Source organism: Panthera tigris, chromosome D2 (assembly GCF_018350195.1).
Source record: "Panthera tigris isolate Pti1 chromosome D2, P.tigris_Pti1_mat1.1, whole genome shotgun sequence".
Classification (NCBI taxonomy): domain Eukaryota; kingdom Metazoa; phylum Chordata; class Mammalia; order Carnivora; family Felidae; genus Panthera; species Panthera tigris.
This window is the reverse complement of record NC_056670.1, coordinates 46,547,066-46,683,692: the sequence shown is the minus strand read 5'-3', so window position 1 is coordinate 46,683,692 and position 136,627 is coordinate 46,547,066. Positions and strand designations below refer to the sequence as shown.

General features: G+C 41.3%; 1 protein-coding gene across 2 annotated transcripts; it reads left to right on the top strand.

The window, feature by feature from the left end:
- Positions 1-34,284: 34,284 nt before the first annotated feature.
- On the top strand, positions 34,285-112,086 carry ERCC6 (ERCC excision repair 6, chromatin remodeling factor). Of its 2 annotated transcripts, XM_007080027.3 has the most exons (21): positions 34,285-34,363; positions 39,145-39,580; positions 41,422-41,542; positions 44,120-44,231; positions 48,266-48,983; positions 66,600-66,725; positions 72,655-72,813; positions 79,460-79,595; positions 88,692-88,862; positions 89,311-89,487; positions 94,108-94,224; positions 97,737-97,832; positions 100,280-100,495; positions 101,194-101,304; positions 101,711-101,830; positions 102,258-102,352; positions 104,021-104,166; positions 104,252-104,959; positions 106,695-106,899; positions 107,486-107,564; positions 108,929-112,086. In XM_007080027.3, exons 2-21 carry the CDS (start codon positions 39,159-39,161, stop codon positions 109,346-109,348), a joined length of 4,455 nt encoding a protein of 1,484 aa, XP_007080089.2. In that variant the 5' UTR covers positions 34,285-34,363; positions 39,145-39,158; the 3' UTR covers positions 109,349-112,086. The 2 variants fall into 2 exon arrangements, with proteins under 2 accessions (XP_007080089.2, XP_042816036.1); XM_042960102.1 differs by lacking the exon at positions 108,929-112,086 and having other exon boundaries at positions 107,226-107,564.
- The last annotated feature ends 24,541 nt before the right edge of the window (positions 112,087-136,627 follow it).

Sequence of the window (136,627 nt, the reverse complement as noted above, 5' to 3'; positions counted from 1 at the left end):
CAGGAATTTTATTCCACACAGTGCTGGACCTATTCCCTCTACCCTCTGCCAGCCTGAGAGCTTCTTGAAGGCATTATCTACCGAGTGTGTCTAAAAACAAGATTTGCTTGTCATGTATTCTGCAGAGTATCAGCCACAGCACTTTGCACAGAAGTGGATATGTCAGTGGTTTTTAAATCTATCTCTATGTTTATTAAAATGAAAATTAACCATGTAAGTATACGTGAATAGAAATTGCTCATAGAGATACTCATAGAAATTAGAACATTGTGAATATTTGTTTGTGGCCCCCAATCCTGGTCCTCTCTGCCCCCCTCTCAGAAGCTACTACCATTAACTGTTTTTATGTGTATTTTCCAAGATCTTTCTAAACCCTTTTCCAGACTTATCTATGAACACCTATAAAATGCAACATAAGCAACCTTTATGTTTAAATATGTATATTTTGACATAAAGGTTGTTATAAATGTGTCATTCTGCAGTTCTCTCCTTTTCCACTCAAGAATATTTGTCCATAAAATTTAGTCCATAAAAACTAACTCAATTTTCTTAGCTGCTGCAGAGTATTTTTTGTTATGAACATACCCCAGTGTTTACAGCTATTTCCCTATGATAGACATTTCAGTTATTTCTTTTTTTTTTTAAGTTTATTTACTTTGTGATAGAGAGAGAGGAAGGGGCAGAGAGAGAGAGAGAGAGAGAATCCCAAGCAGGCTCCACACTGTCAGCGCAGAGCCCAACATGGGCCTCGAACTCACAAACCATGAGATCATGACCTGAGCAGAAATCAAGAGCCAGACGCTTAACCAACTGAGCCACCCAGGCACCCCCATTTAGGTTATTTCTAATGTTTAGGCATGATGATGTTGCAATGGATTTCCTTGTGTTTGGGTAGAGGTGCTTCCGCAAGAGATACACAAACACTTTGGTCGATCCCAGAAGTCTATGCACATTCTAAATTTTGAAAGAAATTTCCAAATTGCCCTCCAAAGCATCTGCAAAAATGTATCCCCCACAAGTAGTACAGAAGAGTTCACAATTCCCAACACCCTAGCACATTTGTTCTTTTTTGTCTTTTTCCCTTTTGTCAATCTAATGGGAGAAAAATGGTGTTCAATATTGTTTTAGTTAGAGGATTATTTTAACTGGCTGAGTACCTTTTCTTATGTTTATTGGCCATTTGTGTTTCCTTTTTCGTAAATCACCTCTTACTTTCCCCATTTTTCTATTAGGTTGTTTGTTCTTTTCTTCCTGAGTTATAGGAATGTTTGTTGTGTAGAATATCATTATTAAATAGAATAACTTGATTAAATAAAATATATTTCCCTTGGGCATGTCTATTGTGGCTGAAAACTTTTGTTACTTCTTCCCTACTGGAATTGATGGTTGATACTTATTGGGAAGGATAGTTTGGGGTGGATATGAAGTTGCAACATCAGTTAAAACCATTCACAGCCTCCTCCTCATCAGTGGGAGAGAGTCCAAATTTTTTAGCTAGACCTAACAGAGCCCATGTAATCCATCTACTTCCACGGTCACCATACAATACCCAGATCTGATTCCTGATTCCATCACTTTCCACCCATCTAACTTGGAGCTCATTTACTTAAATGCTCTGGATTTAGGTTCTGTCATTTAAAAAAGCATACAATTGTCCCTTCTTTGCAAGTTTCTAACTCTCTGACCTTGTGCAAGTTACTTAACCTCCCAAACCTTACTAATGCATCTATAAAATGGGTGCATGGACAAGGCAGCACAGGGTTTAGAATGAGGTTCCTTGTGAAGTAAGGTGATGCTGCTGTGAGTTATTCCTCCTCCTATTTGTCTGGATGCCTCTTACATATCCGTTGTGATCAAATCAAGCCTCTTTGTCCTACTTCCCAAATAAAACAGTTTCCTCTCTCCTTTGTGCCAAGACCATGTGTCTATCACTATATTTGTCACACTGTATTATGAGGGTGTGTTCACGTGTCTGTTTCCTCTACCAGAGGATAGGGTCTGAGGTGGGTGGGTTGCACTCGGCGCCTGGGATACAACACCCCATAGATGACTGTGCAATGGAAGAATTAGCCTGTGTGCCACTTTTGGAAAAAAAAATAGGGCTTCCTCATTTTGCCAAAATTTTGTTGAGCTTGGAATGGACAGAGGCACACTTAGGGGAAAGCTAAAGTGTACCTGAAAAATGCCCTAGATGTACCCTGGGAGAGCCAGGAAATAGATTTGCCTTAAGGCACACTGACACTGCAGCCTAGCCTGAAAAGCTCCCCTGATTGACTAGTTGGGTAGGCAGAAAGATATTTAAGGGAAACTACATTTTACAGTCAGGGTTGGCATGACTGGGAAAATCAGGAAGAGAGATGAAGGCTGCCAGAGATCCCTTTTGGTTTTTAGAGGCTTGTCGTGATCAGAAAAGCAAGCACTGATCAGTCAGAGTCGCTCCGATTTTTAGACTTGAAAAGTGTAAGGTTGGGGCAGGGAAATCTCAGAGCCCTGAACAGAAGGCAGGCAGACGACTACTCCAGAAGGATGTCCCTTGTGAACGCGGGCTGTGTCAGTATATCCCCATCACCCAGCGCATTGTCTGCATTTAGAAAGGTTCAGTGAGAATGCAAGGGGGATACTTGTTTGGGAGTGAATTGTTCTGAATGGGTATGTAGCGACCGCCTACACTGAGAACTGTGGAAACGTTCTGTGCTTGTGTAGTGTGGCCACAGGTTCAAGATCATTCATCTTGAAGCCTCTGAAGACAGAGTCCTTTTCCGAGGGCACCCAGGTGCAGACAGCGGAGATGCACAGAGGAGGCCCATTATGGTAAGACCGCTGGCCCTTCAGGGCCTGCCTACCGCTTGCCAGCCTGAGTCTCCACGTCATTGCAGATGGATGGGTCTGAGTTTCAGACATGGGCCTGGAAGGGGCAGGGACACTACAAAGTCAGCCCAGTCTCTCTGACTTGTGTCTGAGTGGCCAGAAGTTTGTTCTTTCCCAGGCTGCTTGCCAGGGCCTTTTCTAGGCGTGTCTGTGACGTAAGAGAGAGGTCAGCAAACAGCCCCAGTGCGAGCCCTGGCCTTGTACCAGACACTGCAAAAGGCTTTTACCATTATTAGCTTTCAATATCATAAAACTCCTATGAGCTAAGTCCTCTTCTGGGCCCCATTTTATAAGTTGGCAGTGTAGGGAGTTGACTAATGTGCCAAGGTCATCCGGCCGTCTGGTTCATGTCCATGGGTTTATCCATTTGGCTATGTGGCTTCCATTCTCTGGAGACCTGTGGAATTTCTCTGTGGTCTTCAAAGCACTGCTCTCCCACAAATCCTGTGTGCAGGGTCATGACTACTATCCTCCTCTGGGTATTGGGGACCATCTAGCTCCAGGCACAGAGGCTATATCTGTTTCCTCCTTCCTGAGACATTCTTACCTCTGTCCTTATTATTTCTTGCTAGGACTATTGCAGTAGGCTCTTGGTAGATTCTCCCTGCCTCTGGTGTTACTTCAAGCTCCTGACCCCCTTAACTGCTCTCACAGTCAAGTTTTTAAAACATAAATCTTCCCCACAGTAGGCACTTAATAGATATTTGTTAAACTGGCCATCCTCTTGCTTTAAATTCCCATTGCCTATGGCCAAGTTCACAAGCTAACCATGGCTTTCAGGGCCCTAAGTGTATGTCCCCAGCTCCTCCTCACGCTGCTTCTACTAGCACTCCCTGCCACATGCACATGGTGGCCTGCCCAGGACACCTGCATCTTGCCATGCCCAGTCCCACTGTTGTCCATGTTCACTTTCCCAGCAGAATGGGTTACTAACCGTGGGGGACATCCTGGCCCATGTACACATACCTTTACCCTTGCATTGGCAAGAGGGATTGTAGGGCTTGATTGCATGTCTTCTCCCCACCTTGGCCTATATTCAATCCATCTAACATCTCCCAAGTCCACCATGGGGCCTCACAGGAAGAAAAGCATCTGGGAATAGTTTCTGCCACACACACATATAGATGTGTATACTGACCTACTACCCAAAGTGAGGCATACTCTTGTTTCTACTATAGTTATGTTAAGTGCTGGTCACAACCCACTAACTTGGTTTTATAACCAGCAAATGGTTGGTGACTCGTGGCTTGGAAAGCTTACGCTGGCTCACTTATTCCTCACGACAACCTTATCGTGCTGGTACTATTATTTTCTTCCATTTCATATTTGATGGAAGAGAGACACCTCACACAGCTAGGAAGCAAGAGCCAGGCTTAGAACCCAGGCAGGCGGCCCTAAGAGCCCATGCTCTCAACTTGCACGAATGTAGCTTTGCTGATGGATCAGGGCTCCAGGGGCTGGGCAAACGTGGTGGATAGGAAGCCACGCAGAGCCCACTGCAGGAGTGAGTTCCAGCTCCCTACACACCCTTGGAAAGTGACCAACAGGAACGTAAGAGCTAGAGCATCACCTCCCCTCTAGGGTTGAGCTATAGCTCCGGGGTGACTCTGTCCAGAACATTGGTCCTGCACTTCCAGGAGTGAGAGGGAAGTTAGCTTGTGCCCGAGTGAGGGGCATCAGGATTCTCTCCTCCTCTGTGGTCCATGCTCCGGGAGTGAGCCTAGGGATCAGGTAGAGAGCACGGATGCCAGGGAGGGTTGATGATGGCTAATGCTTCATATACATGAGCATTAATAACCCCCTCAGGTCTGCCACCACCGTGTCCCCAGCAGCGGGCACCATGTCTGCACACGTGGAACAAATGAATAAAAAGTGACTCTTTCTGGAGGTGTTCACAGGGAGGAGAGTGACCAGAGTTCTGACCCCTTCTTGTTGAGGGACAAAGATGTTAAAACACATCTGAAGAGCCTCCGAGGCCTGCTCTGTGGCCCAGTGCCAAGATGAGGCCCCAGAAGGAGGTCTCTGTGAGAGAGCAAGTCTGGGCTGGGAAGTTGGGAATCCCATCCCTCAAACTCCCGGTGATGTCGTGGCAGGTTCTGGAGCTAAAAAAAAAAAAAAAAAAACTATATTGCAATGGAAAGAACTGGCCCCATGAGGTGTGGGCAGGTGGCAAGGGACACCTCTGATTGACCCTAACTCTAACCATACTGGCCACATGAGTCCAATTCCATAGTGAGGTCTGACTCAGGGTTGTGTGAGAGGGAGAGGGGATCCCCTGACTAGTACTGGAGCTCCAGGTGGTGACGTGGGCAGGGACACAGGGACTTTGTAGGTGCAGATGTGGTCTCCTTCTCTCCACAGGTGTGTGGGGACTAGGCAGCCAGGAGTGGCAGCTGTGGGGAGGACAGCGAGGCACTCAGATTCAGTTGAAAACATGATCAACTCTGAGTGTAAGGAAGACAAACCAGAGCATTGTTTTCTTAGGCAGTAAGATGCTAGTTTCTTAATTTAATTTTTAGTTAAAGGAATTTTTTAAATTGTATTTTATTTTTGAAACAGACAGAGAATGAATGGGGGAGGGGCAGAGAGAGAAGGAGACACGGAATGTGAAGCAGGCTCCAGGCTCTGAATTGTTAGCACAGAGCCCCATCCGGGACTCGAACCCGCGAACCTTGAGATTAAACCTGAGCCAAAGTCGGATGCCCAACTGATCCAGCCACCCAGGCGCCCCTCAAACTAATTCTTGATGAGAAATGCACACATCCCTTATAAGGACTATGCCCGTGTCTTGTGTCCTGTGAGGCCTGAGCAGTGTTTGGTCATCAGCAGGCTGCATGCTAACAAAGAGCGGGCAGTCTGTGGGTTTGTAAATGGACAAGAGACAGGAGGACAGGTACCATTTCCTCACTTGAACTTCTCCAATGCCATCTGATAGCAGATTGAATGAATGTACCTCTTGTCTGACCCCAGGTATTGAGCAAACTCCAGCCTCCTTTGTGAGTTAGTCTGCAGGGTTGCTGGGCTCAGGAAGCCTCTGTTCTTCCTCTAGTGGCCAGAAAGAGAATAGCAGGCCCAGGCGTTTCTGTGAATAGCCCTTCTCAGCCATCCCTAGTGAGCCCTGGGACTCAATGAGCACTCCCAAGGGGCTCAGGAAGGGTCCAGGCTATACCCCACACAGGAGATCCCTAGATAAGATCCTCTATTTGTGGTGAGAGTGAGAGATGCCCAAGTTGTCCCCTCTGCCCCTGTCCAACAGGCCCAACTTCAGACCCTTGCAGGAGGGATGGAGCGATGCATCTGTTACAAGATCAGTTCCGGGCATTTTGGAAAGAGAGAGGAAGAGAACTCATTCCTGAGCGGGGGTGGAGCATGAGTGGGCTGTCCAAGGCCAGAGGTCAGGGGATAGAGGCACACCCTGAGCAGTGCTGTCCAGGTAGAAGATGGAGACCACATCTGGAGGAAGGTGCCTCAGGTGGGAGGTCATGTGTGGGAATGGGGAGGGGATGAGATGTTGGCGTGCAAAGCCCTGGGACTAGAGGGGCTGTGTGCCAAACCTCTGGGAGCCCACTAGCTTTCTGTGGCGAGTTGAAAGGAACAATATAAGAATCCCTATACAGTATTTGTTGTTTTTTTTAAGGGTACAGTCCCAGATATGAAATGACTCTTCCAATCAGTAGGGCATTTTTACATCTCATAGCACATAAAGCCAGATGGCTTTCTACAAGTATGATGTCACATTCCGTTCCCATTAACCATGAGGTGACTCTTTTCCCCCCAACTGCACCCAGAGTTATTACCTTAAAAAACCAACAATCTGGGGCACCTAGATGGCTCAGTCAGTTGAGCGTCCAACTCTTGATTTCGGCTCAGGGCAAGATCTCACAGTTGTGGGATCAAGCCCTGCATTGGGCTCCGGGCTGAGTGTGGAGCCTGCTTGAGAGTCTCTTCCTCCCTCTCTCTGCTCCTCTCCCCTGCTTCCTTTCAATCGTTCTTTCTCTGTCAAAAATAAAAATAAATAAAATTAAAAAGAAACCCTAACACTCTAATAGGGGAATGATGTCATCTGTTTAATTATTGCCCTCTGATGATTAGACATCAGGACCATGTCCTTCCAGTGGCCTCCAGGCCCTATGGTCTAGATCCCAGCCTTACCTCTGCAGGTCCTCTGCATGGCTGCTCCACCCACCTTGGGTCCTTTTCATGTGCTCACCCCTCTGCTTGGCAAGTAATCCATCTGCACATTTCATTTCCTCACCTTGTGATCTGCATTTGTTAACAAAGCCTTCCCAGACCACCTTGCTTAAAATTGCACCCAGCACTTATTATCCCCCTTGGTTGCTTTTATTCTCTTCCAGTGTGAATCCTCATATGCATAGTTTACAGATTTTGTCTACTATCTGTCTCCCCTCCCTGGAATAGATGCCCCCGGAGGACACATGAAAAGGGGGAAAACTGACTCGTGTTTGGTTGCAGTTTCCTGAGTGGGCATCAGAGTTACCAGGAGGGCTTGTTAGAATGCAGAATACTAGGCCCCACCAGTTTCTGAGTGGGTTTGGGAATCTGTATTTTTAACAAATTCCCAGCTTTGTTTGCCCTTGCCTGAAATTATCTTAGACCGTTCCTGAACAGGCTGCTGGTTCTGAGACCGTACTTTGATTCCATTACTGGTCTTTGCTGCCACCGCCTGGTGACTCTTGAGAATGGCACACTCTTTCTCCCATGTGCCAACTATGCATCCATTCACTAGCTCTTGGTTTTAATGTTTATTTCATTGAAAGTATCTTCACTGGGATGAATTATTTTCTTGAAAATTCCTTGGTGATTTTATTTATTTTTTACAAAAATTTTTAAATGTTTTTATTTATTTTTGAGAGAGAGAGAGAGAGAGAGAGCGCAAGCAGGGGAGGGGCAGAGAGAAAGGGAGACAGAAACCGAAGCAGGTCCAGGCTCCAAGCTGTCATCAGAGAGCCTGTCATGGGGCTCGAACCCATGAACCGTGAGATCATGACCTGAGCTGAATTTAGATGCTTAACTGACTGAGACACCCAGGTGCCCCAAGATTTTATTTACCCACTGGGCTTTAATAATCCGTATCAAATTTCACCAGTATGACTTCTACCTCTGTGAATTTTCTTTAGGGGAGGATTAATCAATTCTTTAATCAATTAAAATTTTTATCTATGTTGTTTTACCAATTGTATTTTGTGTTGACTATTTTTCACAGATTTATCCCTCCCCCCCACCCCCGCCAGAAATTTGGTCAAAATGTGGCTGAAGTTAGGGGCACTTGGGTGGCTCAGGCGGTTAATTCAGTGTCTGGATTCAGCTCAGGTTATGATCTCACAGTTTGTGAGTTTGAGCCCCACGTCAGGCTCTGTGCTGACAGCTTGGAGCCTGGAGCCTGCTTCGGATTCTATGTCTCTCTCTCTCTCTCTCTCTCTCTCTCCCTCTCCCACTTGTGCACGCTCTCTCTCTGTCTCAAAAATAAATAGCTTAAAAAAATGTGGCAAAAATTAAATGGGCAGGGTCAAAATGTTCTGCTTTGTCTGGGTAATTTCAGAATTATAAAATGACCTCTTTCTGAGATGACTCAGGAAATCTGAAATCATCACAGTTGGAAGACCTAGTTTTGAATTTAGGATCTGCTGTTTGCTGGTGTGATTTTGGGTGACTTATTGATATTCCATTTCCTGAGGATTTAGTAAGATGAGGTCTGTCAAGCCCTTGGCACATTGTAGGTGTTTTAGGATCTGCAAAAGCCTGGGCTGTGTCTGTCCCTGCCTGGGCTGGGCTATGTTCTGATGCTTTGTTCTCCCAGAAATGGAAACAGCGTATCACCTGGAGACCAAGTGTAGTCTGAAGTTGTCACTCTTGCATGCCCAGACATACATAGTACCATGTAACATCCAGGCATTATCTCCAGGGACAGCTCAGATTCAGAGACAATCCACACACGTGGCTCTGGTCTGCAGAACTGGTCGGGGGGTTGCTTGGCAATGGGCTGGGGTGGAGGGACTCATTGGGTTTTCCTGTAGCCCTAGTCAAGCCCCTCTAAGCAGCTGTTTCAGCAAAAAGTGGGGATTGTTCTGACCAACATCACCTTCTCTGGGGCAGAATTGTAGGTCCACAGAGACAGCTATGAGACATCTCCTTAGTTCTATTAGGACCATAAAGAAACAAGTTCTTTCCCTAATTTATTTAAGACATATATCAAAAGAGTAAACAAGCATGTTTTTAAAAATGGATTATGTATGTCTTTATTATATGTAACACATTCAAACTGGTCTTTAAGCAAAACAAGCAGGGTTTTTAAAGAAAGGAGCTTTCAAACATCTACCTGAAACAGAAGATAGGTGTCCTCCTCCCTCAGACCAGATTCATAGACCATTTTTCTTTCAGAAATCACAGAGGTCTTGGTAGGTGTGCTTTGATGAAGGACAAAGGACACTCTACTGTCCATCTATCCCCATGAGCGGGAGGATCACTTCCCAGCTGTGCTCAGCCCCAACCAAGGCATTTTCCCAGGCCTCTCAGAGCAAGGACCATATTATTTTATTTAGGCTTGGGGAAATGCTGACACTAAATGCCCAACTATTTCGTGATTGAAATTTGACTTTTGCTTGCCTAATTTCTAATTCCCTAAGTTCTTCAACTTCTGTCAGTGGGTGCATCATTTTATGAAGATATTTCAGATTGAGAATGAGGAACAGGGTCCTGTGCTACATTAAACAACTTTAAACTTGGATTTGGAAGCCTTACTCTTATTGTTGTGATGTATTTTACTGCAGAACTTCTTGGAAACCTTAATGAACTAATCTACTGTCTTCTTTTTTTTTGAGAGAGAGAGACAGAGAGAGACAGAGAGAGAGCGAGTGCACCAGTGGGGGAGAAAGTCAGAGGGAGAGAGAGAGAGAGAGAGAGAGAGAGAGAGAGAGAGAGAGAGAGAATCTCAAGCAGACTCCACGCTTGACACAGAGTCTGCCATGGGGCTCGATCCCACAACCCTGGGATCATGACCTGAGCCAAAATCAAGAGTTGGATGCTCAACCAACTAAGCCATCCGAGTGCCCCTAATCTAGTGTTTTCTAAACTTATTTGATCGCTAAGCCTTTCTACTTTTCTTGAGGATCATTTTAAGGGATTAAATGTTGGATAAGTGTTGGTATGTTAAAAAAAAAATGACTTGGGGATTGTTGCTCTGGGACCCTTCTGTGTTCTGAGGTTTCCAGTTTGATCCATGACCATTCATAGATCATCTCCAGCTCACACCATGGGGCTCTAGGGAGGATGTCACACTATGGGAGAAGGTCAGAGGTTGGGCTTCAAAGGACAGATGTGTTTGATGGTCCATGAGGAATGAGTCTTCCCAAATAAGGAAGCAGGACTTTATTTGTCTTTGTCTGAAAGTATCTTTTACTTTCATAAACACACCATGAGCAGAGCACTGAGTTAGGTGCTGGGGGCGAGGTTGAAGGTCAATAAAAGTGTGTGATGTGTATATCTCTTCACACAGTCCCACCATTTAGTGGGGTTGGTAAGGCTAGTTCTTTGTTGAATTCTGTGTTTCATGGCACTATTTATGATCTGTCTTCCCCCATCCATTCTTGTCATGGCTTGCTGGTAGACTGTATTTCTCTGCCCACCCTGAGGTGAGGTTTGGCTGATGGAACTGTGATCAGAGGCTTTCATGTGCTTGCATGATGTAGTTGAGAATCTTGTGCTTCTGTCTTCTTCCTTGAGAAAATTGTGCCCCAGTGACATTTGTCCTAGTCTGGAGCCAACCCTACCCAATCCCAGATAAGTCACAGATGCCCACCACCTGGAGGGAGAAATAAATGCTTTATGCTGTAAGCTGCTGAGCTGGGCTGTTGGTAAGCAGAATGGCTGTGGTGGAAGGTGCTAACCCCTCCTCTCCATGGGTCCTTGGAAGTGCGACGGGAAGCACTGTTACTTATGAACCGAGAGCCCTTGGTCTCACTTTGAATCGACTGTGGTCCAGATCCTGGCCATGCCACTCAGAAGCTGTGGCATAGGTGCTCAGATGCGGAGAGAGCAAGTTGTTCTTTGAGTACCACAGAAGGGGCAGCTACTGCGGTGTGAGAGAATCATGGATGGTTTCCATGAGTTGAGACTTGGTCTGCACTCTTAAGTTTCTAGTTCTGTCTGTTATGCACTCCAAAATTTATTTTCTAACAAATTCTCCGGTGATGCAGAAGCTGCTGGTCTGGGGCCACTTTGAGAATGAATGCCCTAGTTTCATAATTGAAGCTGGGTCCCTGTCCCATCTGGGTTACAGTCTGTGGGAAGGTAGAAGAGCGATGCTTCCTCTGATTCCAAGGCCCCAGTCTCTCTCTCTCTCTCTCTCTCTCTCTCTCTCTCTCTCTCTCTCTCTCTTTTTTTTTTTTTTTTTGCCATTATTCTCCACGCCCCTGTTGGGCTCTTAAGAGGATGGTTCTTCCCAAAAGGGGACTGCCCATGAACCTACACAATCCTCCAATGAGAGAACACATTGGCAATTACACATCTAGTATATTCAGGGGTCACTTTTACTAGATGACCAGGCATTTTGTACCTTCTGTTAATTATCTCTCCTTTTTGGTTCAACATAGTCCAGCCATTGGTGGTAGTGGGTGCAAAACTATGAAATATTGAAGATGATTACGTTCTTCTGTATGTGAACCTCATCTTCCAGGCTTCCTTTAAGTTCTTAGTCTGGGACAGGTAGGGCCTAAAGTAGAAGGTAGTTTTAAATTGGATGACTTCAGAGGCGCCTGGGTGGCTCAGTCAGTTAAGAGTCTGCCTTTGGTTCATGTCATGATCTCATGGTTTGTGGGTTTGAGCCCCACATCGGGCTCTCTGCTGTCAGCACAGAGCCCACTTCAGATCCTCTGTCTCCGTTTCTGTCTGCCTCTCTCTCCCCCTCTCTCGAAAATAGATAAATAAACTTAAAAAATAAATTAGATATCTTCAGAAATATGATTGTTGCACTGTAATGAAATGGACTACTGGGACTTATTTTATAGCCCAGAATGTTTTGGCAAATAGTTCCATGAGCACTTGAGAAGAATGAATACTTTGCTATGGAGCATTCTATACATGTCAACTAGGCCAAGTTGGTTGAAAATGTTCAAGTTTACTGTATCTTTGCTCATTTTCTGTCTGCTCTGTTTATCAATTATTGAAGGAGGAGTGTTGAAATTACTGAGTAGAATGTGGATTTATCTATTTCTCAATAAGGTTCTATTGGTTTTACTCCACATATTTTGAAGCTCTCTTATTAGGATCATGAATGTTTATGATTGTTTTGGTCTCTTGGTAAATTGACTTCTTTATATTTATGAAATGACCTTCTCCACCCCTGACATTATTTGCTCTGAAGTCTTCTTTGTTTGATATCGATATAGCCAACTGAAGCTCTCTTTCATCTAGTGTTATCTTGGCATATGTTTTTTCTCACCTTGATCTTTAATCTATTTCTGTCTTTATATTTAAAATGCATTTCTCTTAGCATGTAGTTTTGGTATTGCTTTTTACCCAGTCTGACAATTTCTGTCTTCTAATTGGAAGTGTAAGCCATGTACATTTCATGTGATTTTTTTTATGTGGTTAAGTTCAAGTGTATCATCTTATGATTTGTTTTCTAAGTATTCTTTGTTCCATTTTAACTCTTTTCATGTTTTCTTTGGATTGAATGTTTTCTAACATTCAATTTTATCTTCTCTGTTGGCCTATTAGTTCTTTGTTTTGTGACATTAGTAGTTGCTCTAGGATTTGTAATATACATTTTTAAATCATCAGTACCTTCAAGCGATACTAAACTATTTCACATAGAGCGGTGGTTTTGAATGAGAGGCCATTTTGTGCTCCAGAGAACAGTTGGCAATGTCTAGAAGGTAGAAGACAGGATGCTAAAAATCCTTCAATGCACAGGAAAGTACCTCACAATGAAAAATTCCCTGGTCCAAAATGTCAATATTGGTATGATTGAGAAACTCTGACAGATAGCATAAAGAACCTCATAACAGTGTATTTACTGTCTTCCCTAGTCTTTGTGCTATTGTCATATACTTTACATACGTTATGATTATTATAATACATTATCATCATTTTTGTTTAAACTATGTTATCTTTTAAATCAACTTAAATAATAGAAAAAAAAGCATTACACACATAGCCATATAGTTACCTTTTATGACATTATTTGTTTCTCTGTATAGATCCAGATTTCTATCTGGTATTATTTTACTTCTGTTTGAAGGATTCCCTTTAACATTTCCTATATTGCAGGTCTACTCATGATACATTCTTTAAGCCTTCCTATGTCAGAAAAAGGCTTTATTTCACTTTGGTTTTTGAAGGATTCTTGTGTTGGGTATAAAAATCTAGATTGATGTTTTTTTCTATCAGTACTGTAAAGATGTTCTCCACCATGCTCCTGTTTGCATCGTTTCCAAAGGTAAATCTTCGGTTACCTTTATTGTTGTGTCTCTGTACATAACATGTTTTTGTTTTCCTCTGACTGCATTTGAGATTCTCTCTCTCTCTTTTTTTTTTTTTTTTTTACTTTTTTGAACAATTTGATTATAATATGTCTTGGTGTAGTTTTCTTCATATTTCTTGTGCTTGGGTTTGTCAGGCTTCATGGATCTGTGGGTTCATTGTTTTCATAAAGTTTGGAAACTTATCAGCCATTATTTTTCAAATTTTTCTGCTCCCCCACTCTTTCAGTGACTCGAGTAACACACAGATTAGGTTGCTTAAAGTTGTCCAATAACTCAGGGCACCTGGGTAGCTCAGTCGGTTAAGCATCTAAGTTCAGTTCAGGTCATGATCTTGCAGTTCCTAAGTTTGAGTCCCACGCTGGGCTCTGTGTTGACAGTGCAGAGCCTGGACATTTCTTCTCATTCTGTGTCTCCCTCTCTTTCTGCCCCTCCCCTGCTTGTACTCTGTCTCTCTCTCTCTCAAAAATAAATAAACATTAAAAAAATTTTTTTTAAATTTTCCTGTAAGTCAATGATGCTCTTTTCATTTTTAAAGTTCATTTTTCCCTGTTTTATTTTGGGTAGCTTTTATTGTTTACAAGTTCACTAATCTCTTTTCTTTATAATTTATATTCTTCCATTAATCCTACCCATTGTATTTTTCATTTTACACATTGCAGTTTTCCTCTCAGAAATTTAACTTGGGTCTCTTTATAACTTCCTTATCCTCATTACGGATCATGTTTTCCTGCTTCTTTGAATGTCTGGTAATCTTTGAATGTCAGACATTATGAGTTTGCCTCCTTGGGTGCTGAATGTGTTTTATTATTATAAATCTTCCTGAGCTTTGTCCTGGGATGCAATATGATTTACTTGGAGACAGTTTGATACTTTAAGTTTTGATTTATGATTTGTTTGGTGGATCTGGAGTAGTACCCAGTCTCAGATTAACTATTTGGCATTATGAGACAAGACTATTCTCAGTACTTCTATCGTGAATTATGAGGTTTTCCAGTCTGCCTGGTAGGAACAGGCGCTATTCCAGCCACTGTATAAGCATAGGCATTATTTCCTCCAATCTTTTTGGATGGCTTTTTCCTCAGACCTGGGTAATTTACTTACACAAACATGCTGGTCAACACTCTGCTAAATACTCAAAGGAGACTGTAAGTCTGTAAGTCTCTGTAGTTCTCATCCTTTTCTGGTACTCTGCCCTCTAAATTTTAGCTGCTGTTGTTGTCCCAGATTCTCAGCTCCCTGTTGTCAAATCAGAGAGTCTTCTGGTTCTGTTTGGGCCCCTCCTCTTTGTATTACAGGCTGGAAATGCCCTCAAGGTGGAAAGCTGAGGCAAGTTTAGGGCTCATCTTGATTGTTTGCCACTTCTTAAGAATTTCTATATTTCATTGCCTGGTGTCCAACGTATTAAAATTCATTGTTTCTTGTTATTTTGACTGGAGTTTTGGCTGTTCCATTTGAGAGGGTGAATATGGTCCTTATTACTCCCTCTCAAAATCTAGTTTTGTTATATTCTGATTTTCTCATTATTTCTGACTTCTTAGCGTCAAGTATAGGATCTGGAACTGAGAAAGTGATCAATAAATGCTCACTGGATGGACAGGTGGGTGGATGGATGTTGTGTTGTGTATAGGTTAGTGAATAATTGGTTGGCTAAAAGCAGAACATGGTCCAATTGAGCTGCCAGGACCAGCACAGGGTGACAAAGCTGAGAACCAAAGACTGGGAAGAGGCTAGAGACCACTGGACAGTCAATAGAGTCCAGTGTAATGTCAGAGAAAAAGCCCACTCAGACCCAGTCAAAGAGCTGGCATAGACATGAAAACTAGCCAGGTAGCTCTGTGGTATTTAACAAAGGAGCAAGGCAAAGGAGCAAGACCATGAGAGTGTAAAGTCTGTGTGAAGTTCTGATGTGATGGGACTGTTCCACAGGCACCTCTGTGCTCCCTCTCAAGGTGATAGTCAGTTTAGCATCAGCAAGAGGTATAAACCAGCTACTAATTCTCATCTTTGGCCATCGTTCTTTTATTTATTATATTTTATTTTTTAAGTTTTATTTATTTTTTTAGTAATCTCTACACCCAACATGGGGCTCGAACTTATGACCCTGAGATCAAGAGTCATAGGCTCTTCCAACTGAGCCAGCCAGGTGCCCATGGCCTTGGCTCTTTTAAACAGATCGTATACTGGGGCTAGCTTGGGGTCTATGAGAATGCAAAATAATCTGCATTATTTAAAAAAAAATAACGACTTAGGGGCACCTGGGTGGCTCAGTCGGTTAAGCATCTGACTCTTGACTTTGGCTCATGTCATGATCTCACCGTTCATGGGATCAAGCCCTGCATTGGGCTCTGCACTGACAGTGCTGAGCCTGCTTCAGATTCTCTCTCTCCTCTCTCTCTGCCCCTCCCTTGCTCTCACTCTCTCTCTCTCAAAATAAACACATAAACTTAAAAAAAATTGAATGAAAGGCTTTAAAAAATAGCAATTTATTTGTGTTTTCTTTTTTACTTAGCATAGGGAATATGATGTAGGACCTTGTTTAGCCAGAAGGAGTTGTATCTGTAATGTCAATTTTTAAAAGCCATTGTACTTTGAGAAGGAGAGAGAGAGGGAGAGAGGGGTAAAAGATTTAAGCAGAAACATCTTACACAGTATTTCACACAGAAATAGATTTTCAAAAGATTAATTTATCCCCCAACATGACTCTCTTTTGTGAATTTCCTCCCCTCTCCTGTACACACACACCCACACACCCACACACACCCACACACACCCACACACACACACAGAGACACTCACACCACACATGCGAGTCGAGTACTTAAAGCTCATGGGTGTTGTTGTGAACATGTGTTGTTAAAGCTCAAGTGTTCTTGTTTTCTTGTGGTTTGTTCAAGACATGGAGGAACAATAGAGATGTTTGGAAATGACTGGGCTATTTTACCTGTTGAAATAATGGTTTCAGATTGCATGCTTTTTTACAAAATGTCCAAAAGTTACTGACATCTCGGTCAACCCAACTACTTTATAGACAGCCTATTTTATCAATCAATGTGCAATCAGGACTAATGTTTAGTCTCAGTGTCCTTTTTTTTTTAATTTTTTTTTTAACTTTTATTTATTTTTGAGACAGAGAGAGACAGAGCATGAACTGGGGAGGAGCAGAGAGAGAGGGAGACACAGAATCCGAAATAGGCTCCAGGCTCCGAGCCGCCAGCACAGAGCCCGACACGGGGCTCGAACCCACGGACCATGAGATCATGACCTGAGCCGAAGTCGGACGCCCAACCGACCAAGCCACCCAGGCGCCCCGGTCTCAGTGTCTTAATGAGGCTTAGAATGATCCTTTACTCTTTCTTTGGCAAAATTTGTTTTCTGCATCCTTGGGGAAAATTCCGGTTCTCAGGCATGATCTTTGAATTTTTATGTATTTCTGTTTTTATTTTTTTATATTAAATATGATTTATTGTCAAACTGGTTTCCATACAACACCCAGTGCTCATCCCAACAGGCGCCCTCCTCAATGCCCTTCACCCACTTTCCCGTCTCCCCCACCCCCCATCAACCTTCAGTTTGTTCTCAGTATTTAAGGATCTCTTATGGTTTCAGGCATGATGTTTATAAATTCATTCCTCTTTCCATTCTCCTCTCTCATTTAAACCTTCTGGGTCATTCCACTGAAAGTTTCTTGTTATCCGATGATCACTACAATTTCTCATAGTCCTGAGGGATACAGTACTGTGATTGTCCTTCCTTGCATAAAATCACTGGCAATTTGGGACAGAGTGGCCCACAGGGACACAACAGGAACCTCATGAGAGGCAGACAACATAGGGCCTTTTAATAGTAAAAGGTGGACATTTGGGGCATGGCCCATAGGGGCTTTTGCAGACACCATTCAGTTCTTGAAGCAGTACTATGAAGTGGGTGCTATAAAAACAATGGACCAGTCCCTAATTCTTGAGATACTTTCTTTCCTGGCTTTTGTGACATTTTCTCCTTCCCATTTTTTCTCCTACCCCAGTTTCTCAGTCTCCTTCGCTCGTTTGTCATGCTTGACCTGTAAATGTTGGAGGCTCTAGAGCTTGAGCCATCTTTTTTTTTTCTTAAATTTTTTATGGTTTATTATTTTTGGGAGAGAGAGAGAGAGAGCACGAGTGAAAACAGGGGAGGGGCAGAGAGAGAGGAGACACAGAATCCGAAGTAGGCTCCAGGCTCTGAGCTGTCAACACAGAGCCTGATGCAGGTCTTGAACTCACGAGCCGTGAGATCGTGACCTGAGCTGAAGCTGGATGCTCAATGGATTGAGCCACCCAGGCAGGCACTCTGATCCATCTTTTCTATTTATATATTGCTTTAGCGCCCTCGTGTTGGATCTCATGGCTTCACTTTCCATCCACCACTTGAAGACTTCCAAATTTAAGTTTCTTTCTATTTCAGACCTCTTTTCTCACCTCCAGGGAAGCAGAGATTGTATCTTTGTTACTTGCTGCTGTCTCCTCAGCGCCTAGAACACAGCAGGTGCACAGTAGGCATGGTAAATAGTCATTGAATGAATAAAAGATGAGGAAATCAAGGTTCCAAGATATTAACTCTTTTCCCAGGGCACACATCAGTGACTGAGTCAGGACATCAGGCCAGTCGTGTTGTCATATGGCCTCAAAGTCTGTGCCTTTTTATATATCAATGACTGTCATGAGGAAGCGTCCCAGAAACCCCTCCACTAGTTGCATGAATGGACAGGGAGTGTGCACATGCCCAGGAAAGTGGACCAGATCTGATGTCCTTGCTAAGGATTCTGGGATCGGCCACTGGAGGTGGGGTGGTGGTGTGTGCCCAGAACGCTGTGTGCGGCAGCTGAGTCTTGCGGAATAAGCTAGGCATCTAGCCACACACAGCATGGCTGGCAGTGTGTGCAGAGGACTGGAGAGGTCAAGGTACCGGTTCAGATGCCAGCCCTGGAGTGACGTGGTGTGGTCCCTGCAGGGAGGACACTGTTCCCACAGAACCTAGCTGTGCATAGTAGAGGGGCCTGGCTGTTCTTTCAGGAGGCTTTAACCATGGAGGGACTTTCTAGGACTGATGGGAGTGTGCGGTCCACCATCAGCATGGAATCCGTCAACAGAGAAAAGGTGGATTTCAGCTTTTCAAACCGGGAAGTTTGGAAAGCAAAGAAGCTTTCCAAACCAGGAAGTACCTGGGGAGTGGATGGTCAAGAGGCCATGGTCTGGCTTGCCATGCAATCATGATTCCCTGAGGAGGAGGTTTGGTATCTTGATGGCTAAGGGTGGCAGGCGAACGATACCTGTGGCACAGACTACCTTCCAAAACAGCCTGCGATTTCCAGACAGCACATGGCCCTCAGCTTCTTCCTGATCGAGTCTGGGGATAATCAGACTGCAAAGGGAGAGATGTGAAGAGATTTTCGGGCTCAAGGGAAGCAAGGCTGTGTGTGAGCAGGTGTGGGTGCACAACAGAGAGGAAGGGCTAATTCTAGGTGGAGGCTGCCCACAGGATCTGATGACAAATGGGAGTGGAGAATCGGCAGCTCGGTTAGTTAGACACAAGGCTGTGACAAACCCTTTTCTCTGGGGGCTGGAAACTTCTGAAGGTCCTGCCTCATGGAGATCCTGTCCTGGCCACGCTCTGTGACCCTCCTCTCCCCAGGCTCCCAGCTGATGCTGCATCGCAGGAAATCCCGGGGGATGATGTGTTTGGATGGAAACACCGTCTCCCTGGGAGCTTCGTGTGAATAGAAGGAAAGGGATCCCTGAGGGTAAAAGGTGCATGAACCCCCACACCTTCGATTTTCTCCACCCCAGCACCCAACCCCAAGTCTCCATAGAAACAGACCTATGCAGCCCCAATGCAGCCCTTTTTCTATCTCTTCTGCTGTGCTAGGCCAAATATACCCAAGAGCTGCCCACCACCGTGCACTTGGGCAGCCCCCATTTTGCTTCTTCCGAGCATGCACAGATCTGACAAGCTACAACCTTGTATTTTTCAAGTTTTATGATGTCAAAGATGACTCATTAGGTCGATGCTAGCTTTACTGATTAATCTTACTTATGCACATGTCTTAGTTCTCCCTGAAGGTTTGCCGGGAGCATTTATTTCTGCTACACTAGGAACAAAATCACAGGCAGGTCTCTGGAGCATTGCATATTGCAGACTCCATCTCTTTGGCCCCCACATTAATTTCCTTCAAATGACACCAAGGGGCCAATATGTTGCACACACACCTTTGCTTTGACGAAATTTTTGCTTTCATTTCTAATCATTTGTGTTAAAAGCTCTGGTTTGGGTTTGTTTAGACCATTTGGGCAGGGAATTGATCTCCAAACCATTTCCAAATTGCTTCCATTTTGGAATCTTGCTGAGCCTGGCATTTTCTCCCCTGGACCAAAGGCCTCAATGCCTCTATCAGTCAGAAAAAAACAAAAAGAAAACAAAGAAACCCAATACGCATACCACTCTGGCTGTGATTCCCAACTCCCATCCCCAGTGAGGATTTAAAAATTATAAATTAAAGCTGTGATCCCAAGGCATTAATTGTTTGAGAGGGTTTTGCATTCTTTTCTTGAATGTTATTTTGTTAAATTTGGGATTTACCCTGGGACCTTTGCTAATTTCTGTACCTTTGTTCCCTGGATCCCTACCTGTATCAGTTCTGTACTGACTCAGGCGGGAACAGCCAGCTACAAATAAAACACCACATCTCTTGAGTGGGAAATGTGACACAGTGTAACTTTGTGAACCATATTACCACTGGACTTCACAATAGTTTGGTGTGATAGGAGGGAGATAACCCAGAGGTGGGGGAAAATGTGAGGAAAGAAAACAGCCGAACATGGGAAGGTCTCAGTGAGGATGAGAATGAAGGAGGAGAGGAATTTCCCTGAGGGTGGAGGGTTCAGAAATGGCTCCTCTGGTCTGGAGCTCTGGAAGCCACCACTCAGCACGTGCCAGGAGCCATAGGAGCCAAGGAGCTGGGAGACAAGCCTGTTCCCAGCCCACTCCTGGGGATTCCAGTTCCGGTGGCCTGAAGGGAGCCTGGGAATCGGCCTTTAACAACTACATCCACGGAGCCTGGGAATCGGCCTTTAACAACCACATCCACGATGCTGATGCAAGTGTGCCTCACGCTACATTTTGGGAACCACTCTTCCAAGCTAAAAGAGTGTGCTAGACTCAGGAGGTAGAAGGAAACCCTGGCAGACAGACCCCTTTGGGACCCCACATGCCAGCTTCACATCCATCCATCTCATGAACACTAAACAGAACCACATCTGAGGCATTATTAGGCAGGGAGGATGTGGAGGAACAATGGGTTCTTTTTGTCCCTGCCTTCAGGCTGAGTAAGAAAGGAACACATTTGCAGGCCTTATAACACTGTGTGATCCATGCCCACACTAATAAAGCCATCATGCTGTATTTTTAAAGTATTATTTATGGATCATGGAAACAACTATTAATCAAGAGAAAAAAAGAAGTGCCATGCTTATCTCCTCTGTTTCTTAAAATCCAGACTTCCAAATACTTGAAGTGTGAGTGGCAGATAGGGATATGGTTTGGAGCGTTTGGCAGGTCCCAATGGGTGAACTGAAATGCAAGCCCTTGGGATTTGGGGGAAAAGCCCTGCCATCCTCCACAGACAACTACTCTCTTCTTGAGAGAAAGCTCTTGGCCTGTTACTGGGTCTTAGCAGAGACTGAACACTTAACCATGGGCCACCAAGTTAGCATGTGATCTGAGCACCTAGTAAGAGCCAACCAATTTCCTTGTCTTTATGATCACTACTTCTTTTGAACTTCTCAGAATCCTGAGACATTGCACCTGTCATATCCTTTTCCCACTGTCCCATTCCAGTGCAGGACTGGTGAAATTTAAAAATTGCACTGAGTGAGCACGCTAGGGATTGTCTAATCCTCCTGACCCAGTTATGGGGTCCTCATTGTCCTAAGATCCCGTTTTCAAGTCTGCTTCCTTGAACAACTCCTGAACCTGACTGTTTTAGGTCATGATCCCTGGGAACCAGACTCTCAGGCAGAGGAAGTTTAGTGGAAAGTACTCTTGGTAACCCCGCAGTATGGAAGTGAGGGAAGCAGTCAGAGGGAGGCAGTTCAGCTGGATATGCATTTGCAAGAAAGGCAGCACTAATCCCTTCAGAGTTCTGGAGGTGGGCTGGCCCTTTGCAGATGTTTTGAACTGTGGCATAGAGGCTTTCTGTGCACCTGTATGAGTCAGTCATTAGACGTTGGACAAAGTAGCTCCTGTCAGCTAAGCGGACTATTTTTGTGGAAGGACTCACAGACCCACCTGGCGGTTATTCCCCTAATCCCCAAATGCATATCTGGGAAGCATATACTTGATGGTTGATGAAATTCCCACAGTGGTTCCTTGGCCTATCGAGTACTAAGAGCTCTTGCAAAAGGGAAGGCCAACTAGGGGTTTCTGGAACCGCTGCCCTCCCACCTCCAGGCAGGACAGTAAATCAAAAACAGTGTTGTCCCCTGAGGGAAGAGGCAAAAGGTAGCATCCCAGGGCTTCAATCTGGAGGGCTATGCCAACCCCAAAGCTCCATGTAGAATAAGCCAAGGCCCATGTTGACACTGCACTGTGGTCCAGTTTTTCCCTCTGCCCAGTCTGGTTTCCTTCATTCTCCGTAAGTCTCCAACGCACAATCTCTGCTTTAGCACCTATTTCCTGCGGGACCCAACTTAGGATACCGCCCATGACCTTTTACCGAGAAAAGCAGTTTGTATAATTGTACCCATTGTAAAATCCCGTTTATGCGAGGCAGTAGAGAGGTACCAGTTAAGACTCAGCTTCTGGAGTCCAACTGCCTGAGTTCCAATCCAGACTTGCAGCCGAGTGACCACGGGAAAATTATGCAGTTTCTCTGGGTCTCAGTGAATGTGCTGTAAAATGGGGATAAGAGTTATACTTCTCATCGGTACATATGAATACGTAAGTACTCCTAAGCGTGGTAAGGATTAAATGTTAACATGTGTAAAGCGTTTTGCATAGTACTGACCCATGGCAAGCCTACAACTAAAATTAATTGTAATTATTGTGTCAGATTGTTTACTTTCATATTGCATAGGTACCCGAAGGGTGTAAGCGAAAGTTGACAATGGTTGTCTGTCAGGGTTGGGATTTCTGGGTTTTTCTTACTACTTTTTGGTGGTGACTTTTCCATAATAAAGGAAACATTTTATTTTATTTTATTAAGTTCATTTATTTTGAGAGACAGAGAAAGTAGGGGAGGGGCAGAGAGAGAGGGAGGAAGAGAGCATTCCAAGCAGGCTCCACATTATCAGCATGGAGCCCAACTTGGGCTGGATCTTACAAACCTTGTGATCATGACCTGAGCAGTAACCAAGAGTCAAGCGCTCAATGCACTGAGCCACCCAGGCGTCCCTAAAAGGAAACACTTGCAAGAGAACTGACCCCTGCTTGTACCCTGTCAGTGTGGTATACATTGGCTGGTTCCCCCCCACCTCCACCACAACTTGGACCTTCCATCTTCCTGGCCTCTGGTTTCTGCCTCCGCCAGGTGCTGACTTGAACGCCTCACAGGCACTACTTTTCAAATCCTTCTTCAAATATCTTGCTCTGTTGTTGTCAGGAAAATAGTGCCTGTCTGCATTAATTTCCTATCGCTGCACAAAAAATTACTGGATTTCTAGCAGCTTAAACAGCATCAACTATCAGCCACTTCTGTAGGTCAGAAGTCTGGCACAGCACGACCAAGAGAGCATGACTGTGCAGAGCATCATGGGCTGAAAATCAAGGTGTCAGTGGGATGGAGTTCTTGTCTGGAGGTGCTGGGGCAAACATCCACTTCTATGAACATTCTTATTCTTGGCAGAATTCAGTTCCTTGTGGTTGTAGGACTACAGTCCCTGTTTCCATGCTGGAAGTCAGCTGGAGGTAGCTCCCAGTTCCTAAACACCACCTGCATTCCTCAACATGTGGACTCATCCACATGTTGGATACAGTAGTGGCAGGTTGGGAATCTCTGATTTCCCCTTCTGACACCAACCAAAGAAAACACTGCTTTTAAAGGGTTCAGGTGATTATATCAGGCCCATATAGAAAATCTATCATAATGTCAGCTGTGCTGTATAACATAACCTGCTCGCATGGGTAAAATCCAGTATACTCACAGCCCCGGGGACTATGCAGGGCATATCCAGCAGTGTGTTGGGGGAATCATGGGGGTCATCTTGGAATCCTATCCTGTCACATTGTCCTGGTGTCCAGGCTCAGTCTGGGACTCCTACCTCTATAACCCCAAACTTCTGGACATAATAATGAGTGGAAAAATAAGGAAAACCAAGTAAAGAACATTCTTGGGCTTCTTCAAGAGTCATGGGAGCTGGATTGGGTGTAGGGCATGTGGGGAGAGCGCTGGGGAAAGAACTGAGCGTGGCAGCCAGCTGGATAGAGGGTTTAGAGTTGGCACTACTTGCCAGGCTGACGAGCTGCTCCAGGGCCTTGGAAATGACTTCAGGAAGTGTCCTCAAACTTGAATCAGCTCTGATGAGGTGGTGGGGACAGGGAACAGAAGGAGCAGTGGGAGAGACACTCTCCAAAATTCTCTCAACCATCTTCACACTCACATGTTGGCAAGAGCACTGGTTCTCAAAATCTCAAACTCATCTGATCTGAAACACCCATTTCTTTTTTCTAATGTGTATTCATTTATTTTTGAGAGAGAGAGAGAGAGAGAGGAGAGAGAGAGAAAGAGAGAGAGAGACAGTGCTCGAGCAAGCATGAGTTGGGGAGGGGCAGAGACAGGAGGAGAGAAAGAATCCCAAGCAGGCTCTGCACGGTCAGCACAGAGCCAGACTTGGGGGTCCAACCTATGAACTGTGAGATCATGCCCCGAGCTGAAATGATGAGTCAGACGCTTAACCAACTGAGCCACCTAGGCACCCCCAATGCACCCATTTCTGTAACAAATATTTCTTCACACCCCCTACACACAGTGTTTAAAAAATTGGTATAATGCCCGAGCTGGGTAAAATACAAGGGAAGTAATTCATAATAAGTTAATATTCATTTCAACATGGAAATACCCCGGCAGGCCTACACCTGGACACAAACGAATAGTAACATGCTTATACCTGTGTGTGGAATTGCCTTAAAAGTGACAGGCTACAGGAGAACTCATGTAGGTGTTATACTTGAAATATAGAAATTAAGAGGGCTGTTGCCACTGGGGATGTGACTTTTAAAATGCTGCCAAGCAAAGTCCTAGCTTACCTCACTTACATGGTGGTAGCATGTCCTCAGTAAAATTGTGCAAAAAAGGACTTTATGTTTACATGGAGCTCAGGTAGAAGCCCAGATAATTATAAATAGCTTTTTTTTTAACCTACACAAATCTTTGGGAGTGTATTCGAAAGTCAAGTGGGATGGGGCGCCTGCGTGGCTCAGTCAGTTAAGCATCTGGCTTCAGCTCAGGTCATGATCTCACTATTTGTGAGTTCGAGCCCCATGTCACACTCTGTGCTGACAGCTCAGAGCCTATAGCCTGCTTTGGATTGTGTGTATGTGTGTGTGTGTGTGTGTGTGTGTGTGTGTCTGCCCTCCCCCCACTCACACTCTGTCCTCTCTGTCTCTGAAAAATAAAGGTGAGAAAAAATTAAAAAAAAAGAAACTCAAGTGGGATGTAGGACAATTCTCCCTTTTATGTCCCACATGCTGAGAATGTCAGAATTCCAGATCCCTGCCCCTGAAATGCCTGTCGTGCCCCCTGCTCCCCTCCACAAGGACCAGGACATTAAGGAGTGCCCTGTGAAAGCACGTGCCAAGGACACACAGAGAATGCACATCCTGTGTGTTACTCTGTTCTTTCTTTCTTTCTTTCTTTCTTTTTTTGAAAGGCCAGAAAACTGGAGCAGTTTCTGCAGAATTAATTAATAAGACACACTAAAATGGGGTTTCCACAAACTTGCAAATTGCACCTTGGGTGGAGGAGCTCTCTGTGGCCTCGTTTCTGCTGGCCCTACACTTCTGCTAAAACATCTCACTCGCTGTGTGACACTTTCATTATTTACTGCTCCGAGGCTCAGAGAGCAACGCGGCCAGGCTGGTCTCCGCTCACTCATTCATTAGTTTTAATTAAACCCTCTAATTTTATTTATGCTGCCACAAACTGATTAACAATTTGCCAGCCAAGAGCAGGAAGTCTTAAAAAGCATCTTGAGGAATCTGTGGGTCTCTAAACACAGACCTCACAGAAATGAGATGGGTTGTGGGTAGGGGCTCTGCCAGGCGGGAGGAAGCGTGTTTTTGAAGCTTCACCACTTCCGACCACCTGAGAACAGCTGTTGGCTCTGGGATCTGTGGTCCCCAAGGGGCTGCTGCATTGAGAGTCAGCGGCCATGTCTCTTTATCTGTAGCACCTGACGGTCCTTGTGGCTCAGAGAGAGAGGACAAAGCTGGGAGTGGCATCTGTGTCCCTGGAGGGAAAGGGTCAAAGTTGCAGGAGCAGCTGAGATGGAGATCTTGGGAAACGGATGGTGACCCAGCCAATTACAAAGCTATCTTGGGGGGGGGCGGGGGCGCAGGGCGGCGCTGTGCTGAAGTTGAGGACAAAGAACAAGGAGAATTTCCTGCAGATTGAAGTTGGGCATCAGGAGAGCTTTATGAAAGGGCTGAATTGAGCTAAATCATGGAGGACTCGTAGAATATCCATCACCACAGAGGAGAAGGACATGAGCAAAGACTCAGACATTTATTCCTCTGCTTTCCAAGGGCCAGGCACATGGCTAGCACCACATATTAGGGAGAGAAAAATGAGTGACAGAAGGTAATAGGCTGAATTGTGCAGTTTTAACTTAGCAAGGTACAAACGTGATTTTTGCTCCCCCTCTGGTCACCATTACTATCAACTTTGCATTTTCAGGTTCTTTTGCTGTTCCTGAAAGTGGAGAGAAAGAGAAGGTGGTCTCTTGCCAGACAGTATTACCCAGGTCACATCTGGCCCGTATTCTAATGTGGCGTTAAAACCGTTGCGTCCTTTCGGGTAAATATGCAGGTTATTTGGGTGTTAGGATTCTCTGCCCAGGTCTTCAGAAGCAGCGTGGTGCTGGCAGAGGAAAGCACGTGGCACCTCTCCCTCCCGGCCTCCCCTCCCGGCCCCAGGTGTCTGCGCCCACCAGGCACGGCACAGGCATATGCCTGTGCATGGAAGGGCCCCCCTTAAGGACCACCTGCTCTCAGTAGGGGAGGAGTGGTTCTCTTATTTTTTGCTCATGCCTGCATCCCCTTAGAATGTCAGCGATCTGTGCAGCCTTTGGAGTCCCTGTGGGTATGCTTGCTCTATAGGTAACAGTGCAGTGACCTGCGGGCTGCCTTTGCCTTTGTGTAAATGACAGGTCCTCTCTGCTATGGTGAGCCCTAAGAAGCACAAAATTGTGCAAACATTACCATTACCACTAATTTCAGAACATTTTCATCACCCCCAGAAGAAACCTGTACCCTAGCAATCACTCTCCACCTCCCCTTTCCCCCAGGCCTTGGCAACTACTAATTAAAATGGTTTTGGGGGCACCTCGGTGGCTCAGCTGGTTAAGCACCCGACTTTCGGTCACGATCCCATGATTCATGTGTTCGAGCCCCACATCAGGCTCTGCACTGTCAGCGTGGAGCCTACTTCAGATTCTCTCTCTCTCTCTCTCTCTCTCTCTCTCTCCCTCTGTCCCCTTTCCCCCATCTCAAAAATAAATAACCATGTAAAAAAAAATAGTGGTTTTGATTTGCCTTTCTGAAAGGACTAACGATGTTGGGCATCTTTTCATGTGCTTCTTGGCCATTTATACATACATTTTTTGAGAAATGTGGATTCAGATGCTTTGCCCGTTTTTAATTATTTTGTTGTTGTTGTGTTGGAAGAGTTCTTTATATATTCTGGATTCTAGTTCTTTATCAGATATGATGTGCACATATTTTCTCCTATTCTGTGGGTTGTCTTTTTATTTTCTAGACAGTGAGTGTTCTTTGATGCACACAAGTTTTAAATTTTGATGAAGAGCAATTGATCTAGTTTTTCTTTTGTCGCAGTGTTTTTGGTGTCATATCTAAGAATCCATTACCAAATCTAAGGTCTAAGCTTTCTTCTAAGAATTTATAATTTTAGCTCTTACCTTTAGGCCTTTACTCCATTTGAGTCAACTTCTGTACATGGGGTGAGGTAGATTCCAATGTCATTCTTTTGCATGTCAGTATTTAGTTTCTCAGAACCATTTGTTGAAGAGACTATTCTTCCCCTATTGAATGGTCTGGGCACATGTATTGAAAATCAATTGACAGCAGATATGTGGGTTTACTTCTGGATTCCTGATTCTATTCCATTAATCTATATGACTGTCCTTATGCCAAAATAATACTTTTAAAATGTAAGTTTATAATGTCACTTCTTTACTTAAAACCCTTCAGTGGATTTGATTTGAATAAAATCGAAATTCTACTCTTTAAATTTGCTAGGTTTGTGCCTGTCTTAGCCTCTTTGCACTAATGCTTCCTGTGAAGAATCCTCTTCTACCTAATACTCAGGTAGTGATGTTTGTTTTGTCATTCAGATTGCAGCCAAAATGTCTCCTATTCAGAAACTATAGGGGCGCCTGGGTGGCGCAGTCGGTTAAGCGTCCGACTTCAGCCAGGTCACGATCTCGCGGTCCGTGAGTTCGAGCCCCGCGTCAGGCTCCGGGCTGATGGCTCGGAGCCTGGAGCCTGTTTCCGATTCTGTGTCTCCCTCTCTCTCTGCCCCTCCCCCGTTCATGCTCTGTCTCTCTCTGTCCCAAAAATAAATAAGAAATGTTGAAAAAAAATTAAAAAAAAAAAAAAAGAAAGAAACTATACCCACTAAAGAGGTATTCCAGTCACTCTCTCACACATAATCCTATTTTATTTTCCTTAATAGCATTTACTACTTTGTATTCTTATCTGCTTAATAAATTTATTGTTTTTTTTCCCCTCTCTGGTAGAATGGAAGTCTCAGGAGAGCACGGCCCTTGTCTGCCTTGTTCACCTCTGTGTCCCCCACAATAACAGAACACCTGGCTCAGAGAAGCCGCTCGATAAGATGCATCTCTTAGAAATGACATTACTCTGACCCATTAGTTGGTGCTCTGCTTTCCCTAGTGGCCATTTGTTGAATAGCTCTCTCTGCGAGTTGGCTGCTCAAAGGGAGCTTCACACATAACGAATAAACAAGTGCACTGCCCCACAGTATTCAGCATACTAAGATCACGTGACTCTTCTTTCTTCCGACAGATTTTATCTGGAATTAGATATCCTGTAGACATGTCCACATCCTCAGGTTATTCTTACTATTGCCAAATTCTTTTTTGCGTTATACTCTCAATTAGTTTCCACTCTTAGGAAGACAAGGTCAGCAATAACTTTTATTCTCATGTGTTCAGAGTCGTCATGATTCCCGTCAGAATCTCCTTAACGTTCAACTGCAGACCTTAGTTACAATGCTGGTTACTGCTAATAAAAATTACACGGAGCTAGTGGAGTCCGCTAAAATCAGGGCACGCTGAAATTAACCTGTACCTTTTCCTAAAGTTTGAGCAGAGCGTTGTTCATACATATCTGTTCTTTTCTTCTTCTTTCCTATTTATTTTTCATTAATTTTATCATTTTGTTTTTAATATTTAATTGAAGCATTGTTGATATATTAGTTTCACGCATACCACATAGTGATTCGACAATTATATACATTATGAAATGCTCACTACTTTAAGTGTAATTACCATCTGTCACTATATAAAGTTATTACAACATTGTTGATTGCATTCTCTATATTGTACTTTGCATCTGTGTGACTTATTTTATTTTATTTTTTTAACTGTTTATTTATTTTTGAGAGAGAGCGAGCCAGCAGAGAGAGAGGGCCCAAACCCACAAACTGTGAAATCATGACCAGAGCTGAAGTTGGACACTTAACCAACTGAGCCACCCAGGTGCCCCCTGTGTGACTTATTTTTTAACTGGAAGTTTGTAGTTAAAAAATTTTTTTAAAAAATATTTATTTTGAGAGAGAGACAGAGCACAAGTGGGGAAAGAGCAGACAGAGGGGGAGACGCAGAATTTGAAGCAGGCTCCAGGCTCTGAGCTGTCAGCTCCCTCCCTTCTAGCAACCACCAGTTTGTTCTCTGTATTTATGAGTCTATTTCTGGTTTTTTACTTGTTTGTTTTGCTTGTCTTGTTTTTTAGGTTCCACATACAAGTGAAGTAATGTGGTACTTGCCTTTCTCTGTTTAACTTATTTCATTTAGCGTAACACCCTCCAGGCCATCCGTGTTGTTGCAAATGACAAGATTTCTTATTCTTTTCTTTTATAGATCAGCTCTGGAGAGTAAGGTGCTTGCTGAAGGCTACTGAAATGGCCCTAAAAGGTTAGGAAAAAAGCAGTGCCCAAAATTAATCAGGGAGGGATTTGAGGAAAAGTCAGGGCAAAGATGAAGTTGGACAGAACATATGGAACAGTGAGACTAAGAGAGATAATGACACAGAATGCCATGGTGGAGGTGTGACCAAAAAAGCAGGGAAACTGTTCCTCATCTCCACTCTGTACTCCCCCACCGTACATACACATGCATATAAACACACATATATACATATATATTTCAATGGAATCATAGAACCATTGTTCATTGTTATATATTATTCACCTTTAAAATTACTTGTTCATTTATTCAACATATATTTAACATTATTTTTTGTAGTGTTTGCTAACATAATTCTAAATAATATGCTTTTACTGCTATTTTTAGATTTATCAATTTTGCACAGTGTTCAATGCACTTCCAGTATATTTCTATTGTTGTTTTCATTAGTTTTTCCATGTTTATGGGGGATGGGGAACAAAATTGGGGCATTGACACTACCCTGAAGTTTTGAAAAATGGGAGTCAACTTAGTCCTTCTGCTTTGTAAGCATAGGGAGAGAGTTTCTTACACTGAACACTAGATAGAAAGTAAAGGCACAATCAAAATTCTGGTCATATTTAAATGAGTTAATATTTGTAAAGCATTCAGGACAATCTGGCCCATAGTCAGGGCTGTAAAAGTGCTTGTAACATAAAATGTGTTAAAATCCAAAGTATTAAGTGCTACAGTAGAAATATTGAAAATACCGGTTCAGGGTGCGGAGCTGCTACAAAGGCCTATTTCTGTTTAGAGGGTCAGGGAAAGCTTCAGAAAAAAGAAACTTTGGGCTGAGTTTGGAATGGGTGAGAGAATTCCAGGAAGAGAGACCCATGTGCAAAGTCACATCGACCTGAAAATAACAAGTTAGGGTAGGCTGGGAAAAAATAAACTGTCCTCCTCCTACCAAAGCCCCTGGTTCACAGATTTTGGCTATTTCTGTAGTGTAAATACTCCTACATGGCCAAGTTGGAGTTTCCAATGTAAGGCCACTGATTCACACGTTGAGGCCCTAACCCCTAATGCGACTGTATTTAGAAGATAGAGCCTTTAGAAGGTACTTAAGGTAAATAAAGTCTTAAGAGTGGGGTGGGTTCTAATCTGATGGAGCTGGTGCCCTTATAAGAAAAGGAAGAGACACCAGAACTCTGTCCACCATGTGGGGACAGTGAGAAGGTAGCTGTCTGCAAGCCCAGAAGAGAGTCCTCACCAGAACTGAATTGCACTTCCCAGCCTCTAGAATCGTGTGAAAACCAGTATCTGTTGTGTAAGCCCCCTGGTGCATGGTATTTTGTTATGGCAGCCTGAGCAGACTAAGACAGCTGGGAAGAGGTGCACACAAACGGCTGTCTAGCCAGTCCAGCCGACTGCAGCACATCACAATTAGAGTAGTAAATACTCCTTAAATCTTGAGCGTAGGCATCCAGAGAGAAAAGGACAGAAAAATTAGATTGGGCAGGATAATGAAACGGCTTGGACAGCATGTTAAACAGCTTGGGTTTTATCCCATGGGGGTGAATGTGAGGCAGAGGAGAGACGTGATCAGAAGTGTCTGAAATCCCTCTGGTATTGGCATGCAAGTGTATGGGTAGGGAACAAGACTGGAGGTAGGAAACCGGTAGCAGCAGTCAAGATTGAACAGAGGGGACGGAGAAGATGGTATAGGTGCCTAATCTAAGCGGGAGGCAAAAGCAATGGAACTTGGAGACCGAGTGGATATAGGGGGAGAGGAGAGAGGTTTTGGTTGACAAAACCATTCAAGCACCTAAGCTCATAAATGAGTATTATAAGTAAGTTACTAAAACCCTCACTTCTTGTATTCTTCTGCCTAGCCCATTCAAGCTGCTAACAAATTACCACAGAATGGGTGGCTTATAAACAACAGAAATTTATTTCTCACCGTTCTGGAGGCTGGGAAGTCTGAGATCAAGATGCTGACAGATTCAGCGTCTGGTGAGAGCTGACTTCCTGGTTCATGGACATTCTTTTTTTTTTTTTTTTTTTTTTGATGTGTCCTCGCATGGCAGAGGGGGTGAAGGATCTCTCTGGGGCCTCTTTTATAAGGGTGCTAAATTCCATTCATGAGGGCATGAGTGAAAAGAGCAATCCTGAGTATTCAGGTGGGCACAGGAGTCACCAAAATCTGAGTTGTTGCTGCTAATGTGACCTTATTACTACTCTCAAGCCACAGAGGTCAGGAGAAACTTGGCTTAGAGAAAGCGCATAGATCCTTTCATTAACTAAACATAAATTCATCTAAAAAGCTTTACTGAATTAATAGTAGCTCTGTTTCATTACACCTTCTCCAAATTAAAGGGATACTAAAGGGATAATTACAATTGTGTGGAGTATGACGCATATTTCAGTTTGATGCTCCAAACCTTCTCTCCGTCTCTCTCTCCCTGCCCTGGGCTCTAAGAAGCTGATCTATACAGAGTGGCATCAACAGACTCTGTTGCCTTCCGGCTTTGACCAATGGGAGGCAGCAGCAGATGAAATAATGGAAGAGTAGTGAGTTTCGCCTATTTATTTCCCTTGTTCCCCCCGCACCTAGTGACCACGGGTTGGTGCATTTCTCTCGTCAACTGGTTTTTCTCCATTCAACCATTCTCTTCTGAACCTATGTCTTCCCATTACGCTTTTCATGCCTAGGGATGATGTATTCACTTGTTAGTTCTGCCAAAAAATAGTACCACAGACTCGGGGACTTAAACAAGAGAAATTCATTTTCTCACAGTCTGGAGGCTGAAAGTCCGAGATCGAGGGTTGGCAGGGTTGGTCTCCTCTGAGGCCTTTCTTCTTGACTTGTAGATGGCTGTCATTTCCCTGTGTCTTCACATGGTCTTTCCTCTGTGCGTGTCCATGCCCCAATCTCCTCTTCTTATAAGGACACCAGTTACATTGGATTAGAGCCTACCCTAATAACCTCATTTTAGCTTAATAAAAGTTTTTTAGGGTTTTTAGAGAAACTTTCTCCAAATACAGTCACATTTGAGCTGCTGGGGTTAGGATTTCTGTGGAATTTGGATGGATGCAGTCCAGCTCATAACATATAGGAATAGCTCCTGAGGTCTTGCTGGCCCCAGGGTTTTGTGCAATCTTGAGTTGTTTTCCTAACCCTGTCCACACCTTTGTAAAAGTTATTAATTCTCAACTATCCAGTTTGAGTGTACCATCTGCTTCCTGTCCAAATTCTGATTGATAGGTATGGGCTCAGCAAAATAATGCCCATTGAAAAGAGGATCTCATTCTCAAAATGGTTGGGAACCACTATACATCTGGGAGAAACAACTTTCATACTCAAGCATTAAAACTAATATCTTACGAATGCCTTTCTATTCTCAATTATTGTATTCAGGAGATCACTAGAATTCTTTATTCCTTTTTTTTTTTTAAAAACAGGTACATTTTCATGTGGGACGACTTGAAGTATATGTAAATTAACCTTGCTAACGGGACAGATATGGGGGTATTACTGAGCATTACCAAGTAGCTTCCTAGCCCCCTTTTTCTATAGCCCGACTTCAGGCTTCAAAACGAAGAAGGCACTTCCCTACCCAGGAACCAAAGATCCTTCCCTAAAACAAAACAACAAAACAAAACACACACACACAAAAAAACCACACAAAGATTCTTACTCCCAGAGGACTTTCTGGCTTTGGTACCCTCTCCCAGCACTGGGATCCCTGGGCTGAGATGCTGCCTTGTTTGGTATCGTTACCACTGCGGCCGGGCTACATCCTGGGCTATTCCTTAGGTAAAGATCGGTTTCCTCCCTTCCTTCTGAACCTAGGTGTGGACATTTTGTTTCTTCAAACGCTCCAAACAAAACTTCTCATTTTGGCTCAAAATTCTTTTTACCGCTTTGATATCAGGACAGATTATTAAACGATTGACTCATTAATGCAATGAAGACATTCATGTAAGCCTACTGTACACCATCCCAACCCAAGTATGTGTGTGGGAGGTGGAGGGGCAACAGAGATATACAAGCCCTCTCCCTATTTTTGGCGTGCTAACAGCCGTGCCAGATGACTAACGGGGATCACAACGTCTACCGCGCGTGGCTATTGAAAAGTAACACTCAAGCCAGCTCCCTTCCCAAGCTTACTTTCTTTGGACTTCACGGTTAATTGCAAGCATTTACATTCTTGTGGCACACGTGCACCTTTCTCTTTCTCTCTATGGAAACATGTCTTGTATTTCTTATAATCGCCTTCCTAGAGCGGTATTTTTTTGACCACGAGTGAAGCCCGGGCCCAAACCACACAGCCGACTATTTGCCCAGACGACACTCAAGAACAACTCCAAGTAAAAAGTGAAGGCTACACCGCACCCTCAAATCACGTGACCTCGCCCGCTGCTCCAGGGAGCCTGGCGCATGCACAGTAGGCCCCACCCACGCACGCTCGTCGGGTCACGCTTGGGGGCGGTGCTTACGGCGGGCTGAAGACGCATGCGCCGCAGTTGGCCCCAGTCTAGTTTCCACGGCTGGTGGCGGTGGCGGCGTCTACGTTTCCGTACGGGTGGCCGCGCGGCCCTGGGGTGAGTGTTCGGATGGCCGGGCTAAATGTCGGGCAGGGGATGTTTGGGCCCCGCTCGGACTCCCAGGCACCCACGGCCTCGCCTCGGCCATCTGGCCGCCTTGAAGGATCCCATCCGCGGGGGCGGCCGGGAGCTGGCCCTCGGGCCTGACGCGCGCCTTCCGTGCCGGCGCACCTGCGGCCGGAACTGACGAAGTAGCGCGCGCCCACCTGGGGCGGCGGGAGGTAGCAACCTTGGGGCCGCAGGCTAGCCGGCCAGCCACAGAACATCACTTCTGAGCTTTGTGTGGGCTCCGGCGCGTAGGGTCAGCGCGGCCCTGTTTGGAGTTTGTTACTTGAAGGAGAGGATCGGGGTAAATTCAAGTCAGGCGCTTTGGGCATTGACATAGTCAAGTGGGAGTATGTGGAGGAGGATTGAGCCGTCCACATATAAATACTGTTACATTGGTTTCCCACGTAGCATCCATCGTCATAGCTGTCATCCTTTTCCAAGCTGCCGTCACTTTTCACCTGTGTGTCTCCCATCATCTCCTTGTACTGTTTGTTCTAATCCATTATCCATACAGTAGCCCAGGTGGTCTCTTACAAACGTGAAATAGGTCATAACCATCATCACCCTGTTTAAAACCCTTAAAAATCATTCCATTGCTCTTGGAATAAAATCCAAGTTAATGTTTTCCCAGGTCCTTTGTGACCCAGCCAACTCCTCCATCTTCGCTTATGCCCCACTTCATCCCCAGCTAGGCATGGTTACAATAAAATATGCATACCACAATTCAGCTCTTCCCACAGAAGCCCCAGTGCTCAAAGGGGAGGATAATGAAGATACCGTTATTCCAAGATGATTAAGGGTTGCAGAGTGTTAGAAGAAATTCTGTAAGATTTACACAATGAATGGAGTCCTTATCAGCAACTTTAACTCAGTTACTCATGTAGGATAAAGTAAAAAAGTTTCACTGTGTTCCACCTTTCTTTCATTTTCCCAAATGCCCCAGCTCATCAGCCTTAGAAATTACACATTTCTTTGCAAGATGTTCACTCCACTTTTGGCCTGATTAATCCTGTTCATCCTTCAGATACTGGCCCGAGTATCACTTTATCAGCCTCCCTTCTCACACCTACCTCTGCCCTGTCAGTTAGGTTCCTCTGTTATTTTGTCCTGAAAAATCCTGTTTGTTTATAACAGTTACTATAACTACATTTGTGTATATAATTTATATATGAGCATAGATTTTGTATGTGCAAATATGTATACGTGTGTATAATTCTTAAAATGTATGTTTTCCCCAAGAGACTCTAAAGTCTATGGGGACAGAAACTAGTTAACCTAGTATGTTGCCTGGCATAATTGAAATTGTTGAATGGATGATTTATTTCACTTCTGAAACCCTTTATCTTCTGATGAGAACCTCCTGGGTTCAGCTCTCATTCCCAGCTTGCCCTTTGGTCCACAGTCATTCTTCAAGTGGCTTCTTGATGTCTCCCTCTCTCCTTACCTGTCTTCCTATTCCAGTCCCTTCCGGCCTCCCCCCCCCCCCTCCAGCTTGGACCCCAAGTTCAGTTACTTGAATTAGTCTCCTCCTCAGCATCTGCATCCATGCCCTTTTGTCCTCTGCTACTTCTGCTCAGAAAACCCCCAACAGTGACATTTCCCCTGGGACTGTTACGTTAATTACTGAAGGAGCAAATTGTACAGCCTTGGGGATTGTTTTGGGGGGCCCTCCACACCCATCACCAGTGTTTGTTCCCCATCAGCTTTTCTCTTCTATAGGACATTTATTCCAGATTTTTATTCTTCTCCATCCTCCATCCCAACTTTGTCCTTTGGCTCAGGAGATGCCCAGACTTCCTGCCTTGCAGGATATTTTCTCTGTGGTCCACCTCAGCTTTCCTCTTCTGCACTTATGGATTTAGATACATTAAGATCATTCTTCTGCCAGAGTTGGAGAAAGATGTTTCTTCTGTTTACATCTATACTTGGTCTTTCCCTGCTACTGTCTCCTGTACAACCTTCTCTGTAGGTTATCTCCCTGTACAGCTCCTTGCCCCTATTGCATTCTATAGTTTTTCTTGACTTAATTTCCCTCCCCCAACCCATTATTACTTTGTCATTCCAGCTGTCTCCCTTCCACAGCCAGGTTCCTTAGGGGGGGTAGGTTACCCACTTGTGGCCTCCATTTCTTGATCTACTAGCCTAACTCACTGCAGTCTGGTTTTCGTCCCCATTGCTCCACTGAAACTTATTTTACTAAGATAATTAGTGACCTAATTTCCAAATCCCTTCTGGCTTCCTTACATGAACTTGCCATATCGTTTCCCATTTTTAACCATCCCTTCTTTTCTATTATTAGAAGTTTTTTCCAAACATCGTAATTTTAATTTTGTTTTTGTACTACAGTATTATTAAGATTTGTGATTGAATTAATGTCTTTTTTTTAAACTAAAAAAGGAATGTTTGTATATGTACAAATAAGAACAGTGACAACGGAATTATTAATTCCAGCCAGTATGAAGGCCCTGAGCCAGGATCCTGCCCTCTGTGTTGAAAATGCAGGCTAGCTAATGATAGAGCACCAAGTTGGTCCTTTCTTCTGAAAATAATCAGAAGGCATAAAAAAGGAAGAACTTTTTACTCTGCTGTTCACTTTTAACCTTTGCAGTGTTAGCGCCTTACCCTCTGAAAGGATTTCTGGTACCTGTCATAGTCTTAGGATTCTTTGGGCTGTTTGCTCCGCTGATACATCCACATCTCCTTCAGACCTTTCTCTTGAGCCAAGATTTGCATTTCTGACCGTGCTGGACATGTTACTTGTGGTTTATAAGCTCTCTACCAGCCCCTCCTCCTGCTTCTCATCTGCTTTCTTTCTGAGATTCTTATTTTTATGACTGAATTCACCAGTGACTCAGTTGTCACATTGGACCTGTTATTTTAGACTCTTCTCTGAACCTTACTTCCATTCAGCACATATGGAGTATGTTCTGTGTATCAAACTTTGGGCCAGGTGTTCAAATTTTAGCTTGTATATGTTTGGTTTTTTGTTTGTTTGTTTTTGTTTTTGTTTTTGTTTTTAGTTCCAGACCCAATGGATTGTCCCTTCCTCTGTATCCAGGTGGCCTCTTGTTGGTAGCTCTTCTGCAGACCTGCCCATGTTGTTGACATGTTTCTCCTCCCCTAGAAAGTGAGCTACTCTGGAGGGGATGGTGCTAAGTTCCTGGCATCTTTGTATCCTAGTGTTTGGCCACTGGAATGGTTTTATTTAATGAGAAATCAGTGGGGCTTACTGGGAGATCTGGTCATTTCATATGAATAAAGTTTCAGTGGTGAAAGATACCTTCCTTTATTCACAGTTAAAAGCAAGGCTGTTGGTTATTGGATTGGTTTTTGATGTAGTTATTAGATAGTTATGCAGTCAATATGGTGAATACATTTTCATTCAAGGAGTTCCTGAGTATGTGGAGTAAAATATAAAAGCTTCTTTTATTCCTCCCTATTCCTTCTGCTTCTCCTTCCCCAATAGTTTAATATGTATCTCCAGATCACTTTGGATGCATTCCATACACACACATACAGATATACATTTTTTTAACCAACATAAATGTGTTCGTACTAGGGGAATTTTTTTTCACTTTACAAGACTTTTATATCCTTGTCACTGAAAATACTTAATGCTTGTATTAAATTATTGACATGCTACAATACACATCCTTATATACATGTGAGTACTTCTCTGGAATAAATACCTGGTCATGTGCATTTTAAATCTTGATAGATACCATTAAATTGCTTTCCAGAAGAGCTTTAGTATATCCCTACCAGCATTGTGTGAGGGTGGATCTTCCTTGTCTGTACTGGATTATTATCAGGCCCAAACTGTTTTCGCCAGCCTGATTTGCAGCAAGTTGTATTGCACATTGAAATGGGGTTATTTTTGAGAGTATTTAATCTTTCTCAGATTCAGATTTGAGTGGTGCTCTTATGTCTTGTTTGTAGTTTGTGTTTATTAGAGTAAATGTTTAGCCTAAAAATTTCTAATGTCAGAGTCATAGAGAAGCTTGTTCCTTACTTCACTAAATTTGCATATCACAGTTAATCATGCCACTGTATTGGGAATCTTTTGTGCCATAATGCAGTGAAAATGCTAACTTGGAAAGCAGCAGTCAATGATTTCAGTTGATTTGGAGAAGACACTCAGGGCGTCAGTCAAGATTTTGGTTGCCAGCTTTATTGGCTGGTTCTCCAAATGTTTTTTGTTGCTGCTACTGCATTTTTTCCTACTGGTTTGTCGCCATTGTCGTCATTGTTGTCTTCTTCTTCTTCTTTTTTGGTTAATTTTTTCTTATTTATTATCAAATCTCAAGAATATGTATAGCTTGTACCCTTTTAAGAAAAGTAGTATTTGGAAGCTTGAATTTATCTAATTGGAGGATTATTATTTGCTCTTTTGAGAAATCAGGCTTCTTTAATTATAATTTTTTTTTTAAATTTTCCTTTTAAATGTTTATTTTTGAGAGAGAGACAGAGTGTGAGCAGGGGAGGGGCAGATAGAGGGAGACACAGAATCCGAAGCAGGCTTCAGGCTCTGAGCTGTTAGCACAGATCGCGACATGGGACTCGAACCCACAAACCGTGAGATCATGAGCTGAGCCAAAGTCGGACACTCAACCAACTGAGCCACCCAGGCGCCCCCTTTAATTATAAGATTTTTAAGAAACTATATAAATATCAACTCTTTATAACCAAAAAGCTTATTACATACCTTTTTTTTTTTTTTTTCCTTTTAGATAGTCTGTAGAGGATGCAAAATGCAAGAATCCCCCACTCAAGCCAAGCTCAGGAGCAAGACTGTTTACAAAGTCAGTGTGTCAGTGATAAACAAGAAATGACAATCAAACGAGAAAATGACGGCAATGCAGAGGTGGAGGAAAGCCTCCCCTCTTGTTCCTCTGCCAGCGGACCATCCACTTCTGCCGAGGGCTGTTCATCAGAAGTTCTGAGGAGAGGGCCAGCCCTGCTGCACATCGACAGACATCAGATACAGACGGTGGAGCTGAGTGCGCAGGCTCTTGAACTGCAGGGGTTGGGTGTGGATGTATATGACCAGGACGTGCTGGAACAGGGTGTGCTTCGGCAGGTGGACAGCGCCATTCATGAGGCCAGCCGTGTGGCCCAACTTGCTGATGCAGAGAAAGAGTATCGCTCAGTCCTGGATGACCTCACGTGAGTGTGGACCGTCTTCTCTGATTGCAGAATTTGTGTTTACATGTGACAGAGAAATTCAGATGATAGCTGTAGTATTCCAGAAATTTAGGAAATTGATAGAACCTCTAATTTGAAAGATGAGGTCAATTAGGGCAGTCTTTGGCCTTGTGTGTGAACCCTAGCCCTTTCCCTCAGGAGCAGCACTGAACATGGTAGTTAGGGTCCCAGTCCAGCCAACAATAGCCTGTGTATGCATAACGTCCTAGAGAGAAGTACTGTTCCGAGTGCCCCAAAACTCACAAGCATGTGCACAAAATGGTTCTCAGGAGAAGTGTACCTAAAGGTGTGATGTGTCCTACTCAAGATACCAGGAACACACCCACCTCCCCCTCGCATTTTTCTCTTGTCCTATAGTTTCTTTCCAGTTTCCTGTGTCTAAACCGAGTGACAGTCTTTTGGTAATTTTTCAGATTTGTATTTCTAGAAATAATGAGAAACAACTCCTTGTTTTTCCTTTCTTCTGTCCTACTTGTGACTCTGTAGGAAAGATGATGTCCTGTGGAGACTTCATTTGTGTTTTAGAGGAGAAACAGGCCCTGGACCTGGGCTAAAAGGTGGGGCAGGTGGAAGATTGAACTTCCTCCCCATTGCCAGTTTGCCCTGTCATGACCAGTTTTCTAGGCTGTGTCAGGCAAGCAGGAAGGAGGAGAGGAATGGGTGGAGGGATGGTGCAGTTTTGGATGTGGGTGGCTGGGGAGGGGAGAGGTGGGACTGTTGGCTGCCCTCCGTGGGGGAGGCTGAGGTACAGATGCTGTGGGAACTTAAAGGACATGTTTTCTGCCAGCAGCTTCTTGGTGTGTTCTTTTGGCCTCTTGAGTAGCAGGCATTCTGGATTACTTGTACTCTGACCTCTAGGTGTGAGGAGCTCGACTCCTTATAATGAACACACCTTTACATTTGACCTGCTGCTTGCATGGGTGACGGCGGAGTGCTGCAGAATTACAACACAGGTTAACAGAGCGATGGTGACACGTGGTTAGACTGCCAGTAACTTGCATTGATAACATCTTTTATCCTGAAATCCACAAAGGTTACAAACAGCAAATTACCTAAGTGTCAGGATTGAATTTGTGTTTTGAAAATTGGGAGTTTACCATTCTATGGTGTGTGTTTTAGGAGGAGCGTAACATAGGTTGATTTTTTTCCCCCTTCACACTGTAAAATGTAATGCTACAGCAAGTAAGTCTTCCAATATTGTGAAAGAAAAATAATTGTCACAGATATCTGACTTGTATAAGAAAATGTATAAGCATTTCTAGTTCTTTCCCAAACTTTGGGTGACTTCCATAATGGGACTTTAAAAACCCATGTATGGCTTGTTGATAATGGGAGAGGGTGTGCGTGTTTGGGGCAAGAAGTATATGGGAGTCTCTGTACCTTCCTTTCAGTTTTGCTGTGAACCTAAAAGTGTTCTAAAAAAAATAAAATCTTAAAAAAAAAACAAACAAACCATGTATACGCATTTTTTCGTCTAAAAGGTAACTTACTGCACACTGTTTTAGCACAGTCTCTTGAATAGAGTAGACCCTTAAAATGCTTGTAGAATGAATGAAACAGCTTACAGATGGGAATGTGCTGGTTTAAATCAGCCAGATCAAAGAAAACGCTTAGCAGTTATCTTACCTTCTAACAGCCCTTCAAATTCAATATGTGGCCAAAAAGAATATGGAATCTGGTTTAGTTTCTTTTATCTTTTAGTTAATAAGTAAAAGGACATTGTTTTAGCATTTCTGTCATCTTACACTATTACAAAAAAATATTACCAGAGTGGAAAATAGACACTGTATCTTATTTTTCAGGTCATGTAGGACATCCCTAAGGCAAATCAATAAAATTATTGAACAACTTAGCCCTCAAGCTGCCACCAACAGAGACGTCAACAGGAAACTAGATTCTGTAAAACGACAGAAGTATAATAAGGTGAATCCAAATAACACATTTAAGTATTGCATTTTTGAAAAAGTAATCATTTCTGTTCAGTTAATATTTAGGAAGTATTCGAAAAGTAGTTAAAATATGTGAAGCATGTGTCTATAATAAAAAATTTTGAATTCCTTTTGTATGTTTAATTTTTCAGCTGTTTCCCTTTAATATCTCCTGTTAAAGAGTATTTTTTAGGGGCACCTGGGTGGCTTAAGCTGGTTAAGTGTCTGACTCTTGATTTGGGCTCAGGTCATGATCTCATGGCTTGCGGGATTGAGCCCCGTGTTGGGCTCTGCACTGAGAGCTTGGAGCTTGCTTGGGATTCTCTCTCTGCCCCTCCTGCATGATCTCTCTTTTTTTTTCTCTCTCAAAATAAATAAATAAACATTAAAAAAATATTTTTAAACATACACACACATTCACACACGTTTGAGAAAGTGTTCCCTTCTTGGCGTTGCGTGCTGCCTTATTCATGTTTAGGATTATGGTCTTCCTTGCTTTGCCACTTTCTTTTACCCAGCTTAGGCTCCTGCTTGGCATGCTGGCCTCTCATCCAGTCTCCTTGTGTGGTGTGAATTTCCTTTTTTTCTTCTGCTTAGCTCCTGCTTGTCCTGATTGTGTATGCTGTGTTTCCTGTTGGTATAGCCATACCCCCCTCACACTCATGCTTACTGTTCTGAGAGGCCAGCATTAGGTATTGCAGTCATCACCCAGCCACACTGATGGGTCTGCATTGAGGGTTGTACAACTTCAGGCTAGGGAAGATCTGAGATTATGACATTGTTTTTATGAGGTTTGAAACAGCTTTTAGTATTTACTTGTGTTTTATGAAAATATATTGGAGTAGATAGGAATGACTAGTTTTGATCATTTGATCCAAAATGTCATCCAAAATGACTAGCAGATATTTTTGTGCTTGCAGTTGACCCACTGCAGTGAGTAAAGTTCTTACATATCTTATTTAAGCTCCACTAGTGGACACATATAGACTCGGTTCCTCCTGCTTTCTGCTCACCAGTCCGTTATCTTCACCACCCCATCTTCTCTCACCAGAATAGCAGCCCAAAGGTCAGAGCTCACAGTGGTTTCAGGTAGCCAGGGTCTCTGCTTTGGGGACATCTGGCCTCTTGTTGAAATATGCAAATTAATGTGCAGAGACCTCTAATCTTGGGCTTCTGGTGAGCTGAGGTGTCAAGGAGCAGGAGGACCAAATGTTGGGCCATTTTAGGTACTAGTGTAACTCAATTGTATATTCCCATCTTTCTAAAGTAGTCCTTTGATGGTTAGACTATTCAGAGAAAGGCTGTTTGTTTTGTTTTGTTTTTTGAGAATGGCTATCTTTTGTGTGTGTGTGTGTGTGTGTGTGTGTGTGTGTGTGGAGAGAGAGAGAGCTGGGGAGATGGGCAGAGGGAGAGAGAGAGGGAGAGGGAGAATCTTAGGCAGGCTCCACGCTCACATGGAGCCCAACGCGAGGCTCTGTCCCATGACCCTGGGATCATGACCTGAGCCAAAATCAAGAGTTGGACACTCAACTGACTGGGCAAGCCAGGTACCCTGAGAAATGAGATGTTCTCATTTTTAAATGAGATTTAACCTAAAATCTGTTTAAATGAGATTAAATGAGGGAAAGACTAAAAGAAAATGAAATGCAGTTTAGTATAATGTGGCATTTATATTCAGTATTTCTCCTTGTCCTATACTCATATTTGGTGTTTAAACATTGACCTTGAGAGGAACCAGGTACCTTAGGCCTAATTAATTGGAGAGGCCCTAAGAATGGCTGCATAGCTGAGCTCTGGTGGTGTAGAGGGAGAAAAGACAAAGAGGGGTCATGGGTGGGAGGGTAAAAGTGTATATCAAAATGTATATTCCTTTTTTTTTTTTAATGTTTATTTTGAGAGAGAGTACGTGCATGAGTGGGGGAGGGGCAGAGAGAGAGAATCCCAAGCAGTCTCTGAGCTGTCTGTGCAGAGACTGACATGGGGCTTGATCCCATGAACCGCAAGATCATGACTCAGGCCAAAATCAAAAGTCAGAGGCTCAACTGACTGAGCCACCCAGGCGTCCCTATATTCCTTTTAAAATCTTGTGATTGGGTAGAATACTATAAAGGACAATCATAAATATGGTAGATTATCAAAGGGGGCTGACTGTTTCAAGTGTTTGAACGTTTGTGTTTATGTTTCTTATTCCAGAGAATATTATTGACCTCATAGCCCGTTAGTTGGTAAGGTCAGAAACAAAAGTTTAATAATTTGCCCTGTGTGTAATGGGGGAAAACCGAGTAGAGCAGCTCCACCTCCCAAGTCAGTGGAGAGCCAGTGCATGTGAACATAGACAGCTGTGCTGCCCAGCCAAGAGAGGGAGTACAGACAGGGATGTCTGCCTGATGGAAATGCTTAGAGGCCTGCTTCCTGCTAGAAAAGTGGCAGTAGCTCAAATGAGGTTCTATCTAATAATAGTAACATACGGAATTTCTGTTTTATTTTGCTCTTGATTAAGGTTTTTATATTTATCTTTGGTATTTAGCAATAAATCATTTCTGTTTTCTGTATTCAATATTTACCATTTAAGGAACAACAGTTAAAGAAGATCACGGCAAAACAAAAACGTCTCCAGGCCATCCTTGGAGGAGCAGAGGTACAAGTTGAAATAGATCATGCTGGTCTGGAGGAAGAGGATACAGGTGAGGAACAGTGTCTCCTTGTTCTTGAATTGGTGCCTGATGCCTGAAGTTGGTGGAGGGTATCTCCTCAGTCATGGCCAGGGTTCCCCAAAAATGTGTTTCTTTGCCTTAGTGTTGAAACAGAATTAGGAAAATTTTATTCTCTACTTCTGCAGAACCAAATCTGTTTTAAGTCATGTGGGGTTTTTAAAGAATGAAAGTAAATGTTTAACTGCATCTACTAGAGGCTGCTGGTGCACATAATTTATTATGTTTAATAAATTAGGGAGCTTAGCCTTCTTGTGTAGTTAATTTTGTAGAGACAGCTAACATCTTGATCAAATTACATTTTTAAGCCCAACATCATCAGTCAACATTCATAGAATTGCTTTTACATATCTTTTTGGGACATGTTTGGCAGGCTTTCCAAGCATCACTTCTCGTTAATGAAAAGGCATCTTCATTCAGGTTATACTATGGCTGTAATTTTGTTTTAATTACTGTGTAGGATGAATGTCTTTTGGAAAACCTTTTGGGAAAATGCGTAAGCTCTGAAATGAAATATCTTTGTGGTCTGTGTGTATGTGTGGGTGTGTGTTTAGAAATTATTGGTAGTGGCTCAGTCATTTAATACTTGAAATATAGATTAAAGCTTCTTAGCATTTAAGCTTTCCAAGCAAATGTCTTCTACCAGCTCCAGAAACTTATTCAATAAGACGGGAATTTTTATGAAGAGTTAGGGCAGTAGAAAAAAATACGAGACTGGGACACCTGGGTGGCTCAGTTGGTTAAGTGTCCCGACTCTTGGTTTCAGCCTAAGTCATGATCTCATGGTTCATGAGATCAAGCCCTGTGTTGGGCTCTGAGTTGACAGTGTGGAGCCTTCTTGGGATTCTCTCTTTCCCTCTCTGCCCCTCTTGTGCTAGTGTGCACGCGCTCTCTCTCTCTCAACAAATAAATAAACATTGAAAAAAAAAAATTAGAGACATGGACTTTTAAAAGTTCAGTCTCTGAATTCGTTGGGCTTGTAACCAAGGCTTTCTCCTGCTGAGGTTCCATGTTCTCGTTGTTCCTGTCCAGCTGCCTAAAACCTGCCACTGCATTGTACCTTCTCTTGCTTCTTTGGTAAAACTATCCAGGATTAATAGACTTCCCCAATTCCAAAAGCCCCTTTTCATTCTTGTTCCACCTGGCCTGTCTGTAGCAGCTGATACTTCTGTGCCTTCCAGGATCCCAGTCTCTACTGGTTTTCCTTTTGGCCCTCTGACCATTTCCATAGTGGTTTTTTTTGTTTGTTTTGTTTTTGTTTTAGAGAGAGGGTGTGGGGTGGGAAGTATGGGGTGAGGGTGGGGGCATTAACAAGTTAATTCTAAAATTGATATAAAAATGTATTGGGCCAAGAAAAGTCGATTTAAAAAAAAATTTTTTTTGATGTTTATTTTTGAGAGACAGAGCATGAGCAGGGAAGGGGCAGAGAGAGAGAGGGAGACACAGAATCTGAAACAGGTTCCAGGCTCTGAGCTGTCAGCACAGAGCTTGATGTGGGGCTCGAACTCATGAACTGAACCACGAGATCATGACCTGAGCTGAAGTCGGACACTCAACCAACTGAGCCACCCAGGCAGCCTTCCCCCCGTTCTTTTTTTAAAGGTTATTTATTTATTTGGAGAGAGCGCATGAACCTGGGAGGGACAGAGAGAGAGGGAAGAAAGAATCCCATGTAGGCTCTGCACCGTCAGCACAGAGCCCAATGTGGGGGCTCTATCTTACGAACTGAGAGGTCATGACCTGAGCTGAAATCAGGAGTCAGATGCTCAACCGACTAAGCCACACAGGCATCCCGAGAAGAGTGTGTCTTGAAGGGGAACAGAATATCAAGGCCTGTGATTGAGGTGCAGTAAGTAAGACAGTGGGTATTTGCACAAGGAAAGACAAATAGATCAGTGGGACAGAATATAGGGTCCAGCAGACAAACCCACCCATGTGTGATTAGTTGGTTTATGATGCATGTGGCAGTACAGTGCTATGGGGAAGTGTCGTCTTTTCGGTAAGTGGTTCACATGAAGGTAAAATGAGTCTTGGCCTGCTACTCTATGTAGAAAGATAAATTCTAAAAGGATTATAAAAATATAAATGTGAGTGGTAACACAAAGCTTTTAGAGTATAGCGTAGGAAAGTATTTTCATGATTTTGGGGCAAAGACTTAACGAGACACAAAAATGCTTTTTGTAAAGAAAAAGATTTGATAAGTGACCTATATCACAACTAAACTGTGCATCAAAAGATAGCATTAAGAGAGGGAAAAGACAAGCTGCAGAGTGGGAGAAGATATTTGCAATACATGTATAATTGAAGCACACAAATCCAGAGTGTATTAAAGAACTCTTAGGAAAGGGCTAAAGACTTGAACATTGTCTTCAAAAGAAGCTATTCAGAAGGTCAGTAAACCTATGAAGAGGTGCCCTAGTTCATTAGTTAGTAGGGAGACACAAATTACAACCACAAAGTGGTACCATTACACAACTACCAGAATAGCTAAAATGGTAAGAATTGAAACTCTCAAACACTGTTGGTAGAACTTAAAATTAATAGGACTACTTTGGAAAACCATTTGGCAGTGTCTGCTAGAGCTTAACATACCCAAAGAATTATGTATAAATGTATTTCTGAAGGAGGTGTGCTGGAATATTCATAGCAACATAATTCATAGTAGCTAAAACCTGGAAACCACCCAAATGTCCATTAACAGTGGAATGGAAAAATTATAGTATACTTATATAATATAATACTAACAGCCATGAGAATTAACAAACTGCAACGATATTCAACAATAAGGATGACTCTCACAAGCATAATGTTTATAGCAAAAAAGCCAGACGTAAGAGTACAAACATTTCCATTTACATAAAGTTCAAAGCTAGGTACAGCTTGTTTATAGCGTTAATGGTATGGTCAGTTATTATTTTAGGGGGGGTGGAGACTGGAGGGTGCCATGAAGGGTGGTGCATCTGGGGGTAGTAGTGATTTCTGTTTCTTGATCTGGATGTCGGTGTATGGGTATGTTTTTTTTCTGAAAATTCACTAAGCTGTACATTTAGTATTTGTGCCCTTTCTGATGTGTATTCTTTACTGCAAGTTTAGTGAAACACTGGTTACAAGAAATGCAGATTTTTAGAATATGGATTCTTCCTGTTCAGCCTTACTTACGTTTGTATTTTGGCTGTGGGTGAAATAATTTTGCCAGAGATTAAGTTCAACTAACGAAAGAGGGATGATATCTGGGTGACTTTATATTGCTAGGCAGAACTTCCAATTTTAGTTTCTCTTTTCTGTTAGTTAACTTTGCACATTTAACACAGTGCTGTCCAGTAGACCTGTTTGCAATGCTGGAAATGCTGTCTGTGTTGTCCATTATGGTAGCCATTAGCCACATATGACTCATTGAGCACTTGAAATACGGCAAGTGCATCTGAGGAACTGAATTTTCAACTTAAATAACCACATGGTGACTATTATATTGGGCAGTGCAGAGTGAATGTTTATGTTTTATCTATGTAGGTGCATGCTGATTCTTTATGTTTTCTGTTTTACTATCTCTTGAATTTAAGTCCATGTGAATGTTGGTATTTGAAGTGACATGGAAACTTGGGAGATTGCTTCCTTGGGGGCTACTCTTTAATTGATGAGGAAACCCAGAGAAATGTGTATGTTGTATATGAGTAGCTCTGTCTTTAGATACACAGAGAGTGTATTTATAATGCATTATTTTAGAAAAAGTTATTGAGAAACCACCTTTTTTTTTAAAATATGAAATTTATTGTCAGATTGGTTTCCATACAACACCTTTTTGAATAGGAGTGTATTGAACGTGGTATGATGAATGCTATAATAAATTTTATTCTGTTCTTTTATATACAATATGCTTTAGTACATCCACGGTATGTTTTTTAAATGTGAGTTGTTTGTAGGTGCTGTTTATTGAATAAGTGAGTCCTTGTGTCGTACTCTTGGAAAGGTTCACACTAGTGCCCAGTGCATTGTCGTCCCTCTTTCAGAACCGGGGCCATCCTGTCTCGGCAGCATGCTCATGCCTGTCCAGGAGGCTGCTTGGGAAGAGCTCATCCGCACTGGCCAGATGACACCTTTTGGAACCCAGATCCCTCAGAAACAGGAGAAAAAGCCTAGAAAACTAATGCTCGATGAAGCATCAGGCTTTGAAAAGTATTTGGCAGATCAAGCAAAATTGTCTTTTGAAAGGAAGAAGCAAGCTTGTAATAAAAGAGCAGCTAGGAAAACTGCGGCCTCGGGCACCTCTGAGCTGAGTGCAACACTCAGTGCAAACAAACCAAGTGAGCGAAGCAAAGTTCTCTCGAAAGCAGATAAGCGCTTGAGAAAGCACATCAAGAAGCTGCAGAAAAGGGCTCTTCATTTCCAAGGGAAAGTGGGCTTGCCGAAAGGAAAGAAGCCTTTGGAGTCTGACGTGAGGCCGAAGGCAGAGGGCACCTCTGAGAGCGAAGAGTCCGAATACTTCCCCACGGAGGAGGAGCAGGAGGAGGCAGAGGGGGCTGAGCTGACCGGAGAAGGCCCTGACTCCGTGCTGAAACCCGTGCTCAAGCACCGGAAGCGGCAGAAAAAAGTCACGGTGCAGGAGATGGGGGATGACTTTTTTCCAAGTTCTGGGGAAGAAGCAGAAGCCACCTGTGGAGGAGGAGGTCGGAAAGTAGTGAGATGCCGAGATGATGGAGATGAAGATTATTATAAGCAGCGGCTAAGGTCAGTCTGCAGAGATTGTAGAGATTGTACTGCTTGCTTTGTCTTAGGCAGCAGGTTTATTAAACAAGGATTCTAGATTCAGGTTAATGTATTAGACCCCCGTTTATCCAAAGGTTGGACTTCCTGCATCCTTAGCCTCCTAAACCAGCAGAACCCCCAAGTCCCCAGAGGAGCTGATACGGAATGCTTCGAATTTCTGTATCTTCGTTCAGATTTGGGACGAGTCTCAGAAGAAAGGCTTGGGGGAGGGCCAGGGCAAGATGCATGCAGAGGACTGAAGTGTGAGATGTATGCCTTTATACTCAGAGAGGTCACCTGTAGCAGGGGTCAGGAGAAGACTGGCTTGTATAGTGGTGGTTTTTGTTTTCTTTTGAAGCAGGGAAGTGATTGTGGAGGACTTTGTCCCAAAAAGAAGCTGAAATTTAAGCTTTGGTGTATGAAAGAATAAGCTTGTTTTCTTAAATCCCTCCTTCCTTATCTTGAGAAAGTAGTCACCTACAGAATTATAAACCCGTCATGCTGCCAGAAGTGTATTTCATGCTCATTGCATACCCTTCCTTTTCAAGGTCATTTTTATGCTGGAGATTGACTTTGGCTTTTTTCCATGGCTCTCTCAGTATAAGATGCAAATAAGATAAAAGGGAAGGTGAATGTGTTCATTCAGGAAGTCAGCTGCCATATATTTTTTCTGAGCCCCGGAAAATGGTCTGTATGCTGCAGATACCAGTGTGTCCCATTGAGCACGACCCTGCCATGCCTCAGGTCTCCCACATGAGCTTACTAAGCACGAACAAGGTCCAAGGGAAAGGGGATCTGTTTGAAAGATAAATAAAACAGGTAAATAAGATAAAAAGATCCCCTTATTTATTTGTTCATTTATTTATTTATTTATTAAAATTTTTTTAATGTTTATTTTTGAGAGAGAAAGATCCAGAGTAGGGAGGGGCAGAGAGAGAGGAAGACACAGAATCTAAAGCAGGATCCAGGCTCCGAGCTGTCAGCACAGAGCCCGATGCGGGGCTTGAGCTGTGAGATCATGACCTGACCAGAAGTTGGACGCTCAACCAACTGAGCCACCCAGGCGCCCCAGCAGATTACTTTTTAAGTGTTTGCTCCTGGGATGGCTTTTTCCCAGTCTTCCACAGTTTTTTCTTCTTTTCTATGTAGGGAGGTCTAGTTTATTGTTTCTTGTAGCTTTCCACGGGCCTTTATGAATGCAGATTGTCCTGATATTTTTTCTTCTGTTACTTAGAACTGATGACCCACATCCAGATTGTCTCATACACTCCCTAACCCTTTTATCTGTCTATGTATCTATTTGTTTATTTATATTAAAAAAATTTTTGTAATGTTTATCTTTGACAGAGAGAGACAGCATGAGTGGGGGGGGGCAGAGAATCTGTAGCAGCCTCCAGGCTCCGAGCTGTCAGCACAGAGCCTGACGTGGGGCTTGAATTTGTGGACAGCGAGATCATGACCTGAGCCAAAGTCAGACGCTCAACTGACTGAGTGACCCAGGCGCCCCATTTATTTATTTTAAACTTTGTTTTTATTTATTTTGAGAGAGTGCATGGGGGAAGGGCGGGGGCGGGAGGAGAGAGGCAGAGAGGGTGAGAGGGAAAGAGAGGGGAGGATCCCAAGCAGGCCCCATGCCATCAGCACAGAGCCAGGACTTGGGGCTCGAACTCCTGAACCATGAGATCATGTCCTGAGCCAAAACCAAGAGAAGGATGCTTAACAAACTGAGCCACACACGTGCCCCTGCCTAACCTTTTAAAAGCAGAGGTGGCATAGTTTTTTTCACACAGTTTGAGGACCTGTGACCTAAATCCAGTTCCTAGAGCTGTTACACTTACTGTGGTAGACCTTAAGTAGCATCCTTGAGGAGTGGCTTACATTTGTTACTTCTCATTGCAACTTTAACTTTACTTTGCACATTTAATATCTGTAGAGGTATTTGAAGGATATCACTGGATGCTCTTGAATGCTGAGTGGTGTCAGTCTCTTTCTAACTACTGTAGAGAATTAATAAAAGTGTTAATCTCAACATATTGATTGTAAATGAAGCAATATTTTCTTCCCATTCAATATTAAATTAATTTTTAAATGTATTAGTATCATGATGAGAAGCAGTTTATTTTGATTGAATTTTAAATATGGGTTTAGTTTAAATTCATTGCAATGCGTTTTTCTTAATAATGTTAAGACTGTAGAACAATTATTTCCAAAGCCATACCAAAGCCAGTTTTTTGCTAAAGTTACAGTAAAATCTCAGATGAATTTCAGAAATATCAATAACTCTAATTGCCACCAAAATACTATAGCTCTTAAAATTTTATGGCCACAGTTATTACGGCTGTTAAACTGCAGATACCACATTGAAATGTTTGTTTTGCGTCTCCTTTGATACTCTTTGGATTGGGGGATGTTAAAAGAAAATGCTTTGGACTGAGAAGCGTTATTAAGAACAGTTTAGAACTGCCAGTTGCTTTTTATATTTTGTTACTTCTTGTTGCTGATCTTTGTGGACAGATTGAAATTGTAATGGTATTCCCTTGAGTGAAAAAAAAGACTTTAGGCTTCTGTATCTTAGCAGTGGTTTGAGGATGGATAATCAGAGTAAAGCCCCATAGAGTTTGCAACACAGAAAATGAGTTTTTCTTAATGGTTAGAGTTTAGAAATGTGTACCTAAGCTAGGTGCCTTTTTTGAACTTGTACTGGTTATAACCCTGTTCATTATAATGCTCATTTAAACTTAGAAGTGAAAGTGGGTCACTCCTAGACATCTCATCCCCTTTCTTCTCTGAGCTGGAGGGAGCATCTGTCTGAGGTCTTCCCTTAGCTCTAGTTCAGTCCCAACCTGGTAACTTTGTGTTTAGCTGTTGCTAAGTGCAAGTTTGCTATCAAGACTTTTCTACAACGTAACCTTTTCTGGAACAGGATAATAACTGTTAGGATCCTTCTTTTCTCTGACTTGGCCCCAAGACCTCAGATCAGTCTTGGAAGTGTTACCATTTTTTAAACTGCTCAGGTGTTTTTTGCCTGTCTCACATTTGTATCCTGCTTCTGTCTCTGTACTAAGTTGCATTTTGAGGCTGCCTCCTCAGTGGTGTTCCCTGATTTTCATACTTCTGGATATACCAGGAAGGATGAGCCAGTTCTTTGAAGTAAATATTCCGTCGGTTCCTACTCATGTCATTGGTATGCAGATCCTAGAAAACATCGTTATTTTTTCATTTTAATTTTGTAGCAGCAGAGTTTCTATTAGGCTATTGCTCTTAGTTGTGAGGTTTAGCTTTTCTTAAAATACATCGCTGTTGTAGAAAGCTAGGGCCTGGGAGCTCCAGGAGCCAAATAAAGACTTAATAGGATTGACACACATGCAGTGTTTGAGAGATAGGTGTCTCTGGTGAACACTTAGGTGTTACTTACCCAGTCTGTACAGCCGGAATGGGTCACGGGTGGCCTACAAGACCAGACATTTCATATGTGCACCTTTCCCCTTGAGGTGATCAAAGATCAGCAGCCCTCGTTACCTCGGTGTTTCTGATTGATTTCCAGATGAGATACGAGGCAGCTCTCATTGTGTCATCTTTGCTCTCACTGCATGAATGTGTGTGTGCGCTCTAGGACTGGTGCTAGGGTTTCCAGAGAGGAATTTGTCTTTTAGGGGACATGGGCACAGAATGAATTCAGACAGGTATTTGGGGAAGACTTTGTGGAGGAGATTCATCCCAGCGCAAGGCCTGGTCTGTTGAGTAGTTCAGATATGTTGAAAAAGACCCTAAGGTGCAGGTTATTGAAAAGGAAAATACATGCTTGCTTTGCTTTGGAGACACATTATTTCTCATTTGGATTGCCTTGGATAGTGGTGTGGTGGCTGTGGTCTGCAGAGATGTCTGGTTTCTAAGCAGTCACTGTAGGAAGGTAGGGCACAAGCCCTCACCTTACCAGACAGCTCCCATTTTAGGCAGTGGCATTCTGTTCAGGGGGGAGACTGAGGCCCTGTTTGGACTCTCTAGGAAAGAGTGCTACAGTCCGTTAGTGATGTCTACCATGGACACGGGGGCCTCAGAGGGAAGCAGCAGCATTCATGCCAGTTATATGCCAACTTGAGAGATAGCACAGACAAAAAATGTCACCAACTCTGGCTTCCTTCTCCAGCTGCAGTGAGCACTGCTTGGGTCAGACTTGGGTTGTAGGTCAGGTTGTATCCTAAGTGAGAGGATGTCCTTCCAAGTAAGTTTTGTTTCCTGTTGACACAACTAGGGCTAGCATTTATAATTTGACTTAAACCCATACCCTGAAGCTCTTCTTTCTATTTCTGTGTGCCAGACAGTATATAATAGTAACAGGCTTTATTTTCTTGTCAGTGAGCATAGACTGAAGCAGAGGTTCCCAGCCTACAGGCTGATTTTGCAGAATCACCTGGGTGCCCTGCCATTGGAGGTGCTGATTCAAGAAATGTAGCTTGGGGCTTCAGGTCGTAATTTTTAAAAAGCTTCTCCAGATCGTTCTGATGCACTGTCAACTTTGGGAATTACTTAATGTGTATAAGTAGGTTTTATATACTCTTCCTTTTTGAGGTGGTAGCTTTTGGCAGATTCAGTTTTTATACGTTACTTTTAAAAAAATATAATTTGTTGTCAAACTGGCTTACATACAACACCCAGTGCTCATCCCAACAGGTGCCCTCCTCAATGCCCATCACCCATTTCCCCCTCTCCCCCACCCCTCTATCCACCCTCTGTATTTAAGAGTCTCTTGTGGTTTGCCTCCCTCCCTCTCTGTTTGTAACTATTTTTTTCCCCTTCCCTTCCCTCATGGACTTCTGTTAAGTTTCTCAAGATCCACATATGAGTGAAAACATATGATATCTGTCCTCTGACTGACTTATTTCACTTAGCGTAATACCTTCCAGTTCCATCCACGTTGCTGCAAATGGCCAGATTTCATTCTTTCTCATTGCCAAGTAGTATTCCATTGTGTACATAAACCACATCTTCTTTATCCATTCATCAGTTGATGGACATTTAGGCTCTTTCCATGATTTGGCTATTGTCGAAAGTGCTGAGGTGTATATGTTACTTTAAAATCCTCTTTTATGTACCCTGCACAAGTGGGTTGTGTTTATATAGGAAAGGGCTTGGAGAGGAACTTTGAGGTCGGTTCATTCAGCTAAGTGCTGTGTAAAATAGATCATCTGCTTCTTATCAGAACATATGCTTCAGAATCACCTGGAAAGCATCTTCAGGACTCAGCTTGCAGTGTCTGAGGCAGCAGGTCAGGGGCGGAAGGAGCTGGGTGCGGCGCTCGTACTTTGGGCTCCCACTAATTCTGAGGCGAGGTTGGTGGCGTTCCTCAGTATTACAGGCCCTTACTATGTTCCCATTTAGGAAACCCTTGATGCAGTCGGAGAGAGAATTGTTGGTTAAGGACATTGGGGTTTGAAAATGTAATGCTTTTTTCTCTACTCTAGCCCAATGTCAGCTTGGTATTACCACTGCAATAAATCTCCCCCCTACCCCGCCCCCATTCTACCTCCACCTCAGTAAGTGAAACAAGGTAACAGACTTTTCAGTAGGTGGTCCCTGAGTCTCCTCATATATCATCTAGTGGTACTCTGGGCTAAGCTGCTGAGATCACAGCCTGAAACTGATTTGAGTGGCTACCTGCAAATGGTTTGAAGGCTTTCCACACCCCCCACCTTGAACTTTGGATGATTCCTTGTTTTTTTAAATAATGAAATTATGACAGTATTAAGATGGAAAAAAAAAAAAACTACTTACACCTCTTTTTTATGTCATTTGTCTACATTTCATTCTAGGCTTTGATCTTATGTATACGTACCTTTCATTTATTACAGTTATAGTAGGCTATTCAAACACTTGATCATGCCTTGTTCAAATTGATCGACTTGCCAATATGATCTGTTAAGAGGTAGAGCTGGGATTTGAAGCCAGGAGAGGGTTTTGTAAATGTCATTTTCCTTGCATTTGTGAATTGGTGGAATGTGTAATATCTAGATGTGACCACAGGGTGGCACTAAGAATCAGCACTTAGCTGCTTCCCCCTTCCTGTAATGGAAACCAAACCAAAAACTTCAACCAGTTGGATGGGGACTTGGGGTGATTGTAGGGAGTCTAGAAGACTTGACAGGTATGGTGTGGATGGGGATAGAATTTGCCTCATGGTCTTGTGTAACCTGCATCTGTAGTCATGCCTGTTGATGTAACTTTTTTTTTAATGTTTATTTTATTTTTGAGAGAAAGAGAGAGACAGACAGAGACAGTGCAAGTGGGGGAGGGGCAGAGAGAGAGGGAGACAGAATCCGAAGTAGGCCCCAGGCTCTGAGTCAACACAGAGCCCAACACGGGGCTTGAACTCGTGAACCGTGAGATCATGAACTGAGCTGAAGTCGGGCGCTTAAACAACTGAGCCACCCAGGCACCCCTGTAACTGGCTTTTAATAAATACAAATATTTATTTAAATAAATATATTTATTTAAATCTTTAAACCTTAAAGATTTTTCTTTTCTGCCCCATTTTTTTTACTTTGTTTTGTATGACTAACTTTGAGTTAGAAAAGGCTAATGACTCCATATATTATGTAAATCTTACAGATTACCTTCTAACACTGCGAGGCTTAATCATCTGGGTAAACAGTATCTCTGTTGTCCTTCCCCTTAAGCACTGGAGCTACTGGGGCCAGAGGCGATTTGGATCCTGGTTTGGAGGGTTTGGCTGTATACTTGCATAGTTCTAGAGGAGAAAGGCTGTCAGCATTTTCAGGTGCTTAGAGGGGTCAAGCCAAGTAGGATAAATGTTGGAGAAGTCTCTTGGATTTGGAAATTTGGAGGCCTTGATGGCTTGAGCAAGGGTGGCATGTGGGGGTTGGAAGAAAGGTTCTATGAGAACTATAGGTAGCATCACCTAACGCTTACTACTTAGGCAGTGCTTTGTGTCAGATGGGTTCTTTGGTTTAATCCTCACAAACCCTAGGAGATAGGAACCTGAGCCCAGAAAGCTGATATAATTTGTCCAAGACAGCAGTAAATGGAGAAGGCTGGAGAAGAGAAAGGGATCCGAGGAGGATTGGGTCAGGTGGGAGTGATCTATCAGCTTGGTTGGTGTGATGGACTGGGAGGAGCGTTGCCTCAGCAACAGGTTTCTGCCTTCACTTGATGGGGACCAATTCCACACTGTTTGCGGGTCCCATTCCATGCCTGAAATGCTGCTGAAGGCTGTGCCTCCTAGAACCCTCTCCTAGCTGCTCTGTCTCCATTTTATTATCCCTACAGAGCCTCTGTGTCTTGTTTTGCCTAGAGCTGGCTCCCTTTGCACTGGGATTTTCTCATTTATTCTTCAATTGGATCTTTGTTTGCACTGGATGATGATTTAGCACTTTCAGGAAGGTCACATGTAGGAAAGGCCAAATTACATTGTAGAGCTTATAACTTTTTGTAAAAAGCATTTGATCTCCAAATTATTTGATGTCTAAGATCTGAATTTTTAAGTTTAATCTAGATTTATTCAAGAAACCTAAACATAATGATTTGAAGATTGTTCTTACTACCATCAGTTTCTAGGAGTTAATGTCTCAAGAAATAAACCTGTGTTCTTCCCCCCCCCCCCCCCCCCCCCAGGATTCTATATTTTAGACAGAAGGAAAAGTTACTCCCTTAAAGAGTTTTCTTAGAATCTTGGCTTCTTTGAAATGACAAAGCTAAGACACAAATGAAGACTAATTCTGCTTCGTGCTCTGCACACACCTCTCATTCCCAGTTTCAGTGCATAATTGTCTGCATCAGTCTTAATTTACTCGGTGAGATCTGGACTGCTAACTGAGGGTATTTCATCTGCTCAGATGTGCCAATTAAGTCCACCCAGATAGACCATAAAAAGGCAGATAAGAAAAGTAAAACACTGAGTATCTCAATTTAGCAAATTAGACTAATCTGTAAGGGATTCTTAGCTGTCTGAAATAGAAAACCTATTGCACTACAGAAATGCAAACTATATTAAATACCCAGCTTGGTGCCTTGAATATATTTTTAAAAATCAAATTGTACTCATTGTGCTTCTGTTGTAGATTTCTTTCATGGATATTGCAGTAAGTGCAGAATGAGCCAGAGATTGAAATTTCACCCTGTATTGAGAATGATTTAACAATATGGTGTGTGACTTTTCCCTCACAGTGCAGGTCTGAAGTGCTCCAGGCTTGGTGGCTCTTGCAGTGTAAAAATGAAGGCAGAGCAGTTAGGTCCCTTGTGAATTTCAAGCAGCTCAATATATGACTTCCTTGGAGTTTTGGAGCAGGCATGTTCATTTTCTTACTATACGGTCTGAAGCTACTAATGTTTGACAATTCCTATTGATAGGTATATTTTGCCTTTTTTGTGGGTTGGTATAGGCAGTTCATTGGTTTGTCTGTTTATTAAATATGTCTTATGTGTTTGCTCAGTCTAGATTATTTGTAGTCAAAAGAATTGCTACGCTGATTTTACTGTTGAAAAAGTTGGCAACTGTGCAGTGAAGAGGGAGTTTTGACTCACTTTGTGCAATATTGAGGTAGGGAAGGACATCTTTTGAGACATCTGTGAATTGGACTTTTAGAACTTGGTTTGCTCTTATACAGTTGTTTTCATTGTGTAGCCATTAAAGAAGCGATTATTGACTCTTTGGCTTGCACTATGAGAAAAGAGGTGGTTTTAGGGAGTTTGGAAAATACATTTGAGAGACAAGATTATGTAACAGGAGTAGACTCTAGAGGTTAATTATCTGAGTTTGAATCTTCATGTTGGTGATCTTGGCCAGGCTACTTAATCTGTCCCTATTTTTCTTTAACTGTGAAAAAGATTAAATATAGTATCTGCCTCATAGGGTTTGCAAGGAGTAAATAAATTAATACAGGTAAATTGCTTAAAACAGTGCCCGGCACACGGTGAGCATCAGTAACTATTAGTTGTTGTCATTCCTTAGTATTTGTTTTCTGACTCTGAGTTTAAAAAATATATACATAATATGGATGTTTGTATGTGTAGTTTGAAAACACAACTGGTCCAGAGCTAGTCGTTGTTACTCAAGGAGGTGATATGTGACATAGGGGTTAGAAATCACAGGCCATGGAGTCCAGTGCCAGAGTCTCACCTAGTAACCATGAGATTCTGTACATCTTTTCATCTGTAAAATGAGGATCATAGCAGTACTTTGTTCACAGATGGTATGAGGATTACAAAAGATAATATGTCTAAGATATTAGGCTTATGTCAGGCAGTCAATAAATATTAGCTGCTCTTATTTGCATGCCCACCAGGTAAAACATTTACTACAAAGATTTCATCAAGTTGGTAAGAGGTCTGTGAGAATCATGAAGAGCCTATAAATAATGATATCTATGAAAAGGTGTCCTCTTTCTAAAGTAAAAGGCAGTTTAACAATTGGTATTAGTATGCATAGCCAGATCATTAGCTATTATATACTTAGTTTTGTTGATATTAGGCTTTTTTTCCCTTTTATACATTTTTTATTAATATGATAAGGTCCACTTAGTGATAAAAAAGTTGTACAAATATAAGCACATTGTCAGTAGTTGTTTTGGGAGAAATCAAAAAATATTTCTCCTTTGAATGCACTAGGGGGCACTAGACCTCTGCCCAGGGGGCATTCTTCAAACTTCACAGCCTGCTCCTTGCTTCTGAGTGTGGATAGGTGAGGATGACACTTTGCTTCCTCACAGGTTTCTCTGTTCTAAGGTCCGTTTTCCAGATCATTCTTTTGTGCCTTGTAAGGCTTGATTTCCACACTCCTTGCTGTGCTAGATATGCAGGACATTGTTCCCTAAGTGGACTGTGATAATCTTAATCTTTGCTGATGGTATGGGTGGAATAGCGTGATGGCCTTCTAGACTAAGGAGCTACACCTAATTCCTGCCTGCCCAAGATTACAGTAGGTGTTTTAACAGTTATTTTGTATTCATATATAACCTGCAATTAACAAAAATTTCTCAGTTTTACTTTTTTTGTGTGTAATCTACCAATAATTAATTGCAAGATAGCATCTGATATGCATGTAGTATATAAAAAAAGTAGTTTCCCAAGGGTGTAGTACATATGTTACCATTTAGTGCTGTGTGAAACTTTTATTTGATTCATTTTGTGGCAGAGGAGACAAATGCAGTGGTGTTAAATGATGCTTCTAAAGTTCACACCTCTCCTTGCCAGTTAGAGACCTGAAATGCAGCTCTCTGCCCACATCTGGTTTTCACTTCTCAGTGGGTATCTTAAATCTGTGTTTTTTACTGGGTTCTCCGTTAGGGGCTGCCACCGAAGTCAGGAACTGTAGGAGTTAGAAAACCTCCCCAGTGAATAACGTACTTCATTTTATTTGGTTGCAGCTGTGATTATTACATATGTAGATTAAAGAAAAAGATGGTGGGACCATCAAAAACATTATTTCCTTTCTAGTATTGTCATTGTAGTTTAGGGCTAGTTAAATTTTTTGTTTTCCTTTCTCAGAAGATGAATTCTTTCATTAAAAAGTTGAATCTTTTGCCCACCCTTTTCCACCTGGTCTTATAGGGAAGCTTGGATGCAAACTTGGGGCTTCTGATTCTTCCCAAGATCTGGTGTGCAGAAACCAGTGTTGTTACAAAGTGAATCCACTGGAAAACCCAAAACACAATTCAGGACTTGAAAATAACTTACAAAATTTTTATTAATAAAGGAGTTTCCTTTCCTTTCCTGTCCTTTTTTTTTTTTTTTTTCCCTCCTTATACAATCAAGAATTTCTCTGACTTTGTCCTTGTCATGCCTCATTCTTTGTAGTGGACCTTACTCATGTTTACCCAGTGGATGTATCTAGGAGTAGTTCTTTAACATCATACATGTAGAAAGAGCAGGAATGCAGCAGGAGGTAGGCTGTAAATGAGATAGAACAGGACAATTCCTAGAGTGCTTGGGTGGCTCCATTAGTTAAGTGTCTGACTTTGGCTCAGGTCATGACCTCACGTTTGTGAGTTCAAGCCCCACATCGGGTCTGTGCTGCCAGCTTCGGATTCTATGTCTCCCTCTCTCTCTGCCCCTCCCTTGCTCTCTCTCTCTCTCTCTCTCTCTTTCTCTCTTTCTCTCTCCCTCTCCCCCCCAAATAAACCTTAAAAAAATTTAAAAATTTAAAAAGAACAGGACTTTTTTTTTTTTTTTTTTTCTGAGACAGAGAAAGAGGGCACAAAGTGAGTAAGGGGCAGAGAGAGGTAGGAAAAGAGAATCCCATGAAGGGCAGAGAGAGCAGCAGGGCTCACCCGAAGCGGAGTTCGTGTTTACCCAAAGCGGGGCTTGAGCTCACCTGATGCAGGACTTGAACTCATGAATTGTGAGATCATGACCTGAGCCAAGTCAGATGCTTAACCGACAGAGCCACCCAGGCACCCAGAATAGGACAATTCTTGAACTCATTTTTGAATGACCCACTTTGACCATTTTCAGGCCATGCTTCTGTCTGTGATGTCTTCCTTATTTCCAGCCCAATTCTGAACCCCATTCATTCATTCATTCATTCATTCAGCATTTACTGAGTATTTGTGTTTAGGTGGGCATTACACTGGTCTCTAGGAGTATGACTAAAACAGTCTGTGGCCTCAGGTGTCTCCCAGTCTAATGGGGAAGATTAGATACGATTTTCAAGTGGTGCTGAACACTTGGTGAGTACTCTAGTAGAAACACCAGGTGTGTCCAAGGTGCTGTGGGGTTGAGAAGGCACCTGGAGGACAGGACACCTAACTCTGATCGAAGAAGGCGTCTCTGGAGACACGGCTTGGGCAGAGGTCTCAATGGTCCATCTGGGGTGGGGATATATGTGTTTGGGGGGAGCTTGGGGACAGTACAGGAATACAGATAGCACAGATATGAAGAAACTGCAAGGTATGGCATAATGGCAGTTAGCTGTGTTTTTCCACTTATATATTTTAAACATTCTTGGTGTTCGGGAAATTCTTTGAAAATAAATAACCTTAAATGGTGACAACTAGCTCTCAGGTGTATTCTTAGGGCTCTGTTGACAAGGTGCCCTAGCAACTGGAGGAAGTGTTGTTCCTGGTATAGTTCAACTGGTTAGCTGTGCCTTGTTGCCAGGAGCCTGGCCCTGGGTCCGAATTGCTTCTGACAGATCATTATTGTGGTATCAGCCCCAGGCCCCACAGCCTGGGCCAGGTTCTCATTCTTGCATGAATGTAGCAAAGCCAGGGAGCATTTTCTCTGCCTGCATCTGATTGGAATTGTAAGTTTATGTTTATTACTGGGTTCTTTTCTAAGTGGCTGCCAGTGGAGTCGCTAGCAGGCTGACTGTGGCAGTCCCGCAAAGAGTTAGAAACCCTGCCAGGGAACACCAGGCCCACTTGCTTTTATGTGGCTGCAGCTGTGACTATTACATGTGCGGAATGTTTTTAAATGCGAGGATAAAAAACATGGAAAAGTTATTTCTTTTCCAAAGATGTAAATATTGGACTATTTACTGCCCCCTTCCACTTTTAAAATCCATTATCTGCCTTACTTATTGAAACAGAATTTAGACGTTTTGGGACCATATCTGATTTTTAAGATTTTAAATCACTGGAGCCCAGATCTTAATCTTGACCCATCCCCAACCAATTTAAGTCCTTCTGTATCAATTTTTTTGTTACTGTCATATAAAAGGCAGCCATACTTCATGACAGTTTACTGTTTACAAATCTGTTACAGAATTTTTAAATTGAAGTATTCCAGCAGGTATCTTCTGATGGGTAAGTGTGTTCACTCATGTTGAGCATGGTACTCATAATTTCTGAGCACCCATTTGATTAATAAACATGGTTTTTGTTCACACATACTTGTTGAATTCTGTTAATAAACACTGGTGGTGCATTACCTTATCACAGATGGATTATATTGGGTTATATATTGCCTCCACTTCCTCCTCTGTACGTGAACATAGTAACAGCTCTGAGGATTGTGAGTTTGTGTGAGGATTTCAGTAAGCAGATATGATTACGTGTAATAGTGTAGTCATTTGTTAAGCACTTACATTCTAGGCTCATGCTAAGTGCTTTACATGTGACATCTCATTTAATCCTCCCTAAATCTAGGGAAGTAGATGCCATTGTTCTCCCCATCTCCTACTTGAGGAGACTTAGGTGCTGAAGAAGTGAAGTTACTTGCTGAGGGTTAAAGAACTAATAAATAGCAGTCAGGATTTGATTCTAGACCATCCGGGTGCGGACTTCTGTGTTTTGGCCTGTGGTTATTCTGTGTGTTAAACCCAGTTTATTCATAGCACAGAGATCCCTTTACACCTGCTGACCAGACAGGTCGCCCGGCCTGCCAGGTTGCAGGACAAGCAGGTTGAGAGCAACTTTAAGACTCTTGATAGCATCTAGGATGGGAAAGGCATCAGGTGAATGTGATACTCCTCCACCACCCCCCTCCCCCCTGCCCCCAGTCTGCCATGTGGTCCTTCTTGTCCATCAGCACTAGGTGCTGCACTGTTTCAGTGGGCACTGGTTAGATGGTCAGAGGTCTGTTCTGGCTCCAAGCCCCATGAGGAATTACTGCTTTATATAACAGAAGGATCGCTTAGACTGAGCCGCATATGCATGTGGTTTTATAACTCCGGTATTTTCTGTCTTTAATATGTGTGGATGACTCTGCTGGGGCGATTTGTCTTCACAATGGTACAAATACTTGTAGGCAATAATGATTTTTCCCTACCATCTTTAGTCATCCTTTAGCCAAACTGAATAAATGTTTGGCTCTTCTCATCTTTATGAAGCGGAAGGTACTGGAATGCAATAATTTCTGTAGTGGCTAATGTGGTTTCCTAGGTGCTGTGTGCTGTGGAGACATGATGCCTGTACATTTTAGGAGGGAGGAGAAGGAGGAAGCTGAACCCTGTTGACACAGAGTGATGCAGTGGGAAGCTTAACAGCCCCAAAGATTTACTGGCTGAGTTGAAGGAAATAGCTGTTATCTATCAGTGGAGTTAAATATGTGATACTCTTGTATGTAAAATATTCAGTGACCTTATGCCAAACTTGTGAAACCAGTATCTTCTGGTGTTTTTCTTTTTCTTCCTGTAAAATTATCTTTGTGTAATTGCAAAGTAGAGTATTTTTAAGTGGATATAATTTTTGTGATTCTTATGAGTTATCTTTGTGTAATAGCAAAATGGAGTACTTTTAAGTGAGTATGGTAATTTCTGTGATTCTTATGAGTTTTGTATTATTCATAAGTTTACTAAATAGAAGTATCTTTTGTTTTGCAGATGTTTGTTTTTGAGTTCTGATAGTAAGGAATTTGGATACTGAGGAATATCTCATGTGAAATTGCTTGCTTGCTAAATTTCACATAGTAGGTAGCAAGAATCCAAATATATACACAGGGAAATGTATGTACATTATTTTGATTTCTTTTTTTTTTTAAAGTTTATTTCTTTATTTTGAGAGAGGGAGAGGGTGTGCATGTGCACTTGCACAAGTCGGGGAGGAGCAGAGAGAGAGAGAGAGAGAGAGAGAGAGAGAGAGAGAAGGAGAGCGGGAATCCCAAGCAGGTTCCACACTGTCAACACAGAGCCTGATGCTGAGCTCGAACTCATAAACGGTGAGATCATGACCCAACCTGAAACCAAGAGTTGGATGCTCAACTGACTGAGCCACCCAGGCACCACCCCTCATTTTGGTTTCTAAGTTCCAACAGTGGGTATACTGATCTACCAGGGTTTTTTATTTAGACTTGGCACTATTGACATTTGACAGGTCACATTTTGTTATGGAGGACTGTCTTGTACATTGCAGAATGTTTAGTAGCGCACCTGGCCTCTACCTGCCAGATGCTAGTAGTATATCTCACTCCTCACAGCAGTTGTAATGACCAGATATGTCTCTAGACATTGTCAAAGTAACTTGGGGTAGGGGGGAGGATGGCCAGATTGCCCCTGGTTGAGATCCAGTGCTGTATACCATTGCACTTAACTAAATTTGTAGATAATAGGAAACTCAGAAGAAGATCAAAGCCGATTATAGCCACTAAGGGGTACTTCATTTCATCAGTTGCATGGAGATAATTTTTAAGGAAGAAAAAAAGAGAGGAAAAGATTGCCTTTAGAAGTTAGAGCACAAAAAGGTCATTACAATTTTTGTATAAAAAGACTATTTTACATTAAACTTCATGGCTATGTGACCATTATTAGGCTTGGCTATAAGTTGCCTCTTAAATTTGCTGTTCTTCTCTGGAAATTACCAACAGTGCTTATTTGTTGGTACTCGTAGTGCCCTGAAGGAGTTTCAGATCATCAGCTAGTTCTTCCTTATTGATCACAGTTAAACCTCAGGTAGCCCCTTTGTTACTTGAAGAGTTAACATCCTCAACAAAGCAAGAATTTATCAGAGGATGTACTTGAAGGTCCTCCAGCAGCTACCTGGATGGGATTGTCTGTCACTCATGTATTTGGCCTCCTGTGCTAATTAATACAGAACACAACATTGATTTGAGTGGACAGTATGTGTGATATTATTTCCACTTTCTCATTTACATTTCCTCACGTATTCTCTTAGCATTCTTCCATAATCGATGGCGGATAAATGTCTTCTTATATATGTTACTGTTCTCATTCCCTTCCTGTGAGTTTTTGACTTTGAAGGCATTTATCTATATTGCTTTATCCTATTCCCACCATTTTGTGAAATTCACATTGTGAGCTGCATGCATGCTGAGCAAGGTCATCCTTTTATTTTGAGAGTGAGTAGAGTGTGAGGCTTTTGACGTTTGTATGTATATTTTTTAATTCATGACACCAATATTCATCATAGTTATTTGGATACAGAATTAGTCTGGTTAAATGGCTGCACTTTCTCAATAGTCTTGATGTTAAGACTTTCAGATCTTTAGGGGCGCCTGGGTGGCTCAGTTGGTTGAGCATCCAACTGTTTTTTGTTGTTTTTTTTTTTTTAATTTTTCTAATGTTTATTTTTGAGAGAGGGACAAACACAGAACCTGAAGCAGGCTCCAGACTCTGAGCTGTCAGCACAGAGCCCCATGTGGAACTTGAACCCATGAGACGTGAGATAATGACCTGAACCGAAGTCAGCTGCTCAACCTACTGAGCCACCCAGGCGCCCCTAAGCATCCAACTCTTGATTTCAGCTTAGGTTGTGATCTCATGAAGCATGAGATCAAGCTGAGCGTTGGGCTCTGCGCTGACAGTGTGGAGCCTGCTTGGATTTTCTCTCTGCCCCTGCCCTGCGTGTGCGTGTGTTCTCTCTCTCCCTCTCTCAAAATAAACACTTAAAAAAAAGACTTTCAGATCTTTTGACATTTTTTCGTTATACATACATGGCATCACCCTTCTGAAATATAAATACTCATCTTATTTTTTAAATTTTATTATTTTTTAGAATTTACATCCAAATTAGTTAACACATAGTGAAACAATGATTTCAGGAGTAGATTCCTTAATGCCCCTTACCCATTTAGCCCATCCCCCCACCCACAACCCTTCCAGCAACCCTCAGTTTGTTCTCCGTATTTATGAGTCTCTTCTATTTGTTCCTCTCCCTGGTTTTATATTATTTTTGTCTCCCTTCCCTTATGTTTATCTGTTTTGTCTCTTAAAGTCCTCATATGAGTGAAGTCATATGATATTTGTCTTTCTCTGACTGGCTAATTTCAGTTAGCATAATACCCTCCAGTTCCACCCACGTAGCTGCAAATGGCAAGATTTCATTCTTTTTGATTGCCGAGTAATACTCCATTGTGTATATATACCACATCTTCTTCATCCATTCATCCGTCGATGGACATTTGGGCTCTTTCCATACTTTGGCTATTGTCGATAGTGCTGCTGTAAACATGGGGGTGCATGTGTCCCTTTGAAACAGCACACCTGTATCCCTTGGATAAATGCCTAGTAGTGCAATTGCTGGGTCGTAGGGTAGTTCTATTTTTAGTTTTTGAGTAACAATTCATCTTATTTTATATCTTAAAAGCATCTTATTACTAAATTTATAACTTAGATTTTATTTAGTGGAAACATTTTTTCTAAGTTAATTGTCAGTCCTTTGATACTTCTGATGCCCCCTCATATGTTAATCTGATATATAGCAGTTTTGACCAAAAATTTGCTTTATGTTCAAGATACTATGCTGTTTTATGCTATGGCTATCATACCTTTGGCACAGAAATAGTGATTATAAACAAAATCTATTTTTTGTTATACTGTCATTTTGGAGATAGTTATATTGAAATTTTCACTGAGTCTTTTCTAGAATTAAGTTCATATATCTTAGGAACTAGCATAGAAATTTCCCTTTAGGGTATGCCAGGAGAGGAACAAGTAGTTTTGATAATGAAATGGGACCTTCCAGAAATATTTCTAAAGCAGCTGTAATAATTCAAATAAGAATTGAATTGAGAAAGAAGGAAAAGAGAATTTTTTTTTTTTTTTTTTTGAGTATCAGTGTTTTGGATAATGATGGTAGTAGAAAGCTAAAAGACCATTCTAATTTTCTTCTTTTTCTTGTGCATTATCTAGAACTATATTCTAATCATGCAACCAAAATAATGGAAATATGATTTTTATTTTCATGGTAGGAGATGGAATAAGCTGAGGCTGCGGGACAAAGAGAAGTGCCTGAAGCTTGAAGGCGATTCTGAGGAGAGCGATGCCGAGTTTGACGATTTTAAAATCCCAGGTTTTCTGTTCAGAAAGCTTTTTAAGTATGTGCTGTGTGTTCTTTCCTTTGTCTGTCATCAAGCCATTGTGTACAAATTAATATTTCAGGAATTACACAGTAGTTACCTGTGGACCCTTAAGGTACTTGCAACAATGTATTGCAGATACGGATACCATCAAATGAAATTTTAGCCACGTGCTGCTCATTAAAAGTAGATGATAATAAATTGACTAATGTTCACATTGGGCATGTTTGTAAGCTGCTGAGTCTATGTGGACCTGTCTCTGCAGCCTAGAAGCAACACATTTAAAAGCCATCGCCATCAGATTATTTTTTTGTTCTTAGTAAATTTAAGGGACCAAATCTCTAATTTCTTAAGTCAGATTAAGTAAGAAGAGATGTATATTAAAATCAATATTGGGGTGTGGTTTTTTTTGGTTTTGTTTTTTTACTTCTGTGTAGAAATAAAAAACTATTGAGAGTAGTATCTAAGTGTTTTATATTGTACCTAAGGGTAGAATACTTCTGAGCTGACCAAATGTGCATCTAAATATTTTATGCAGATGTTGTTCTAATGTCAAAAGAGAAGGTATAGGCAAACACCTTTAGCATTAAGTTGCTATGTGAGACTATGTTTCATGTGTGAAGTGGCCAAGTGTTCCAGATAACTGGGAGCTGTGTGATAGATGTGTGCCTGTAGCCTACCTGGCCTGGGCCAGTCTCTTATGATGAATGTAAATACTGAGGCACATTTTCAGTCTCATCACTCCTGGGATTTACTTAACAAGATAATTTAGGAAGGCTTCTTCAATGCATAGAGGAAGTTAAACCATTAAATAGCTTTCTGTCTAGTAGCATCACTTGGTAGTTGGGTGCAGGATGTGAACTTAATTTCTTTGAGACAGTTATGTTTAATCTCCTTCATAGATTCACCTGTCAACCGTGCAAGATCTCTATTGAAAATAGACAATCTCTATTGAAAACTTGTGCAAGATCTCTATTGAAAAATAACATGCTTTTTATCTTTTCTCTCAGAGGTCTTATATTATAGTTTCAGTTTTTATCTCTATGAGGAGAGGGTGGGCAGAAGGAGTTGGGAGTAATTACTTTATCCCACTAATGTATAGGAAAGCTGAAATCCTGAAAATGTGAAGTGTCTTGGTTGGGTTGTCCTAACTGGACAGAAGAAGACCTATGTGGAAATTTAGTCCGGAATCTCCCTAGTAATTTTTGCAGATGAATCGTTTTATAGCCCAGAGAGGTGGCTTCTTTGTTTATTGCTTCTCCCACATGAAAATTAACTATGGAAGGGTTCATAAAGACAGCATTTATTGACAACTCTCTTTTTGTCGGCTCTAAAGTGATTGCTTCTTAAGGAACAGGCCAAATAGTATCAGTGTTGTACAAGCAAAAGGAATACCCAGATTATAAATTAAATTGATTTAACAAAGAAGGATGCTTCTACACATGTAGTAAGTGAGTTGGCAAATATGCTCAAGAGTCAAGTTGAGTGCATTTTTGTGAAAGTGTGAGATTTTCTGTTAAGGAAATTTCACAGTCGAACCAAACTTTGATTACTAGGAGCATATAGGATTCAGGGTATTGACTATTAACCCTATAGTAGTTAATGTAAGTACGTTTGCTTGTTTGTTTTAGTCTTTTTAAGAAAAAAAATTGTTTATGTTTGTTTATTTTTGACAGAGAGAGCAAGTGGGGTAGGGGCAGAGAGATTGGAGAGAGAGAGAACCCCAAGCAGGCTCTGCACCATTAGCGCAGAGCCTGATGTGGGGCTTGATCTCACGAACCGTGATTATGACCTGAGCCAAAACCAAGAGTTGGGCACTTAACTGACTGAGCCACCCAGACGCCCCTGTTTTAATTAGTCTTAATTGCACATTTCTGGAAAGTATTTTGTGTTCATTTCTCAAAAACAGGTTTTTAAATATTTCATAAGTGTTATTAAACTTCTGTTCCTTTTCTTCTGCTGTATGAGAAAAATTAATAGGATTGATGTGTCTCCATTTTTCTTTGATGATTAAGTTTTAGCCAGGCCAGTTTAATTTTAAGCTGTAGATATATTTTTGCTGTATTTACCGCCCTCTGTGGAATTAAATTAACAGGGTATAGTTGTACACAAGGGAGTCAGAAGGTACAATTATCTATTTAAGTGCTATTTTCTGCAAGATCGTGTTTAACTTTTAAAATTCTGTTTTGAAAATTTGCCCAGCAAATGCATTCATCTGTATAACGTAGCAATCAAATGACAAACTTCAGTCTTCTGACCTGACTTTTAGCCACACTAGCAAATGCAGTCTTGGGTTAGTGTGACAGTGCCAAGAAAAACCAATTATTTGTGGTTATTTGGTGATACTTCAGTCTCATGGGGGAAGCACAGTATAGTCATTTTTTACTATTTTATAATAGCCTGTAAAAAATCTTTAACTTTTTCTGAAGGAGTAATTTTATATGCTTTTTAAAGGTTCTGAAACGGAATTCTGTTAACTTGCTTTCATTTGAAGTGTGTAATTGTTTACAGTTTTTATTAGGAAATGAAAGCAACAGAACCTTAGTCTGTCAGTGGTGCTGCCGAAACCAGAACCCAGGGCCCCTGACGCCTCAGCCAGCATATGCGGGTGCAGTCTGAGAGCCTTTGTAGAAAGTCGTGATACGACTTACAGGGCCGCCTAATGGAGACTTTTCCTTAAACCATTTCTTTAGTGTAATTCATTTTTTTTTTTTTTAAATTTTTTTTTCAACGTTTTTTATTTATTTTTGGGACAGAGAGAGACAGAGCATGAACGGGGGAGGGGCAGAGAGAGAGGGAGACACAGAATCGGAAACAGGCTCCAGGCTCCGAGCCATCAGCCCAGAGCCTGACGCGGGGCTCGAACTCACGGACCGCGAGATCGTGACCTGGCTGAAGTCGGACGCTTAACCGACTGTGCCACCCAGGCGCCCCTCATTTTATAAACACATAATCATATGCTATTCAGGTACCCTTGGAGATTACATTTGGAGGTGAGGAAACACCGGGCACGCTATTACTGCCTATCCTGGGTCACATAGGATGCAGCTGTCTTAATGCCCTCCCAAACCCCCCTTGGGATACCATGCCAGTTGCCACTTTTTATTCCTTTGATGACTTCTCAAGTGCTCCTCTAGATTTTTCCTGCCTTAAGTTGATTGGCCCCAAACGAAGAGAGGTGTTGCACCCTTATTGGAGGGAGGCCGTGTAGTTTAAAAGTGAAACACTAGAATGATCATTGGGAGATTGAGTCCCTGCTCTGCCTGGAGGAGCTGGTCTCATAGTTGTTCTGCACCTCAGAAAAAGGAGGTTTGTTAGTATTTAGTGATTCTGATCGTACATCAGTTTTTTGGGGGAGTTTTTTGAACTACATCTTTTTTTTTTTTTTCTATTTTGAGAGAGAGAGAGCAGAGAAGGGGAGAGAGAGAAGACCAGGCAGGCTCCCTGCTCAGCACAGAGCCCGACATGGGGCTTGACCCCACAGCCATGAGATCATGACCTGAGCTGAAATGAAGAGTTGGAAGCTTAACCAACTGAGGCACCCCAGCACCCCTGCACCACATCTTTATCCACAGCTGAAATTGGTCCAGTGTAACTGGTTCACAGCAGCTTTTAGCCTAGATCAGTGTTTCTCATCCTGAGCATTTGGGGCAGAATAATTCTTTGTTGTAAGAATTATTCTGTGCATTGTAAGATGTTGAACAGCATCTTTGGACTCAACCCACTAGATGACAATTATGCTTTACTAATTTTAACAGCCAGAAATGACTCCAGGGATTACCAAATGTCCCCTAGGTAACCAAATAACTCCCCATTGAGAACTGCTGGTCAAGATTATCTCCTAAGTGGAGTCACTTTGGAAGGAGAGGTTCTGGATTTCAATTCTGGCTTGCTCATTTTTTTTTTCCCAGCGGTGTGACTTTTGGCAAGTTATTTAACCTCTGTGCTTTCATTTCCTAACTATAAAATGGGTTGATCATCTTTATGCAGGATGGTTGTGGGGCTATATCCAAACCACCTGGCCAGCTGCCTCCCCAGCAGTTGGCTTCTAAAGGAGTTGGTAGCCATCATTCTCTGTACATACCGTGTGTTAATAGAACTTGTCCTTCTTCCTGGATCTAAAGTTCTTTTATCCATACTAGACTTTACTATGTTTTGATTTTTAATCCTCTTCTTCAGGGGACATAATCAGTGTATATATTAACAAACTTAATGAGCAGCAGCATTCTTATTCAAAGTTTTCCTAATATGATAGTAACGGCAACAGCTAGAGTTACACTTTTGGAATTGATTTGCAAACTATTGGGGGGAAATTATAACATATAATTAAGAAGAGATTAGATAAGAGTGGTTCAGCAAGGACTGGAGTTCACAGAGAGGTTCTAGGTAGACAGATCACATACTAGACTAAATATTGACCCAGTAAACCAACAAGAAAACCACCTGTATTGTTTCTTTCTTAAGTTTATTTATTTTGAGAGAGAGAGCGAGAGAGCATGTGCATGTGCGCAAAAGCATGGGAGGGGCAGAGAGAGAAGGACAGAGAATCCTAAGCAGGCTCTTTGCTGACAGTGCGGAGCCTGACATGGGGATTGATCTCACCAACCACTGGGAGATCATGACCTAAACCAAAATCAAGAATCAGACGCTTAACCAGTGGCCACCCAGCTGCCCCCAAACTGTGATGGGGTGGAGCACTCATAAGCCTTGGTATTTTCTTTGGGAAAAAAAAAAAGAAAAAACTGTAGATTTTATTGTCCTGTAAGTGTTTTTTGCCTTAGATTTTTTTTTTTTTTTAAACTTGGTAATTTTCATACCATTCCATGATATTGTCTTTCCTTCACTCTCAAAAATGCCTCTTGCATTATTCCTTTTTTTAAGCTTCATTTTTAGATTATAAATTATGCCTTTAGTGGAGAAAGGAAAATACCAACTTTTTTTTTCTTTTTTTTTTTTTAGAGGGGAACATATTATTTCTTTTTGTTTTGTACTCCTTATTTAAAATTTTAATAGCTCTGGGGGCGCCTGGGCAGCTCAGTCGGTTAAGCATCTGACTTTGGCTCAGGTCATGATCTCGCAGTCGTGGGTTTGAGCCCCGCGTCAGGCTCTGTGCTGACAGCTCAGAGTCTGGACCCTGCTTTGGATTCTGTGTCTCCCTCTCTCTGCTCCTCCCCCACTCACACTCTTTCTCTCTCAAAAATAAATAAACATTAAAAAAATTAAAATTTTAATAGCTCTGATCTTTTTGTATTTATGATAAACTCCCTGAATCAAATTCTGCTTTAAAATATTAAAAAGATTTTTTGTATTGTCTTTAAACTGTTCTTTTTTTGCATCTGCTAATAATATGACAGAATCATCTGTCATGTACTAATTTTGTGAGCAGCCCTTTTATTCAGACTTGTTTATGGCCTCAAAATTCAATTAAAATTTTCCTATAAAAAGATAATGTAATTGTCAAGTGACTTTTCAACAGTATATGCTGTAAATTGTGGTGTTCTGTCTTGCTTTTTGATGCTGCTGAGATAGAAAACGTAAATGTTAATGCCTCTTTTTCATAGACAAATTATTGGAACTTTATATAACTAAAGATATGTGAGATTTTTTTCCAGAAAGATATTGAATAAAAGACAATAAATTTTTGCTTGTTTACTAAGCTATTTCTAATGTTGAAAAAGAAATGAAATAGTCCCTAATTACCTCATCTATCAGTTTAATTAGAAATGTGTTAATGTGTTCTATAAAGAAAAATTTGTGATTTTATGCCTAGGTAATCAAAAATGTATGACCTTATAAATATAATACTCATGTAAAACACACATCCGGCATGTTTCTCTGACTGGTACTAGAACCTAGTCAAATGATTAATTCATGAGTACTTTCTGTTATGATCTGTATTATCCACCATTTGCCATTTTCTCTTTCTTGTTGGTGTTTGTTGTTGTAGGTACCAGCAGACAGGTGTTAGGTGGCTGTGGGAATTGCACTGCCAGCAGGCAGGAGGAATTCTGGGAGATGAAATGGGATTGGGCAAGACCATCCAGATAATTGCCTTCTTGGCAGGTCTGAGCTACAGCAAGATCAGGACTCGTGGTTCAAATTACAGGCAAGTGCTCCTCTGCAGACTGTCAGTCTGTGGAGCTCAATTAATATTTCATCAGATGTATTGCTGTGGAGGAGGGTCTTGTGAATTATTGATGACATTTCAATTACAATATTCCTTTAATTCTTTTAGTGGGGGACATCAAAGGAAAATTTTTACGAGACAATGGAGCTGTAGGGCAGGAGAAATTAAACATGTAACACTTTTAATGAATTCCAGGCATTGATGCTTCATTTTGCAGATGAGCCCCACTAGATATTTTGGGTCAATACAGTGTCTAAGGTTAGCTTCTACAAATGGATTGTTTACAAACTCAATTATGTTAATATCGATAGTTTACACAATATGGAATTTTAAATTGGGCATAATACCTTTAGTTCCATTTATTAAATTTTACATTAAAATATTTTGTTCTGGCAGGAGACCAGGTGAACATTACAGTAAGTGCAAAGTCTATTCATGGGGAAGGTTGGAGCTTTGGAGAAGCCATTCTCCCGAATTTCTTTTATAATCAGTATGCTCGATAGCATTTATAGATAGTGCTTTTTTTTTTTTTTTTTACATGAAATTACTTGTCTGCTCACTCTGCTTTCTTCTCCCTCTCCTAATCTTCAAGATTTTTATATCAATTCTAAAGCCAAAGCCTAAATGACTGCCTAAAATGATAGAAAATTATGTTTAGATTGCAATCTTTATTTTCTTTAGGAATTGAAATGAACTATTAAAGCTTTGGTATTCTGAAAGAATAAGCATTTAAACTATCAGTTCAGTGTGTTGGGATTGAAGTATTTTATCTTGAAATACAGTGAGCATTTATTTCCGTATTGAAGCTATAAATTGGCTCTATGTAAATCAGTATTGGTAAAACTAATAGTAGGTAAATCATGTGGGGTATTTATTCTTGAACCCAAATAATCTGAGAGCTCCTTGTATTTGAATAGGATTATCTAATGGGTAACAATAGCAAGATATCTACCAAATGGTTATGTTGTAGAAACCTCAGACATTTACTAAATAGGGTTTGGAGATACCTTTAACATAGTGTCAATGTGCTTGAAGTCAGCAACTGCAGAAAGTTACTGTCCTGCACTCTGGTTTATCCCCAGAGAAATGTTTAGTAGGGAGCCAAATGCAAACCATACACTATTGAGTAAAGAACTTTTTTTTTTTTTTTTAATCTTCAGTAGTGCTTTATTTTTCTTCGTTACTCTTCCATTAATTTAACAGATCAGCCTTCTCATGAGTGTTACTTAAAGTTTTAGAATATTTTAGGAATATTTATATGACATAAGAAAGGGAAAAAACATTTGGAGATTTAAAAATACTAAATATTTTGTTATTACATGGAGGTTATACCGAAGCAGAGGTTTTGCTTCAAATATTAGAATTCTATTACATATTTTGCTTGGAAAGGTGAAAAGATTCCAGCCCGAGGGAAAAATCATAGTTGAAAATGAACAGTTAGTGTGTTTTCTTCTCTGTGAGTGTCAGTTTAGCATTTTAAAAAGTGCTTTCTGTGTTCTAAATAAGCGCTTTGATTGGCTTGGCTCTGCATGTCTACATGGGTGTTTTTTTGTTTGTTTCTTTCTTTCTTTTTGGATAACTGGAATGCTCCAAGCTGCCCCCGATGGTTTCTAAGACTGTCCTTCTCTCCTTAAATGATATCTGGGGTTTTCTTATTTCCCATCTCTTATCTTTCCTTTCCTTTCTATTATCATGAAACTTGTGTAGAGTCTGATATGCTGGGCCTAGGAAAACTCAGGTCATCCCTGCAGTGTAGTTTTGATCTAAAAATTAAAACTTGCTCTCTGGAGTGGTGGCAGTCCGACGAGGAGGGAAATCAGGGTTAACAGTGAGCAGCAGCTGTAATCACTTAACCATCAATGCCCATATCCTCTGTTTCATAATGAAATAGTGTGGCATGCTGGACTGTAGCCCAGATTGTCTTTATTAAAATAGCATTGGTAGAAGTGGCTTCCCAGGATGCAGTTGTGTATCACCCACACCACCGGGCCCTTTATGAATAGAGGTGTACTGGGGAGCTCGGTCCCCTCCACTTCCATGTGCCAGACCAAATTGTATCACATTTTCCTGACAAGTTTATAACATGTCCACCTCTGTAACTAGATGAACTTGGAGTTCTTCTTTGTGCTTATGTCCTAAAGAAAAATAGACAAATGGTCACATGAAGTTCTGCATGAGCTGACATTGCTTCCTTGGCTATTTACATTTTCTCTGAACCCCTGCAAGCTGTAGACTTGGGGCCCTGACCTGAGATGGTCTTCGTGTTGCAATTTTATGGTCCATGATCATTATAACAGTGTAAATCTCTGGGATGCCAAGAAGAAGCTTGATGGTAAAGAAGTTCTTTTGGTTTTGTTTTTTAATGTATTTTGCATGTGTGTTTGGTTTTAAAAGAGGGAGTAGCTTATTACATGCAGCTGTAAAAATCTATCCCAGATCATCATGTATACGTACTACCTTCTCTTCCCGGGGCTGTTCCTGTTATAATGATAGGCCCCCTGAATTTCATGATGGAGAGAAAATAACTTACTTACCTTTCAAACTTCAGTTAATAGAGTCTTGGATATCATTTAGTAATTTTCTGGTTACCAATAAGTGGTCTGAAAAAATTAATGAACTTCCAAAGGTAAATATTTTACTTTGTAATTCCTGGTAAGTTCTAACCAATGTATAGCAGATTTCCATCCTGCAGGTTGAAGTATTTGACTGTTGGAGCTATTGCCTTGTCCTAAACTCATTAGATAATCAATGATAATCAAAGATGAAAGAAATTTTAGCCAGTTTGGTAATTGATGCTAATCATTCTAGTACATTTAGCCTTTTCTTATGCTCATCTCACTGGTATTGAGGATTGGAAAAGGGTGATTCAGTTGATGTGACTGTTAATGGATTTGATTGACCCTTCTGTGGTTCAGGAACAATCTAGGTCTGTTCCTAGATTTCCACTCAGTGTGAAAATCTTCATAGTCTTCTAATAGAGGGAAAATGGCAGAAATTAAAGGGTATAGTAATGCCAGATAGATGATTAGCTAGAATAAAATATTGGCCTTAAATGACAAAGTGTGAGTCATCAATGTAGCCGTTTGCAGAAAGCATGTGATAAAAAGAAAAAATGCTGTATAACTGAATACAGTGTGTATGTATATTCATGCTTACTTGAAAGTGAGTTTGTGAATATTTTAAAGAGGTTTTGGTTGGTTGTTTCCTAATCCCTGCTAAGTGCATATTGATGATAACTCTTGTTCCCCTTGGAGGATGTAAAGAAGCTGGTGCATTTAATCCTTTTAGAAAGGAATGTAGCCATGGAAGAGGCCAGAGCAAAGTCATGCCCTCCCCAGGGAGCTTGAGGTCCTGCATGGGACCTGCCCTTAGTGAGGAGCAGATTCTCGCTTGGGAATTCAGTGAGAAGTGTCAGTCTGTTGTAGCCTCTGACTTCTTGAGACCTTAATATGGAGCAGAGGGGCAGAGACAGTGACTGTAGCTGAAGGGTGAGAGGATTTAGAAGTGGGTGGAGGCATTTTGTCACATTGGAATATAAGGGTAAGCCTCATTTCGGTTATGGCTTGTTTTCTATTAGGTATTTTTGAGTTGTGCAGAAGATTATTTTTAATACATCAAGCACTGTGTGATTTATTCTGAGTAACCTACAAAAAATTTTTTTAAGGTCAGGAATTATTTACTGAGCTGTAGCAAGAAAATAAAAATTACATGATTCCCTAACTCAGAAATCATCTCTTTTAACATTTCAGTATATTTTCTAACAACATTTAAGAAAATGTTTTCATTTTAAAAGGCCAATATACATTATCTCCTGTGGTCTGGGCATTGAGATCATTTGAAGAAGAGGCCATTCCTACCCTCAAGGAGCTTAGGAAAGATCTAATACACATTTACAATAAGAGTGATATGTGTCACGGTAGGGTTAGTATGGGGTCCTGTCTAGTGTGGATATACCACAGAAGGATCCTTAACCTATCTGGAGGGAAAGAGGAAGACCCTGGAGAAGCTCAAGAGCTAAAGCACAAATAGATGGCAGTTAAGAGGGTAAGAGGGGACAAGGGGAAGGTTGAGAGATCAGAGGAGTATGTACTTCGTAGAAACTGAAGACAGCACTGGCAGGTGGAGTGCTGAACCACAGAGGCAGATGTTGGGATGGGGGCAGTGAGAGAGTCGAGGCTGAAGAGGTGAGCAGAGGTCAGATCCTTGTGGTCTCATAGGCCAGTTCAAGGTGTGTAGATTATTCAAGCGCAGTGGGCAAACATTAAAGGCTTTCAAGCAAAGGGATGAGACATTCAGATTTTGCCTTTCTGAAATGACTGTGCTAAAAAGTGTAGTAACCTAGGTAAGAGGTGATAGTGGCCAGAACTGGAGCATTAACAGTGTAGATGGAGAGAAGGGTGCCTTTCAGAGGGATTTAGGAGGTAGACATGGCATGAAGTCAGCATAGGTTGGGTATGGTAGAGAACAAGAGGGACAGATCAGTGAGGAAGCATGCATTTCTAATTCGAATACCTGGACAGTGGGTGACAGTTCCTTTCCATTGGGTTTGCAAACATGGGAGGAGGGCGAGGTAGAGAAGAATGATGTGTGGTGCTGTAGGGACATCTAAGTCAGCCAGCAATTAGACATTCAAGAGTATGGTACTTTGCAGTTCAGGAAAGAGATCTGGGGTGGGGACCTAGATTTGAGGGCATCAGTGTAAAGGGAGAGATTACAACTATGGGGATTAATGAGGTAGCTTGGGGAAAGCATATGCAGTGTGCATCTAGCATCAGATATTCAGCATCCTTTTGGGGCAGAAAAAGGTGGGGGAGGGGGAGAGTGGCAGTGACTCTGCCCCAGAATGAGTGAGAGGTAAGGACAGGCAAAGGGATTGGTCAGACAAAAAAGGGATACTTTTTCCACTGTAACAGGGGGAAAGGGCAGGATGGTACACATGCAGTGAGTTACCTGCGGTGTGCAATGTATCAGGTTATTTTTACTGCCAGTAAGGGAAACCTTATGTTGAGTCCGATGTTCACAATACGTGTAGTATACCTAAGAACCTATGGAGGAGGTGGGCAGTAGACACAGTATGATCAGCAGCTCAGTGATGTGATCAGGGACCCAGGGACTTCAGTTTTCTCCTATGGCCAGTTCTTATTAGTCATCAGGTCTCCTTGCACTGTAACCCAACTGGCCATCAGCCATTGGTAGGAGCACCCAAAAGAGCAAACTCTGCCCCAGCCTAGAATGGAAGTCCATCCTTACCCTGAGTGAACCAGACTTGCCAGGCCCTGAGTGGAAGAGTGAGCATCGCCAGGGGGTGCTGTGTGCTGACTGCTGTGCGTGAACCAGGGTTCCTGCTTTTCCCCTCTCGCCTCAGCCAGGCAGTCATCAGTCCCATCAAGTACATGTGTGGGAAGGAAGAGAGGATACCTAACAAAATGGTGGTTCTGTTAGGAAGGAGAGAGGAGAGATGGATGTTGAGATAGTGGCCACCAGGACCAATCTACCAGCTCTCCGTGTGTAAGTGAGATGGGATGATTCCATAATTTGTTTTTTTAAAAGACTTCTTATGAATATTATCCCAGCTTTTTAAATATTCTTCAAAAATGATTTTAATGGTTATATAATATTCAATCTTATTTAACAAGCTTGTAATATTTGCTATCTGGCCCTGTTGTGAGCATTTTACAGGTGTTAACTGATTTAATCTTTATATAACCCTATATGATCAGTACTATTATTATTCCCATTTTAAGATGTGAAAGCTGAGGTTGAAAGAGGTTAAGTTGATGTGCCCAGGATCTTGCACTTTATGTGTGCAAGAGCACACATGTGTGCAGAGCTGGAGTCCAGACCCACTGGCTTGTGCTGAATTAAAGAAATGGGATGGTTTGTTCAGTCATTGTCTTTATGGACGTTTCGGTAGCACTCACTTTTTCCACAATGTAAATATGCTACGGTGCGTATCCTGGTACATAAATGTTTCTTCAGGATTGCTGGGTCAGTGGGTGACTGTCATTAAGCCTCTTGCCACGTAGTGCTCTGTTGCTCTCTGTGAGAACAGTACAGCTGTGCTCGTGGCATGGGCTTTCCAGTGGAAGCGGTCACTGTGGTGCCCTCCAGAGGAGCGAGCAGCACCACGCAGTGAAGGCAGGCTGTGGTGGGTAAAGACTGGCTCTAGGCCTTGCCGCGTCTGCTGGTAACCATGTTGCCTCAGGCGTGCCGGCCTCCAGAGCCCCGGAACACTGCAGCATTCCTGTCCTGCTTACTTTCTAGGGCTGTGCAGTTGATTGAAATTGTGTGAGTGAAAACTCTTCATAGGCTGTAAAGCTTCAAACAGAAGATTCTCTTTGGTTTGAAGAAACCTGTAATATTTTCCCTAATCTGGAGAAGAGGAAAGGAAAGTATTTTTGTTATGTAATTTTTGTTCAGTTTCCATTTACTTTACTCTAGATTTCACTTACTGGGTTTTAACCTCAATAGCTTTTTCTTTAAAGAAAAAATAAATTTCCATAGCTAGGCTCTTCTTTTTTAAACTGTTAGCCTTCTATTTGTTTCCTTTTTTGTTTTTTAGCGCTTAATCACCCATATGCTGTCATTCATGGTTGTGTTTTCTTCTTGGATGTTTTGGGTGCAGGTTCAAGGGGTTGGGTCCGACTATAATTGTCTGTCCAACGACAGTGATGCATCAGTGGGTGAAGGAATTTCACACGTGGTGGCCTCCGTTCAGAGTGGCAATTCTGCATGAAACTGGCTCCTACACTCACAAAAAGGTAACACTATAATACTTCAGTAAATTATAGTTTGCTTGGTTTTAAAGTCTTCCATTTTACATATTTGTTTTCCCTCTGATGCCTATATTTCTCACATGTATGTTCCTATTTCTTTTCTGCATTAATCTTATTGTCACTGATTTAATTTAGATCTCTGTATTTTCAAAACAATTAGGAATGTAGGCTTTATCATTCTAACAGTTCATAGTGGTGTTGAGACATGTTTGTTGTCCAGCAAAATACAACTGGTCACAGGGCACACCACAAGCCTACTAGCATGAGTGGGACCATACATCGGGGCTTACATAACAGTCAGCCGGCTGGATTTGGGGCATTAGTGGCCTTACACAGTTTAAGGAAAGTGTAATAGAACACCTCATTGGTAAATGCATTTAACGTGGTTTTAAATATACTCTTAGTGACGAAAGAACAATCTTCCTTTTTGCGAATTTCCTAATTTGTATTGTTGCTTTTTAGTTAAATTGCTTTTTTGGTCTCTGAATTCTTGGTCATCATGTAAGCATAACCACTGTATTTTGAAAGTTGAATTTCTTCACTTATTTGTAGTTTTAGTCACATTAAAAAGGAAGTTTACCTGTGCTCCAATGGGTAGCATAGAGAGGTTGTATTATACTTCTAAATTCTCATCTCTGACCATCCAGACTCTGCCTAAATGAATAATTACCCTTCTTTGCTGTGGGTTTGCAGGTTACACTATTGACGGGAAGTGGCAGTTTGTTATGAGTTCTTTCTTTCCCAAGTCTTTGGGGCTCTTGAGTGAGCTCTTGTGTTCCCCCCACAAGAGCAGCGTACCTGAAAGAGCTGCTGAGTGTTTGCTTCACTGAGGTGGATGCATGTGAGCCACTAAACTCCACTTTCCGTGGGTTCACCCAGTACCCCTTTCCTCCCAGAGTCCCATTTTGTTCATGATCGTGAGTAAGTGGAACTTTTGATAAAAGTAAGTAAGGACTGTTTATAATTTGGTAGCTCAAGGTTGATGAGATGGAATCTTGCTTATAGTAGCTGCTGTTAAAATCAGTCGACTTTGCCCTGAATTTTAAGTGATGGTAACAAACTGAATTAAAATAATTAATGAAGTAGGGTTAATGCTGTGATCAAAACAAAAAAAAAAAATCCAGTGATTTTTAACAGCATGAAAATAACAGTTTAGATTTTTTTTTTCCAGTCAAACTAAATTGTAACTATCTTTTCGTCAGCCCTGTAAAACATTTTTGATGCCTTTTTTCACTTGTTTGTCTATTGATGTTTCTTAATGTTTTATGTTGCAAACTCTTGCAGCAGGATTCATTAGTTGATGCTTCTCTTTAAGAGGTACACTTTTCATATGTTCCTCTTTAACCTTTTCTTTTCTTTTGGGATACTGAAGGGCATTTATTCACTTTCACCGTATATCGTGGCTTACCTGCATTTCCTCTTTTATTTTAAACTGAAGAACTGTCTTCATGTAAGTGTAAGGTCTCTGTTGGTGCGACTTGCTTCCTTGTTTGGAGGGCAGAACTTTAAAGAATAGATATTTCACTTTTGTTTACAGTGGTTTCATCTTCTGAGGTCGTTTTGCACACACAGACACCTGCATACATATGAATGTTCATAATTTTTTCAGTGCTTTACCATTTACCAAGGACCTTAACCTGAAGTTTCTTATTTAACTTTTGAGGAAAAGCTGTAGACTTGTGTTTTTCCTCTGACCCTTAATTAACTCTACCATTTCTTTTCCATTATGAAGTATTCCAGATCTCTAAAGATGTAAGTTGTTATGCAAAAGATAAAATCTTTTTTTGCATCTTACAGACTAGTCTTGACTTAGAAACACAATCAGTTTATTACTCATTATTGTTAGTATCAGTTTGTTATTTGTGATGAGGACACATTGAAAATACTTTAAATCCTTTGCACAGACCTTGTTACTAACACTTCCTGAGATCAGAACTCCAGCTGTTGGATTCAAACACCAAAGTGACATTTGATACCTTTGCCCCTTCCTTTTATATTTATGTGTGAAGATCTTTGTCACCACCCCATGCATTCCTGTTGGCTTACAGATAATGTGTTACATTGCAGTACAGTTTATGTTTTTTAATCGTATTTCAAATATTCTGTCATTGCTAGTCTGGCGTCTAACCCAGCATGTAATGCCTAACTTACTTTCTGTCCTTATCAGCTGAGATTCTTTTTCTCCATGGTGGGGCTTTCTGTGTCCAGTAGCTGTCCTATCTAAATGTGATAATGGTGCTCTGGCATAGGGACATTCAGTGATAGAGAAAATACAGAAGAGAAATTCTCTTTAGAAAACTTAAAAGTAATAACTCAAGAATTGTTCTACTTATTCAAGTAGATTGTCTTGATTTTCCTAATGATTTGTTGTAGCTGATATGGCGTAAAAATTTAAAAACTAGAAAAAAATTTCATTTAGAGAACAGACATCAAATGATCAAACCATTTCTGAATGGAACGCATCTATCATTCTTCTTCCTTACATTGCCTTGTAGCTTCCCACCTCTCTCACCATGTGACCCTATATTGTCTTTGTTAATATTGTATTTGATTGACAGCATAATTTAGAATTATCAAGTGCAAACCCAGGAGCCATGCAAAAATATATGTGGCTAATATTTCAGCCAAACAATCAAATCAGATAAAGACATTTTCAGTCTTCTGAATCATCTTTAATGGTCAATTGAAATCTCATCTAATAGGAATCTAAGATTTTCCATTTCTCATTATGTTTCATGATCCCTTTTTTCTAACATAGAGAAACTTGATATGAGTCAATTAGCATACATTTGTTGAATAACTATAAACATGATATTGTACGTATTTGATGCTGTTAGGGCTCTAAAAAATGGATGTGATGTTTTTAACTGACCTTGAAAAGCTAACCATTTTCTTGGGGAAAGAAAATATATGAAAAGATAATAAAAGAAGGCAGTTTTGTGATACTTCTCACATAATTCACAGTGGGTGGTGGCGTCTTTAGCACTGTTATGAAGTTTAATTATTAAGGACCCTTTTTTCAATTTGTTGGAAGATACATAATGAGAAATTTCATGCTTATATTCTGAAACAGTTGTCACTTTGTCTCTCCTACCTTTTCCTGCTATGCAGGATATAGTAATTATGTGGAATATTTTCGATAATTCAAAGAGTTTAATCTCACTGTGACAAATTTGTGGCACTTAGAGGCAGAAGAGTGGGAAATGCAACAATAACTTAAAGGCTCCAAAGCATAAATTTTGTCATTACCAGACTAGGGTTCCAATCTTGGATTTGCCGTTTGATAGCTTTGTGACCTTGGGCAAGTCATTTAACTTCTCTGAGCCTAGTTTGATGTCCTGAAAAATGAGTATTTTTTGGTAATTTTGTGAAGAGTTATTGGGGTAACAGATGTACACAAAAGCTTAGTGTTGTCCTTGGCATGTAACTCAGTTACAATTCTTACTGTTAGAAACAAAGAATGTTGTAGACTCCTTCTTCTCAGTAGTCAAGAAAAGATGCTCTGATGTTTCTGACTGATTGAGTATAAATACATTCTAGATAGAAGGTTCACACTTGCTTTATCAAACACGTTCGTGGGCATTCACTTCTAGACCTTTTTTTCTCACATCCAGGTACGTTTGGCCCCAAATGGAAACAATGAAATAGCATGTTGAAATTCTTTTTGCAAAATGCAAGGTACGATTAAAGAACAAACCACAGGAAAACGTGGCTGTTTGATGAAACTGCCATCACGTGTTTTTAAAAAGGCCTGTTTTCTGGAATGTTAGGAGTCAAAAGACTTGGCTTTTTAACGAGCTGGAAGGGAGTCAAGTAAAGATATAACAGATAAAAGTAGAAAAGGACCACATGGTCCCTCAAACATCCTAAATATTTCAGACCCATTCCAAGTACACAAATTATAACACAAAGTGATGTAATTCCTATTAACTTTGGAGACAGTGTATACACCTGATACAAGAAATGATAGATGCTATGCTTGTTCTGTGAAGTATATTGTAAAATTATGTTGCTGGAGCCCTTTTTTCTTCATTGTCAGCACAAATCCTTGTTTATTAAAGATTTAGCTTGAAGGAAATTTTAATTAATTACAGGTGCAGTAAATCCTGCCCGGGAAGCTGCCGTGCTGTGTTTATCGTGAATGGCCTTCATGTGCCTGTGCTCCACTCCGCTCTCCCCGCTGCCTGACAGTGTGATTTATGGCTGTTGTTTTCTACCAGTCCACTGTTTGCCCTCTAGGAGGGATTGGTCTCCTGAGCCTCCATAATAACAGCAGCACTTCCACAGACATCTTTTAATGACAACAGCACTGCATTCAGTAAGTCAGGCTAATTGCAGATGTACCCTATTAATTGCAAAAACTAGGAGAGGTTACATATTTTACAAGCTTTTAATTTGAAACCGCCCGAGATGATTTGTCTTAAGTGTTTGGATAGAGACGTCCATAATATTCAACAATTCACCATTATTGAAACTCCAGTCTAGGCAGTTATAGAATTCTGAGATTGAATCAGGTGAAAACAAATAATCTTAGATGGTGTTTTTACCCAGTGGCTGTTAAGTGGAGGTTATATTTTCAATAGGGATATTTTTTTAAAAAGATTCTTACTCTTTTTATAAAAGTGTCCTTTTGATTCTTAATCACTGTCATATATCTTCTGAATATGGTAGAAATTCTGTATTTCTATAGCTTAACATTACAGAATTTTCCAAATAAACTTTGATCCTTATACCTGCAAAAGAAGCTGAACATGGTTCCACTGGTGTGTATTTGAGGGGCTTGGCATCTCATTTGTTTAACTCTGTTGAAGTGATGTCCAGAATCCAGTTTGGAGCAGTATTCCTGGGGGGTTAATGGAATGACCATCCTGAATCTAACAGTTAGGAGTTTCAGGGTCATGCGCAAGTAGGCCTACATTTGCAGGGTTTGGCTACAATGCAGTGGATGTTTTATAAACATGAGTGGTAATTTGACTTGTGCTGTTTTTGAAGCCCCAAACATTTGTACTTGTTTTCACTCGCCTCTTCTATGTATACACAGAGCTCCAGGTCTAGAGGAGAAATTAAGCACTCACGTTCTGTATTTCAGTTTGCTATCTTCTTGGGTCCTACCTGCTTCATGACTTTGAGCAGCCACTGCTCTCCTGGAGGGGAAAATGGGGGTAGAGTTGTAGTAGCTGCCTGTCCACAGTCTCAGGGGAAAATTTAGATGCAGAGGAATTATTAACATCTACTCTGGCTTCAAAAAATCGCAGGACTGACGGGATGAGGTGTTTGAGGTAGAGTAGTGCTTCTTTGGACAGCCTGCTTTTCTTCATGGGCGCTACTGGTAGCTGTGGTGGGGCCAGTGGCATTGGAATAGCAGTGTCGCAAGGGCAAAATGGAGGGAGGTGAGTCCCAGGAGAACCTATATGTGTGTTTGTAAAGCTGTGAGCCCTGAGGTTTTTACTGTACATTCATCATAAGGTACAAAGTTGGGAAATGGTTAATCAGGTGTGGTCTTCAGTGTAGTACTGTGCAGGCATTGAAAATTGGGAATAGGGGGATGGCAGAGTAGTAGTCATAATAATAGTAATGATAATAATGATAATGATAATACAGATCTCCCCGTTGAACCTTTAACATACCAGATATCCTAATTATCCTCTAAGGCAGTTTTATTAACTTGGAAGTTTTGAGTGTGTTATGACATGAGGAGGTCATTTCTCCCACTTTATATTTCTCTTTCAAAATTCTTTGGCTCCTATTGTACCCTTTTATACTCTATTGAATTGAAAAATATTCCAATCCTAGTTTATTAACGTAATATTAAAGTCATTTTTGAAGATGTTGAGTTTTACAAAATTGGTATGATTGTGATTACATGAATTATTACATCAGGTTTCCTAATATTTTGCTCTTGTATTCCTGCGATGAGCCTTATTAGGTTAATATACTACTAGATTTTATTTATAAAGTAATGGATCTCTAGTAGGGAGTGCACACATGTGTGTGTTGTGTCTATTAGTTTTGAAAACAAGGTTTTACTAGTCTTACAGTAATGAATTGAAATGTGTCCTGTCTTTTCCTGCTTTTTGGAACAGTTTAAACAACAGGATGGATTCTTACTTTACTCATGAAACCCTTTGGGTCTGGTTGACTTTTGGTGAGAAGAGCATACCATCTTTTTCAGGTTTTTCAGTAATTGGTCTGATCGGTTTGTCTCATTTTTCTTGGGTCCATTTTGGTACTTTATTTTTTTTATAGTCATCTTCTGTCAAAGTGTTCAGGGTTTTGGCATTAGCTCACCAGTGGTGTTGGTGAGAATACATATTTGTGTATTGTCTACATCTGGGTTGTGTTCCTTTGACATTTCTCATGCTGTGCATCTGAGTCTGCTTTCTGGGCTGAGTTTACAGAGGTTTGTCTGGTCTTTTCAGTGAGCTGTTTCGATTTTTACTTTTTTAGTTCTACCAGGGTTTTTTGTTTTTTGTTTTTTTTTAATGTCCACTAATTGTTGTTTTTATCGTGTTCTCTCATTTTCCTTTTTTAGCAGATTGCATTGACCGCTTAGTTTGATTTCTGCCTCAGTGGCATGTAAAGAACGAGTATTCTCTGTGTGGTCGAAAGCTCTGCCGATAGCTATTACAAGGAGCTCATGGAGAGTGCACATCAGAACATTTGTATCTTAATTTTTGACCTTTTGTTTTCTTTAATCTTACTTTCTCTCTTCTGACCTGTCAAAAACTCTGGGAGGCTGTGGTCGGTTGCCCTGCAGGCTGTGGATGTACTGTTTCGTCAGTGCAGCTCTGAGTGCTTGTGCTCGTGGGTTGTTGTAGGGCTTTTTGGTAGACAGGTGCCTGGCCATGCCTGGCTCCTCTTCCTTGGCGTGTTGTCTCCTTTAAAATATCAAATGCCTCTCTTTTTGTCTGGTCAGTTCCTTTTGTCTGATACTTGTATTTCTAGATCTGCCCTGTTTCTGTTTGCATTTCTTGGGTAATTCCCATATTTCCAACTTTCAGTGCCAGTCTAGTTTGGGTCTAAGGGTTTGGCAGTGTGTACCCACCCATTGGAAAGTCTCGCTGCTAGTGACCTGCTATCATTGTGGAGACCCCTAGTACATTTAGTCTGAAACCAGCTATTGTATTTTTTGTGTTCTATTTTCCTGACTTTTTTCCCCTATATTCTCTTACTTTTCCCCCTTGATAATTCTGCAGTCTGTTTCTTTTCTTGTATTTGTACACAGTTGAAGTAGCAACTGTGGATCAGTAGGTGGGCTTGTTTTTTACAAATGTAAATCCAACCTATTTTTCTTTCACAATTAAGAACCACACAGTGTGTGTCACCTGTGCCCCTTTCTGTCCTTAGGGTGGCATTTTTAGTACACTTTTATTTTCTCCGGTACACACTCTAGGTTTTGTTAAACCAAACAGGAATTACAGTGACGCTTAAAAATATATCCCTTTTTGTGTTTTAGATTTATTCTGAACAGTTTCATTAGCATTTAAAACAATGCTTTCATATTCACCTACTGTTTTAATATAGGTTTCCCCACTACCCAAAAGTAGAGCGTTCCCATAAAACCTTTCATACACTGAAGTGGCATGAAGTGAAGAAGCCCTTGCCATTAATTTATATGGAAAAACTCTTGAGCATCCCCAGACCGCAAAAATAACCTCTCTAAGGCTTTTCTGATACTTTACGACACATCTTGCTAACGTGCACGAAACAAGTCACCAAACGCATATGGACCCGCTTCCGAGCACGGCAGCTTACTGCCAAGATGCTGAGTGTAGTTCCTGGAGAAGGAGCCTGGTGGCGCCACTCTAGTTGCTGGGGTGCATAATGCTTCTAGAATGGCTCCCTGCTAAACAAACACTGAACACTAATTTTGCTTTTCACCTGTTTTCATAAAAGCGAAATCCTCTTTGGATTTCTTTTGGTTGGCAAAAACAGATACTAATATAGGTCTTTCCTAAAAGTGAAGTGGCTAGTTTGAAGCAGAGGATACCTGTTATTTATATTGAGAACTGGTATATATATATTACATGTAATTTTCCCTTAAATTTTTTTTTCTTTTACAGTTAAGTATGAGGCAGCATTGCCTAATATTTAGTTAATACTAGCTTTGGAGTTGGCTGCCTTTATACTTTCAAATCGTGACTCCTTCACTTACCAGCTGTGTGACCTGGTCTGTTACTGGTTTCCTCATCTGTAAAACAGGGGTTTAGTAATAGGACCTCTGTCCTTTTTCATAGAGTTGCTGCAAGTGCTCTGTGTGTGATGAGCATTTCGGTTCAGGGAGCTCTGCTGGCGCCGTTCTGCAGAGTGCTGTGTGTTCTAGGCTCTGCTGTCGCCACTCTGCAGAGTGCTGTGTGTTTCTTCTGCCCTTGGAAAGGTACCATGTTCTTTGGTGCAGTCACCTCTCACTGGCTGGATATATAACATACCCTACCTAATCTGTCTCTAGTTTGTTTTCTGTTTTTGCCTGTCTGAAGGTGAATTTATTGTTTCTCTCAGGCATGACTGCTAGTCTGGATCAATGCAGAATTCCAGGGTCAAAGCCTTCCCCCTACAATTATGGAAAGATTGTCCCTTTGCTACCTTAAAAAAAAAAAAAAAATCATTGCTTTTATGTCCTTTTCTACTCTCTTCTCTCGGATTTCATGTTTTATACTGGTAGAGCTCCTGGATTTGTCTTGTCTCCTTGGTTTTTCTCTCATTTTCTTTTTCTGGTTTTAAAATAATCACTTCCCATCCTCCTTGTTGATTTAAATTTAACAAGGATTGACATGGAAGGATATTTTAGAAAAATAAAAATTGGGTAAGTGTTTACATATTATAACTTTTTCTAGTCTTCTTTTGAGGCTCCCCCGCTTAATAGTAGATATGGCAGTCTGTGTTTACCACTTACAGATTAATGAAACATAAAGTAAACTTCCAGTGCTAATAATGCATAATTGTGTATATTATGTTTGTATACATATTTTAAAAGTGCATTAGATTATATCATGATTGAAAGGTTGCCACTCAAAGAGTAACACTCATTTAGCTTATTTAAATGAGCTTATTTAAAACTGGCTTTTCCATTTTATATTTTAGGAGAAACTAATTCGAGATATTGCTCATTGTCATGGCATTTTGATCACTTCTTACTCCTACATTCGGCTGATGCAAGATGACATTAGCAGGCATGACTGGCACTATGTGATATTGGATGAGGGGCACAAAATTCGAAATCCAAATGCTGCTGTCACCCTTGCTTGCAAACAGGTATGACCTTTTATAACTGGGGGATTTCCAGGTGAAAAATAGTGTTTAATTGAGAGTAACACACTTAGGGGCTTTGCATAAGGGATTTGAAATACACATTTTGCTTTAATGCAGAAAATTCTTTATTCTTGCCCATTATCATGTTTTTAAAAATTCTAATTGTTCACATTACTAAATGTCTCTTGTAGGGGTCATTTGTTAAGATGTAACCAAACCTGACTCTGATCTGTAGTATTCAGCTTGAACAATAAGAAAAATTCTTCCCTATTTATTTACATGTAATTGAAGAATTAAAATTGCATAAAGTGTCCATGTTTTGGAGATGACTAAAATGATATGTAAAAGTGTTAAAATTTAACAGGATTGCATGGGAGTATTTTGGGGTTGGGATGGTAGTCATCCCTTGGAAAGTGAATTTAATAAAAAAGTGTTTTCTTTCCCGAAATAGTTCCGCACCCCTCATCGCATCATCTTGTCTGGCTCACCGATGCAAAATAACCTCCGGGAGCTGTGGTCGCTCTTTGACTTCATCTTCCCAGGAAAGTTAGGCACGTTGCCTGTGTTCATGGAGCAGTTCTCGGTTCCTATCACCATGGGGGGATATTCAAATGCCTCCCCAGTACAGGTAATGTATTGGGCAGGTAACACTTCAGGCATTTTACTATTTAAATGTGCCTACTAAGTACTATACTTTGTAGCCAAGTCATTCATAATATAAGGGAAATGGCCAAGCTTATAAACCAGTATCTGCCAAAAATCACAAAATCATTTGTGCTTGATAGCATATATTTTTCCAGATGAGTTTTAAAAACTCATGTAAAGTTTTCAGGAGCAGTCAGAATTATGAAACAAGGATGAATCAGTTCTGGACAGTATATAATTTAGTATATTTACAAGGTAGTGTAAAAGCTTAGAAAAGGGGAAGCCAGGGAGGATTGAGTTGTTCAGAGAGGACTTAATGCAACACTCAAGTGACCCTTAACCTGATTCTGGGAAAACAGGCTAAGAAAAGTGAGGGCATTCTATTTATTTATTTATTTATTTATTTATTTATTTATTTATTTAATATAACTTATTGTCAAGTTGGCTAACATAGAGTGTATACAGTGTGCTCTTGGTTTTGGGGGTAGATTCCTGTGTTTATCACTTACATACAACAACCAGTGCTCATCCCAATAAGTGCCCTCGTCAGTGCCCATCACCCATTTCCCCCTCTCCCCTGCTCCCCCCGCTGCCAATCAACCCTCAGTTTGTTCTCTGTATTTAAGAGTTTCGTATGGTTTGCCTCCCTCTAAGAAGAGCGAGGGCATTCTAGATTAGGGCAGCAATATGAATGCAGCCACGTTATATGGCCACAGGCAGTGAAGAGACATGCCTGATTGCACTGGAGATGCTTGTGAGATATATCACAGGGAAGGTGTGGATGCCAGAAATGGGGGCCTTGAAAGGGATGCAGGCAGAGGTGCTCAGGCAGCAAAGAGCCACAGAAGGTATCCAAGTAGGAGGCTGAAAGGAGGTTGCTCTCGGAGAGTCACCCAGGCTGCAGATGGTTGTGGGAGGGAGGCTGGCTTTGAGGGACCCTCAGGAATCGTTAGGAGTGAGGGTGATGAGGACCTGGGTCTGGACTTGGGCAGTGGTTCTTAGGAGGAAGGTGAAGAGCAAAAGCTCTAAGTGGCATCTTTGTAGGCAGAAGAAACAAGATGTGGGGGCCGACAAGATAAAGGAAATGGAGCGGACATGGTGAGCTTGCTGCAGCAGACCCTGAGGTTTTAGGTCTGGGTGACTGGGAAAAGGGAGTTGCTCCGAGAGGAATGTCAGGAGGCTGACCTGAGGGCAGTTTGTGGCACTTGGAGGCAGGCTTCGGCCTCGGTGAGGAGCAGGGTCTCTGCACAGACCTCCTGTGGGACTTGTACCTGCCAGGTCATGACTGACCCAGAAATAAAGCCATCCACCAAAAGAGACATTTACGTGTTTTAAAATATTTAGAGAAAGAATTTTAGCCCTTTAAAATTAGAGGATTGTTAAAACCATTTTAATACCTTTTACATTTTGAGATGGAATGACTTATAACTAACTTTTATAAGAGCCTTCTTCCTCCACTGAGTTCTTGTTGTCCATCATTTATACCATTCTCTTAACAAATTTTTACTTTGACATAATTTCAAACTTAACAGAAAGTTGCAAGAATTGTAAAAAGAACTGTTATACTCTTCACTAGATTCACCACTTGTTAGCATTTGCTGACATTTTGCCACCTTTGTTAGGTCTTTCCTTCTCTCTCTCTTCCCCATCTCTGTACATGTGCATGCAAATTTATACTGATTTGTGTGAATCATCTGAGAGCAAGTTGCAGACATTATGCCCTTTTCCTCCAGATCCTTCAGGGTGTATTTCCTAAGAACATAGCCACAGTAAAAACATCAAAATCAGAAGGAAATTCAACACTGGTATAATTCTGAGGTGTAGTCATTCACATGTTGCCAGTTGTTCCAGTACTTTCCCTGCTTAGTCCTCCTTTAATCTGCAACAGTTCCTCTGTTTTTGTTGTGCCTTTCATGACTTTGATAATTTTAAAGACTATAGGCCTGTTGTTTTGTAGAAAGTGCCTCACTTTGGGTTTGTCTCACATTCTCTGTGACTTGCGTTTCTCAGTTCTTCACATCTGGAGGCTCATGCTGTTGGTCTGTCCCTTCATTGGTGGTGGTTGTAGTTGGTGGTGGTGGTCTGATTACTTGGGTAAGGTGGTATTTACCAGATCTCTAAACTCTTTGAAGTTAACCACTTCCTTCGGAATTAATAAATCACTTATGGGGAGAGACTTTGAGACCTGTAAACATGGTCTTGTTTCTTCTTTGAAGGCCTTGTTTCAGAAGTTTGTGTACTTCTCTTTTTTTCTCTTTTTTGGTTATGAGGTCCTTGGGAGCAGAGGTGTTGTTTTTACATTTGCTTTTATACGTCCATGGTTGCCATCAATTACTGAATCCCAAGAAGATAGTCTGTCAGCAGATAATTTATTGTGTCAGGCTGGGGCTAAAATGATGAGAAGTGGCTGGCAACCAGAACCTTACCTTGAATAGTATCCACTCCAGTGGTGGGTGCACAGTGGGAACGTGATAAACAGATGATCGTAGTACAGGGTAATGAGGACTGTGATCAGGGGAGATAATGCAATATCAGAGCTTGTGGGAGTCAAGAAAGGCTCCCTGGGAGAGAGAGGATTATGCTAGGCTGAGGAAGGTGAGGGAGAAGAACATTAACTGCCAAGAATATGGACTGCTTCTTGGATTTGCATGTTAATAAGCTTGTGCAGGGATTTTAGAACTGAAAAGAACCTCCTCATTTCTTGCTCAAGGTTATTGAGACTTGGTGGTTTGGTGACTGGCCTAAGGTCACTCAGCTCTGGAACAGGCAGAACTGGGGAGTGATGATCACTCCACCTTGACAGGAGTAGGAAGGAAGCACGGGCGTGCTCAGCTAGGTCTCCATTTTCCATGGTACTAGAGAGCTGGGAGGGATAGTTAAGAGAAATACAGTTGGATCCCCACCATGTATGTTTATTCACAGAGAGACAGAGAGGCAGAGGGGGAGTAAATATAGAATCAGCTTTATTGCATGAAGCACAGGATAGCCTAGGAAAGTTGCACTGAGAACATGGCTTGACATCCAGGCTAAAATTGGGTTTCTTGGTGTTCCTTGCTCTCCCATCTCCACCCCATTCCAGAGCTTTAGATCTTTCTTTGAAGAGAGTTGGGTATGAAAAACAGACCCATCCCCAGCCACTCTGAGGTCTGACCCCTGTGAGTTCACCACAGTAGGCCAGGAGCAGGGAGGGGTGGGGGAAGGAGAACTCTCCAGAGGGGTGGACAGACAGAAGAAAGAGTGGGAATGAGTAGCCAGGCGATCCACCAGCCCAGCCCTGGTTTTCCTGAATCATCATCTACTCACCCATGCTTCTGGAGATCAGAAATGTGGGTAGAGGTGGGGATGTGGGGACAGTTTCCTTAACATAATGTATATATTTTTAGGAAGAATTTAAACCGTGCACTTGCTTCCTTGGTGGGACTATAATGTCATGTTAAATTTTGAAATTTATCATCTCTGTATTACAAACAATAATATGTTCCTGATCATCATCTTCAGGGTAATTTTTATCAGTGTCTGAATGATACATTTATGAGGTTACCTGTAATTAAAAGTTGTTTATTGAACTTGTTTGTTTATTGTCTACTATTCCAAGTAAATCCTGTTTTTATATTTATATATGCCCATACACACAAGATACGCACACATACATGCACGTAACATGTCTACAGACTTGAGTAAGGTGTTCTTAGGGACTTTTAAAATGTTTTTTACATGTTACTTTTTCACATGAGTTTTTCTGTATGTATTACACAGTCATACTCTTTTTATTGCCCTTCATTTTGCAGCTAACTCTGTTAAATTTAAACTTTGTTTGGAATTTTTCTTGTTTCATTAAATAGTCCTCCCTACTAGGTTGTTAAGCCTATTTAGATTTTTCCAGGTATCAATAATTTATTGAATTCGTTGTTTGCCTTTAAGTGAATTGCAGAGGGAGTGTTTCCCGAGCTGTGGGTCTTTGTTTTTCTACATACAGTTAATACCCATCTCATGTGGCTATGCTCCATTACAGAACCATATGCTCTGTCTTAGGCTAGAGTGACCTTTTATTTCTGGGATCATAGGGCTTTTCTTGAACTTACTCTCCTAAGTCCCCAGTGGGCAGTAATCTCAGCTTATTATCTGGTTGCTCCCATTGCTGCAGCTTTCCCCCAGAGTTAGCTTTTGATCTTCAGTCTTGCAGGGCAGCAGTTTCTTTGTTGCTTTTGGAGAATGCAAGATTATAAACAGAGATTCATTTGAAAGCTGTTTTTTCCCTAGAGGGTAGTCGAGAACCAAACCAATCTCTACTTTAAGGTCTAACTATATAATAATAATTAAAGCAAAGTATGGAGGAGAAATAGGGCACAGAATTACCAGTTCTTTTTTGTAAATTTGATTAGTCAGTTTTTTTTACTGATGAGATCTTATGAAATCTGCCACCTAATGGAATGTATGGAGCTTATCCTAATTTTTCCAAACCGTTTTCCAGCCATTTCCAGCCACTTTTGTACAACCAGAGGTCATTAAAAAATTTTGTTTTAAACATGGGAATCAGTTGAGAGGTAAGAACAAATGTATTTCTTAAACATAAGTAATTGTTAACCTTTTTCTCTTATTAAAGGTTAAAACTGCTTATAAATGTGCATGTGTCTTACGAGATACCATAAATCCATACCTACTGCGGAGAATGAAGTCAGATGTCAAAATGAGCCTTTCTTTGCCAGATAAAAATGAACAGGTCTGTAAATCGAGGAGTTACCAAAACATTTCTGAAGCGTGGGTGTACCTCTCTGTTTACTTTTCATGCACAAAGTTGGCGAGGCTAACAGGTGTGGTCGCTGGTGCTGCCGGGCTGCTGCTTTACGTTTGTATACATCTGTATGTGACAGGTGAGCCTGCTGTGTCATCTGCCCTCGGCAGGACTCTTCCTCTGTCCACAGGCTTTGCTCTTTTGCTTATTAACACACATATTCCTGCAGCTGCACTTGTAAACTTCTCTATTTTCCTCAAGCCCCAACTCATTCTTGCCACAAATCATAGTAGGTGCCAGTCACATTCCTGGGAGATAGCAATGAACAGAGCAAACGCTCACTCTCATGGAACTCACGTTCATTCTTGAGGAGGGGAGATAGTCATAGGTAAATATGTCACATGGCAGGCAGCAGTAGTGTGGAGGAAAAAATGAGCAGGGTAAGGGGGATGGGGTGAGTAAGGGCGAGGATTTGGGGAAGGGGGCTTCTTGTAAGGGATGGCTAGCAGTCTCCTCTCTGGTAAACGGACATTTAACAGAGGCCTAAAGAAGGTGAAGGAGTGAATCATGGAGTTTTTGGAAGAAGAGCATTTTAGGTAGATGGAAGTGGAAGGGCGTTGGTACCTTCAAGGAAGGCATTGTGGCCTGAGGGCAGGAAGAAGGATGACAGTGGTCAGAGGGAGAAGTCAGATGGCTGGCCAGATCAACAGGGCCTGCTGGTCACGCTTAAGACTGGATTTTACTGTGAGGGAGGAGGTGGTTCACAGGGAGATACTGAGCCAAGGAATGATGTCATCTGACTTAGGTTGTAAAAGGGGCATCCTTTTAAAGGCCATCCTGGTGGTCTGTTATCTCCACCAATGACTACACCTTCTTTTGAAAGTAAGTACATTGTAGATTTCTCAGTGTTGAAAATATAAAAGATCTTGGAGATCTGTCACCAAGGCTTTTCTATCCCTGCCTCTTCCCTTCCCCCAGACTTATTTCCAAACTCAGCCCTTGATCTTAGCATTCCCCTTGCAGGTCTCTCTTTCCCACCAGTGTCTCAGGCCACAGTGCTCTGTTCTTTGTCTAATTCCGAATCCACCAGTTGCTGTGCTGTTTTATTTGTCCTTTTTCATGCTTTCACTTCTTTGCTCTACATCCTCCTAAATTAATGCAGCCAGTGTCTGTCTTGTTTTCCACCATTGATTGGCACTCTCCTCAGTATTGCATAGTGTTGCTGGATTAGTTTTTCCAAGGCTCATCTTCCTGCCAGTTATCTTCAATGTCCCTCTTCCCATCAAGAATACCTGATTTAGCTTATTTGCACCAATTTATTTTTGCTGTGGAGTCCCAGAATGTGTCTTTTTTATATTCCATGTAGTAGCCAAAGCAAATCACTTCTTGTTTTCCAAACATGAGCCACTTGTCTTTCCATGTGCTTGGACGTTCCCTCTTCCTGGAGGTTTTCCACCCCACTGCATCCACCCATCCCACACTCCAGCAAACCTACACACAGGAGTTTTAAGATCCCACGAGGCTCTTGACTAGAATTCCTTGAGGTTGGGACTTTGTCTCACCCATCTTAAAATGCCACGTAACACCTAAAACAGTGATTTGCGTACATGAAGCATCTGGTGAATAATTTGTTCAGTTAACTTTGTAATTAACAGGAAATGCTTTTCCCTGTTGCCTTTGTATTCAAAGGACTGAAATATGAGTTTAAGAAATCAGGAATTACATATACTCAGGTTCATATTTTAGAAAGATTACTCAGGCAGCATATGAACGCATTGGAGGAGAAGGAAAATGGAGGCACAGGGATGAGTTAGCCGGTCCTTATAGAGTCTGAGGGGAAAGATGAGTCTGAACCAAGGAGGGGTTTCCTGTGTAGTTGATGGGATGGATCTGCTGCCAGAGGCTTCAAAGGACAGAACATGGAGGAGACAGCTGACGAGTTTAATTCGGGTCGTTTGAAGCACCCACGAAATATCTGCCTGCTTAAAAGGCAATTATAAATGAGTCTTGGGTTCTGAGGAGAGTTCTAGGCTGGGATGTAGTTGTGACCTCTGAGCAGGGAAGGGGTGAAAGTTACAGGCAGGGATGAGTTTGCCTGAGGCCCATGCACGGAACGAGAAGAGAAAAGCTGCAGTGTTGTGGAGAGGGTATCAGGAGGGACTAGCCAGGAGGATAGGAGGCCTACGTAGAAAGGGAGGAGGTAGGGTAGGGGAAATGGATCATGAGGTCTAGGGTCCCTGTGTGGCCGGCTGCCAGGAAGTTATTAGTGACCTCATCCACGGCAGTTTCCTGGTGGATGTGCTCCAGGCTTGTGCTGGGTCCAGGAGAGGATGTGGGGATGGTGATTGTACATAATCCATTCAGGCAGTTTTCCCCCTCAGATTTTGGAAAGTGTAAGGTGGTGGAGCACTGTCCTAAGGAAGAGGAGAGGGTTTTCAGATCCAGTGTGAAGGTCAAAGGGTTGCCCCGATTGCAAATAGGAAGCTGTTCTGAGGATAAAGGAAAACCAGGTGAGGTGGATAAAGTAGATCAATTTTAGGAAGTGAAAGTCAGGGAATCATGACTGATAGCTTCAGTTTCTATTTTTGATGTTTTGTCCGTTTGATTGCTTTTAAGTAGAGGTTGAGACAAAGGTGGGTAACAAAGGTGGGTAGGTGGGAGGCTTGGGGAGAATGAGGAGTGTTGTCACAGTTGTTCTAGGTTTATAGAAGGTGCTGAGTGGGGAGTGCATAGAGACTTCCCCTGGAGACCAGGAGCAGGAGTGGCAGGACACTGCCCCGATGGGTAGTGTTCTTCAGCAGTGCTCAGTACTTTACCAGAAAGGATTAGAGAAGGCAGGTGGTTGAGTCAGTCTTCATTTGAAAGTTTACAAGGCAGACATAGTGGGTGGCAAAGGGGTAGCTGAAGGAGAATGTCTTGTTTTAATGACTAAGGAATAGTGTCAAGCCATGAGGTGGCGGCAGTGGACGTGGAAAAAGGAGGATTGAGAGGCAGAAAATCAAGGAATGTTCTGGCATGGAGTAACAGGCACAGTTGGGTTGGGAGAGTGGGCGAGTCTGGTAAACTTATGGACCTGTGCTTCCATCTCCAGGAAAGGGAACAAGTCAGGTGAGGGTAGGGTCCCTGTTCAGGTCTACAGAAGTGAAGGTGGGAGCGGGGCACAGGTGGTGACATGGTCTGAACTCTTGGAGGCTAGGATGCAGGAGGCTCTGTGCACCTGTCCCTGAACTTTGTTGTGGAGAGGAAGCCAGTCTTCAGGGACTGTTGGGAGAGTGGGTAGGAATCTGGAGGTGGATGGATGACAGAAATGGAGGGGCTGATGTAAAGGGGTGACTATGTTTTTGTTCAGCTTGAGATGTGGCACAATTTTGGCTTTTTAAAATAAGAAGTACATTGTTAAAATTGTATGTGTTGTGCTTTTTTAATTGGAAAATTTTGTTGATATTTTAATTATTTTCATAGTTTTTAAAAAAAAATTCTCTTTTTTTTCTCCCCTATAGGTCCTATTTTGCCGTCTTACAGAGGAGCAACTTAAAGTCTACCAAAATTTTATTGATTCCAAAGAAGTTTACAGAATTCTTAATGGAGATATGCAGGTCAGCTAAATAATGGAAAGTAGAGAAATGAATTGTGGAGCAGGGAAGCAGGGGAGGAAAGGAAACTAGGACTAGTCAAGGGTTCATGGTTACCTCTTAGGAACATTCGGGTGTTCACCGTCACTTAATTCAAAGCCCTTCCAGAAGTAAGAGAACATACAGTTCCATTTGAGCATGCTTCCTTTTGCCTGTATTGCAGCACGGTTACACTTGAGCCCCACGTCTCGTGGTCCAGAAGAGTAGTGCCAGACACAGGGTCTGTAGTGGTGAGTCCTGCAGGGATGTCTGGTCCTTTGCAGAAAGCAGGGAAATGGCCCTGGACTGCTGGGGTTAGCAGGTGCATGAAGGAAGAATTAGGATTATAAATGTTTGTGTGAGTGATAACATTTTAGTTACTGGCAGTACTCAGCAGTAGATGGGGGTAAAGGTCTATTCAATAAGCATAGTGGCTTTATAATCAGCATTTAGTTTGAAGGTCCATATAAACTGTTCAATTTCATTGTGCTTCAGTGTCCTAAAGTGTGAATTGTGTTTTGTTTATTTGACACTTAAACTTCCTTAGTCTTTGGTCTGTCCTCCTGGGAGGTACAGCTGAGTGGCAAGCACCTTACTCTCCAAAACACACTTCCCTGCTTATACACAGAGGTTGACAAAGAGATGAGAATGGGTGACGGGCTGCCCGTGTCCTGTACTGTCTGCGTGCTGTTTCTTCCAGATGAAGTCATTTCAGTTCTTTCAGCGCACAGTTTCTTACTTCATCTGTCTTTGGCATCTATGGGAGGTTCTTCAATCATTCACATTTATTCATCTCTCCAAAATCGTCCCTTAACTTAGCTTCGTGTGCCTCTGAATTGGGAAGCCGTAGGTGGTCTAGATTAGCACCAACCCGTAGGTACACAATGCCAGCTGCATATGGGATTTTAAATTGTCCTAGTCACATTAAAAAAGGTAAAAGGAAGTGAAATCAATTTTGATAATGAATTTTATTTAACCTGATGTATGTATCTAAATTGTCATTTTAATACATAAACATTTTAAATTATTAATGAAATATTTTACCTTTTTTTAAAACTACATCTTTAAAATTGGATATTTTACATTTGCAGCACATCTCAATTTGGACTACCATGCTTTATTATTTTTTTAATTAATTTATTTTTGAGAGAGAGAGTGCGAATCAGGAAGGGGCAGAAAGAGAGAGAGGATCCCAAGCAGGCTCTGCACTGCCAGCACAGAGCCCGATGTGGGACTTGAACCCATGAAACCACAAGATCATGACCTGAGTTGAAACCAAGAGTTGAATGCTCAACCCACTGAGCCACCCAGGTGCCCCTGCACTAGCCACACTGTGTGTGCATAGTAGCCCTCTGTGGCTTGTGACCACTGTATTGGAAGCACAGATCTAGAGGCAGACGGGGAGTTACAGATGACTGGAGGAATTTTGACAATGTTCCTGATTTGTTCAGATTTTTTTATTGTTTATTTTGTTTAACTGTTGTTTGCTAGTTAAAACTACCATTGTTGACTTCACTTATGGTTCATCTTTTTCTACTTGAGCTTTTATACTCCTGAGCTTGATTTGAGTCATACTCAGAAAGCTGTGAAGGATGCCCTTCTGCTGGGAGCCTGGAGGGCAGGCACTCCTGGTCTCTTCTTATGCCCTTCTGCTGAATGAACCACATGTCTTTCCCATTTGCATATTTTCCAGGCAGACACGTTTTCTGATATTCTAATATAAAAGTAAATGGAACTTGGGGCGCCTGGGTGGCTCAGTCGGTTAAGCGTCTAAACTTTGGCTCAGGTCATGAGCTCATGGTTCGTGGGTTTGAGCCCTGTGTCGGGCTCTGTGCTGACAGTTCAGAGCCTGGACCCCGCTTCAGATTGTGTGTTTCCTTCTCTCTCTGCCCCTCCCCTGTTCGTACTCTGTGTGTCTCTCTCTCAAAACTAAATAAACATTAAAAAAAAAAAGTTAAAAGTAAATGGAACTTCAACCTCTGACTCATGTTCAACTGCAGAACTTTCAGTGAGGTGTACTTAGTAATATTTAAATGCATTTGTTCAGTCACCTGCCCGATTTCTCCAAATTTAGATGGGCATTTATTTATTCACATAAAAGATGAGTCAGTTTTTATATGCTGTGAACTGCATACCTTTTTTTCTAGTGAGAGAAAATAAATCATCAGTAAATTAAATATGACCAGTAGATGTTCAGTCCAATAGGATGTTTTTGTTTCTAGAGAACTTACTTACCTTAGCAAGATAGAAGATGAATGAAGGTTGATTTCTTCCAGCTCCTAATATGCTGTGGATGTGGAGGAAGCTAAGAAACTGGTGAAGAATTCCTTTTTAATCTGTGTTACATACTGAATATCATCCTTCCCTCCCTTTCCAAGCGAATGTTATTTAAGTGGGATAATCCAAATGCACGTAATTCTTTTATACCATAGATTTTCTCTGGACTTGTAGCCCTAAGAAAAATCTGCAACCACCCTGATCTCTTTTCTGGAGGCCCCAAGAATCTCAGAGGTATTCCAGATGATGAACTAGAAGAAGATCAGTTTGGATACTGGAAACGTTCTGGGAAAATGATAGTAGTTGAGTCCTTGTTGAAAATATGGCACAAACAAGGTCAACGAGTATTGCTCTTTTCGCAGTCAAGACAAGTGAGTATACAGACCTCATACAAGAAACAACAATTCTTTAAGACTTAACAACCAGTAATTTTAAAAATGAGATGTAATTTAAAATAATGATTTTAAAAGCAAATTCACCCCCTGATACTAAGGTGGAAAGCCTACAGATCTCTTTGGGAGCTTGGATCTTTCTCTAGAGTTGGTGCCTAGAAGTTAGCTTTTTAAAAAGGTTTACCAAAGGGGCGCCTGGGTGGCTCAGTCAATTGAGTGTCTGACTTCGGCTCAGGTCATGATCTCATGATCCGTGAGTTCAAGCCCTGCGTCGGGCTCTGTGCTGACAGCTCCGAGCCTGGAGCCTGCTTCAGATTCTGTCTCCCCCTCTCTCTCTGCCCCTCCCCCACTCATGCTCTGTCTCTCTCTGTCAAAAATAAACATTAAAAAATTAAAAAAAAAAAAAAGGTTTACCATGTGATTCTAGGGTGTGGGTAGGTTTGGGTCTGAACTCAAATAGATGTCCTGCTCTTTACAAAACTGAGAAGAATTAATAGTAGAGAAATACCAAAAATACTCTTGTAGTAAGTATTATATTTATCTGCCTCAGAGCAAGAAGCCCCTTTTAATTTAAGCCTGTTGGGGAAGGTTTGACTGTTTAGAGAAATGTGAGAGTACTCACTGCAAGTGTATTTTTGATTTTTAAACTCTTTTCCCCTCCCCCCTCTCCCAAACAGATGTTGGACATACTTGAAGTATTCCTTAGAGCCCAAAAGTATTCTTACCTCAAGATGGATGGTACCACTGCAATAGCTTCAAGACAACCACTGATTACAAGATACAACGAGGTAACCAGTGTATATAACAGTAAAACCAAGTAGTGCTACTCCGTGCAGAGGAAGGAAGGAGAATAGCTTCACTCACCTGAGCCATGCGTACATGGGGAATAGGCAGTGGGTAGGGACAGACTTACTGCTTTAAACTCTGTGCATTTCTGTATTTTGTGTATGTTTGTGTGTCTAAACAAAAAATGTGTATTCCTTCTTGAAAAGCCAACTCTGAGATATTTCTAATATAATTGATACTAAAAGTAGGAGTTGTGGGATGAGATCTTGACTGACCCACGGTCTCCAGGACATAACCCATTTTTTGTATCGGGAAGAGGTTTCCATGTATAGAGTATGTAAAGACAGAGGTGAAGGGCTGTAACTAGTCTTAAATGAGCATGCTAAAAGTTGCACATCTTACCTCTAGGACACATCTATATTTGTGTTTCTTCTGACCACTCGGGTGGGTGGCATAGGAGTCAACCTGACGGGGGCAAACAGAGTCATCATCTATGATCCCGACTGGAACCCAAGTACAGACACACAGGTAAGGGAGTGTATTAGTGGCATACAGGTGAGTGGCCAGCACTTGGGAGTGTCCTTCAGCGCCCCTGTCAGCTTCTGCATGGAGCTGACATCTTGGTTGTTGCCCAGTCTTCAGCGTGGAGGAAGATACCGTCTGGCCTCACAGACAGGAAGAGTCTCCAGCAGTTTATCTGTAACATTCATCGCTACACCTGGGGTACAGAGAGAGAGTGCAAAGTTACACACATTGTTTTTCAGGTGGAGATGGCTCCGTCTGCCTTTGTCACCTGCCTATTTATCTTCCTTAATAGGCCTTATATATATTTTAGCATCAGTAGCCAAAATTTTAGCTTTGGCAGGGGAAGGAAGCAACCGGCTGTCTCTCTTTTCTTTTGGTAAGTGCTCGTCATTGGGAAGGGTGCTTGTTACCATGCATCTCTCTGCTGCAGGCCCGGGAGCGAGCCTGGAGGATCGGCCAGAAGAAGCAAGTGACGGTGTACAGGCTGCTGACTGCAGGCACCATCGAAGAAAAGATTTACCACCGGTCAGTACAGATGGCTGCTCGCTCCTTGACTGGAGACTGCTCTCCCCGCTGCAGCGTGTGCAGGATGTAGATCTAGAAGTATGCCTCCAGGGCTTGGAGCTGGGAATTTTTTTCATCTATTGCTTTAAAAGTCTTTTCATCTTAGAGCAATAGTTGCTGTAACTTAAAGGATATGTGAGGGTTTTGGGGGTTTTTTTGGTTGTTGTTTTGGTTTTGTATTTTTTCTTATTAAAGTAAGCTCAGATGGCTTATTTTGAGTTTTTAGAAAATGTCTTTGGGGTGCCTGGGTGGCTGTCAGTAGAGCATGCGACTCTTGATCTCGGGTTCATGGGTTCAAGCCCCACACTGGGGATGGAGTTTACTTAATATTAAAAAAAAAAAGTAAAAGTCTTTGAACCTGAATGTCTTTGTACCTTATTAAACATCAAGGACTGCTTATGTGTAAACTTCATGTTAACTGTTATTTAAGAGAAACGTACCTATCTACTATAGTGTACCATCTTTTTTAAAAAATTTTAAGAAGTGACAGAGTTGAAATACATACTGAAATTTTCACATAACATGCAGGTGTGATCAGCGTGGTGTAGCCTGGTTCAGATGCCCCTGAGAGACAGGTTGACCAGGATACCTGTTTCTTTTTCCATCTCTCTCTACAATGAGTAGGGGTTTGGGCAAAGGTCGCTTTAACAGTGGGGTGGAGATACTGCCACCTTCTCCCCCCTCCTCTGCTGAAGACTTTATTCTCAAACTGTATCCCAGCTCTTAAAGCAAGGCTCCCTGCTTTCTACCCTGCACTGGGTTACTGCCAGATAGGTATGTGTTCTTCAAGTCCTTATTCTTTTTTTTTGTAATTTTTTTAATGTTTATTTTTGAGAGAGAGAGAGAGACAGAGTGTGACTGGGGGAAGGGCAGAGAGAGAGGGAGACACAGAATCTGAAGCAGGCTCCAGGCTCCAGGCTCCGAGCTGTCAGCACAGAGCCCAACGTGGGGCTCGAACTCATGAACCGTGAGATCGTGACCTGAACTGAAGTTGGACGCTTAACTGACTGAGCTACCCAGGTGCCCCCTCAAGTCCTTATTCTGAGAGGGCTGGAGATGAGCTGAGTCCTGTGAGGGAGAGCGTCCTTTTAGAGAGACATGTTGTAGCCTGGGTGATAGGGGCAGGACTGCTTTGTGGGGACGTCTGGGCAGGGGTGATGATGGTGTGGAGCTTCAGCATAGAGTGTGAATCAGCAGGCGGAAGTGGGTGAGACGGCTTCAAGTACAAAGCTCAGTTAAGAGAGTTTCCTGAATGCCATCATGGAAGGGTCCTGAAGAGGGCAGGGCCGGGGACCTGCCAGGAAGCTGACTCCTTCCATTTCAGAGAGGCTGTGAATCACATGATTACATATAGAAAAGTGTTGTCTGACATGTGATGAATCTTGGAGGTTGAAAAAGCTCACTGGGTATAAATAATATGATATTCTTTGTATTTCAGATTCTATAAAACATGGGAGACCATCCAATGTTTTATGTACTTTCTGAATTGTAATTTTCCAAGGCAAGAAGTTTGGGTATTATTTAGATATTTGTTCAGCTGCAGTTATCATATCAGTCATAGTTTTATAATTAGGATTTTGAGGCACGGCTAAGCATTGTTTTATACGAGTTTAATTTTTATCTTTTTAGACAAATTTTCAAGCAGTTTTTGACAAATAGAGTGCTGAAAGATCCGAAGCAAAGGCGATTTTTCAAGTCCAACGATCTTTATGAGCTGTTCACTCTGACAAGCCCCGATGCATCCCAGAGCACTGAAACAAGTGCTATTTTTGCAGGTATTACATAAAGTAACTTAACTTAGAGTAATAAATCACGGCAGAATTATGTAGTGTAACTTGAGTGTGCTTTTCCCCTTTATAGGAACTGGTTCAGATGTTCAGACTCCCAAACGCCTTTTAAAAAGAAAACTTCTGCCAGCCTTTGGAACAGACCCTAATGTTTCAATGTGCAAAAAGTGCCCTGATTCTAATGCATCTGCAAATGATGCCACATCATCTGAAGAGAAGTCTACAGCAACAGGAGCTGAAGTAAATGCAGTAACATCTGATCAAGTAACATCTGATCCTTTGAAAGATGCCCCTCGAACGCCTAGAGATCTGACTGGTGGTGATGGGCCTGGAGAAGAGACGAGTGCAGTGTCTAGACCAGAGGAGTCATCAGTGATTAGTGGACATGGGGAATGTTCAGATTCTCCAGGAATCAGCAAAATGGATGGACTGTCTAGTGAAGAAAGCATCCATGAAAAACAAGGTCTTTCTGACAAAAGAGAAAGCTGCCAGGCTCCAACAGACCCTCTTCGGGAGAATAAGCAAACGGAAAATAATTTTTATAAGCACAAATCTAAAACAAAACATAGTGCACCAGAAGAAGAGACCCTGGAGCACCATCGCAGGCTGAAGCAAAAGCCTAAGGACTCTAAGCATCGCAGAGATGCCAAGTTTGAAGGAACCCGAATTCCGCACCTAGTGAAGAAAAGGCGGTACCAGAAGCAAGACAGTGAAAATGAGAATGAGACCAGCCAGCAGAGCAATGACGATTATGTCTTGGAAAAGCTTTTCAAAAAGTCAGGTAATCTTTTTGCTGAATGTGCCACAGGTGTGCTAGGAACAGAAGATGGGTAGGCTCTTTGTAGCAGTAGCAGCCATTACTCACAGGGCCCAATGGGCTCTCAGCTGGAAGTAGTTTTTCTTCTAAAATTCAGATTTGGAATATAGTGACATTTTGAAAATCTTATTCATCTCTCTTTTCTGAAGACCTCAAAGAAATTGAACCTTTGGGGAACAACAGTACTTGACTTACAACCACATACAGGAGGGGTGCAGTGCTTTAAGTAGATTTGTGTGACCTGAACACTAATAGGAAGTTCCTGGACATGCTGTATTTATGTCATTTTCCAGCACAGGAGATTAAAGTAACCGTCATAGGGGAGAGGCAGGGACGTGGCCAGAGGCAGGCACTCTGGAAGTGGGAATGCTGATCACTAATATCGAGGGAGAACAATCAGGAAAGCAGATTCCACAGTTGCTCAGGACCAGGGAGGACAGGCAGTCCTGCACAGCGTAGTCATCCCTGGGAATGTTGTCTTGTTCAGGTCTCTGCAGTCATCGCGTTCACAGTGTGATGGCCCGAGTGACCAGAGATCACCGTTTGTGGGTATCAATTCGGGAGGGCAGGTTTCTGTATGGCATTTCAGAAGGAAACCCTCTGGGCCTCCTACCTTCTATTTCTTTTCCATTTACTGGTCTGTTTTCCTAGGAAATGATCTCTTTTGTTTAGTTTTCAAGTTTATTTGCATAGAGGCATTGAAAATGTTACTGTAATTTTTTAGAAACTTGCTTCTGTTTCGAGACAGTTGCTCCCTTGTCATTTCTAATTTTGTAGATTTCTGCCACACTTTTTTTTCGGTCAGGTTAAGCTAGTGGTTTGTTTGTGATTTTTTTTTTTAAATCAGCATTTTGATTTATTAATTAGGTCTATCGTTCTCTACCTCATTAATTTTTGCTTTTATCTTTATTATTTTCTTCCCCATGCTTCCTTTTTTTTTTTTTTTTTTTTCCTGCGTTTTGGTGAGTTTTTTTTGGCTTAATTTTTATAAGACTGACTTAGAAATTTGTTAATTCATTTGGGGCGCCTGGGTGGCTCAGTCAGTTAAGTGCGTGACTCTTGATTTTGGCTCAGGTCATGATCTCACAATTGTGAGATCAAGCCCTGAGTCAGGCTCTGTGCTGGGCGTAGAGCCTGCTTAAGATTTTCTCTCTCCCTGTCCCTCTGCCCCTCCCCACCTCGTCTGTGCATGTAGGGGACAAGCCCAAGGGTACTCTCTCTCTAACTCAAAAAGAGAAAAATGCTTTTTTAAAATAAAAAAAGAAATTAATTCATTTTTATTCTTTCATTTTTATTGATACATAAATATTTAAGGCTATGAATTTACCACTGATAACTTCATTAAATTCTGCTGATAAGTGGCATTTTCATGATCATTAGTTTTTAGAAACTCTATAATTCTGGCTTATATTTTTACATTTTTCCCTTCAGTAAAGAATTAATAGACGGTTTTAAAAATTTCCAGGTAGCAGATATGTTGAGGGTCATTAGTAATCCCCACATACCTTGTAAGGTGGTGATGAAGGTGACTAGCAACAGCATTTATAAAGTTCCTGGGTCATGATAGTCAACTTGGCAAATGGCAGCTAAAAATGTTCATTGTTTTTCCTCCACCCACACACAAGACTAGCCAATATAGAAGAAAACATATTGTGTACAAACCGGAATAACACATTACTGTTTCCTTTGTTCTTGCTAGTTGGTGTGCACAGTGTCATGAAACACGATGCCATCATAGATGGGGCCAATCCAGATTATGTGCTGGTGGAGGCAGAGGCCAACCGAGTGGCCCAGGATGCCCTGAAAGCGCTGAGGCTCTCTCGTCAACGGTGTCTGGGAGCAGTGTCCGGTGTTCCCACCTGGACAGGCCATCGGGGGGTTTCTGGTGCACCAGCAGGAATAAAGTAAGAGATTGCTGCTCTCCCATGCATGTGAGGTGGCCAAACCGCCTAGGCCAGGAATAAAGCCAGGGCAGGCGTGGTAGAAAGTCTTGCAGGGAGGGGTTGGGTCAACCAGATTTGCATGACTTGGGGAAAAACATTTATAGTCTTACGTTCTTCCTCACACTGTCTCCTGCCTTCCAAAGCTGAGTTTTCAGGGAAGGCGGCATGATCTGTTTTGCTCAAGAGAGATGTTAAAAATAAGAGATACAGAATAATAACTAAACTTAAGATGATTAGCCAGTGTTCAGCAATCAGTAACTACTATGCTATTCGGTTCATTTGTTCAGAACAATCTTTCTACCTGGAATTTGTGGGTAGTTGCCATCACTTGTTGAACAAGATACTGAGTGGTTCTTACTTGAGATGCAGCTGTGACTTCCCAGGAGAGCAACGTAGAAAGACTGAAGGGGATGAGCATCATGGTTATGAAAGAGTAACCATGAAGAAGAAAATTTTCCAGCAAAAGATTAAGTTTTGGAAGGGCATTTTCATCTCTAAGACCACAGGAGCAAACATTTCATCTACTGTGGCTCTTTTCCTTATTTAGGAGTAGATTTGGTCAGAAAAGGAATTCCAACTTCTCTCTGCAGCATCCTTCTTCAACATCTTCAAAGGAGAAATGCCAGGTAATATGATAGCCTGTCTGCTTTTCGTGTGTGAGTCTTAATTGATAGAACTGCTGTGAAAATTTAACCTGATTCAGATGTGAAGAAAATCGCTGGCATAATGGCCCCCAGTATCTGTGTTGTATGCTCTGATTAATGAAGCACTTTCATGTGAAACTGAAAGGACCAGCCAACTTTGTAAAAGACAGTCTTTAACCCAAATCTACAGCAGAATCTCTGTTTTGCCCTCAGAAAGTTAACACAGGGATAGAGGATGTGGGAGTTGCTGCCCCTGCAGCCTGCTCCGTTCGGTGGTGACGTACCAGTTCTGGAGAGCCCTACCCTCTAATGTGAATGTTGAGAAAACTGCCTGGAATGTTGTTGTAATTTACTAGCCACTAGAACCTTGTGCCCATCTCTCCCTGTCCTGTAACCCCCGGATGCCCTGAGTGCTTCACTGAGTAAAGACTGGACCAGACTCTATCATTCAGTGCTCTCTTTGGTCTTTGCTAGTTAAGGGTTATGTTACTGATAAAAGTTGAAAACTCCCCAAGTTCAGACTCCTGTTTCAAACTTAAAAAAAAAAATTTTTTTTAATGTTTATTTTTGAGAGAGAGAGACAGCATGAGTGGGGGAGGCACAGAGGGAGACACAGGATCCGAAGCAGGCTCAAGGCTCTGAGCTGTCACCACCAAGCCCGATGCGGGGCTCGAACTCACAAACTGTGAGATCATGACCTGAACTGAAGTTGGGTTGATGCTCAACCGACTGAGCCACCCAGGCACCCCTCAGACTCCTATTTTAGATTAATATGAACACGTGTAGAACAGGGAACGTTTCTTTGACTTTCCATGTTCTGTTCTTTTAGCAATAGGGATGTGAAAAAGGTTAGATTTGTGTTGTTGCTCTAGGGAAACTCACATGAGGTGTAAAGTAGGAAAGAGTCAAAAGATTTAAAAGTGAAGAGAAGGAAGTGCAGCTCTATGATTGTTCTTAGCCCACGGTGCCTGGATCAGGGTGGGCTTGCGAGGAAGGGCAGGAAAAGTCTGCACAACACGCACCTCCTAGAGCCGGCTTTCCCACCGAAGGGAGGCTGCAACCCCTGCCCCCTGCCCATCCCCGTCCTCTTACCACACAGAAAGGGATGGAGTGAAGAGTGTAGTTTGGGGGAATTGGGTTTTTAAAAAAATGGTATATAATGGTGGGTGGGTTTCAGTGCTTGACATTCCCCCTGCCCCTTTTTGTTCGATGCCATCTCATTCTTTCCTGTCAGCCTCACTACCCTGGGCTCTAGTATTTGCTTATGGCTCCTCAGTGTTTTGGGGGAAGTAGTAGGAGCATGAATTAGAAGCTGGCATATCACTGCAGTGGTCTTCTTTCTCCAGGACGGCGTCACGAGAAAGGATGGAAAGGATAATGCTTGTGAGCACTTCAGTGGAAAAGTGGAAGATGCAGAGTCTTCACCCGGGGCCCTCCCTTCGTCTTCACTGTTGGCTAAAATGAGAGCTAGGAACCACCTGATTCTGCCAGAGCGACTGGAAAGTGACAGTGCGCACCAAGAGGCATCTGCTCCGCCATCTGCCACCACGGAACACGATGATCTGCTGGTGGAAATGAGAAACTTCATTGCTTTTCAGGCCCGTGTTGATGGCCAGGCCAGCACTCGGGAGATCCTGCAGGAGTTCGAGTGCAAGTTATCAGCCTCACAGTCTTGTGTCTTTCGAGAACTATTGAGAAATCTGTGCACTTTTCATAGGACTTCTAGTGGTGAAGGAATTTGGAAACTCAAGCCAGAATACTGCTGACATTACTTTCTAAACTTTCAGTTGACTTTTCCTAATGGAAATTTCTGGTTATTAATCCTATAACTAATAATCATGTTTGTCAACAGAAGTTGGCTGCATTTGATGTTTACTTTGAATGATATCTACCTCATAATTTAAAATTTCAAGGAAGAAGACATTCATCTCCAAAACTTAAAAGTTTTAAAATTACTTGGGTTGATATTTTCATTTTGGCACTATGAATTATGTTCTAAAATCAGGGACCTGATAGTTAATCTTTGGATTGCATTTGTTCCTCTACCCAAAAGATGCTGTCGGGGAGCACATTACTGCTCGTTTAGATGTTTGTAGACCAGAAATCTCAAGAATTCTTTTATTGGTGCTAAAAACATGTCTTATATTCATTCAGACCTGTTCAATAAATTAGTTCATCAATATCTGGTAACAGATACTTATTTTGGGGGCATAGGTTTTAAACATTTAAACTTATTTGTTACCCATAAAAAATGAGATTTGGTGTCTTATGAATATATCTGTCTCATAGTCTTCCTTTTAAGGTACTGTTAAATCAGCAGGCATTTTCATTAGTAAAGTATGAAATAGCTTGGTAATAAATAAGACCTATACTTGCAGAAGGTTGTAGTGTTACTAAGCTTATGTTGGCTTTACTTTAAGCCAAGTGCATCTTCTTCCCCCCTATGGGGACTGTCTTTTAGGAATATAAAATGTGTTATCTTAAAAAAATACACAAAACTTTAAGCAGAACCAAAAGTAAGTACAAATGAAACCACCAACATACACGTGCACGCAAATGTCATTCCAGACCACAGCCGATATACCATGATTACTGTGTAGTGACCACCCTGGCGGACTGCTCCCTCTGTTCACATGCCGAGCGGTAACTTGGAGCATTTTTTATTTTATTTGTTGTTTGCTTTCTGAGGATGCTGATTACTTTGTGTTAGGCACCGTCGTTCCCCTTGTGTGTTATCTTCTGTCCAGCGGTTTTCATCTGTCTTTGTGCTTTGCATTTGCTGTGACTCTCCTGCTCCAGAGGTTTGCTTTGTAGCTGTTTCCTGGCCGTTGTGATGGTGTTGTTCTGATCCTCTGTTTTCTTAGCCTTGATTTTCTCGTTTCCTGCCCTTTGTTTTATCATCTCAGCTCTGAAATCTTGTTTTCTTAAGTTCGTTGTATTGCTTGCATTTCTTCTAGAGCGGTCACAGTGCAGTTTGTTTCTTGGATTTGTTTTCTCTGGCCTGCTATATTTCCTGTCTGCCTTTTCTGTATCAGGCTTGCCTTCCTCCTATGCCATTTCTTTACATCTTGCTTCTGCTGCAAGAGAGCCGCTCTGCCCATATCTGTATGTTCTTCCCTGTGGCGCAGAGGGAAGGGAAAGGACTTGGGTTGGGGTTCGGGAGAGCCTCTGCTGGGCACCACACAGCCCTGGTTGGAGGATTTGCATTTTACCTCTCTGGTCTGAGGTTCTGTTTGATAGCCTGGGCCCAGGCATCCCTACCCGTAGACAGGAGATGGCAGAGAGTCATTCCCGCTAGGATTTTCTGCTTTTTTAAAAAAAAAAAATCTGTCTTATTCATCTTATTCTGTTTTTAGAGTGATTTATATGTTAGAGGAAGAAGATGCTATTATTTTCTTTAGTCTGCTGTCTTTATCTAGAAGTCATAGATGGGATTTTTAAACAGCTCAATAAATCCTGAACTTGAGAATTTGGCTCAGAAGGGAGTTAAAACTCCCTGGGAAGTTCTGGGAAGAACTGGGAAGTTCTTTTTTTTATTTAATTTTGTAATAATCAGCCTATAAGAAAACTACTTCCCCCTTGTTCTTTGATTGAATTTAGTTCACTCTATCTTTCTTGTCTGAGATCTGAACTCTGCTGAGCAAGAGAAGTTGCAGCCTTCTTGTCAAGTAGAAAATGCTATCAAAAGGGATGATGCAGTCAAAGCAGGGTGGTCCTCACTCCAGTTCTTGTCTCAGCACTACCACTGGCATGCTGGGACCTCGGGCAGGTCGCTGCTCTGCCTGTGTCTCAGTGTGACATCTATGAACACTGTCACCATGCCTCCCAGGTGGACAGGCTTAGAGGACGATGCTCTAAGGGTCATGATTTTAATAATAGTAACTTATTCATTTAGATAAAATCTACTTTTTGGAACTTTAAAGGCTTTGTACAATGTAGATAGGTTTAATGTATTTAACATGTTATATTGGTATCAAGCTATAAAATTTTCTGTAATTTTAAAACTTCCTTAATTTATACATGAATATACTATCACTGTGTAAAAAATTTCAGGCAATACTTTGTCTCCTCACTGTTCTTGCTCCTGTCCCAGAGATAAGTACTGTATGTCGTGTGTATTCTTCCAGGCTGTGTCCCAGGCATTTATAAATACCCATGGCAGAGACTGCTGCGCTCATGTGCATTTTCCCCTTTTCCTTTACTGACAAGATTTCCTGAGTTTTACCTGGGTACGTGACTACTCAGCTGCAGACTTGACTTCCCGGCCTCCCTTATAGTTAAGTGTGGCCCTGTGACTGGGCAATGGGATATGAGCAGAACTTCCAGATCGGGCCCTTAAATAAGGGACTGGTGTACACTCTTCTTGCCGAGACGTCCGGGGGACCTTAAGCAGTGACATGGGATCGACATAGGTCGTGTGTTGAGGCTGGAAAAGCTGGCCTGCCAGCCTTGAACTGCTTTCTTTTTACCTGTTCCTTAAGAATAAAATAAATTCCTGATTTAACCGCTGCCTTTTATAGTCTGTTTATTACAGCCTCCAGTTTTGTTTTAGGTATGTGATCTATGTAGATGGGATTATGTCATCCTTTTTGCAGCTAGCTTTTCATTGAACATTATATGCAAGATATCTTTTCATCCCTACAATTATGGCTTTACCTTCATGGAACTGCTGGTTTAAAACTTAGATTTTTTTCAGGGTGCCTGGGTGGCTCAGTCAGTCGGGTGATCCCAAGGTCGTGGGATTGAGTTCTGGATTGGGTTCTGCACTGAGCATGGAGCCTGCTTAAGATTCGGGGCGCCTGGGTGGCTCAGTCAGTTAGGCGTCTGACTTCAGCCTGGGTCATGATCTCGCAGTTCGTGAGTTCAAGCCCCGCATTGGGCTCTGTGCTGACAGCTCAGAGCCTGAAGCCTGCTTCAGATTCTGTGTCTCCCTCTCTCTCTGCCCCTCCCCTGCTTGTGCTCTATCTCCGAAAAAGAAATAAATATTAAAAAAAAAAAAAAGATTCTCACTCTCTACCTCTGCCCCTCTCCCTGACCTACACTCTCTCTCAAAATTTTTTTAAAAGTTACATAGATTTTAATTTTAATGGATATAGTGAAACTGCTTCCTTCCGTTTATACTCCATCCATGAAAGGACCCCATTCTCCACACCCTTGCCAACAGTAAGTAGCATCAATCTTGGGATGTTTGTTTTGTTTTTAACAAGTCTTGTGTTTGAAAACACCTTGTTTGAGCTTGAATTTCCCTGAAAACCAAAGATTTCCATGTTTTTTGGCCATTTGTAGATTCTCTTGAGTGTTGCTTGTTCATATGTTGGTCTAGTTTTACAATTGGTTACTAATCTTTCAGGGTCCCTCCCCCCAAAGAAAAATGAAGAAGCAATTGCCCCAACTATTATTGAACTTTTTCATTCTTCATTCTTTTCTCTGTTCATTCTTTTCTCCGTTCATTCTTTTCTCCACCCATTTGAAATGCCAGGTGTATCATATGCTAAGTTGTCTTTTCAAGGAGAATGGATCTAGATGTCTATTCTACCAACCACACTCTTCACTATCATTTGATTTTGTACTATGTTTTGCTTTCTATAGGCAAGTTCCTAGTCCTCCCTGCCTCTGCTCCCATTGTCATCTTGTATATTTCCTGTTCCAGGTGAGTCTTAGAATCAGTTTATAATGTCACTGAGATTGTATTGTTCTTTTGATTGGGATTGCATTAGTTTATTGAATTGAGGATAATAGACTTCTTCAAATTAATACAAATTTTCCCATTAGGATCATGATAGGTCTCATTTTGTTAATTACTAAGTTTTTTATATTCTTGGATAAAATTTTAATAACTTTCTTCATAAAGATCTTGCCACTTTTCATATTAGGCTTATTCCTAGGTATTATATAGATTTTTAGTTTTCGTTGGAGATCTTTCTTACATAAAAATTTGGAGAATCAGAACATTCATGTATCTACTTTCCTTATGATACACCATTTATCATACAGAAGTTTTAAATTTAAGTGTAGTCAAATTCAGTCTTTACATATTTTTCCTTATTTGAGGATCCCTTTCCTAACCTGATGTCATTATTGCATTCTTATAAATTGTCTTGTAAATTCCATATGGATAGTTATTTTTCTAGCACGTTTAAAAAAAATAGCTCATCCTTTCCTGATTTGTGAGGCTGTCGCTATGATTATATCCAATTTTCATGTAACTATGGGAATATTTCTGGGCTTCTGTTAAATTGGTACACCTATCTAACTTTGCCAATAACCCACTGTTTTAATCATTGTAGCTTTATAATTGGTTATTGTATATGATAGAATGATTTCCCTCATCTTCCAAAAATGCCTTAGTTCCTAGTTCCATATTTTAAATAGGGCATTTTTAATACATATTTATTATGAAGACCTAATTCCACCGGGTCTTTCACTTACAATAAGATCATATACATCTTACATTTATTTCTAATTATCCTATAGTTTTGGTTGCTACAATAAATAACATTAGAAAGACATTTTCTAGTTGATAAGAATACTGTTGATTTCATATAGTGGTGTGTATGTAGCCACCCTGCTAAACTATTTTACTAATTAGTCTCTAAATTGTCGTGTGTGTAACAATTGTGTCAACTGCAAATAATGACAATTGTGATTCTTCCATTCCAATTCTTATATACTTTAAATACTTCCAATATGGTAACCTGATAATGTAGGTGACAACCATTGGCATCTTTGTCTTATTCCTGACATCAAAGACAAACTTCTAAAGTTTACCATTAAATATGCAATTGCTGTTATTTTCTAGCACATGGTCTTTATCAGGTTAAGAAAATGCCCTTTCCAGTCCTAAATCCAGTGCTGAATTTTATTAAATGCTTTTTCTGCATCTACTGATCTGTTTTTCTCCTTTAAATATCTCTCTTAGTGTCATAAAGTACAGTCAAGTTTTCCAGCATTAAAATATCTCTTAGACTTCCAGAATGACAGTGTTAGGGAGTCCATGGACCTGCTATCCAGAAAGCAACTATAACTGGACAAAATATCAAGAGAGCCCCCCTCCCCTGCCAGATCGATTAATGTTTCTGGAAATAGTCCTAAGGACATACTGCAAATGAAGACACAGTCAAGAAAATCAACTAAATCTTGGTAAGAACAGCAAGAGTCTGTGACTCTTGAGCCACAACCCATTTCTTCCCTGCCTTTTCCCACCTCACTGTGATGACAGATGCTGTAATCCAGGTGGATTTAGCCACGAAGACAGGGCTCCCTTCGTCTGTTCCCAAAGGGTACAGTATCTCACTGGGAGGAGTATGTGACCAGCATTTCTCATTCCCTCCAGCTCCAAGTTGCAGGGATTAAGTTCATGGAGTTAAAAAGTACAATAACAGGAGTGCCTGGGTGGCTCAGTCAGTTAAGCATCCGACTTTGGCTCAGGTCATGATCTCACAGTTCATGGGTTCAAGCCCTGCATTGGGCTCTGTGCTGACAGCTCAGAGCCAGGAGCCTGCTTCAGATTCTGTCTCTCCCTGTCTCTGCCCCTACCCAGCTGGTACTCTGTCTCTCAAAAATAAATAAATTGTAAAAAAAATTTGGAAAGTATAATAACATTTAAAAATTTAGATGGGCTCAGCAGATTTGAAAGGGAAGAAGGGTCAACCAACTTACAGATAGATTGATAGAGATGATGCTATCCAAAGAGCAGAGAAGAATAAGAATGATGAAAAATGTACAAAGCCTCAGAAAAATGTAATATATCATTAGGTACACCAATGTGTGCATAATGGTAGTACCAGAAGGAGAAGAGAAAAAGAAAAAATATTCAAAGAAATATGGCTGAAAACTTCCCAAGTTTATTGAAAAACATCCGTGAAGCTCAAGGAACTCCAAGCAGGATAAGCACAAAGGGACCTACAGGCACATCATAGTAAACATGCTGAAATCAAAGACAGAACATCTTGGAAGTAGCAAGTGAAAGATGCCGCATTATTTACACGGGAACTTCAGTAAGATGACCAATTTCTCAGAAGAAACAATAGAGGTCAAAAAGCAGGGACAACACTCAAAGTGCTCAAAGAAATAAAACTATCAATCAGGAATCCTAGATCCAGCAAAAATATTATTCAAAAATGGCATACATACTTTTCCAAATAAAAACAGGAAGTTTGTTGCTAGCAGTCCTGCCTAGCAAGAAATACTAAAGGAAGTTCTTCCAACTGAAAGCAAGTGATTTCAGATAGAAATGCAAGTCCACATAAACAGCCCCAGTAAAAGTAATCGTGTCATTATAAAAGACACTATAAATGCATATTTTTTCTCCTTTCTTTCCTAAACTGATTCAAAAAGCAATTGTATAAAATAGTATGTGTGTACTGTATTGTTGAGCCTATAACATGCAGAAATGTAGTATAGGTGCAACCCTTTGCCAATAACAACACAAAGGAGGTGGGTGGGAGCAGAGCTGTAATGGGCTGATGAAATGGCGACAGGTGACAAAATAATAATTATAACAGTGTACTGTTGGGTTTGTAACATTAATAAATCTGTATAACTAATGCAAAAAAGAGGAAAAGGCAATAGAGCTATAGAGGGATAATGTTTCTATACATCATTGGAATTAAACTAGAAAAACAATCTTTAACAGATTCTGTTAACTGGTATATGGTAAACCCTAGAGCAACTGCTAAGAAAATAACTAAAAAAATAGTGAAAAATCATTAATGAAATTAAAATACTACATTACAAAAGAATTCAATGCAAAAGAAAAGAGTAAAGGAGGACAGATGAATGGATAAACAAAATATAGCATGCCCATGCCGTGGAATATTACTCTGCCATGAAAAAGAATGAAGGCCCGATACATATTACCACATGGATGAACCTCAAATATATTACGCTAAGTGACAGAAGCCAGACAGAAAAGACTATATATTGTATGATTCTGTTTATATGAAATGTCCAGAATAGACAAATCCATAGAGCTAGATGTAGACTGGAAGTTACCAGAGGCTGGGAGTAGGGGAGTGGATGTGGAATGACTGCTTAATACGTACGCAGTATTCTTTGGGAGGTGAGTAGGATGTTTTGGAACTAAACAGAGTTGGTGGCTGCACAACATTGTGAATGTACTAAAGGCCACTGAATTTTAAGTGAAAGCCCTTAAAATATTTCCAGGTGTTCAATATTGCTTTCAGTCAATATGGTAAGTTACATTTTTTTCTGCAAAATCGTGCATTTTATCTAAGTTTTCAAAGCTGTTCCTTTGTGGGTATCATCTCTTTGTCATTGGTGTTCTGCATTTCATTCTAGTTTGTGTGGATTTATTTTGATCATATATGGATTTTGTGCTTCCTGAATTTGAAGATTTGTGTCTTTCAATAATTCTGGAAAACTGTAGGCATTATTTCTTTGAATATGCATCTCCCAGTTTTCTCTATTCCCATCCTTGTGGAACCCTTTCTTTCTAGTTTTCTATTTAAGCCATCCATTGCATTTTTAGTTTTTTATTTTGTAACTCCATTTGTAGTTTTAAAACTAAAATTTTTATTTCTAAAGCTGCTCCCCACCCCAAACCTTCCTGAGTTTGTTTCACACTATCTTTCTCTTTGAATTTTTCTTTTATGGTTATAATTTTAAGCAGTTGTTTTAAAGACTGCATCCAATTACCGCAAGGGCTGGAGTTTTTGGTATTTGTCCTGTTCTGTGTTGTGTCTGTTGGCTCTTCCCCACAGTGGATTGTTTTGTGTGGTTTCTAACGTTGGATGTGAATTCTCTTCAGAGGGATGGTTATCTGTGGGTGTAAACCATGCCTCTCCAATGTGGTTTTGCATTTGTTGATGTCCCATGATATTATCAGCCTGAGACCAATTTTTGTGTTTATTTCTTGGCTTGAGGCTTCCTGGATCACATGGTAGTGTGTAAATTTGAACTCTAACCCATGTGAGCCTATAGTTATAAATTCTCAGAGAGTGGGTGTAGGGGTGAGGTATGAGGAGAGGAAAACCCCCAGTAAGAATTCAGGCTCAAAGAGAAACGCTTCTTTGTTCCAGGAGGAGCCCATTGTTTTTCTGAGGATTGTGGCTATAAGTGGGGGTCCTGCTCTGACTCCCTTGTCTCTTATCCATGTTTTGGTAGTAAATCTAAATTTCTAGATTTCAGGAACAGCACTTTTTTTTTTTTTTAAGTTTATTTATTCACTAAGAGTGCGCTAGTGAAGGAGAGACAGAGAAAGAGGGAATGAGAGAGAATCCTAAGCAGGCTCCACGCTGTCAGTGACACTGACAGCGTGGAGCCCAACGCAGGGCTCAAACCATGAAATTGTGACCTGAGCCGAAACAAGAGGTGGGCGCTCAACGGACTGGGCCCCCCAGGTGCCCCCAGAAATAGCACTTTACACTGTGCATACACTACTCTATATTCTTCAGGTTCTTTTTCATTTGTAGGCTCTGACAGTTTACTTTGTGAAGAGCTCAGCTTTTACATTATAGAATGTTTCTTATTTACAAAGACCTTTAGATGATCCTATGTGTTATATTGCTGAAACTATGGTATTTTCTGATTAGTCATGTTGGTAAAAAGGGTTTACAATAGTGCTTGGCACAAAAAATAAGAGCTTAGCTGTTATTATTTTGTTGTTGTTGTTGTTACTGTTGAATTATCTTTATAGTTCTAAGATTTTGACAGCTGATTCTCTTATATATTCTAGGTCTTTCAAATATCATCTATAAATAATGACAGAATTTTCTCTTGCTTTTCAATACTATTACGTCTTATTTTTTTCTTACTTAGTTTCTCAAGCCCAGTGATAGCCAGGATTGGTGATAAGGGTGGCCACTTCCCATATTTTAAGAGTATTTGTGCTGTTTCTGGTTGATACTTCTTTTTTTTTAATGTTTATTTTTATTTATTTTGAGAAAGAGAGAGCACGAGTGAGGGAGGGAGAGAGCGGGGAAGAGAGAATCCCAAGCGGGCTCTGTGCTACGTGGAACCCAACACAGGCCTTGATCCCATGAACTGTGAGATCATGACCTGAACCAAAATCAAGAATTGGATACTTAACTGACTGAGCCACCCAGGTGCCCCTCTGGTTGATACTTTTTAATGCGTTAAAAACTTTTATTCCTATTCCTAGCTTACAAATTATTTTTATTAAGAATGAATGTTTAATTTTTCATTTGCATTTTCTGCATTTACTGTGATGACAAGACTTTTCCTTAATTTGCTACAGAAATTAGTATAGTCGATCTAGTTTTTGTTGAATCAATTCATTCAATCAATCCTGGGATGTTCTCAATACTGGGTTGGAGGTGGGGGTTCCCTATCGGGTCATGATAATAGTTTGCTTTTAAATATATTGCTGGTTTCAGTTGGCTAATACTTCATTTGATTTTTAACCCTTTAGTTCATAAGGGAATTTGCTCTACAGGTTTTTTTCTCATTTTTTGATGTGCTCTGTGTGTGTGTACATGTGTGTGTGTGTGCACATGTGTGTGTATGAAGGTTATATTACTCTTGGAAAATGAATCGGGACACTTCTCACCTTGTTCTAAGAAGATTTCATACAACATGGGAATTTATATGAACATTTGATGGAATGCTTGTAAAACTCTTTGGGTTTGGTCCTTTTGGGTGAATGTTTCTGCTTGATCCTTCCATTCATTAAATTGATCTTTAGCAATGTTAATTCTGTTAGTCTGTCTATGCCCTGCTGTGTGTCTTCTAATTTCACAAAATACTGCTCATTTCTGAGATTTGTTATTGGTCCTTCTTTCCTAATATCCTATTCCTTTGTCATGGATGCATTAGGCTCTTTTATCCCTCCAGTGTGTTAATTATCTTTAATATCTCCTTTCATTGCCTCTAGTCAGTTCCTTTCCTTGAACTCCAGTGCTGCAGTTCATTGTTTTGGTACTAATTTTTATGGTGCTGGTTTTCCTCTTTGATGATTGATTCTTAGTTAATGTTTGCATCGATATCTCTGAGCTCCTCTGTCGGTCTGTCTACAGATGCTCATGTTTATCCTAACCTGTCTTGAGCACTGTGGAGGGAACCGGGCTCTGCTGCTAGGGAGGGAGTTCCAAAGCAAGTCTCAGGTGCGTGCGGGCCCCCTTTCTCCTGACTGCTTCCAGCAGAGGGCATGGCAAAGCCCCTCTGTTCAAGTACCTGCCTGCAAGGCCACAGTAGGGGTGGGCGAAGGTCGGGGGGAGAGGGCCCAACCTCTGCCTCATCCTAACAAAATGACCTGCTGCTGCCTGCAGAACCGCTGACTGTGGGCTCAGCACCCAGCCACTCCCACACTGGCAGCCGCCACCTGCTCTCATCCCATTGTGTCTGCCCTTCAGGGATGCTTCATAATTTCTGATTCACAGTGGGCCCTCCTTTATTCATCTTCCAACACTTATTGATATATCTATATATCTCATACAACTATATATAACTTTTTATATGTGTATATATATTTTGTCTGGAAGGGGTGTCAAATATTTATGCTCAGTCTACCATTTCATTCAGTCTCCATGTAATGACTCCGATTTAACTTCTTTAACCTAAATGTATTAACATTTAATTCATGGGAGTAATTTTAGAACATATTTTTTATCTGAATCTTAATTTACTGCCCAAGTGGGAATGGTTCTTTCAGAAGTTGAATTTCACTTTCCCATTCAGTGTCCTCTGTTGTTAAATCTCTGGGAGCTTCATTTATGCAGTGAGGGAAGGGAAGGTAACCTCCTGATGATCCAGTCACACCAAGGGGACATTTTATACCTCCATTGGCACAATGTCTGAAGTGAATGCAAACTAAGTAACTATCTACAGGAGAAGAATGACAACTAACATTTTTAGTCTGTTGGACATGTTTTAATCCTCAAATTAATGCCTGGAATGTAATTTTGAAATTGTTTTCCCTGGAATATAAAAATTTCATTTTGCTAAGCAAGTAACCTGAGAGTAAATGGAAAATACTTTTCACTAACTATAGGAATGAAATTTGGGAGGTGAAGAATCTAACAGGACCATAATCAGTTCATCCCCACAGAAGAGGCTCTTTGCAGTTCTACGACCACCTGCCCCCTGGTAAGACCAACCCAGCAAGAGTGTGGGAGACCTGTGCCCCCAAACCTATGTATTGCATCTGTGTATTGTAGATTTCAGATCTAAAAACCTTTGTTCTGCCTATTTCCTTTACCTGTTTTGTGGATTTCAGATTTGAAAAAAGTCGAAAACCAGCTTCAATTTAGATTATGGCTTTGGATAGAGTCTGAATTTAAGACAAACACATCTTTACATCTGACTGATGCATCTCATTAGTATTGTCACTGTCAATAACTTCTTCTAAGCTGCTTGTTAGAACACGCTGCTTCTTTGGAGGAGAAGAAAGGACAGCACCTTAGCTTGAATCTTGGTTTGAGAAACTGTGTATCTGAATATTGGCCACCTCCATTTATCATTTTCTTTTCCGCAATGAATTTGGTGCTTTCAACCTTGTAGGCACCGTACAAAGAAATCTACAAACATTTTTTGTTTTTCACGACAGGGTAGACCAGACCACTCCCACTCAACATGGGGACCCTCAGGGAGGAGGCCCAGAGAGGAGGGTGGTTCACATTCTCTGGTAACCTTGACCTTAGGGCTCTAACTGTACTTTGGAAAACAGTGATACGGCTTCTGAAAACTAGGCGTTTAACTCTCCAGCCTTGGCCGGGGGTTGGGGCGGTGGAGGAGGTGGTGGGCGGTGTGAGGTGGGGAGGTGGGGGGGTGGGAGTTAGACCTTTGCAACTGTGGCTGTCCACTTTAGTTTTTGGGAGAGGCCGACACCTCCAGGGCAGGGATCTTGTTTGGATACAAACACCAGGGGTGGGAGAAGATGGTCAGCAAGGGACAGAGGTGCCTCAGGTTTCCCTTGCTCCCAGGAGACCGTCCTGGCTTATCTCACAAGGTAAAGTTTTACTTTAAATTTGAAACACCATCTCTCCCCGCTTTCATTTGTTTCTTCCTCATTCTTTCACATTTCTGCCTCCTCTCCATTTGCTTTTTAGTGGGTCATAACCAGTAATCGCAATAACCCAAGCTCCATTTTTAAACCCATGATATCAGGAAAATGGCTTTGTAAAGCTGTGCTGTAGTCGGTACAGGCTGCTGGTGCTGTGGATGGAACTCAGCCCCGAGGGCGCTCAGGGTTGGAAAATCTGTGCCCTGGGTGACACCTGGGGTGCACAGAATGTCCCCCTGGGAGAGTGGCCGCAGAGACCCTGGGAACTGTGGGACCACACATTTCACTGTTAAGAAATCAGGATGCAGAATTGTGCACCATATAAGATGAGTTTGTATCCGGGTAAAAGGCAGAGGAACAGGGAAAGATGTAAACAGCTGTTCTGCCTTTAAGAGGACAAAGTGGGTTTAAAGTTCTTTTTCATTTGTCGAACTATTATAATAGGTCACATTTTAGAATAATTTTGATTTGCATTAAAAAGGAGTCTCCCTCCATTTAATAACCACACTTTGGAACCTCAAACATTCTGAGATATCAAGGCAAGAATGTGGTATATATAATTTTAATGTTTATTATTTTGAGAGAGAGAAACAGAGCGTGAGCGGAGGAGGAGCAGAGAGAAGGGGAGACACAGAACCCAAAGCAGGCTCCCAAGCTGTCAGCATAGAGCCCAGTATGGAGTTCGAACCTATGGACGATGGACCATAAGATCATGACCTGAGCCGAAGTTGGAGGCTTAATTGACCGAGCCACCCAGGTGCCCCAGGAAGGTGATATCTTAATAGTGTTTCCAGCTGCTTCTCTCTGCCTCCACCCAGGTAACTCTCTGCCTTACTGCTCACCTGTTCTTCAGAGATTTCAGCCCCGACTCTCAAGCTTCTCACTCCTGGGGATAAATCTTCATTTGTATGGTGCTTTCCCTACCCCCTGCATTTCCCCTTTTTCTAAGTAGATTCTTACTAGTTTTCAATGAAGTACCTTTTAAGTTATGTTCTTTCATGAAGGCAGAATATTTTGCCCAGCTTTTGCAAATGTGAAGATTGTGCAAAATTTGTTTCAGATCTGTTTCTTAGACTAAATGTGACAAAGGGATCCACCATCTCAATTCCTTTTCTCACGTCCTCTCTCCGAGGTAACTAGATTCCTAATGTTGGCATATGTTAACCCTCTAAAATTGACCTGTGTTCTTCCAGGCATATTTTTATTTATTGACTATATGCCTAGCCATACACTAAATGGAATTTTTTTGTTCATTTTTTTTTTTTTTTTGTTATTTCTTTTAAGAAGGAGGGAGAATGTGAGTAAGAGAGGGGCAGAGAGAGAGGGAGAAAGAATCCCAAGCAGGCCCTGGTGCTGTCAGCACAGAGCCCAATGCAGGGCTCTAACCCACGAAACTGAGATCATGACTTGAGCCGAAGTCAGATGCTTGACCCACTGAGCCACCCAGGCACCCTCTGAGTGATTTTTAAAAATTTTTTTACTTATTTTTGAGAGAGAGCGAGAGAGAGCGCATGAGCCAAGGAAGGGAGAGAGAATCCTAAACAGGCTCTGTGCTGTCAACACGGAGCCTAAGGTGGGGTTCGATCCCACAAACCGTGAGATCATGACCTGAGGCAAAAACAAGAGTCTGATGCTTGACTGACTGAGCCACCCAGGAGCCCCTAAAATATATTTTAAATGGATAGATAGTGAAATTGTATCTCATTGTTTTATTTTCATTTCTCTGATTACTAGGAACGTTGAGCATCTTTTTATTTGCTCAAGAGACTGTTCATGTTCCTTTTCTGTGAATTGGCTGTTTATATCATTTGCTTATTTATATTACTCTTTTCTTACTGATTTTAGGACTGACTTACATAGTCTAGACACCAGTCTTTCTATCTGTATGTTGCAAAAGCTGCTTCTGAGTAGATTGTGTTTTTACTTTGTACAAGGTATCTCTTATCAGAGAAGTTTTCAGCTGTTAGTCTTTTTATTTAGGGTTTGAGCCTATGTTTATTAAATCATTCCCTCTCCCCAATGTCATAAAGATCATCTGTATTTTATTTTATTTTATTTTATTTTTTTTACATTTTTTTAATGTTTACTTATTTTTGAGAGAGAGAGAAAGAGAGAAAGCATGAGTCGGGGAGGAGCAGAGAGAGAGGGAGACACAGAATCTGAAGCAGGCTCCAGGCTCTGAGCTGTCAGCACAGAGCCCGACACGGGGCTCAAACTCACCAGGTGTGAGATGATGACCTGAACCAAAGTTGGACACTTAACTGACTGAGCCACCTAGGTGCCCCCACCCCCCGTATTTTCTTTTTTTAAATTTTTTAAAGTTTATTCACTTATTTTGAGAGAGAGAGAGAGAGAGAGCAAGTGGAGAAGGGGCAGAGACAGAGAGAGGGAGAGAGAAAGAGAATCCCAAGCAGGCTCCACACCACCGGTGCAGAGCCTAACGTGGGGCTCAAACTCGCGAACTGTGAGATCATGACCTGAGCCAAAGAAGTTGGATGCTTAACCGACTGAGCAACCCAGATGCCCCAGATCATCTGTATTTTCATTTAAAGTTTTAAAGTTTTTTTGTATTTAGGTATTCAATCTGTGTGGAATTTGTTTTTGTGGATGATGTGAGACAGGAGCCTGATTCTTTTTCCATATGGATAGCTGATTGACCCAGCATAATTTATTTATTTCTTCTCCTCTGATAATTTTACCTCTGTCAGATAACAGGTTTTACATACACACACATACAATATATGTGTACATGATTTTATATATATATTTATACATATATATAAAATATATAAATATATATATGTAATATATAAATATATATAAATTATATATATAAATATATATAAATTATATATATATATATATATATATATATATATATATATATAACATCTCATGGTTTCAATTTCTGTAGCATTGTGGTAAGACTTGATATGTGAAGTAGAAAGTCTATTATCTCTATCTTTAGAACAGACTTGGCTTTTCATGTTGTTGGTTTTTTTCCTCCCATTGGAATTTTAAGATCAGCTCTTTGGGTTCTATGAAAAATCCTGTTTGGATTTAAGTTAGAATTGCATGGAATTTATAGATTATTTTAGTGAGAATTGCTGTATTTATGATTTGAATAGTCCATTAACCATGGTATGCTCTCCATTTATGTAGGTCTTTTATAGCCTACTGTAAAGTTTTATACTTTTAACAATAAAAGTTCATACACATATTTTGTTAGTCAAACGTATCTATAGATTTTATTGCTTATTGGGATTAATACCTTTTAGAAATGTACATTTTCTCATTATTTGTTGATGTATTTATCAGCTGGTGATTGAATCCTCTGATTAGGTCTATTAGTTTTATCTGTAGGGTCTCTTGCTTTTTCCTCTGCAGAAAATTCTTATTCCTTGTTTTAAAGGTAATGATTTCAAGGTTTCACTATTATGTATGATATTTGCTTTAGGTTCTGGTAGCTGGCCTTTATCAGACTAAGGAAATTTCCTTCTCTGATTTTACTAAGAATGGTAATCACAAAAGGGTTTTTGAATATTACCAAATCCTCTTTCTACATCTGTTGAGGTGATTGTGGTTTTATTTCTTGCTTTGATCTTTTCATGTGATGAAGCACACTGCTCTGGTGTCTAAGGTGAAACCATCACTATATTCCTGTGATAAATCCCGCTTTGCTACTATGTTTGAATATACTGTTAGGTACCATTTGCCACTATTTTATGTAGGGTAGTTGCATGTGTGTTCATAAACGAATCCAGAGTATGACTCTCCTTTTGTGTACTATTCTTGTTTAGAATACATGTTGGTTAGGATAGTTTTCTTGCTTTTTCAACTCTTTGGAGTAATATGTGTAAGATTATCTGTTCCTAGAAATTTTGAAAGAACCCACCTGTTTTACTGTATATGTCCGTATTTGTGTGAAGAGTTTCAACTATTGATTCTACTTAAATAGGTACGAATCTATTCTGCATTTTCATTCCTTTTGTGTTACTTTATTGTTATAGTTCTGTAGAAAATATATCATTTTATCCAGGTTTTCAAATTTATTGGCATAAACTTAACTCATCTGATTTTCAAATGGTTATTTCAATTTTGACTGTACCTGTAATTATGGTCCTTTGTGTTTCTGAGATTGTTTTTGTGTTTCTCCTTCCTTAATCTCGCTATTGTGCTAGAGGTTTGTCTCTTTTATTAGTCTCTTCAAAGAACCAGCTTTTAGGTTTTGTCATTCTCTCTATTATTTCTTCGATTACTATGTTATTAACTTTCTAATGGACCTCAGGTGCTCAGAATTGGATAAGCGAGAATTCTTGGCTCAGGATGCTCATCATTATCCTGCCATGGCCTGTTTTATTGTGTTTATGTATGTAATAATAATCAGGCTGGAGCCCACTGCTCAACATTAGAGAGAGGACAACCCCAGTAGTTCACATCTACCCATTTATTCCTCCCCCCTTCCCTCAGGTTTCTCCTCCAACTGAGTACTACTATTCTGGACCATGTGCTTTTCATTTTCTTGCTTCCGTATTTGTGTATATTTCTAAAAGAACATTGTTTATTTTGGGGTGCTCTTAATGTAATAAAAAGGGAATATTGCGGTACATGATATTCTGGGATTTATTTTTTATGTTTATTTATTTATTTTGAGAGAGAGAGAGAGAGAGAACATGGGGAAGGGCAGAGAGAGAGAGAGAGAGAGAGAGAGAGAGAGAATCCCAAGCAGGCTGCACGCTCAGTGGGGAGCCTGATGTGGGACTTGATCCTACCACCACAAGACCATGACCTGAGCCAATATCAAGAGTTGGACGCTCAACTGACTGAGCCACCCAGGCACCCCTCTGGGACTTTTTTTTTAATGTTTATTTTTTATTTTTGAGAGAAAGAAAGTGTGAGCAGGAGAGGGGCAGAAAGAGACAGGGACAGAGGATCCAAAGTGGGCTCTTCACTGACAGCAGATAGCCCAACATGGGGCTCGATCCCACGAACCACAAGATCATGACCTGAGCCAAAGTCTGACGCTTAACCCACTGAGCTGCCCAGGTGCCCCAGGACTTGTTTTTTTAAAGTCAATATTATCAATATTATACTACTGTGTCTCATCCATTGTTGCTGCATGTAGCTGTACTTCTTCAATTTTCACCATTGTATGACATGCCATTTGGTGAATAATTTATTCACTTATTGAAAGGCATTCAGTTATTTCCAGGTTTTTAAAATTATAAATACAGTACCTATCAATATTCTGATATATGCTTCCTGGTATTACATGAGTAGGGCTGTCTCTTGGACATATTTTACTGGACAATAGCCAGGAATACAATTGTATGAATTGCTCCAAAAATCATCCCTTCAAGCAAAGTATAAGAAATCCTATTAACTCATATCCTTTCCAATAGTTGATGCTATTGACGTCTTAGATTTTGTGGATCAAATGAGTATAAAATCTCCTAATCTTAATTTGATTTTTCCTTGATCATTGACTCACAAATGATAGGGAACATTTCCTAATATGTGTTTTCTTTCTTCTTCATTTCTTTCTCCTGTTCATTTTTATTGGGTTGTTTGTCCTTCTCATTGATTTGTAGGAGTTCTTCATATTCTTAATACTAATCTAGTGTAGGCTGTGCATGTTACAAATATTCTCTCCCAGTTAGTTTGTCTTTGCTGTTTTTTTAAGGTGTTTATTGATAAACATAAATTCTTAGTTGGATACAGTCAAATTTATCACACTTTTATTTTAATGCTGGTACCTGCTATCTCCTGTTTAAAAGATCTTTTCCTACAGTAAATTCAGAAAGATGTTTACTTACATTTTTTACAAAAAAATTTAGTTTGCCATTTAAGTACTTAATGCACCTAGGAATTAATTTTTATGCATGGTGTGAAGTAGAGGTCCAATTTCATTTATTTCCCCAAATGAACTTGTTTTTAAAAACCATTTTCTTCTTTCTATGCTTTTGGAGTTTTAGCTTTAATTCTTTTTTTTTTTTTTATTTATTTTTTATTTTTAAAAAAAAATTTTTTTTAACGTTTTATTTATTTTTGAGACAGAGAGAGACAGAGCATGAACAGGGGAGGGTCAGCGAGAGGGAGACACAGAATCTGAAACAGGCTCCAGGCTCTGAGCTGTCAGCACAGAGCTCGACGCGGGGCTCGAACCCACGGACCGCGAGATCATGACCTGAGCCGAAGTCGGCCGCCCAACCGACTGAGCCACCCAGGCGCCCCAGCTTTAATTCTTTTAATAACACTTTGAGTTGGATTCTTGCTTCATGAGTCTTCAATCTTCCTTGTATTTTAGTCCATGCAGTTAAAGCTATAAATTTCCCTCTAAGTGCTACTTTAGGTGGATCCTAAAGTTTCTAAGCTTATATAGTCATCATTGTTTGGTTCTAATTTCTTATTTCCAGTATTATTTCTTCTTCACCTCATAAGCTATTTAAAGTGTTGAATTTTCAAATACATTTGCAAGGTTGACTGTCATTGATTTTTTTTTAAGATTTATTTATTTTGAGAGAGAGAGAGGGAAAGCGTGAGTGGAGGAGAGGCAGAGAGAGGGAGAGAAGAATCCCAAGCAGGCTCTGCACGAATAGTAGGGCCCAAACCCACAAACTATGAGACCATGACCTGAGCTGAAGTCAGATGCTCAACCAACTGAGCCACCCAGGCACCCCTGTTATTGATCTCTAATGTTATTTTACTGTGGTTGGAGACCATGATCTGCATGGTATTGATTTTTTTTGTATTTGCTGAGGTCAGTTTTGTTGTGTAGATGCTGATTGTTGGGTATACTGTAAATGTTTGTCAGATAAAACCTGTAAACTGTGTTGTTTAAATGTTCTGTGTCCTTACTAATATTTTTTTCCCTCTACTTTATCAATTACAGAGTGGGGGGTTATAAAATTCTATTATGATGTGGAGTTTTCAATTTCTTTTTATAAATGTATTGATTTTTTTCTTTGTTTTATAACTATGTTGTTAGAAATGTACAAATTTGGATTTTTTATATCTTTATGCTGAATTGTTCTCATTATCATCATGTATGATTTTTTTACTCTAATAATGCTTTTTGTCATGTCTATTTGTCCAATATAAGTATGGCTACAGTTGCTCTCTTTTGAATAATATTTTCCTCCTATATTTTCTCACCTTTTTACATTCATCTGTTTTCGTGTGTGTCATAGTGTTTAGCTGCATCTCTTACAAAATAGCATATAGCTGGGTTAAAAAAAATCCCATCTGAAATTGTTGTATTTTAATGGGAAAATATAGTCAGTTTATAACTGAGGTTACTAATAAATCTGTATTTACTTCTTTTTTTGTATTTATTATTATCATGCTTAGTTTCAATCCTCAACTTCATTTTTTGTGTCCTGTCCTCTATGAATTAACCGAATTTTTGTTATTCCCTTTAACTTTTATTTACTTGTTATATAGTTTATCCCTATTCTTTAAAAGTTGAATATGCTTTTTAAAAAATCAGCATTTTTATAATTTTTCTGAAAAATAAAAGAGCCACAGGACCTTGAACTGTTTTTGTATCTCTCCCCCTAACCTGCATGCTCATTGTCTTGCTTTTAGGTCTGTCTTGTTTCCAATGATGCCCACTGATCATAGTGTTACTTTGTACAGCTTAAGCTCACTTAGATGTACCTACAGATCACTCAATTCTTTGTTCATTATTGCTGTGAGCATCTCACTCCTTACTTCTAGGTCCAGTGTTTTTCTTCAGAAGTACATTTCTAAATAGTTATCACAGTGAGTGAGTAAATGAGTGACTGTAATGGCATGTTCTACTTGAATGAAAAATTACTTTATTTCCCCTCATTCTGGAACTATTATTCTACACCAGGGTATGGAATGCTAGGTTAATAGGTATGTGCTTCCGGTGTGCTGAAGATTTCCTTCTCTTGTCTTATGGCTTCTTCTATTGCTCTTTTGACACCTGCTGTCAGTCAGATAGATGGTCATTGCCTTGCAAGGTCATTGGTCTTTCCTCTCTGGTTGCTCTGTAGACTTTCTTTTTGTTTTTGCCTTTTAAATGATTCTTAGTGAGGTATAGCCATGGGTTCATTTTTCATTTTTCCTGCTCATGACTGTTTCTGCTTCCTCAGTCTGAGGATTCACTTTTTTTTTTAAATAATTTCTTAAAGTGACCAACCTCTCAAAGATCGCTTCTCCTCCCTTCCCCACATGCCTTCCTTCCTGAATGCCTATTGATATGTGTCAGTTCTACTCATCCTAGTCTATAGTTCTTGAACTCCTCAAAGAGTTCCATCTTTTCTTTTATTGTGATGCATGCTGGGTGATTTCCTCAGAGCTGCCCCTCTCACTCATTCTCCCCCCACAGGCATTTAACTCACTCTTAAACCTATTGCATTTTGAATTTCTGTGATTTACATCTTTAAATATTTTATTTCATTTCCTTTTTGTTAGCTAATATTTCAAAGTTTCTTGTTCTTACAGGACTTCTAATTTCTTTTTTTTTAATTTTTAAATTTTTTATCCATTTTTGAGAGAGAGACAGACAGAACGTGAGTGGGGGAGGGGCAGAGAGAGAGGAAGACACAGCATCTGAAGCAGGCTCCAGGCTCTGAGCTGTTAGCAGAGGTTGATGTGGGGCTCAAACCCACAAATCATGAGATCATGACCTGAGCCGAAGTCGGACGCTTAACTGACTGAGCCACCCGGGTGCCCCTCTAATTTCTTTAATCATTTAAAACAGTCTCTCTTTAACCTGGAAAAGGAACAGCAAATAAAACCCTAAACGAGCAGATGATGGAAAATAAAGATTGGAGCAGAAACCAGTGCTATTGAAACAAACAAACAAAAGAACAGAACAGATAAATAAAACCAGGAGCTGGTTCTCTGAAAGAATTAAAAAAAATTGCTAAACCCCTAGCCAGTTTGATCAAAAAGAAAAAGGAAAGGACCCAAATAAATGAAATCAAGAATGAAAGAGGAGAGATCACAACCAACACTGTAGAAATACCAACAATGATAAGAGAATATTATGAGCAATTATACTCCAATAAGTTGGGCAATCTGGAAGAAATGGACAAATTCCTAAAGACATGTAAACTATCAAAACTGAAACTTAAGAAGTGGAAAATTTGAACAGACCCATAACCAGTAAAGAAATCGAATTAGTAATCAAAAATCTCCCCCAAACAAGAGTCCAGGGCCAGATGGCTTTCCACAGGAATTCTACCAAACATTTAAAGAAGAGTTAACACCTATTCTTTTGAAGCTGTTCCAAAAAATAGAAATGGAAGGAAAACTTCCAAATTCTTGCTATGAAGCCAGCATTACCTTGATTCCAAAACCAGACAAAGGCCCACTAAAAAGGAGAACTACAGACCAGTTTCTCTGATGAACATGGATGCAACAATCCTCAACAAGATAATAGCAAACCAGATCCAACAATACATTAAAAGAATTATTCACCACAACCAAGTGGAATTTATACCTGGGATGCAGGGCATGTTCAGTAGCTGCAAAACAATCACGTGATACATCACATCAATAAAAGAAAGGACAAGAATCACATGATCCTCTCAATAGATGCAGAGAAAGCATTTGACAAAATACAGCTTCCTTTCTTGATAAAAACCATCAGGAAAGTAGGGATAGAAGAATCATATCTCAAGATCATAAAAGCCATATATGAAAGACCCACCACTAATATCATCCTCAATGGGGAAAAACCGAGAGCTTTCCCCCTAAGGTCAAGAACCAGACAGGGATGTCCACTCTCACCACTGTTATTCAATATAGTATTGGAAGTCTTAGCCTCAGCAATAAGACAACACAAAGGAGTAAAAAGCATCCAAATCAGCAAGGAGGAGGTCAAACTTTCACTCTTCGCAGATGACATAATACTCTATATGGAAAACCCAAAAGATTCCACCAAAAACTGCTAGAACTGATCCATGAATTCTGCAAAGTCACAGGATATAAAATCAATGTGCAGAAATTGGATGCATTCCTATACACCCAACAATGAAGTGACAGAAAGAGAAATCAAGGAATTGATCCCATTTACAATTGTATACCAAAAACCATAAAATACCTAGGAATAAACCTAACCAAAGAAGTGACAAATCTATACACTGTAAACTATACAAAGCTTATGAAAGAAATTGATGACAACACACAAAAAAGGAAAAATATTTCATGCTCATGGATTGGAAGAACTAATATTGTTAAAATGTCAATACTACCCAAAGCAATCTATATATTCAATTCAATTCCTATCAAAATAACACCAGCATTCTTCACAGAGCTAGAACAAATAATCCTAAAATTTGTATGGAACCAGAAAAGACCCTGAATAGCCAAAGCAATCTTGAAAAAGAAAACCAAAGCTGAAGGCATCACAATCCTGACTTCAAGATGTATTACAAACCTGTAATCATCAAGACAGTATGGTACTGGCACGAAAACAGGCACTCAGATCACTGGAACAGAATAGAGAACCCAGAAATGGACCCACAAACATATGGCCAACTAATTTTTAACAAAGCAGGAAAGAATATCCAGTGGAATAAAGACAGTCTCTTCAACAAATGGTGCTGGGAAAAGTGGACAGCAACATGCAGAAGAATGAACCTGGACCACTTTCTTACACCATACACAAAAATAAACTCAAAATAGATGAAACACCTAAATGTAAGATAGGAAGCCATCAAAATCCTAGAGGAAAAATAAAGCAACAACCTCTTTGACCTCTGCTGCAGCAACTTCTTACCAACATGTCTCCAGAGGCAAGGGAAACAAAAGGAAAAATGCACTATTGGGACTTACTTCATCAAGATAAAAAGCTTCTGCACAGTGAAGGAAACAGTCATCAAAACTAAAAGGCAACCGACAGAATGAATGGGAGAAGATATTTGCAAATGACATATCAGATATAGAGTTATTATCCAAAATCTATAAAGAACTTATCAAACTCAACACCCAAAAAACAAATAACTGGTGAATAAGTGGGCAAAAGACATGAATGGACACTTTTCCAAAGAAGACATCCAGATGTCATCATCAGGGAAATACAAATCAAAACCACAATGAGATACCAACTCACACCAGTCAGAATGGCTAACATTAACAACTCAGGCAAGAAGAGATGTTGGCAAGGATGTGGAGAAAGAGGATCTCTTTTGCACTGTTGGTGAGAATGCAAACTGGTGTGGCCATTCTGGAGAACAGTATGGAGGTTCCTCAAAAAATTAAAAATAGAACTACCCTACAACGCAGTAATTGCACCACTAGGTATTTATCCAAGGGATACAGGTATGCTGTTTCAAAGGGAGACATGCAGCCCAGTGTTTATAGCAGTGCTATTGGAAATAGCCAAAGCATAGAAAGAGTCCAAATTTCCATTGACAGATGAATGGATAAAGAAGATGTGGTATGTATGTACAATGGAGTATTACTTGGCAATCAAAAAGAATGAAATCTTGCTATTTGCAACGATGTGGATGGAACTAGAGTGTATTATGCTAAGTGAAGTTAGTCAAAGAAAGCCAAATATATTACTTCACTCATATGAAGAATTTAAGATACAAAACAGATGGACATAAGGGAAAGGAAGCAAAAATAATATAAAAACAAGGAAGGGGGACAAACATGAGACTCTTAAATACAGAGAGCAAACTGAGAGTTGCTGGAGGGGTTGTGTGTGGGGAGATGGGCTAAATGGGTAAGGAGCATTAAGGAAAACACTTGTTGGGATAAGCACTGGGTGTTATACCTGGGGGATGAATCACTGGAATCTACTCCTGAAATCATTATTGCACCATATGCTAACTAACTTGGATGTGAATTTAAAAAAAGAAAGAAAAAGAAAGAAAATAGTCTCTCTTTAGAAACCTTTTCATGTTGTCCTCACTCAAAATTGGTGGGGGAGGGGAGGCTAATCCTCTTGTTTGATATCCCTGCTAATTTTTACTCATCGTGTCTCATTTCCCTGTGTATTTTGGAATTTTTAAATTGACACCTTCTACAAAGCAGGGATTTCATTTGTTTTTTTTGAATGTAGGAATCTTTGGGCTGGGAAATTATTCTTAAGGACTGGTTTTGCCTTTGTTTTCTCTAGCATGCCTGAGGTCTCACCCAGTCATGACCAATTCTCATGTTCATTTTTCGGTTTAGGAATTTCCACGTTTCCCTGACTGTGTACATGGGGACTGCAAGCCCATGCGTGATGTAAGCTTAGGTTTTCACTTTGCCTTGGGAGACTCCTCTGTCTTCCCCTGACTTCAGAGCCCTGTGCATGTTACCAGCTACTCTGACCTCTTTTATGCTGCTGGGCGGGATTTTATTTGTTCCCCTTTGACTGTAGCGCCCCCACCACTGCGAATCCCAGCTTTGTGCAGTGGTTTTAGTTCCAGCTTTCTGGCTTGAGTGGGCACAATGAGTTTTCTACTGTCTCTTTGTGGGATGTTAAAGCATAGGGGTAATTATCTCTGGTAAGCAATAGAAATGTACCAAATACAGGTAGGAATCTTTTTAAATATTAAATCACTGGTGAAATGAAATGTACACTCTAATGAGGGGACAGTCCCACAGGAAGGCCACCCATAGAGTTGTGGGCACATGTCTTCATCCTAGGATGCGTCCTTGGAGGAGGAAGAGGGATGTGTGTGTGGGATTGTGGGGAGACCATCTGTAGCTGCACTTTACAATATGTAACCACCAGGCAGATGTGGCCGGTGTCAGCTGAGATGTGCTTCAAATTTAAAAGATTTCAAAGACTTAGTGTGAGAAAGAATGTAAATATGGAAATAATGTAAGAATAATATAAACTATTTCAGTACCTTTTTATATTGATTATGTGTTGAGATAATAATGTTTTTGTGTATTGGTGTAAAGAAAACATCATTTAACTAAGTTAGCCTCCTTTTACATTTTAAAAACGTGGCTACTAGAAAATGTCTAATTTAATCTGTGGCTCAGATGGTATTTTCGAGAGCCTTACTAATCAAAGTGAAGTCCTTGGGCCAACAGCATCAGCATCACCTGGGAGCTTGTTAGAAGTGCAGGACCTCAGGCCTCAGAACCTGTATTTTAACAAGATCTCTGTGATTTGTGTGCATGTTAGAGATCAGTGGTTCTGAAACTTGAGTGGGTATCACTATGTCCTAGAGGGCTCCTTAAATCAGATTGCTGGGCCCCACCACCAGAGTTCCTGATTCGGTAGGTTTAGGCTGGGCCAAGAATCTGCATTTCTAATAAGATCCTAGGTTGTGCTGAGGCTTCTGCCTGAGGACCTCACTTTGAGAGCCACCTATTCTATATATATTCTGGAAGATAATAGCCAGATATATCCCTGGAACTTAGGTTAGAGCAAAGTTCTGGGGATTAGTTGTTCCAAGAGTGGGATGTTGTCTTCTTTCCTCTCCTTCATACCAGGCCCTCCCTCTGAGAGCCATCCCCAAATCCCTACTCTTTCAAATGGATTGGAGCAAAAAAATACTTTGAAGGTGGATATGAAACTTACAGGAATGTGAAAAAGTTTTTCCTTCTCTCAGAGATGGGAAAGAGCTTCCGAGCCTCCATTCACCACCATTCACCACCACCATTCACCACTATTCACCACCCACCATCCCCCTCTACTCACCATCCACCATCCATTTTCTCTCACTGTCCACCTCCATTCACCATCCGCCATCCACCTCGATCTCATTAATGTCCCTTCACTCTCAGTCCTTACAGCCTGTATGTAGGTTTTCTTCTCAACATAAGGATGAAGAAGCTGAGGCTGCAGGAGGTGAGCGATTCACCCAGTGTTGGGGCAGAGTGGGTGTGTTTCTTTCCCTCTTTTTAGAGCCTTCTTTCAGCAGCACCATTGAACATGGGTGCAGCAACTTCTCCCCATGCTGTCATTTCCAGTGCCTTGTTCAGTGATGATGGAGAGGTTGCTGTTCCAAAGACAGAGCTGAATCCTGGGTACACAACACACCCAGGCACTTGGGTCATCAAACACTTTGAGATCTTAAAGATGACTGGAAGTCTGCATTCTTGGCTTTCAAAGGTGTTTACTCATGCCCAGAGAAGTCAAGAAACATTCTTCAAAGCAATGTAACAGCTTAGAAAATGAACCAGAGACATCCAGTTAGAAAGTGTGGTTGAGGTCACAGCTCTCTCCCCTCCTTCCTGAAGCCATGGTGTAGACCCACAAGGGCATGAGAACAGAAGAGGAAAGAGTAGATGAGAAATATCAAAAGTATTTTCTTCTTCTTTTTTAATGTTTATTTTTGAGAGAGACAGAGCACGAGCAGGGGAGGGGCCGACACACACACACACACACACACACTCACACACACACACACAATCTGAAGCAGGCTCCAGGTTCTGAGCTGTCAGCACAAAGCCCAGTGCAGGGCTTGACCTCACAAACCACAAGGTCACGATCTGAGCTGAAGTTGGATGCTTAACCAACTAAGCCACCCAGGCACCCCCAAAACTGTTTTTAAAAGGCGACACAGATGAGGGAGGGTAAGTAATTTGGCAGAATAAAGTTGAAGGGGGAGGAAGACAGTATGCTGAGGATGGCCAGAAAGGCTCAGAATTAGAAACACAAGGGCCTGCTGGAGACTGAATGCAGAAGAATCTCCTCCAAATCAGGAAATGCCAGATCCCTTCTGCTACCCAAGCAGTGCAGGAACGTTGACCTTCTGCAGAAATGAACTGGAGGACCTGTGGGCTTTGGGCATCAAGCATAGCAGAGACTGGGGGTACAGAGCTGTCGGCAAGACAGAAATCAGGTGGACGTCTGTGGAACTAGTGACAGCCAAGCCACTTTCTCCAACCTGGGCCCAGAGTCCCAGTGGCCAGAATTCACCCCCTAGACAAGAAATTGGCAGAATCCTCTGGAAAAGCTGAATGACCAAGATAAAAGACCTCACTCTTCATGTCCTTCAGGATGGAGGGGCTGCAAATAGTGGGGGCCCCTCCTGGAAGACCATCACCCAGCCAGCTCTGTCCTTGCACATGGAGCTTCCACTTTTGATACCTCTTTCTGCTGCAGTAAGAACAGGCAAGTAAAGATCCAACA

Bases quoted from the DNA above. Each gene is read 5' to 3' on its own strand.
- ERCC6 (XM_007080027.3), top strand. From the start codon at position 39,159: ATGCAAAATGCAAGAATCCCCCACTCAAGCCAAGCTCAGGAGCAAGAC. The intron at 100,496-101,193 runs GTGAGTATACAG...TCTCCCAAACAG, and splicing joins TCTTTTCGCAGTCAAGACAA to ATGTTGGACATACTTGAAGT. The intron at 101,831-102,257 runs GTAAGGGAGTGT...TCTCTGCTGCAG, and splicing joins ACCCAAGTACAGACACACAG to GCCCGGGAGCGAGCCTGGAG.